This window comes from Callorhinus ursinus, unplaced genomic scaffold (genome assembly GCF_003265705.2).
Source record: "Callorhinus ursinus isolate GAN/ISIS: 27379988/994484 unplaced genomic scaffold, GSC_fseal_2.0 scaffold2, whole genome shotgun sequence".
Lineage (NCBI taxonomy): Eukaryota > Metazoa > Chordata > Mammalia > Carnivora > Otariidae > Callorhinus > Callorhinus ursinus.
The window spans coordinates 108,526,731-108,670,909 of NW_027397064.1; the positions used below are offsets into that span (position 1 = coordinate 108,526,731).

The window sequence follows — 144,179 nt, forward strand, 5'->3', positions numbered from 1 at the left end:
TTACACAAATCTACATTTAATAAAATGATAAAACTGTACACACAGATTGTATCCATGAATATTTTCTGGTTTTGATATTGTGCTCCTAGTTATCTAAGATATAATCGTTGGGGGTACCTGGGTAAAAGGTAAACGGGACCTCACTGCACTATCTTTGCAACTTGTGATTCTGTAATTATTTCAAAATAAAAAAATAGAAATTCTGGTTTTGTTCAAATAAAACAGCACTGAATTTTCTTTCTTTTTTTTTAAGATTTTATTTATTTATTTGAGAGAGAGAATGAGAGAGAGAGAGTACAAGAGAGGGGAGGGGGGAAGGTCAGAGGAAGAAGCAGACTCCCCGCTGAGCAGGGAGTCCGATGCGGGACTCGATCCTGGAACTCCAGGATCATGACCTGAGCCGAAGGCAGTCGCTTAACCAACTGAGCCACCCAGGCGCCACAGCACTGAATTTTCTGAGAAAGGCTTGGAAAAAGAGAAACCCAACTTTCTTAGAAGCTTTGCGGTATCATGTAGTTGTATGTTATCACGAACCAAACGTTGTTCATAGCAGAAAAGGAAGTTAAAACAAAAAAAGTGAAAACCCAACTCCATGATGTGGTGAATTAAAAAACAGCTCCTTTTTTTTACAGAAGCATCACTTGAAGTGATTTAGAGTAGAAAACACACAACGGAAAGCTACTAGCACAAAAACTCCCTCAAGTAATGAATTTTAAAACACTCATTTCCATTCCATATTTTAACTTCTTATGTTCCAGCAAAGAACAGAAAACCTAATAGCTACAGCTCTCCAGCACAGTGCAGACATACAGCTACTCGATTAAGAAAGGTGTTTTTAGTCCTTGTTCTGGCATTCTCAGGGGAAGGACTGTGTATGTCATATAACCAAAAAGTCAGTCAAACTTTTATACTTTTTAAGTACTTTCAATGTATTTTTGGATTTTAGTTCATTTTGACTTAGTTAAAATATATACTCCAAAGAGGTATTCATTTGTGGGTGGGTAAAATGATCTGCCCTGTGTCACATATTCTAAAACAATTTTGCATAGTATATTTGCCAAAAAAAAAAAATCAAGGACAAAGTAGTCTTTTGCACAGAAGTTGTCGCTGCCAGTATAAGCTAAAATCGTCTCATAAAAATTTTTTTAAAAAAGATTTATTTATTTGTCAGAAAGAGCACAAGCAGGGGGAGCAGCAGAGAGGAAGCAGGCTCCTCACTGAGCAAGGAGCCTGATGGGGGACTCGATGCCAGGACGACCTGAGCCGAAGGCAGACGCTTAACGACTGAGTCACCCAGGCGTCCCTCATCTCATAAAATTTAAAGTCTCCCTTTCCCCACGCTCCCAGGAACGGTAGTTATAAAAATTTAGGGGCTAAGATAAAGTCCCAGATGCTCAAAACATTAAGCAATTTTGTCCCCTTGTGCAGCAAAGCTTTTTAACGTAAGGGTTTAAGGAAGTACACTCCGAAGTGCCCCACAGTCCAAATCGGAAAAGAGGCTGAAACCGGTACGCGGCTTTATCACCTGGTACGGTTTTTCGGTCTCAGCGGTCAGCCCTAGTCCCATTCCCTAGACTTTAAAGGTGCCGACCTCCCCAACTACACTACACAGCGCGACCAAAGACGGAAGTAGGCCTTCCTCCGATACAAGATGGCGACCATGCGACGCTCTAGGCTGCCCCGACCGCGACTCGGTAGCCGGAAGTCCTCCGGCCCTCGCCATTAGGAAGCGGAAGTAAAAGGCTGTAGGCAGCGGGGCTATTGCTCTGCGAGACCGGCTTGTGAGGGGAGCCGCGGGAAAGGCGCGTGTCGGCCGCTCACTGGCGCAGCCGCTGCTGCCACCGTCACCGCCCCGCCCCAGCGTTGTCGCTGGCATCGTCGCGGACGAAGCGCGGCCCCAGCATGGGCAGGAAGGGGGACGCGGGCGGCGCGTGTGTCGCGGCTGCGCGGCCGGTGACAGGTAACCCTGGCGTGGCGTGGGGAGGTCTCGTGGACGGGGACAGGGTCTGGGACGCGAGGCGACCCCGTGCGCCGGTCACCTTGAGCTTCCGCTTCTTCCCCGACTCAGTTTCCCCTTCCGTGCCCCAGTCCTGTCCCTATTTGCGAGTCCCCGAAGTTGCCCTCAGTGGTCTTATGGGCAAGGTATCGCTTCAGCGAGAGTGGCGCGGGCTCTCTTTAGCGGTTTTGAGCCTTCATTGAAGAGCTTTGAGACCCGTGTGCCCAAGTGCAGAAGGAGGTGGGGGAAGTGCCCTAACCTGAATTTACACCAAACCTGACCCTAAGTAGATTGAGAACCAGCAGTTTGCAGGACTCTGATTGGAGAACGACTTGATGTTTTTATAGATTTCTATTTTCCCTAAAATGAATTCGCGTAATGCATATTGGTTGCCGTTTTCATTTAAATACGAGGATCTGTTGGCTGGAGATTGGATGATCCGGTTTCACTTTTTGTGGGACCTGCCAGAAGAATAAGATCTGCGTACATCGCCAATAAGTTATGGATGTGAACTGTTTTTCGTTGGCCAAAATCACTAGGTTGTTTTGCATTTCTTGCCAGATTCGAGAACTAGCATATTTTGTTCATTTGAAGTCCGGAGGTCTTATACCTTACTGTACTACACTATCTTGGAAACATTCATCATGCACTTGCCAGCCAGTTTTAGTGTGATGTTTGAAGACACTTAAAATAGTTACTTAACACCACAAAATTTGGGATAATTGTAGCTTTTCCACTTGGCTTGCTTTTGATAAACTTAGTTGATACTTTTTTTTTTAAGATTTTATTTATTTATTTTTAACAGACAGAGAGAGTGGGGGGAGGGGCAGAGGGAGACGGAAAGAGAATCTCAAGCAGGTTCTGTGCTGAGTCTGAAGGGGGAGGCTTGATCTATCGACCCTGAGATCATGACCTGAGGGGAAATCAAGAGTCTGAGCTTAACCACTGAACCACCTAGGTGCCCCACACTCATTTTAATAAAGGAAATAAACATTGCTTAGTACAGTAGCATGACAACGTTATGGCCCACGTTTAACTTGAGGGGAAGAAACTGAACTATGTAGAAAATTCTGTTAGGTCTTTCCTGCAGTTACCTGTGATCATTTTCATATCAGATGTATAGTAACTACTTTTATAAAAATTTAGATTTATGTGACTCACAGCAAATGGTCTTGCTAATAGGTATAAATGCATATTAAGTTTAATTATTTGGGAAGTAAATTTATTTCTCAAGAACGGTCCTTCTTAATATTTTTCCTCACTGTTATGTATGTTGAAGCTCAGATGGCTGTCTATAAACTTGCAGGGTGCAAGTTGGTTTTTTAAGAGTTTGTCAGCTATTATCTTCAGTTTAGAAATGGAAAAAGAAGGAGTTGGTGATTTAGAATTTTATGCCTCTTCTGTTTTCCGAAAAGTGTTTTGCCATAATACAATTTTTATTAATATTTCCAATATCTTACTGTAGATCAATGAGTAGGAGATAGTCATTAATTTAAACTAAGGAAAATGGGCCACAGACTAGATCTTATAGATAATACATTTGGACCTAGGACTTACTATGAAATGTTTTTAATTTACCCACCATGCCGCAAGCATTATGCCTATGATCATGCAGTGCCACATTGTAGATTCTGACAGCTATTATTTCTCACAGTATTCATATTTACTAGCAACATTTAAGGACCACTAGGATCAGAGTGATAAGAGTCTCATAAAATGAAGGCATTCTCAAACAAAAGGCCACTTCAGTGAAGTTCTTCTCTAAAACAGTCTTTTCCTGTAGTTTAGCCTGTGGCATCAAGGATGTGGGGTCTAGGCAGGAAAGCTCTTCTTTAATGTCCACTTTTCTCTGTCATCTCCAGTGGTGCTAAACCTTGCCCCAAGAACTCTCTCTCTTTTTTAAAAATAGTTCAAGGGGATCTCTGGGTGAGTCTTGGTGCATAGAGTTTTCATTTTAACCCTTCTTAAGTCCTAGGCTTTTTGTAGCATCTTTCCTCTTGGTGTCACACTCCTTTCTATTTGCTTTCATTCTTCCCTTAATGAAAGAAGCCTGCCTGTATTTGTTTATTTCATTTGGAGTACCTCCTGTGTTCCAGGCATTATGCTAAGCGTGTGGCCCTGACAGACAAAACTCCCTGCTCTTGAGGAAGCTCACATTCTGTCCCCGAAGCAAGCCTGAATACAGATCTGTCAGGCTAGTTGGTCAGTTTGCTTTGGTCCCAACTTCAGGCTGTCATGCTTGGTTTCAGGTTGAAACTGTGCCTTCTTCAGTCACCTATATCCCAAGGACTCTGCCCCTAGAAAGTCCCTGGATTTGTTTTGGTTCTCACAAGAAAGCTCAGTCAGGGTCAGCACAGTATGAATTCTTATACTTCCAAACCAGACAACCAGGGAGATAGCATGGTATTGTAGAACTTAAAAACAGGCAGACGTGGGTTCCACGCATTGCTATTTATTAGTCAGGCAAGTTCCTCAGCCTCTCTGAGCTTCCATTTTCTTATTTTTAAAGTGGGAATGATAGCGTTTCAGCCATTATGCAATATAGTTGTAGAATATCTACTGTTTGCCGGGTACTGTGCTGTTTGCTGTGGTGAACAAAGTAGATATGGCTGCCACACTTCTCCTGGATAGTTGTGTGGAAGGACTAGATATCATGGTATATGCAAAGTACCTGACACCATGCTTGGGCCAGAGCAGTTGCTCAGTAATGCTAATGTTTCCTGGGGGACCTCTTGTCACTCCCTGTTCCCCACTCTATGCATGCAGCCTGCCTGGGGTTACTGGCAGTGGTGTCCAGTTTCCAGTCCAGAATTACCACTTTTGGGATTATATGTCTAGGCCCCTTCAGGGCAAATTGTAAACAGAGCTGTAGTGCAGTACTGCTTGAACATAGTTCATATATTCTGTCTCCGGTTTAGAAGTTTTGTGACTTTTGGGGAGGATTTTTTTTTCCCCTAACCACAGAAAATGTATTTCCAAGACATTTTTTTGAGCCCATGTAATAATGATGATGCATTATTATTCTGTAATTTAGAAGGTGGTTTCTTATGAGAATGTCTTTTATTAGAACAATTAATTCTGGTATAGTACTTGGCACTTCAGAAAGCGATATTCATGTTGCTTTTTCATTCTCACAGTGTCCTGGTGTGGCAGATACTGGTACTCCTAATTCAGAGTCTGGAGGACTAAGGGCTAGAAGAAGTTACTAGGGAATTTGCTTATGGTTAAACTGCTAGTAAGTAGCAAACACAGTAATTTATCAGAAGTCTCTGACTGTGAAAGGTTCTCTCTTTTCACTCACCAAGTTTTTCTATCATGCAGAGCAGGTTTCTGAGGCTATAGTCCAGGGGCCTGTAGGGGTGGGTGTCTAAGAGTTCTTGAGTGGTCTGAAGTTATATGTAAAAGTTTCAGTCCTTGCTTCCCCCTCTGTAGGAAATGTCAATAACTTTTGCTACACTCTGAAAGGGCCACCCTCCCCACCCCCCACCTCCCACCCCAGCCAGAAATCGCTGCTAACAGGTTTCAGTGTCAGGGGTCTAGTTGGTTAGCCCTAGTCTTTACAAATGTTGGTTATTTATTTATTTATTTATTTATGCATGCTTATTTATAAATGGGATATTAATATTAATTAGCCAATTAAATCAGTTAGTTAAGCTCGCAGTGCCTGAACTAAAGTAACTTTTCTATTTGGTTTAATTTATTTTGCTTTGGACCATTTGTTTTTTTAGAGATACCGTGTGTTATATGAAGCAGGATGTTGGCACAAATGTTAATGCTTTTTGTAAAAAGAGGGTACTGACTGGTCCTCCAAACAATAGCTTTTCTAACCAGTATCTCAAGGAATTGGGGTGAGCCTGGGGTGAGCCTTACCAGACATTAGCATGCAGAAGCACAACTTTGGTTTGGTGTTTCCCACATATTCATGTCCTCTTTGGGTTCCCATTCAAATGGGTGGAACTTAGATACTGACTTATATAGCCTGGGGGAAGTCTGATTAGGGTTCTATGAGGCGGACTTCTGAGATGAAAAATCAGGCCAAAGAAGCCTGTAGCTGGAGGCCTTTTTCTGAAATGATCTGGACACCTCACTGTGCTTGAGTTCAGGAGGCCTGCATTCGATGGCCATGCCAATTTACCAGTGACCCCACTTCTTTATTTTGTAGATAGGGACCCATTGAGTTCTAACATTCTTCATTCAGAACTGGTATTTGCTATTTGTATTTATACTCGAGACCCATTGGTTAGCTCCCTAAGGCTGTGGTAACAAAGTATCAAATTGTGTGGCTTAGAGCAATGACAGTTTCTTTTCTTCCAGTTTTGGAGGCCAGACACATTCTAAATCAAGGTGTCACAGGATCATGTTCCCTCTGAAATCTGTAGGGAGTCTTTCTTTGCCTCTTCCAGCATCTGCTAGCCCTAGGAGTTCCGTGGTTTGCAATATAGTTCCAGTGTCTGCCTCCATCTTTCCTGGCATTCTCCCTGTGTCTATTCACATGGTGTTCCCACTGCATGCCTGTCACTCTGTCCACATTTTCCTTTTTTTGTAACGCCAGTCTTATTGGATTAGGGCCCACCCTAATGACTTCATTTTAACTAGATTACCTCTGTTAAGACCCTGTTTCCAAATACGTTCATATCTTGAGGTGCTGGGTTAGGACTTTTGGGAGGACACCATTTAATACCCATCATTTACATTTTCATCTGCCTCAGCTTTGTTTACGGTCATGCTTCGTAAAGTATGTTTGTGTGCACCCTCCTGTGCCACCGACTGACTTTTATACCTGTGTATAGTATAGGCGCCCTGGGAAATGAAATGGAGTCTTTGTAGGAAAGAGTGTATGATCTACACTCCTTGAGTTATGTATCAGTCACTCAGCAAGTTGAAACCATGGAGATAGTAGGTGCCCTTACATTTTAGAAACATTTCCATTTCTGTAATTTTCATGTTATTTTGTGTCGCTAAGTATCAAGACTCAGGTTTAAACATTTCTTTGTAGCAAAACCTTTTTTTTTTTTTCCTTTTTAGGGGTTTGCTATAAAATGGGACTTCTGATTATATTCACTGGACTATGGCTGTTTTCCTCAGTAAAGGCAGATTCAAAAGCCATTACAACCTCTCTTACGACAAAATGGTTTTCCACTCCGTTGTTGTTAGAAGTCAGGTAAGAAGACATCTTTTTTTCCTTTAACGTGTTTGAGTAAAAATGTGGGATCTTCTAGTGAGTATTCAGGAGCTTTTTTAGGCAGCGAGATTATCATCACATGCATTTAGTCAGCGCCTCTTTCAGTGTGCATTGTGCTGTGTGCTAGTCAGAGGCTGTTAGAACACAGAATCTGTCAGTAGGATAAGATAATACTGATTCGTAGAGATACTTAGAGACTTCTTTGGACAAATATATTGAGTTGGTTAAACTATCTTCCAAAAAAGGTGTACATGTGGTAATAAAAGAAGAGAAGGTTGTACTTAAAGGAATTTTTCTATTTATTTGAAAAAGGTTTTTTTTTTTTAAGATTTTATTTATTTATTTGACAGAGAGAGACACAGCAAGAGAAGGAACACAAGCAGGGGGAGTGGGAGAGGGAGAGGCAGACTCCCTGCGGAGCAGGGAGCCCGATGCGGGGCTCGATCCCAGGACCCTGGGATCATGACCTGAGCCAAAGGCAGACACTCAATGACTGAGCCACCCAGGCACCCCTATTTGAAAAAGGTTTTAAGAGATAGAAGAGAGTTTGGCAAGATGTGGGGAAAGAGGGCCTGCTCCTTCTAAGAAGTTGGAAGAAGATCTTGAGATACAAGAACGCAGAGGGGAGGCTGAGGACATGGCTAGATTTTATCTAAGATTTACATGTTCCACATTTTAACATCTCCAAAATTAAGATACATTTTAATGAAATCAAGATGTTATCTTACAGTTAAAATCAGTAACATTTTCCTTTTTAGTGTTTCATAAAAACGATATGTCTTAAAATTGACAGTGTCTTAAAATCTATAAAATACAATATAGTCAGTGATTTCTTGGGAAATTTTGTATTCCAAGTGTATTTTTTAGTTAGTGTTTATAATATAAATAACCAGATACCTCTCTTTTAGTCAGGTTTTTGTTTATAGAGGGAAACTGATTTTTATTGTATCTGAAATAATATATAGCTAGGACTTGTAGAGAATCATCCTAAAGCATAAATTTAGGTAGATTGAATAGAAAGCAGTTGGTAGATCTCAGAATTTGATAGTGCTAGAAATTTGAACTGTTGCATTGCTTCAATTAACTTTGGTCTGTCTTTGTACTCTTCAACTTAGAATTTCGTCTTCTAACATTTCCTCCTTCATCCCTAGAAAAATGTGAATGAAGAGTTTTTGTTGTGACTGTGTTTATGAATAGTTGCATCTCCTAAGGAGACAGCTTCATTTGGTATTGATAAGAGGACTAGTGGGGAAGTGGGACTTTTAGGATCTGATTTTAGCTTGCTGAGGAGACTCATGGACTTTCTTTTGATCAGACTTAACCTTGTATCACTCCTCTGTGCCTCCCTTTTCTCAACAATAAAATGGCCAAAAGAAAAAATTCCTACTGCATTTATTTCATAGCAGTGTTATAATTTGATAAATGGATTGAGCTCTTCCAGTGTCCGAACTTTATTAGAGAGGGCACTTATAAAAGTGAAGTGACCGAAGGTTGTTTGAGATCTAAGCTGCCTGAGTGCACTCTAATAGCTGACCTTCTCCCCGCCCCATCTTATTTTGGCTGGTTTGTCTGGTGTAAATCTAAATGTTTGAGGTTTACTATACTTCTAAATAATTTTGTGCAATTAACTGTAACAGATGTTTTATAATACTTTGCTTGACATTCTTTACTGAGTTCTCAGTTACTCTTACACTAATTTTTTGGTTTTGTACATTGTCTTAAGATTCTTATGGCATATACTTAGGGGACTTTTGAAAAAGCATGTTAAAACTGTCAGCCTTAATTAACCCATTTTTTTCAGTTTCTTTGATCTCTGTGAAGTGAATGATATATATTGCTTCCTCTACCAACTTTTCCTTTCACAAACATTGCCCCTTTTCATGATTTCCTGGCCATTTGCCATTTTGGTTGACTATTTTTAGTCCTCTTCTGGGGCTATTTGCAGACGTTTTGCCAAGGTAATGGCAATCTAGGCAACTCAGAAATAAGTTGCGCATATTAGAAATCCTTGATATTTCCCTACAGAAGTAGCTGAGGCCACTATTCTTCCCTCCAGATCCATGGCAGACATTGATGGCAGATCACAGCATTGTCCATCCAAGTGAGGGTGAGGGGACAGAATACATCTCTACACATTGAGGCATGCAGCTACCACAGATACTTTGCCTTCCCTGCATCTAGCCCTTAGGGACTAAAAATATTCCCATGTATATTTTTAGATTAGGCCTGATCCTAATGAAGCAGTTGTAGCTTTCTGGTTGTTCATGAAGTGATATATATTTAATTGAAGTAGAACACTGAATATGTTTTAAACAGCCATAGTTACTAACAGAAATCTTGTATAAATAAAGCTGCTATTGTTAAAATAGAAACAAATAATCATTTATTGAGTATTAGATACTATAATGGCCCAAGAATGTAGCATGATAGAAATATAAATCAAATAGTTGATTTTGCATTCCAGATTTTTCATTTCCTAACTCTGTGCCCTTAAGCAAATCAATAACCTCTCTGAGTTACAGTTTCTTCATTCTAAAAGCGGTTATAAATCAGGGTGGCTGTGAGGATTTAAGGGCATGGGTGAATATACCAAGCATAGTGGCTGTCGCATAGTAAGCCCTCCTTAAACATTCATTTCCCTTCCCTTTCTAGTTCTTTATGGAAGGAAGACCAATTCTGATCTCCAACAATAACTTTGGAAATCTAGAAACCAAGTTTGTTGCCAGGTTTATGCTATCTGGTGGACATTCAGGTTGTTTGTGTTTTTTTTTCTGCTGTCATAGACTGAAAACTTTTTATTGTGATCTTTCAAAACATTTGTAAGTGGAGAGAATGGTACATATAATGTGCTCTCCCTCTACATGTCACTCAGTTTTGGCAATTATCAACTCAAGTCCAGTAATCCATAACTACCACCACCCTCCTCCCTTATCTTGCTGGAATATTTTAAAACAAATCCTAGACATCATATAATTTCATCTGAAAAACTGTAGATGTTTTACTCGTGGAATAAGAATAAGAAGCTAAAAACAATTTAAAATGAAAAGCAAACAAAAATTATACTGTAAACAAATGGCAGCATTCCTTTTAATATTGTCTTGTATTGTTCTTACCTTCCTGGATTAGTTCAGTGGATCTAGTCAATAATTTTCTTAAGACTGTTTGAAACTTAGATGTTGTAAGACTTATTTATGCAGTGGGGATGAAGAAGAACATATACTTCAGATTCCTGTAATTATATGAGGAGCATATATTTATTTGCAGATGGCCTTTACAGGAAGGTCTTAGCTTCAGTGAATCCTTGTTCTCACCATTACGGCCTTTGAGTGTATTATCCCTTCCCACTCTTCCACAAGCTTATCTTGTGAATGCAGCTTTAATTCATGAATTTAGCGTTTTATTTGCGTATCATAATCTATTTGTCTTAGTATCTGTTTTTTTGTTTTTTTTTTAAAGATTTTATTTATTTGAGAGAGCATGAGAGAGAGAGCGACCACATGAGGGGGGTAGGATTAGAGGGAGAAGCAGACTCCCTGCTGAGCAGGGAGCCCGATGTGGGACTCGATCCTGGGACTCCAGGATCATGACCTGAGCTGAAGGCAGTCGCCTAACCAACTGAGCCACCCAGGCGCCCCAGTATCTGTTTTCTTTTTTTTTTTTTTTTTTAAAGTACCTTGTCTATCTTAGTGGTATGGTCTTTATTTTTTTTTAAAGATTTATTTATTTATTTATTTATTTGACAGAGAGACACAGTGAGAGAGGGAACACAAGCAGGGGGAGCGGGAGAGGGAGAAGCAGGCTTCCCGCAGAGCAGGGAGCCCGATGTGGGGCTCGATCCCAGGACCCTGGGATCACGACCTGAGCCGAAGGCAGACGCTTAACGACTGAGCCACCCAGGCGCCCCCCAGTATCTGTTTTCTTGATCATAAGCTATTATAGGGTTGGTATAATGTCTGTGCTAGTTACTAGAAAGCCTAGAAAAATGCCACATTCAAGGAGGTACTAAATCATTTAATACATTAGGATAATGGGTATTTTCAGAAACCTGTTTTTAGAGAGGCTGTGTATTACCAGGAAATGTTTCTTATTTTTCCCATATTTCTGTGTCTAGCTGTGGAGTAGAGTGAGAGTTGTACACCCCAGTGTTGACAAGTAATGGGAAAGTCTTCCTTTGGCTAGGTAAGCTGAGATCCAGATCTGTAGTTTGCTTTAAGACAGTGAAAGATCACCACTACATTAGTATTCTTTCTCAGAGGAGAAGATAACCAGTTTACATGAATCATTCAATCAGTACACACATTTTCTTTTAGGGATTTTAGACTCTGGAATGAAGGGAAATTTAGAATGGCCATTATTTAGATCCGTAGAGTAAAGTCAAGGAAAAATTAAGGTGGCGTTAAGTTCTAAGAACTTATTTTATTAAACTGAAATTTGGTGATCTTGAAAATTTGGATTTATGGATGTTAAAAGATTACAACATGCTTCCTTTAGTCTCCTAGAAATTTTTTTAGGGTTCACGTTTTCCTTGGGAGAACCTTAGGCAAAACATATTTTTTGTTCTTTGTAAGGTCTTTTAGAAAATAAGTGAGCAGAACTAGTACCAGAATTCTCAGTTCTGAATTCTACTTCTACTACCAACAGCATTTTCACAAAATGGGGTTTCATACGCTTTATTTATATTGGGACTTCCCTCTTGTTACATTATTATTCCAGGTTTCTTACGGAATACCTATTAGGCTATTAATATGAATAAGTGAATAAGCTACTAAGCTAATTAGTTATTAATAGCCAATAAGCTAATAAGACTTGCTTATCATTAGAATATATATTATACATGCTTGTGTATAATATATATTATAAAAGCCAAACTCTGGACATTTGGAAACTTAAAAACCCATTTTTACTCTTCTTTAGTAATGTAGCTTATATTAGAAGATTTTATTAAGTTGTTTTATTTCTGATATTTCCCCCCTTTTCTCCCAGTGAGTTTTTAGCAGAAGACAGTCAAGAGAAATTTTGGAATTTTGTAGAAGCCAGTCAAAGTATTGGATCATCCGATCATCACGGTAAAATTGAAGCAAATGCTTCTTTGACTTTGGTATCTGGGAAAATATTAGAAAAAAATGGTCTCTTTCACAGTATTTGTGGCATGGCAATTAATGGAAAATGTTTTTATCTTTAATGACTAGAGTTGAGATGGTGGCCAGCAGACCCAACACAAACTAATACTTTTGAAGCAGGTTATAACTTTGGCTATAAGCACTGCCTTTGATTTCTCCCACCCCCCCTTGTTTTTGTTCTTTTGTGTTGTTTTATTAGAAGTGCTATGTGAATATTTTGTAGAAGTCAGATTCATTTAAAATTACTTAGTATTAAGTATTAACTTAATTACCATTGATTTTATTCCCTTTTTCTTTTGTTATGAACTAGTTACACAACTAATCTATTATGTTAGGTTTGGTATCGTTAAATTAGTGCCATCCAAAATGTTTTCCGTTATGCCTGCCAGCCACCCACAACTTGAGTGTCAAGATATCAAATGAATGACAATGTCAACTGTATCACTTGTTTACAGTTTATAATGTGCATTTGCACTTTCTAGTTCAGTGTAAGCTTTGTAGATGTTTGTAGTATAAACATTACTAGTCAAAGATCTGGCTACACGGGTAGCTAAAACCTTGAATGTTACATTGACAGGCCTTGTTGAAGAGCAAATGTATGAAAACAATCTGACTACTATATTTAACTGAATTGATTTTTAACTTTTTGATTTTTATTAACAATAATACAAATTTTAAAAGTCAAGTCTGAATTTCTTTTTTGTGATATTAGTATATAAAGGTTTCAGCAAGCATCTGTAGTTTGAGTAACATAATTTAGAGTCAACTGGAATTGTTTGCATTTTTGAAAAAAATCATTTTACTTTTAGTTTACAATTTCATAAAACAAATTTATCGAAGTAGGTTTTATAATGAAATTTGAACTCTGACATTTAAAATGAAATTTCCTCAATATAAATGATAACGTGTTCTTGGTTAAAGTTGGGGGGTATGAATTCTTGGAAGTGATCATAAAAATATGTTAAATATTTTATTTGAAATATTATTCATTGTCCCACCATCCAAAGGTATTGACCATTAACATTCTGGCAACATTTTAAGTATTTCTTTCTGATGTCTTTTTCTACTTAGAAGATGCTAATGCCATATAGAATCTTTTGTATTTTGCTTTTTAAAAAGTTATATTCCTTAAAAACTTTTTTTGATACATAATATATGATTTACTAGTCAAGCTTATAAAATGCTTATACAGAAAAATCTTGTTCTCTCCCTGTCCCTGCTCCTGTTTCTCCCCTGCTTTTTATAACTACTTAAATTATTTTGTTTAGCCTTCAGTGTTTTGTTTTTTTAACAAATACATCATATGTATTCTTATTTCTCATTTTTTCTTACAGTAAAAAAGATAGCTCGCTGTGTACAGTTGACCCTTGAATAACATGGATTTGAACTTCATGGATTGACTTATACTCGGATTTTTTTCTGTGAACACAGTATAGTACTTAAATTTATTTTCTCTTTATGATTTTCTTAGTAACATTTTCTTTAGCTTACTTTATTGTAAGATTACAGTATAAAATTGCATATAACCTACAAAATATGTGTTAATTGACTTTTATCGGTATTGCTTCCTGTCACCTGTAGGCTATTAGTAGTTAAGTTTTTGGGGAGTCAAAGTTATACGTGGATTTTTGACTGCATGGGGTGGTTGATGCCCCTAAACCCTGTGTTGTTCAAGGGTCAACTGTACATTGTTTTGTACCTTGCGCTTTAACAATATATCCTAGGGATTTTTTGATACTGGTACATGTATTTTTTTTCGTTCTCAGATAGTTTGTTGCAATTTTTAAATGCTTCTTTCCAAACTACAATTTTGTTAATATCCTTTAATACTCTGTACTTCCTCATCACACTGCTCAGTTTTGCTGGGTTATTTGAGTAGGTAACAAACATATGGTAGGCACTGGGGATACAAAGATAAATACATTATAACTTCTGCCTATGGGGGCTCAAAAACTATTTGGGGAGAGGTAGATAGTAAATAATTTAGTAAATGATGTGATAAGTGAAAGAGGTAAGTAGAAAAATATTATGGGACCAAAGAAGAGATGTATTTGGTCCAGTGAGGCATGGGGTAGGGATTGGGAGTGACTTTGCAGAGTAGGTGATGTCACAGCTGAATTCCTCTTGTGGAGGTAGGTAGGAGTTAGTCATCCAGGTAAGTGGGACAGTTGTGGTCCAGGTAGAGGAAATAGTGTGAACAAAGGGAAGAAGAGAGGAAGAGTCCAATTACTTCCTGTACTCTAGAGAATTCTAAGCATTTGACAACAGTTCAGGATAGGATAGTGGTAAAATTTTGTCACCATATACCTCTATAACACATAGCTTTATACTTTATGAACTATCTTATTTGGATATGTCTAGTTGTATATAATTATTTTGGATAATGTTCTTCTTTGACAGGTACTGATTATTCCTATTATCATGCAATATTAGAAGCTGCATTTCAGTTTCTGTCACCTCTACAGCAGAATTTGTTGAAATTTTGTCTGTCCCTTCATTCGTATTCAGCTACAATTCAAGCCTTCCAGCAGGTAAGTTCAGTGCTTAGAGATAACAGTATTTTTTAGGGGTTGTATAACATGATGATTGGATATATTGCGATTGTCCTGGCATTGTGTTACAGAGCTATAACTTTTCTGACTGAAATTTCTGAGGATTTCTTTATAAACAGAAAGCAAAGCTGACATTAAATCTTCAGATCACAGGTTTTTTTTTTTTAGTAAAAAACCATAATTTGCACTTATTTTCATTTAAGAAGAAAAGAATATCCACACAAAAATGAAACTACCAGACTTCATTTATACAACACAGTGTAGGAGGCATAGTCGTATTAAACCAGTTGACCATGAATCTGATCACAGCCTATAGATCTAAAAGCAGTTCACAGGAAATTCAGGGGATGGGAAATATGAAGCAATATCACAGGGGTAACAGGAAAATCTGGAATGTAGGAAAATTTGTAGTTAAATGATCTGATTCCTTCAACAAATGTTATAAGGAAAGAAAGGAGGGAAGGAAGAACTTCAGGAGAGACTTAAAGTATGTGTCAACTTAATGCATTGTGTGAATCTTGTTGGATTTTGAGTTGAACAGACTCCCATAAAAAAAAAGAGAGAGAAGTGAAGATGAGCATACACCAATCATATATTTGATGTAAAAGAAATGTTAGTTTTAAAACCATTATTTTATTATAAAATAAAACAGGCATAGAAAACCACTCACAAGAAATATATAGTGTAATGAATTTTTGCAAAGTGAGCACTTGTAATTTTCCTTCAGGTCGAGAAATAGAACTTAGCCAGGCCCTCTGGCAGTCTGCCCTTCTTGTGCTCTGCTCTCATCACAGCTACCTTTCACCCTCCAGCAGGAACTACTTTATCAACCTCTGTTGAAATGACTTGCTGCACTTCTTTATCATTATATTGCCTAAGAGTGCATCTCCACACAATAGTTTAGTCTTGCCGAGTTATAAAAATTTTGATAATTTTTTTTGGTGGGGAGCGTTGAATTTACAGGTTCTTCTTCTATCCCTTTCCTTTCTTTGAATAAATTTTTTCACAGTCTGTATTTTGTTGATCACATACTCAGGATGCAGTTCAACTTATTCTCTGTCCTCTGTTTCCTTCACATTGGCAGCTGATCCAGAGGCTCAATGAGAATTGTGTTTCATCCTTTTGGCAAGTGTAAAGGTAGTGCTCTGTTTCATGAGGAGATACCTAATGTCTTTCTTCTCTTTTTGATTTAGCAGTCATTACTGCTCTATGCTTAATCCATTAATTCTTTGGGGGTTGTGAATTGGTGACGCTCATTTTTTTTGTTGTTGTACATATCCTCACCTGGTACTGTTCACACGGGGAAGGCAGAATACGTGATTGAGTCTTTCCTGCTATTTACCAGGTTTTTGAATGAGTTTGATTCACAGCATCCTTTTACTTTAACCATTTAGTTTTTTGTTTCAACTCTTTTTATTGTGGGAAAATGTAGATAAAGTAAGATTTATCATCTTGGCCATTAATTTAAGTGTACAGTTCAGTGGTATTCAGGACATTCTTATTGTTGTGCAAGTATCACCACCATTCATCTTTAGAACTCCTTTTGTCTTGCAGACTGAAACTTTATACTCCTCAAATAATAACTTCCCGTACCCCCGTTCCCCCAACCTTGGTAACCACAATTCTATTTTCTATCTCTGAGTTTGTCCATTTTAGATACCTCATTTAAGTGGAATCATACTGTGTTTGTCCTTTTGTGTCTGGCTTAATTTCACATAGCATAATGTTTTTAAGGTTCATCCGTGTTGTAGCATGTATCAGAATTTAATTTCTTTTTATAACTGAATAATATTCCATTGGATGTATACAACACATTCGATTTATCCATTCATCTGTTGATGGGCATTTGGATTGTTTCTTCCTTTGGCTATTGTGAATAATGCTGCTTGGAACATTGTTTTATGACTGTCTGGTTGAGTCTCTGTTTTCAGTTCTTTTGGGTGTATACAGAAGAGTGTAATTCATGGATCATGTGGCAATTCTGTGTTTAACATTTTAAGGAATTACCAAACTGTTTTCCACAGCAGCTGCACCATTTTACATTCCCACCAGTAATGTACCAGGATTTCACTTTTTCCACATACTTCCCAACACTTGTTATTTTCTTTGTTTTGATAATGGCTGTCCTCATGGGTAGGAAGTGGTGTCTTGTAGTTTTGATTTTCATTTCCTAAATGACCAGCGATGTGGAGCATCTTGTCATGTGTTTATTGGCTATCTGTGTATCTTCTTTGGAGATTTGTCCATTATTTGTCTTTACCCATTTTTCAGGTGGATTATTTTTGTTGTTTTGTTGTTGTTGTAATCATTTATCAGATATATACTTTTCAGATATTTTTTTCATGTTCTTTAGGTTGCCTTTTCACTGTTGATAGTGTCATTGATACACAGAATTTTTAATTTTGATGAAGTCTGTTTCATCTATTTTTTCTTTTGTTGCCTGTGCTTTTGGTGTCATATCCAAGAAGTCATTACCAAATCCTGTCATGAAGCTTTACCCCTATATTTTCTTCTAAGAGTTCTATGGTTACCATATTAGCTCTCAAGTTAGATCTTTGATCCATTTTGAATTTATTTTTGTATATGGTATAGAGTAGGAGTCCATTTTCATTTTTGCCTGTAGAAACCTATTTTCCCAGTATCGTTTGTTGAGAGACTGTCCTTTTTTCTGTTGAATGGTCTTGGCACCCTTGTTGAAAATCAGTTGAGTGTATATATGAGGGTTTACTTCTGGGCTCTTTATTCTACTCCATTGGTTGATATGTCTTTACTTATGTTTTTACTTATGTATTTACTATCTGTAAATGTTTTACTTATGTATTTACTATCTGTTTTGATTGCTGAGCTTTGTACTAACTTCAGAAAACAAAATATGAGTCTTCTACTGAGTTCTTTTGATGTAATGCGGGTAGTCTTTGATTGCTTCCTTGCTATCTGGTATAGTAAGTAGTTTCAGATTTATCTTGTATATCTCTGACCTTAGATTTGAGATCAGCTATTTCTCTAGGAGGTTCATTAAAATTTTTTGTTTGTTTTCATTTGGTGGGAATGGTATTTTAAGAGCACTATCTAGGCATTAGGGATACTCATTGCAAATGGGTTGGTCCTTGTTCTTAGACCTTTTAAATGGGCAGAGGTAGGAAGTGACTATGTGCATATCTAAAGGCAAAATATATAAAGCTATGCAAAGATGAAATATTTCATGAGTTCATACTGATATTTCCAATTCAAATTCAGGACTACTTTGTTACATCTGTCTTTTCTTCCACACTGAGAATATTGGTTCTCAAGGTTGTAAGGGATGATAGAATTAGACTATCTTGTGGTTTGTTTGTTTTATCCACGTTACATACACAGTAACCTTAATAACAGTAGTCATACCGTTTCCACAATTACATTTTCTTTCTTTCTTTCTTTCTTTTTTTTTTTTAAGTAGGCTCCACGCCCGGCGTGGAGCCCAGTGCGGGGCTTGAACTGAGATCAAGACCTGAGCTGAGATCAAGAGTCAGACTGACTGAGCCACTTCAGGTGCCCCCACAATTACATTTTATATAAACAGTTAAAAATTTTTCTTTGGCCTAGTTATCCCCATTTTTAAAAATGAATATATTCTACCTAGAGCATAGATATTTCATATTATTCTCTCCCCTTCAACCCTCATTTTGTTTTAGTTCTGTAAATAATTTATATCTTTAATGCTCACAACCAGTCCTTTTGCTACATGTCTCTAGTCAGTTGGCTTTCCTGACTCTTGCTTACTGGTAGATTCCTCAAGAGGGGCTCATAGGAAGAATATTTCCTCAGTTTTGCATGTTTATATATGTTAGATATAAAGTCCTTGCTTTATATCTTTTTTCCTTGGCTAAAACATATTTCATTTTCTTTTAGCATAAAATCTTGCAGAAAATTGGATGATAATCTAATGTTCTTTCCCTTAAAGTCTCTTGGTCTTTTTGTCTAGAGGCCTGAAGGAGTTTTAATTTTTCTTTAATATAGCTTACACTATATTCTAGTGAATTATGACTGAAAAAATTGATGAGTGATTGTTCTGGGTCAATATTCTCAGGTATCCATTATGTTCGTATTAATACAGAGTTTCAGATCATTTTTTATTTTAAGAAAGTTTTCTTAAAAACTTATAGTTTGTTTTAGTCCCTTGTTTTGGAATTCATATCATCTCTCTCTCTGTATGTTGAACTTTCTTTGCCCAGCTTCATTGTCACTTTCTCTGAATTCCTTTCTCTTTATTTCTTTTTGATTTTTAAATATTTCCTCCTTTCATCATCTATTTCTCTTAAATCATTACTTCTCATGTTTTTGTGCCCCTTCTAGTTTAGTCTTCATTTCTACAATGATTTCTCTTTTACAGATTCTTTTCTCTTGAGTCTTCTGCCTCACTTCTGAGTTTTTCTAATTCTGCCTTAGGTTCTTCTTTACATCTAGTATAATTTTCTTGATATATTTTAACTTGTTTGAAATAGTCGTTCACATTTCCATCTGTTTTTTGGCTGTGTTTTTCTGACATGGTTTTATTAGCTATGCTCTCCAGTATGGTAACCAGTAGCCATGCGTGACTATTTAAATTTAAATAAGCTAAGATTAAATGAAATAAAAAATTTAGCTCTTCAGTTCCATCAGCCAAATTTCAAGTGTTTAATGGTCACAGGTGGCAAGTGGCTACCACATTGGACAGTGTAGATATAGAAGATTTCTGTTGTTGCCAAAATTTCTGTTGTACAGTCCTCATCTATAAAAATAAGGATGTTACTCTATTCCTCCCCCTCCCTTTTCTTAGCATTGTGTGGGATTTAACATTGAGACTTTTCTGTTCCTTTTGATGTGAAATTGGTTTTCCTTATCTTTTAAAGGTTGGCATGGCTCCCTCTTCTGTTGATTGTAGGTAGTGTTAAAAAATACAGTGGCTTAAAAAAAAATGGTGGTATGGTTTTTGAGATTTCCTTTATTCCCCTCCTGCACTTTCATTGGACTTTCTGTTTAGTTGTTTCTATATCTCTGCGCTCTCCAAGTTTTATTGGACCCTCAGCAGTTTCTCCTTACATTGGGGTCCTGTCCTCGCAAGTCTCCTAGCCTGTGAGTTTTGAGAGTTCAGAGCAGCTAAACTGCCCTAAGCCCTTTAACTTTTTCATGGGCCTCCTTGTGCTCACCTAGTACTAGATTGAACAAATGCATTGGCCCACTATTCTTTACAGTGAAAACCTGTTGGCTCTTTGGTTTTCTTGTTGTCAGGATCATCAGAATCTCTTATTAAACATCCCTCTGCTTCCTTCTCCATGGCATCTGATACCTGCAGGTCTTATGTCATAGGGATATTTTTTCCCGTTCAGTTTGTTATATGTGTTCTATTGGCTATCTAGTTGCTCTGTTTTAATGAGGGAACTTGGGAAGATTGAAAAACTATATTGCCAGTTGCCATCTATGCAGAATTTTATTACTTTTTAAAAGGGTGATAATGAGGTATTTAAAAAAAATCTCTTCTCTTTTATTGAGACACACTGAAACATTACAAATGAAATATTATTTGGGATTTGTGTCAAAATGATCCATTGGAGTGTGGCAGGAAGGTGGATGAAATAAGATTGGCCATGAGTTGATAATATTGAAGCTGGGTCATGGGTACATGGGGCTTTATCATACTATTCTTTCTTTTCTTTGTGTGTGTAAGTTTTAGAATAATTCACAAAAAAATGAAGAATATAATGAAAAGTTTTCATGTCAGTTTTTCATGGCAAGCTTTCCATTTCTCTACCTCTGAATTATTTCTCTTACATTTATAGAAAACGACATCTTAATATTAATGTATTACATAAGTGACATCAGTGCACACAGCAGTACTTGTCACTATATCCTTTCTTTTCCCATCTCATACTCATTCTTCTCAGTATGCCTCTCATTAAAGTTGCAGCTTGACTTGTCTCATTATGCATTGGCATTTATGCATTTCACTTTAAACATAAACTCATGTCTCATTCAGCCTTTCTCTGGAATATCTTACTATGCTTCGTAGATAATTTTATCTTCCATCTATATTCCTTTTTAGATCCAGTTACTTTTTTAGATTCTATGTCATTCTTCCTATTTCAGAGAGGGGTTCCAAGTTAATTTGCATATTATATTTATTATATGGACTTAAAATACTTAATAGGGACTGTGTAGTTACACTTTGATGCTTAAAGTTGGAATTTGTAAGCTTAATTTTCTTCAGGGTACATACTGTATTCCTTGGACGCCTTTTGTTATTTTCTAAGATAGAATTTTAAAGTTCTGTTTTGGGGATGATATTAACACCTACCTATTGGGGTGATATTGGGAGGAGCTAGATGAAATAAAACGTAAGAAACAATGACGCATAAAAACTCTTAAATCCTGTCACATCATGGGGGTTCAGTAGATGTTAATTTTTGCTTTTACTGATGTTATTTCATTGCCATCTAATTACCTATTTAGAGTATTAACGTCCTTACTCTTTGGTTAGAGATCATTACAAGAATATCTCGTGTCTTAAATGGCAGATAGCAGCTGATGAGCCTCCACCAGAAGGATGTAATTCATTTTTCTCTGTGCATGGAAAGAAGACCTGTGATTTTGACACCCTTGAGACTCTTCTCCTCACAGCATCTGAAAGGTAGATTGTATGTTTCTTCGTGTAAATGTCACGCATTGCATTATGCTTTCTTCTATATCAAATCTATGGGTTTTTTCTTACGGGTTTTATAGTCTGTAGGTACGGTTGCTTAGAGTATGGATTCTGGAGCCAGACTGACTAGATTTGAATCCCAGCTCCATTACTTAAAATAGTTTTGTAAACTTAGGCAAATTACTTACCTTTCTTTCCCTATCTCATTTTGAAATGGAGATAAGCGTACTTAATGTTACTGTTCTTATTTAGTAATGACTGTTTGAGAAATTACATAGGCTTTGTCATTAGCTTAGTAAAGAATACCTGTGTATTAAAGCCAGTGCCTGAAGTAATGATATTAATGATAATGATCTCTCAGCGTATTATTAGTTTCAGACAAAGGAGACTATTTAAAAGATAATTGCAAGCTTAATTTGAATATTAAATTGGTAATTAATGGGCTGGCTTTTTTGCTTAATGGTAGGTTTCCTGTGGTGGACAGATATGATAGGTGCCTCTTGTTGTCTGGCTGTGGCATTAATTGCGTTGTACCTTCTCTCTAATGCCATTATAAATGGTATAATAGTGATCGTTCTGTGGTGTTGCTCTGCTGTACCAGAAGAGCGTTTTAGGCAGGGTAGTTCTTCTTTAGTAAGATTATCTACCCAGCACTTGTTCTCTGCTCACTAAATGGCATGAGAGCCTTTTACTCAGAATGACAACCAGAAAATGGGGTGCATGTTCTAGCTATCTCCAGGTCCAGGAATGGACATTCTAAATGGCTTGCATGGTAAAGTGCTGTTCCCTTGGAGTAAACATAATTGATTTAAAAAAACTCTTTAACTTGTTAAAACAATAATGTAGGGCTTCATAAAGAAAAGAGCGATGGTGTCTCCTCTTCTGAGAGATGGTAACTATTTTTAATGGTTTGTCATATTATTTTAGACTTTTTTCTGTGGTTATAAATTTATACAGGTATGTAGGTTTATTTTTACAAGAGGTTTCTTCCCATTAGTACATGTAGATGTACCTCATTATTTTTTTTTTTAAGATTTATTTATTTATTTGAGAGAGCGAGAGTGAGAGAGAGAGAGAGTACATGAGAGGGGGAGGATTAGAGGGAGAAGCAGGCTCCTTGCTAAGCAGGGAGCCCGATGCGGGACTTGATCCCGGGACTCCAGGATCATGACCTGAGCCGAAGGCAGTCGCTTAACCAACTGAGCCACCCAGGCGCCCTGCACCTCATTATTTTTAACACGTGCAAAATAACTATGTAAGAATGTCCTGTCATTTTTTACTGATAGTTTTTAAAATTGTTTCCTTTTTTTGTTTTTGTTATTATGGTAAGACTATAGTGAACATCTGTATTTATATGTCTTTACTTTCGATGGAATAACATAGTTTATTGTAAGAGGGAATGGCAGGTCATAAAGTCTGTGCAATAGGATCGATTAATATCTTTTTTTTTTTTTTTTGAGAGAGTGAGCGAGTGAGTCGGGAGGGACAGAGGAGAGGGAAAACCCTAAGCAGGCTCTGTGTCCAACGTGGTGCTTAATCTCATGACCCTGAGATCACAACCTGAGCAGAAACCAAGAATCAGACACCCAACTGACTGAGCCACCGAGGCCCCCAACATCTATTAATATCTTGATACCATTATTAGGGAATTTTTTTTGAGGGTGGAGTTATAAAATTCAGGAGGAAAACTTAAATGTTAAATCATTTGGTAGGAAGATCATAGTAGTAAAAATATAGAGGAGGGAGATGCTGTGTTGGCATTTATGTGCTTAAAGTCATCCTGTCTTTTCACATTATTTGTACTTATGTTTTCAGATAAAAGGATAATCTATTTAGGGGTGCCTGGGTGGCACAGTCATTTAAGCATCTGACTTGTTTAAGCTCAGGTCCTCATCTCAGGGTTGTGGGATTGAGCTCCGCGTTGGGCACTGTGCTCAGTGCGGAGTCTGCTTGAGAGTCTCTCTCCTCTCTCTTCTGCCCCTCTCCCTGCTCACGTTCTCTCTCTCTCTCTAAAATATATAAAATCTTTTTTAAAAAAAGAATAATCTATATAGCAGAAAAACTTACTAAAGTTTTAGTATTGTGAAATGTGGATATGTTTCCTTTTTCTGCCTTTCATCCTCCTTTAGGAATTGGTAACTATTATGAATCAAAGCCTGCATTTTTATAGTTAGTATTTATAATATACTTTTATTATTTTTAGGCATGAATAAGTAAGACTAATACCTGACAGTATTCTTACTAACTGAAAACTATTTCAGATTTTGATAGTCTTTGTATTAAGTTGCTTATAATCTTAAGTTATTGCTGCTGTAGCTACATCTTATACTGTTTTTAGTGTTTAAGAACTTTTTTAAGTTTAAAATTTTAAGGGGTGGTAGGAGGATGGGTGAAATAGATGGTGGGGATTAAGGAGTGCACTTGTGGTGAGCACCAGGTATTGTATGGAGGTGTTGAATCACTATATTGTATACCTCAAACTAATATAGCACTATATGTTAACTAAATGGAATTGAAATAAAAGCTGAAAAAAAGTTTTAAGCTTTTAATGTTTATTTTCAGACCCAAACCTTTATTGTTCAAAGGAGATCACAGATACCCCTCATCTAATCCTGAAAACCCAGTGGTGATTTTCTACTCTGAGATTGGTTATGAGGAATTTTATAATTTCCACCGCCAGTTTATATCAAAAAGCAATGCAGGCAAAATCAATTATGTATTCAGACATTATATACTTGTAAGTATTGATTTATTTTAGAACTTTTATAAATGTTAATTTGCAGCATGACCTTAGCATGTAAGCTAATAATATTCACCCTTTATAAAATTATTTGAACTACTTTTTATCATATCTGTTATTTGCACACAGGAGGTACTTTGCGTTTCTGAAGAAATATAAAACAATTATGCTTAAAAATGGCTTATAAAGTTTACATTGTATTTAGAAATGAACTCTAAATTATATTTTCTAGATTTAATGTGATCAGCATACTGTGAAACTGATTTTTTTTTTGAAACTGATTCTTAAATTCCGTTCCTTTCAAACCGTTTTTTTCATTTTGGAACGTTTTCATTTGATGGAAAAGGGAGGATTTCTAAAGAGATAAAAACAAGCGGAGTTGATTTAAAATTAAGTTTTTAAAATCTTTTGTAACATTTAGCATTTATATATATCTACATATATATAGATAGATATATGTATGTATGTAAACATATCAGCCTTTAAAGTTTCTGTGTCATAATAAGCTCAGTAAAATTGAGTGGTAAGTCCATACAAGTAAAATGAAATTTTTAAATGAAAATTTGTATGAATAGAAACAGATTTTTTTTTTTAATATCCAGTTTTTGGCAACTATTCTCCTTCCCCCTGCTTTCCGGGCTTTATTGCTGTTACTAAAGATTAAAATATCTAAAGCGCCATCCTCATTCAGGATGATGGTAAGCCTGTGATAGTTGGTCAGCCCAAACCCTACCTGAAGACATTTAAATTTCAATTAAAAATGAACACATAACACACATGGTCCCAACAAAGTACTTCAGGGTTTGAAACCTCATCAGTTTTAAACCCTGCTATGTAGGCTCTGGAACTTTCTTTTCTTTTTCTCCATTTCTTCACATGGTTTGGCTACTTTTGCCCTGTCAGCTGTCCCTTCATCTGGTTTTGCTTCTACTTTGGAATTCCCATTGCCATAATTGTGGCAGGATACAAAATCTAAAGGAGGCTGGGATTCCCATGGAAGTTTAAATATACTTTGAGTGCATAATCCTGGGTGGTGGCTATGTGACATTAACATCCTCATGTCCTGTACACTGTGACATGTAAAGAACCAGATAGTAATGGTGGAATACTTACTCTGCTTGCAGAATCCCGGGAAGGAGCCTGTTTACCTCTCTGGCTATGGTGTGGAGTTGGCAATTAAGAGCACTGAGTACAAGGCCAAGGATGATACTCAGGTGAAAGGTGAATTTGTAAATTAAGACCAATGTGTTTTCTTTTCTTTAAATGTGAGTGAAAGGGAATTTGTTTCCTTAATGCAAAATAACAGATTTAGGAGTATGATGAACCTGTGTTTGAATTCTGGTTCTGTTACCTCTGAATTGGGTGATGTTAAGCGAATTCTGTAGGTCCTAAATTTTTTCTTTGTAAAGCGCAGATAATGGTATATGCCTCCTAAAGTATTTGTGAGGAGAAAATAAGATGTCTAAGTAAAGAAGGTAGCACAGTGTTTTTGCACAAAAAGTTCAATAATTGTAGCTGTTGTTATTGATGATATGTAGTTCACAGATAGCCATTGATATGTGACCCAGTGTGAAATCTTAAAACTATCTTATACTTAATGAATAATTTTGTGTTTTTTATTATTTTCTGCATTTGGAATAGTTTTTTTTTTTTAATGGATATACTTCCTATCATGCTACTCTAGAGTTCTGAATTCATTATTTCAACCACAAGTTTTTTTTTTCTTCCAAAGATTTTATTTATTTGAGAGAGAGAGAGTGAGTGAAAGAATGAGCAGAAGGAGGGGCAGAGGGAGAGGAAGAAGCAGACTCCCTGTCAAGCAGGGAACCTGACATGGGGCTCCATCCCAGGACCCTTGGATCATGACCTGAGCCAAAGACAGATACTTAACCGACTGAGCCACCCAGGTGCCCTCAACCACAAGTTTTATGTGCAGTCTGTTTCTTCCTTATGCGCTCATTTTAATGATTGATTTGAGTAAATGGAGGATAGTCTAGTACTTCATCATTTTGTTCTCAATAATTATACTTAGGATTAAGTTGCTTAATTGCAGATTCTTCAGAATTTTGATACTGAAAAATCCACTGTTCATAATTTTAAGGGTATTAATTTTGAGCTTTTTAACATATAAAATTTTCCAAAGTGTAAAGAAAAAATCCATTTTTACTTTCTCCAGAACACAAGATATATTGAAAAACACATTTATTCTGTTTGTTTAAAAAAATACCCTGCAAAATGTTTGTTGAGGTAGTCAGTGCTTTAAATGGTATTATAATTTGAGGTGTTTCTAATTTGCTTTCCATTATTCAAATTTTATTAGGTTAATCACATTTTAATTTCCCTTCTAAACAATTAGACATGTATTTGCTTGTGCTTTTGTAGGAACTGAGGTAAACACCACAGTGATTGGTGAAAATGATCCCATTGATGAAGTTCAGGGGTTCCTCTTTGGAAAATTAAGGTATGGCATATTGTTTTGGGAAATGCCCTTATTCTCTTAAAGCTCCAGGCTTCCTCCCATTAATAAGCATTATCTTTCTCATTACTGTCTGAGTTACAGATCTCTTAGTAGTACTTTATATATGTAATCTGATACGAAGCAATTACCACTTCACTTACTGTATAGTTTATGATCTCCAGGTATCCGAAGCACATTATTATTAAATGATATTAAGGTGGCCTGCCTATGGCTTTAGTTGATTTCCGTTTCTGGGCCTTGCAGTTGATGACATAAAGTTACATTCCAGTTTTTGATTCACATAATAGGAACATCTAATTGTTTCACTCAATTTTTCTCAAGATAATAAAAAATATTTTAAATGAGAGAGGTCATAGCTGTTTACTTAAGCTAAGCATAGCCTCAGACAATACAAAAAAGGTATATTCAGTTGAAATATATTAGACTTTCCTTTATATGAAAGCGGATAAAAGATGCTTTCTTGAAGAAAATTTCATAGGCATTTTATGGAAGTATCATAGAAATTTATAGCTGAAAATTCTTCTTAGTTGTTATTTTAAATGTTGTAGTTATTTCTATTATGCCTTGATAATTGTTTAGAGTCTTGAATAGTTATTTTTCTATTAAGCCTTGAAAATTGTTTAGAGCCCTGAATTCTGCTTTATCTGGAAATCTTAATTAGGACAGCCCCAGTGAGGTTTTTTGGCTTTTGTGTTTTTGTTTGTTTGGGCTTTTTTGTTGTTGTTGTTGGTAAAGGAATGGATCCTGAAGATATATGTATAGGTCCAGTTTCATATACTTGAGCTTTAATATTTGGCGCAGTGAAATGACTTAATCAGGCTAACAGGTTAGCAGAGATGACTCAGTTCATGTTGAATTTCTGTGCACAAGTTCAGTTCATCCTATGCATATGCATGTTTCTTTGTGTTTAACATCAGTTTGGGCCTCATTAGTATGCAGTCAAATTCCATTTTTATTGAACCCAGGTTTTCAGAATCTCTTCATATTCATGTTTTTTATGTTTGCTTTTTGGATAGCATTATGATCTTATGTATTTAGAGCACAAAGCTAGTATGTAGAGTATTGAAGACATTTTCTTTTGTGGACATTCAGAATAGTTATTTAGCTATCTAAAGTAATGGGACCATTTTCTGATATTTTTATCATGAAGAAGATTTTGTAGTAACTGATTGAAAATGAATTGGTCAGAAGGTGAAGAATCTGAGTAAATATTTTACTTTATATGGCATTTAAGAAATTTTGAGTTTCTAGCATTTAAAGGAACAGAATTACTCTACCAGCCATCTGTTGTCTGATCTAAATGATACATATCTGCGTCTTATAACTTCTGTTTTACTAGCTTTAAATAGAATGTACTATATTTCAAGATATAACTAAAGGAAACCCAATAATCTTGGTTAGCTTAAGTTGTATTATTCATCTGATTAAAGGATTTATGAGCATGTAGCTGAAAGAAATCCATTTTGGGACTGGCAGCGATATATTTCCAGTTTTATTTTGAGAAACTAGGAAGATTAGTAAAGTATGGAAAATAATAGAACGTACACATGTACTTAACACCCACAATTGATGGTTGTAATCATACTTGCTTTTCGGTTCCAAAGAACTCTTTATCAAGTTTGTTTCCAACATACGCCTTCTTTTACTTAAAAAAAAAAAAAGGGTAAAACACTACAGGTAGAGTTGGGGTCCCCTTTTCCCCCATTTTCAGTCCCATTCCCCCTCCCTGACACAGAGAATCACTATTGTAGTGATTCATTTTTTTAATCTGTAAATTTTATGGTTTTTAAAATTGTAATTTTCTATATTAGCTTATTTTTTTTTTAAAGATTTTATTTGAGAGAAAGAACACGAGTAGGGGGAGGGGCAGAGGGGAAAGCAGACTCCCCACTGAGCAGGGAGCCTGCAGGGCTCAGATGCAGGGCTCCATCCCAGGACTCTGGGATCATGACCTGAGCTGAAGGCAGTCACTTAACCGACTGAGCTGCCCAGGCGCCCCTATATTAGCTTATTTTTAAGAAAAATAATTATGCTTTAATATTTTTCCTATATTGTAGGAATTTTCTTATTGCTAAGGGGAAAATCATGAAGATAAAATTGGAGCCGTCTTCTGAGTGTGCTTTGAGAAGGGAAAGACAGGTTAATAAGACTGATTTTATGTTTCTTTTAGAGACCTGCACCCTGACCTGAAGGGGCAGTTGAAAGAACTCAGAAAACATCTTGTGGAAAGCACCAATGAAATGGCACCTTTAAAAGTTTGGCAGTTGCAAGGTAGTAAACATGTAGAGGAATCACTGGCCTACTTTTTGACTAAATTTTATGGTATTAAAAAAAATGTAGAATTTGAAATTAGTGTTATCTATTTGCCAGATTCTGAAGTTACCACAGATTTTCAATATAGAGGCATTAATTACGATTAATCAGAAAAGAAAGGAAGTCCTTTTGGAGATAGTTAACACTATGCAGAAGTAGATATAAAAATGAGTGCCAGATCTTTATCTGTGTAAACAGATACATAAGTGGGTAACAGTACAAACAAGTTTGTCTTAGTCTTTATGTTTATATTAAAGTTTCTTGAACAGTGTATATGTTGAATGTTAAAGACATTAACATGGCAGGATATATTTTAGCTTTTCTGGTCCAAAGATCTAGTTATCACAGTATTTTTTTTCAACATAATTTACTAAAGTCTTTTGCTCTACTTTGTGGGGACCTATGAAGTGAATAAAACCTGAAATTAAATCATGAGCACTCTCTGAAATAGTTGCATTCTCAATTACCAAGAAAATTGTGAGAAAGAAATTTTTTTTCTTATTTCTCTTTGCATTAGATTAATGCACTTTAAATTGTATTTGAACTTGTTGCAGATCTCAGTTTCCAGACTGCTGCCCGAATATTGGCTGCTCCTACTGAATTAGCTTTGGTAGTTATGAAGGATCTTAGTCAAAATTTTCCTACCAAAGCCAGGTAATAAAGAGTAAGGCTCTGACACATTTTTCTCTTTGACACATACATAATTATCTTCATGTGTACATGCAAAATGAGGTGAGTAAAATATGAAAATGCTTAGAAAATTAAAGTTTTACTACCAGTACCATACTGCTAATGATGCTGTCTTTTTGGGAAGATGGCACTACCATACATTGTGTGGTTGGAGAGACCCATCTAGCTTGTGTCTTTGGCTCTGCCACTTGCTAGTTGCATGATGTTTGCAAATAAGCAACCTCTCTTTACCTCACTTCCTCAGCAGTAAAATGGAAATAATGATACCTACATGTCAGGATTGGATGAGTTAACAAAATCTGATGTCTGCAGATATAACTAATTTAGGGTCTGGCATGGACTATAATGTTTTGTTCCTGAAGAGTTTTATATACATCATCTTATTCAAACTTGATGAGGAAAATGAGTTCTAGAGGCTTTTTCATGGTGACACAATAAGATTTTGAATGCAGCTTTTTTTGATATTGCTTTCAGTTGTATAATGGTCCTCCACGTCTTCTAAATAAATGATTTTAAAAGCCAAATTTTTAGAGACTAATGACTTAAATGGTTGTCAGTGTTTTTCTTGAATAACTGAACAAGGTGTTTTGACTTCTGATGTGAGATATTTTATAAATAAGTTTGTTTATTTGATTAGTCTTGGAAAATATTTCTTAGGACTTATAAATCATATAGTACATTCTCATTTAGTTCAGCAGGCTATTGAAGATATACATGTAGGATTACAGCTCCACCAAAAGTGCTCAAATAGTATGAGGAGTCTTTCACCTTAATTTAACATTAGCCTTTAGCCTGTGAACAGTAAAGATCATATATAGGAATAGAGTTACACATACTTAACCTAAGATCTTGGGGATAACTGCACTTGCTTTAAAATGCTGCTACAACTGCTACTTTTCTGTGGCATCATATCTTGTAGTAAAATGAAAATATACGTACACCTGAATGGAGAAATGTATTTAATTATTTGTGAAGGTGAAGGTTTTTTTTTTCTTTTAGTTTTTTGTAATGTATTGAGCAATGTGTTGTTTTATATGTAAATATAGGGAAACTGAAGACATATCAAATGTTAAACTAAACACTAATAACATTTTTATTTCTTTAGAGCAATAACAAAAACAGCAGTGAGTTCAGAACTTAGAACCGAAGTGGAAGAGAATCAGAAGGTATTACCCAGTGAAAAATCACTATTTTCTTTTCTGTTTTGTATTGTATCTTTAAAGATGAGGAAATCTGAGTTACATCAGGGACATTTAACAGTTTTACAGTTAAATTGCATCTTTTAGTAAAGATGGTGGTGTTTTATTTCTGTAATCATTTTTTATATTTTTAATTTTTTTTAAATTTTTTATTGTTATGTTAATCACCATATATTACATCATTAGTTTTTGATGTAATGTTCCATGATTCATTGTTTGTTCATAACACCCAGTGCTCCATGCAGAATGTGCCCTCTTTAATACCCATCACCAGGCTAACCCATCCCCCACCCTCCTCCCCTCTAGAACCCTCAGTTTGTTTTTCAGAGTCCATCATCTCTCATGGTTCCTCTCCCCCTCTGACTTACTCCCCTTCATTCTTCCTCTCCTGTTATTTTCTTCTTTTTCTTTTTTTTAAAAATATGTTGCGTTTATATTTTTAATTTTTAATCAGAGTTGAATATGAATATAATTCAAACATCAGGGGTGCCTGGGTGGCTCAGTTGATTAGGTGTCCGACTCTTGATTTTGGCTCAGGTCATGATCTAGGGGTCCTGGGATCAAGCCCCATGTCAGGCTCTGCACCCAGTGTGGAGTCTACTTGTCCCTCTTCCACTGCTCCTCTTCCCACTCCTGCTTGCTTGTGCGTGTGCTCTCTCTCTCTCGAATAAATAAATAAAATCTTTAAAAAAAAAAAATCAGATGGTGCCACCACTTTGTTTAGATAAACAGCATCCTCGTAATATGACTTCCTCCCTGTTTTGTCCCCCTTATTAGAAGTATCTGCTTTCAACACTTAGCTAATTGTTTTGATATTTATCCCCAGATTTTTAGCAAGTTTGAACTGGTAGGGTGTTTTCCAGTTTCAACCTTATGCCTTGGCCTCCATTACAAGGATGAAGTTTAACTTTCTTTCACTGCCCCTCACCCCTATGTCTGCCATTACTCCATATTGGTACTTCCCTGTCTTTCCAATTTCTCTGTATATTTTTGTGATTTCATCGATTTTTGTTCTGCTCCACTGTGGTCTGGTGGTTCTTTATGTCTAGGGCATACCAGTTATCCTGGGACCTTGCTTTAATCTCTTTTGTTGGATCTCCTGTTCTTGGATTCCAGGTCTTCTTTGTTTTTGGTTTACTCCCTTATTTTGGTGTAACACATCATTCTTCATGAGAAGAGTTACATGTGAGGTAAATTTCAGACTCTGAGAAATCAAATTTCTGATTTCTGTTTTTTTTTTTTAAAGATTAATTAATTTATTTGCGAGAGAGAGAGAAAACACAAGCAGGGAGGAGGGGCAGAGGGAGAGGGAGAAGCAGTCTCCCCACTGAGCAGGGAGCCTGATGTGGGGCTCGATACTAGGACCCTGGGACCATGTCCTGAGCTGAAGGCAGACGCTTAACTAACAGCCACCCAGGCATCCCTCCATTTCTGTTTTTATTGATATCTTGGCTGGGTATAGAATTCTAGATTGGAAGTCATTTAGAAGTTTTGTTACCGGACCAAAGTGGGTCTGCTCCTTGGTGAGTAGTAAGACAGAGACTATACCAGGTAGAGTTGCCTTCAGAGGTCATCTTTATTTGTATAAATAGGGAGATCACAGGGAATAATTTCCAAAGCCATGACTATTCCAATAGGGGTAGGCTGCCTCCTTTTATTAGGGTTTGGGATGACTATTCCCCAAACTGGGGACTTTAACATTATAATGAGGCTGAGGAAGGAACACTTTCTGATTATCTGCACAGGTGTCATGCATCATCCTCAAGTTTCTTTCTCTGTTCCAGCAATTTGTTAGTTTCTAAAAGATGAAATTGACAGACTGAACCTTTTAGGAGTTTCCTGAGTTCAGTAGGTCAGTCCTGAGTTTGGGGGTGGTCAAGGGTGACAGTTTGAAGGCATTGCTTCTTGGAATTTTGGTTTCTATTATGGATATTGAGAAATCTGAACCCTTGGTATGAGATCGGTTTTTTTCTTTCCAGAATCATTCAGGATCTTTTCTTCAGCCCTATAATCTGAAATTTCACAATGCTGTGCCTTTTAAGAAAAATCTCTGTATTGTTGGGTGAATGGTGACCCCTCCAAATCTGGAAAACAATTTCCTTTAGTTTTGGGAAATTTGCTTGAATTATTTCTTTGCCTCATTCCCTCTGGTTTCTCTCTTTTGTTTTCCTGGAATTCTTCATTTTTAAGGTATTGCATCTCCTTGACTAGTTTGTCCTAATTAAAAAATGCATTTTATTTCTTATTTTCCAGTTCTTTTATGTTTTATTTTTAAACTTTCTGGGAAAGATTTTCAACTCCTTTGTTGATATTTTTCCTTTAGTTTTCAAATCTTTAATTTCCAAGGGTTATTGTTCTTAGATTCCTCTTTTTATGGTGTTCTTCTATCTTTCTGAAGCTATCAGTGGTGTATGTGTATGTTTTCTTCTATTTATTTAAAAATTTCCATTTATTTATTTTTAAGATTTTATTTATTTATTTGACAGAGAGAGACACAGTGAGAGAGGGAACACAAGCAGGGGGAGTGGGAGAGGGAGCAGGGAGCCCGATGCGGGGCTCGATCCCAGGACCCTGAGATCATGACCTGAGCCGAAGGCAGATGCTTAACGACTGAGCCACCCAGGCGCCCCTGTTTTCTTCTCTCTCACACCATCTGTTTCCTCCTAAGTTTACTTTCTTTTTGTCTTGGTCTCTTGTCTTTAATGTTAGAGGCTTTCCTTACATGTTTGGTGATCTGCTGCTCATATTGAAGAGAATGAGGCAATAAAGAGCTGATGGGAAGCCTTAAGAATGAGGCTTTTGACTGTAGGCTCTCCTGGTATGACAGTTTCCTAGTTCACCCCAGTTCACCCTCAGGTGTCAGTATCCTGATACCTTTCCTCTTGAGCTGTTCAGTCTCCAGAAAAGGATCTTCTGATCTTCTGCCTGGACGGTGAAGTCTGGCTGCCTGAATGGAACTTCCACCCAGTCCCCAGTTTTCGTTGAGGGGTCGCTGCCCTCAGTTGTGCTTCATTTCCCCAAGTTCCCAGATTCTCTCTTTCACTCTTTCCAGGGAATTTTCCTCCATTTTTCTGGAGTAGAGGGAGTCATGACAGCAGTTACCTTACTGTGTGAAATCAGCAGGGGAGTCTGAGGGCTCTTATCTTTAAAAGGCTGTCCGTCAGAACTCATTTTCTAGCCTAGTGATTACCCCCTCATACATGTGTTCTTTGTGCTGTCAATTCTTGAGCCTTTTGAAGAGTTCCACAGGATAACTTGTGGTTTCCGTTGGCTTGCCATTCAGCTTTCTTGGGGTTGCTAAGACAGTTACTGTTCATGCCTTTCCTTTCCACCTTCCAAAATTAATTGCCCTTTTTCTTTTTTGTTCTCTTTGTTGTTGTGGATTTATAACTTTATAAAAGTCCCTTTTTAAAAAACTGACATTTCAACAGAGTTTCAGGAGGGAAAAAAAATGCTTGTGTTCAGTCTACTAACTTTACCCCAGATTTTTTAAACCTTTACATGTGAGATATTAATTAAATAGATCTGAGGACTAAGTAAACCAAATTTATCTCAAATATTTACTAAGTTGAAGAAACCTTATTAACAGTTTTTATTTACTTTATTTTTGATTTCCAGAGTAATAGTACCAATACTTAAGCCTTTTTCCCCCACAAGAGAACAAAACATTAAATTATATAGATTGTAGTATTTCCTGGATTCTTTTTTTTTTATTAAATATTTTGTTAAAGTATAAAACACAAAAACATACAACACATGCAAAAATGGGCACAAATCCTCTCTCTTTAGTGTGATGAATTTTCACAAAGTGAACTTTGCTCTGTTACCAGCACCCAGATTTTGAAATAGATAGGAGTCATGTTTAGCAGCTCATAATCAGTGTTTCTTACAGTCAGAGGGTATACAGCCTGGGTGTCAGTGGACATGGAGGTTTTTCTTTCCCATGTAAGAAATTCCATTTCTGATTTGATGCATCTCTCCATTTTCCCCTTATTTTATCTGCAATTTAATCTTTGCAGGGCAAAGAAGCAGAAGCTGTGGCTTCCTCGTCGTTTTATGCTTTACCCATGCAATACTGGACCTTAAAGTTTACTTCTCTTAGTCTGCTGACTCCTGGGAAATGAAGGGAGCTCAACAGTCCCTGTCCTTCGTGTTCCTGTGAGAGCTAAGGACTTAAGTTCTGTCCCTAGTATCTGAGTAGTTTTTTCCCTTTGCTGTGTGGATTAGCTCCCTGTGGTGTGGAATATGAATAGTAGTCCCAGTTTCCTTGGAAGGAAAGAGTAATTAAATGGAAAGATAGAAGTCAGTAGAAGCTACAGCATGGCATCCAAGCAGTGTGTCTGATGGGTCAGGCAGGTCTGAAGGGCTGCAGGGACTGCACAGTCACCCGTGTGTCAGGGAACCACTGTCTCAGGGAGCAGCAGTTGAAGGCCCCATGGAGACCAGGTCTTGGACAGTTAGGTGCATGTGGGTGCTGTCTCCAGGGCAGCAACTCAGTTTCTTAGTGTGCCTTAGTTTGAAGGTTTAAGGGAGGTGTGGGTCTTGAAACCCTTTTAGATTAGATTCCTGGAGTTCATCAAGAAGGCCCAGCTGTTAGTGACTGCTATCACCACCTTGGTTGGCATCACAAACAGTAAATAGTAAAAGAAGTCACCTTTTATGAAAATGACCCTCAGCACTTGGCTTATTTAATCAATCTCCCTCATCCTCCTTCCTCCAACATTATGGGAAATAGTTGTATTGATCGTAGTTGGAAGGAGGAAAGGGAGGAGAGGTGTATTTCACATGAAACAGTAGTTTCATTACAATGTAGTAAATGCTAAGAATGGTCTGTGGGGTACATAAAAGGAAATCTTAACCCAGCCTTAGGGTTTCCTATAATAAATAAGAAGATGCAACATTTGTACATATACTAAAGTCAGAAACATGGAAATTTTTTTTTTTAAAGGTAAGGTTTTTTTTTGTTTTGTTTTGTTTTTAAAGATTTTTGTTTATTTAACAGAGAGAGACACAGCGAGAGAGGGAACACAAGCAGGGGTAGTGGGAGAGGGAGAAGCAGGCTTCCCGCGGAACAGGGAGTCCGATGTGGGGCTCGAACCCAAGACCCTGGGATCACGACCTGAGCCGAAGGCGGACATCCAATGACTGAGCCACCCAGGCACCCCTGAAACATGGAAATTTTTGTTAAACATTCTCTTCTGCTCCTTAACTTTTTTTTTTTTTTTTTTTTAATATTTTAGTATTTCAAAGGAACTTTAGGATTACAGCCTGGAGATTCCGCCCTGTTTATCAATGGACTTCATATTGATTTAGATACACAGGATATATTCAGGTATGGATAATATTTTTTATTCTCTGAAAAGGTTTTATAATGTTAGCTTCTTATAGCATGTTCAGATTGTTTTTCCTACTTGACGTGGCATGTTGCAAAGCCTAATAGCTTACCAGGTGGAGTGAGTAATGAGTCCTGAGTCATGAGTGGATGACTGGGATGACACAATAATACTGTCATTTGTTATTATAATGTACTTTCAAGACCTTGGACATTGAAGGCCTAAGTGTCTTTCGAGGATGCCCTTTTAGAGCTATAGTTTTCCTCTTATCCATAAAAAAAGAGAGAGTGCGAGTGGGTTCTTTTACTTATGGAAACAGTGTGCAGTATGTTTATCCAAAATGCTGCCTCTGCCTCCCGTGTCTCAGAAGGTGTTCCATCTTACATATATTATTTGAATATCTAGGGACGCCTGGGTGGCATAGTTGGTTAAGTAGCTGACTGTTGGTTTTGGCTCAGGTCATGACCTCAGAGTAGTAATCTTGAGAGTCATGAGATTGAACCCCATGTGGAGTCTGCTTGGGTTTCTCTTTCCCTCTCCCTTTGTTCCTCCCTTGCTCTCTCTCTCCTTTCTCTCTCAAATGGATAAATACATCTTAAAAAAAAAAAGAGTATCTATCTCTTTGTATTGTTAAAATATAGTTCAGGACTAACTTGCTCTAAATTGACCTTATGAATTTTGAGGGGGAGTGGATAGTTAGGTAGAATTCAGATTTTGTCCTTGGAATTAAGATTGACACAGTTGACACTGTGGCTTCATAATAGTGAAAACAAAAGCTACTGCTAATGCTTCAGAAGAATGGGTTGCCCCAATAAGATATTTTAATTGAGCCTTTTATGTCCTACTGCTTTTCAGAGCTAGTAAAAAAATGGTGTGGATGCTTTAAAAAGATTGCCCAGATTTGTAATTTTTTTTTAAGTAAAAAATATGTGCCTATCTCTTTAATTTTTCAGAGTTTACAAATTGATTACTTGCTTATTTTAACAGTTTTAAGTGATAGACGGATAAAAGAACTAAGAAAAGGAGAGTCTTCATCCTGGCTTCTTATTTCTTTTTCCTTCCCATCTTTTCTACTTTCCCTAGCAAACCTTTACGTTGGGTATAAATTCTTCCAGACCTTTTACTGTGGTTGTATATGTGTGCATCTTGTAAATTGACACTGATGTTGTAACCTATGTTAAATCTATATAATGTAGTTTTTAAAATAAATTTTTAATTATGAGATAATTGTAGATTTATGTAGAGATAATACAGAGAGGTTACCATAGTTTTTTTTTTAAAACATGCAGTGCAAAATTCAGATGAGGATTATTTCATCCTCAAATTGTGTATTTATATTTAGAGATAATTTTATACCTGATAGATACATTGATAAGTTTAATAAGAAGCAAGTCCTACCTACTTCGTTCTCTATATTTTGACGAGATGAAGCAAGGGGAAGAGCTCCCTTTTTTGATTTCTTGGCTAGTTTGAACAGGGCATTGAATTTGAAATGATAAATCTTCTCATGGTGAGGTTTTTTTTTGTGTTTTTTTTTTAAACTTTTTCTACTAAATACCTTTTTTCCCCCCAGTCTGTTTGATATATTGAGGAATGAAGCTCGGGTAATGGAGGGTCTGCATAGATTGGGAATAGAAGGCCTTTCTCTGCATAATGTTTTGAAACTGAACATCCAGCCCTCTGAGGCCGACTATGCTGTAGACATCCGGAGTCCTGCTATTTCAGTAGGTATTCTGTTGGAGTGTCCAAGGGGCACTGGCATTTTGTTACGGTTTTCTCATTGTGTTTTGTGCATATATGTGAGAATTTATTTGGGGCGAATACCTAGAACTAGAATACTTCTCTAAAGTGACTGTTTTCTTCTCTAAAGTGACTATTCCAGGCACCAGCATTGGGTGAGAGTTCTAATTGCTCTATACCCTTGCCTATTCTTGGATATTGACAAACTTTAAAATTTAATGATTGTGAAATTTCACTGTGGTTTTGGTTTCTAATCCTCAGATTACTAGTGAAGATGTACATCTTTACTTGTGTTAATTGCCCTGTTGAATTTCCTCTGTAAATTTCTTCATATCCGTAGCTTATTTTCTTTTCTCATATGTTGCGGACCTTTTTTTATTGATATGTTAGATTTCTATATATGGTCTTGATACTAGTCCTTTATTGGTTTTGTAGGTTGCAAATATCTTCTGTGGCTTGTGTTTTAGTCACTCATTTTTCTACTTGATCTTTGTATTTTTGAAAATGGTCTTTCCCATGTGATTCTCCTTAAAATCATTTCAAGTTTTACTGTTATTTCTGGTATTTTTACTAATAGTGACTAAAGTGTATGCACCATGATGTGCATTTTTTTCCTAGTGGATCAACAACTTGGAGGTTGACAGCAGATACAATTCATGGCCTTCTAGTCTACAAGAGTTGCTTCGACCCACCTTTCCTGGTGTTATCCGGCAGATCAGGAAAAACTTGCATAACATGGTGAGTAAAACTGCTTATTGTCTGGTGATGAGCTCTGTTTCTCCCTTGCCTTCTCCCCTACCTTTAAGCCATATCTAGACTGTTCATTTCTCCCCTGTACTAGCTGCTTCTCCCATCACTATCACCACTAAATGTGTTCTTCTACCTCCATATTCAAACTGAAGGGTTTTTAAATGTATTGATCATGTGTGAGGCTGTGAGATGTCACAGTAGCAATACTGCCTCCATCAGCTTGTAAAGAAATGTTCCTCATCCTTAACCTGAAAGTTTAGGCCATGTTGTTTTAGTTTTTTAAGATTTATTTTAGAGAGAGAGAGTGCAAGTGAGCATGCGAGCAAGAACAGGGAGAGGGGCAGAGGGAGAAAGAGGGAGAGAGAATCTTAAGCAGACTCTGCACTGAGCATGGAGCCTGACGTGGGGCTCGACCTCATGACCCTGAGATCACAGCCTGAGCCGAAACGGAGAGTCAGACACTTAACCAACTATGCAGCCCAGGGCCCCTTGTTTTAGTTTAAAGATAGTTTTACTCAGAAGATGAATATGCTACTACTCTTTTCCTTTAATATCTTAATCTCTAAAACTTAAATAAATCTTTCTGTGAGCTCCTACTTGTTATTCCTTATTTCACTGCTTTAGAGAGAGAGAGGAGGAGTTTTCTTAGTTGGCCCTCTTTTTCCCTGTCATTTCTTCTTTTCCCACCATTTATTCTTAAAGAGATTGGGGGCAGGTCTCCTTCCCCAGAACGTGCAAGGGAAACTGCCCTCTATACTTGTCTCACTTTTGAAACCACTTTTTTCCTTCCTGGTCAAAATTTCATTCTCTTTTTCTTACTATATATCTGAACTTTATTAAACGGGGTTATATATGTATTTAAAGCACATCATGAGATCTTAATACATGATAGCTATTATTGTGATCTAAAAATTGAGTTTTAAATGAATTCTTAATTCAGAAATGCTTAGAAATGAATACACAGAAAAGATAATCTCAGTTTTCTAAGGTAGGAGAGTTCATAAAACTTGGGTTTTTTTAGGTGTAGTAAAACTATGGATGTTAGTAATCTGGAACACAGTTCCCATGTTATTAGCAAAATATGAGAGTACTGCATTCTTTTGAACATTAAGGAGGGAAACTGCTGTTTGTGTAACTCCTCTTTCATGTGGTTCAAGAGTTGCTGGAAGTACAAAGTGTAACAGCATTTTTATGTGACATTAGAATAAATTTCATTTTATGTGTTCCGTTCCCCCTTCCCCTTTATAGGTTTTCATAGTTGATCCTGCTCATGAGACCACAGCAGAGTTGATTAACACAGCTGAGATGTTCCTCAGTAATCATATACCACTAAGGTAACACTGGTATTGATTGAATGATATATATCTAATTAGCAGAGGTTTTGTCATTCTTTTTTTTTTTTAATTTTTTATTGTTATGTTAATCACCATATATTACATCATTAGTTTTTGATGCAGTGTTCCATGATTCAGGTTTTGTCATTCTTAAATGCAAGTCTGGTGCTACTGGATAATTAATAGTCGGATCATTAATGGCAGTTGTATCTTTTGTTTAAGTATGAAGCAGTATCTTTTGGGGTAGAAAATTTGATTCTCAATGAATAAAAGCTTACCACCATTGAATTATTAATAAATAGATCATGTAAAAATAGTTTGTGGTCTCAGCTTGCTTCCCAGTGAAAGGGAATTTTCCTAGGTAAGTGTCCACATCACAAAGCCTATTTCTGCTTTTACTGGAGATAAAGAGCTTTGCCAACAACTTTTTTAGACTGGCAAGGACTAAATGTACCTGTAGCTTTTTGTAGATGCAGACACACTTCTTTTATTTGCATTGCCAAATCTACCAACAGGGTACTTGAATGGCTGGATTTTTCACTGTGCTTTTTTAAAAACAGCATTTTAATGCTTTACAAATACATGCTAAGATATTTTCACTTATATTCTTTTTTTTAAAGATTTAAAGAGAGAGAGAGAGTGAGAGATTGAGATCACGCGCAAGGGGGAAGGGTAGAGGGAGAGGCAGACTCCCCACTGAGCAGGGAGCCCGATGTGGGACTCGATCCCAGGACCCTGGGATCATGACCTGAGCCGAAGGCAAACGCTTAACCCATTGAGCTACCCAGGCGCCCATTTTCACTTATATTCTGAGTAATGTCGACCAAAATCTAAATTCTTAGAAAACATGAAAATAGAGAAGAAGAAAAGTCTAGCTAACAAATGTAGTGTGTTCTGTGCCCAGCACTGAGCTAAATGCTGTGGATAGTATCTAAGCTGTATTCCTACCTTCTTGGAAAAAATACTGTTCATACTTTCAGACACTTTAAGAAAATATTTGATCAGATGCTAGGTTATATCCTAGTCATAGTGCTTTAGAATTTCAGGGAAGTAAAAGATTATGAACTAAGATATTTGGGAGGGACAAAGGTTTCATGGAACAGTTGGATATTAGTTAAGCTTTGAAGAAAATAGAGGGTTTTTATTGATGGAAAAGTAGAGATTTTTTTTAGTGAAATTTTTCATGTAAAACATGCATACCCGACTGAACTACTGGATTGCAGCCAGAGCTATATTTTGATGAAAAGAGAAATAAAAGAACACAGAAGTTGGCCCATGGTACACGATGGGCACTAAGTAAATATTTATTGAATTTCATTGAGGGACAAGAAGAGGGAATGCGGTTTTCACATTGTGAAGGTAGGTGAGAATACACTTACTGGCAGTAGAGAGGAGTATTGGCATACATAGTTGGTGGAGAGACCCAAGGCAGACTGGCTATTGTTTTAGTCTTTGTTTCCTTTGATGTGGTACACCAGGGTGTTGACAGGGGCTGAGGAGAGGAGGGGACAAATCTGGAAGACTCCCTAGTGGTACTTGATAAGAGACTGGGCCTGAGAGAAACAGAAGTCTGAAGGGGCCTAGCTAACAGAAAAACTCTGATGCCCTTTCTAGAAATTGGAAACGTGGAAAGGGGAGTTCCTTTGTGAGGAGATACTTAGCTCTTATTATTATTATTTTTTTTAAGATTTTTATTTATTTGTCAGAGAGAGAGAGAGAGAGAGCACAAGCAGGGGGAGCAGCAGAGGGAGAGGGAGAAGCAGGCTCCTCACTGAGCAAGGAGCCTGATGTGGGACTCGATCCCAGGACCCTGGGATCATGACCTGAGCTGAAGGCAGATGCTTAACGACTGAGCCACCTAGGCGTCCCTAGCTCTTATTTTTGTTTTCATAAGAATAACATTTAAGTCATTTCTGCCTAGAACCTACTCATATGATTCCTGTTTTAAGTGGGATTTTAAAAAACAATTTTTATCTATAAATGAACTGTCTTGCCACCACCATCTACATATACACACTCTCTACGTACCTCAGGAGAGTATGATGTTTGATATTTATCTTTTTGTATTTTCTTCTATTTTTAGGCTTTACCTCTTTCTCTTTTTAATTAATAGACTTTGTATTTTTTAGAGCGCTGTTCATTAGTCTGTATTGATACATTATTATTAACTAAAGTTCATAGTTTACATTTGGGTTCATTGTTTGCATTGTATAGTCTGTGGGTTTTGACAAATGTGTAATGACATGTTTCGACCATCACACAATCCTACAGAATAGTTTCACTGTCCTCCACATCCTCTGTGCCCCACCTGTTTGTCCTTCTCTCTCAACTGCTGGCAACCACTGGTCTCTTTACTGTCTCCATTGTTTTGCCCTTTCCAGACTCATGATATATATATCATTATTAGATTGGCTTTTTTTTTTATTTATTTAGCAGTATGCTTTTAAGGTTTATCCATGCTTTTTTTTTTTTTTAAGATTTTATTTATTTATTTGACAGAGACACAGCGAGAGAGGGAACTCAAGCAGGGCGAGTGGGAGAGGGAGAAGAAGGCTTCCTGTGGAGCAGGGAGCCTGATGGAGGGCTCAATCCCAGGACCCTGGGATCATGACCTGAGCCAAAGGCAGACAACAACTGAGCCACCCAGGCGCCCCTGTCTTTGTCTTTTTATGGCTTGATAGACCATTTCATTTTATCACCAAATAATATTCCATTAGATAGATGTGCTCTAGTGTTTTTTTTTTTTTTTAATCCAGTCACCTATTGGTAAACATCTTGGTTGCTTCCACGTTTGTGTAATTACAAATAAAGTTGCTGTAAACATCTGTGTGTAGATTTTTGTATGGACATAAGTCTTCCGCTCATTTGAAAAATACCAAGGGGCACAATTGCTTTATCTTATGGTAAAAAATGTTTTATAAGAAATTGCCACACTGTCTTCCAAAGTGGTTCTACTATTTTACATTCTTACCAGCAATGAGTAAGAGTTCCTGTTGCTCCAGGTTCTCTCCAGAATTTGGTGTTGTCAGTGTTTTGATTTTAGCCATTCTAATAATTTTGTAGTGGGATCCCATTGTGTTTTTTTTTTTTTTTTTAAGATTTTGTTTATTTGACAGGGAGAGAGATAGCGAGAGCTGGAACACAAATAGGTCAAGTGGGAGAGGGAGAAGCAGGCTTCCCGCTGAGCAGAGAGCCCAATGCAGGACCGATCCCAGGACCCAGGGATCATGACTGGAGCCGAAGGCAGACGCTTAACGACTGAGCCACCTAGGCGCTTTCCATTGTGGTTTTATTTTGAAATTCCCTAATTACATGATGTTGAACAAATTTTTTTTTTGCTATTTGCCAACTCTGTGCCTTGGTTGCTGAGGTACTAATTCAGATCTTTTGCCCATTTTAAACTTTTTGTTGTTGTTGAGTTTTAAGAGTTCTTTGTATATTTTGGATATCTGTCCCTTATCAGATATGTGTTTCTTAGTTTCTCACAGATTTTCTGCCAGTCTGTGGCTTGTTTTCATTCTCTTAATGGTGTCTTTCACAGAGCAGAAGTCCCAGTTTCAGTGAAGTTTAGCTCATCCCTTTTTTTTTTTGGGTCATGGATCATGTTTTTGCTTGTTAGTCTAATAAGTCATTGACTAACCCAAGATCACCTAAACTTTCTGTGTTCTTTTCTAGGAATTTTATAGTTCTGTGTTTTATATTCATGTTTATGATCCATTTTGAGTTAATATTTTGTGAGAGGTATAAGTTCTCTGCCCGGATTTGTTTTTTTGCATTGTGGATTTCCAGTTCCATCACCATTTGTTAAAAAGACTGTCCATTCTCAGTTGAATTGATTTTGCTCCAATATGTAGACTGGTGACTTCTGTATTGGCCAGTGCAAGTTTTTCGCCTTTTTTTTTTGCCAGTTTATAGATGTGTAATGGTATCTTTTTGTGGTTCATTCTTATAATTTAATTTAAAATTTAAAATGTAATAAACATTAACTTTGGTTATAGCTTTTTGCCAACAGATAATAGTAAACATTTTTATGTTTTCCATTTACCTATGATTTTCATCTTGCCTATGTTAATCTCAAAATCCACCCCCCTTTTTATATATTTTCACATTCTGAAAATGTTTACTTCCCCCAGTTTTTGCTTAAAAACAACAAAATCTCCATCTAAAACTTTAACAGAATCCTTCATGTCAGTAAAGGCCTTTCACCATTGTGGAAGCAGTGTGGTTTAACAGTTGAAAAGTCTAAGCCACCTTTGGGAACCTGCTTTTCTATTCTGTAAGTGGTGAAAGCCTTTGCCCAGTGCATTAGAGTAGGATGTGAACTGTGCTTTTCAGTAGAGGAAGTTACAATACGTGAGTGGGATACAGGGATGCCATTCTTTTTAACCAGTTGCATTTTTTTTGATTTTTTTATTGTTAATCACCATACATCATTAGTTTTTGATGTAGTGTTCCATGGTTCATTGTTTGTGCATAACACCCAGTGCTCCACACAGAACGTGCCCTCTTTAATACCCATCACTGGGCTAAGCCATCCCCCCAGCCCCCTCCCCTCTAGAACCCTCAGTTTGTTTTTCAGAGTCCATCGTCTCTCATGGTTTGTGTCCCCCTCCGACTTACTCCCCTTCATTCTTCCCCTCCTGCTATCTTCTTCTTCTTTTTTCTTAACATATATTGCATTATTTGTTTCAGAAGTACTGATCTGTGATTCAACAGTCTTGCACAATTCACAGCGCTCACCATAGCACATACCCTCCCCAGGGTCTGTCACCCAGCCACCCTATCCCTCCCACCCCCCACCACTCCAGCAACCCTCAGTTTGTTTCCTGAGGTTAAAAATTCCTCATATCAGTGAGGTCATATGATACATGTCTTTCTCTGATTGACTTAGTTGACTCAGCATAATACCCTCCAGTTCCATCCATGTCGTTGCAAATGGCAAGATCTCATTCCTTTTGATGGCTGCATAATATTCCATTGTGTATATATACCACATCTTTTTTATCCATTCATCTTTCGATGGACATCTTGGCTCTTTCCACAGTTTGGCTATGGTGGACATTGCTGCTATAAACATTGGGGTGCACGTACCCCTTCGGATCCCTACATTTGTATCTTTGGGGTAAATACCCAGTAGTGCAATTGCTGGATCGTATGGTAGCTCTATTTTCAACCAGTTGCATTTTTTGAGATAAGTTTCTTTTTCTTCTTTTTGCCCTTCCCTCTCTCCCCAGAATTGGTTTAATCTTTGTGGTTAATGACTCTGAAGACGTTGATGGGATGCAAGATGCTGGAGTGGCTATTCTGAGAGCGTATAATTATGTTGCCCAAGAAGTGGATGATTATCATGCCTTCCAAACTCTGATACATGTATGTTTTCAATCAAAATGGCGAATAATTTTCTTAATTTAACTTACTCTAAAAAACAGTATGAGTTAAGAGGATTTTATATTTTTGTAAAGAGAAAAAGCATGATAAATTATTCTCTCAACCTTTGTGTTCTATATTTAAGGAGTTGCTTTTACTGATCTACTGATGTTAATAATAAATTGCTGTGATCTCAGCTAAGATTCCTTAGGGGCCCTACTAATGGACCTTATTAGTCTTCTGCCTTTTGGTGACTTGAAATCACTAATTAATTTTTCTTTTCTTTTCTTTTTTTTTTTGTAAGTATGATGTTCTCTGCTTGTTTAAAAAAATGTTTGCTTTTTTTCCTTTTAAGGTCTTTATATTTTCATTTAATTAATATTCAAATCATAAACTCTTATTGTCTGTTTTCTCCATATTTTTACCTTGGGAACTGAACTACCCTGAGTTTTATATATACTTAAGATACTTTCTCCAGTTCAAACAAGGAACTCTCTTCTTTTTTTTCTATTTTTGAATATAAAAAATTTATAAGTAATAGTTCTTTTGCTTACAGATTAGTGGTAATTATTAGAAAACCATCTTTAAAGCAGTTGATTTTCACCACTTATTTTTTAACCTATAAACATGTCAGCCTGCTGTTTATTATGTTTGTTATATTTATTGTTTAGAGATTCAGTCTGGAGCATTTTTTATTAGTTAAAATGTTCATTTATTTATTTGGCTAACATCTATTAAAGACTTACCATTTGCCAGGCCTGGTACTAGCTGCAAGGGATACAAACAAGAATAAGACTTCACCCCTGTCCTCAAAGACCTTATATTCTAGTGGGGGACATGTCCATGCAGATGGTTAATGCACTGTGGGAAGCACAGCCAACTGTGGCAGCACTAGACCTCACTCCACTAGGGATGGCATTGTTGTGGAGTGGGAAGTTGTCCCAGCTGAGTGTAGGAGGAAAAACAGGAGTCAGTTGAATAATGGCTGCAAATCAGAGGTAGTGATTTCCTATGTCCGTATGGCTGAGAGGGGAACCTATTTGTCGAGGCTGTCAGGCCAGGCAATGAGTGTCCAGCTTGCAGAGGTTAAACTCGAGTTAAAAACATCATTCTGATTCATGTATAGAGACGGGTCTGATGGAGGGTAGACAGTGGCAGGGTTAGTGGTTGGTGAGCTCTTGCTGGGATCTCTGTGAGAGATGATGGTGAAGGTGGTTAGCAATAGGGCCATAGAGAAAGAAGTAAGTTCAGAAGGAGTTGCTGAGGATGTGTTTTAAAGTCTGCTTTTTAAAGTTGTTCCCCCACTCCCATAGCTGTGTATATGAAGGATGTATATGTATGAGTTTTCATTTTTTCAAATTTTTATTTGCAACAGCAAAAACATTGTGTGTTCATTGTAAACTTTTTAAAAAATAATATTAAAGTATCGATTTAAAATTTCTCTGTCTTTCCCCTTTCCTAATCCTGCTCCTTAAAGACAGCCACTATTAGAAGATTGTCTTATATATATCTTTCTAGGTGTTTAACTGTATACAGACACAGTTGTGTTGTTATTTGTTTTATATCTGCTTTTTAAAAACAAGGTTTTTGCCATACATATTTTATAACTTTTGCCCCCCTAAACATCATGGCTATGAATTCTTATTTCAAGGATTATGTAAAGGTGTTCAGATTTTTAAAAAATTAACACATTTTTGCATTTGGGACTTAATGTGAGTAAGAGCTGATTGGGTCATTTTAAGAATACGTAGTTTCTAATATAAGAAGGTGTCTTAAGGAAGTATATGAAAAAGGGAGAATTGCTAACCTGTTCCATTTCACCTTTCAAGAAAAATAGCCATGTTTTCTCTCTACATTCAGAAATCTTTTGTAATAAAAATTCTGAAATTTGGATTTAAAAGTGTGTTTGGTTGCCTGATTTTTCTTTCTTCAGATATATAACAAAGTAAGGACTGGAGAAAAAGTAAAAGTTGAACATGTGGTCAGTGTCCTAGAGAAGAAGTATCCATATGTTGAAGTGAATAGCATTTTGGGGATTGACTCTGCTTACGATCAAAATCGGAAGGTAAGAAATTCTTTTGTGCTTCTCATTTTACCACAACGCTATGCTTTCCTTACCTCCCTTTTTGGGGGAGTTGTTATTAATAAGGGTAGTGGTGGTTAAAGTATTTGGGTACTTAGCATTTAACAGTTTAGAAACCAGGTTACTTTTTTGTGTTTGTGAATGCAGTTTATATTTCAATTTTGTGACAATATCATTAATTTTTAGCTGGCATATTAACTATTAAATTGAAAAACAAATTTCTTTTACACAGTGCAGTGGTAGTACTTGTGTGATGTATATTCTACATAAAAGCTATTAGAAGTGTATAATGTCTGCTTGCCAGGATATGACTTACAATATTGATGTTTAGGCTAAAGATAAAAATATATTAAGAAATGTAATAAAGCAGAATGGCAAAGTGTGGTAATAAGGATACAGGGAAATATTTTAAAATTTTATTTAAAGATAATACTATTTTTTGTGAGATATTAAATACAGTAAGAGGACCTTTATCTGTTGCAAGCAGGAACAAGGTAGTCAGTTTATTGAAAATAAATGTTCAGGCAAGGAATCTAAATACATTTCTGAGACATTTTAATTTAAAACAATAAAAATGTATTTACAAACTTTTTTTTACTTTTAAGTGAAGGAGATGTTTCTTCATGGTTCAGTCTTGGTAGGTTGTATGTTTTTAGAAATGTATCCATTACTTCTTGGTTACCCAGTTTGTTGGTATATAAATTGTTCATGGAAGTCTCATGATACTTTGCATTTCTGTGGTGTCAGTTGTAATGTCTCCTGTTTTCTGATTTTATTTACTTAATTTTTTTTCTTTTTTCTTAGTCTAGCTAAAGGTTTGCCAGTTTTGTATATCTTCTAAAAAAACAGCTTAGTTAACTTGTCTATTTGTTTTTCTGGTCTCTGATCTTTCTTTCTTTCTTTCTTTCTTTCTTTCTTTCTTTCTTTCTTTCTTTCTTTCTTTCAGCTAAATTTGGGTTTAGTTCTTTTTTTCCCCTAGTGTCTGGTGGTGTAAAGTTAGGCTTTTTATTTGAGATCCTTCTTTTTTCTTAATGTTGGCATTTATCACTATAAAATTCCTTCTCAGAACTACTTTTGCTGCATCCTTTTAAGTTTTGGTGCATTATATTTCCATTTTTGTTTATTTCAAGATGTTTCTTTATTTCACTTTTCATTTATTCTTTGACTCACTGATTAAGGAGTTTGTTGTTTAATTTCTACATATTTGTAAATTTTCCAGCTTTCCTCATGTTACTGATTTCTAGAATATTTCATATGTGCTTAAGAAGCCAGGTATTCTGCTGCTGTTGGGTGGAATATTCTATATATGTCTTTTAGGTCCATTTGGTTTAAAGTATAATTAAATTCCAGTGTTTCTTTACTAATTTCTGTTTGGATTATTTATCTGTTGTTGACAGTGAGGTATTGAATTTCTCTATGTACATTGTGTTGTTGTCTGTTTCTCCCTTGAGATTTGTTACAAGTGTTTTCTGTTGCTGCTTTTAAGATTTTCTCTTTGTCTTTGATTTTTAACAGTTTTATTATAATGTGTCTTGCAGAGGATCTCTTTAAGTTGATTTTGTTTGGTGACCTGTAAGCTTCATGAACTTGAATAATCAAATCTCTCCCCAGATTTGGGGACTTCTCAGCCATTATTTCTTTAAATAAGCTATTTGATTCCTTCTCAAACCTCTTGTCTCCTTCTGGAACTCTAGTAATTTGCAAATCATCTAGATAACATTTCTTTCATTCTTTTTGTTCTTCTTGTTCTCCTCTGGATAATTTCAAAGTTCCTGTCTTCTAACTCACAGATTCTGTCTTCTGCTTGATCCATTCTGATAATAATGCTGTTTCATTTTTCCTTTCATTTATTGCATTCTTTGGCTCCAAAATATCTGTTTGGTTCTTTTTTATTATTTCTCTCTTATTAAACTTTAAATTTTATGTGTGTGTTTTTTTTATTTTGTTGAATTATCTTTCTATGTTTTCTTGTAATTGAGTTTCCCTTTAAACAACTTTTTTGAATTCTTTATTGGGTAAATCACAGATGTCCATTTCTTTGGAATTGGTTACTGAAAGATTATTGCTATCCTTTGGTGCTATCATGCTTTCTTGATACTCCTTGCAGTTTCGTGTTGCTTTTTTGCATTTGAGGTAGCAGTCACCTCCTACAGTCTTTACCTACTGCCTTTGGGAGACAAGTGCCTTTTGTCAGACCTGCTAGGAATTCTGAGACTTTCTCAGGCCATCTGTGGATACATATACTCCATACTTGTTCTTTCTTGTACAGAATTCTTAAGCATGCGTAATTTTCGATTCTGCAGTGCCCAAGGCTGGATGCTGACTGCCCTTCTTCTGTTTTCCCCAAGGTGGCCCTAACGCTCCAATGTTTTGTCTCTCTGGCCCACACGTTTGGGCTGGTTTTCTGTGCTTGCTCACTAGCCATCAGGTTAAAGCTCAGTCTTGCCACCACTGTCAGGAGCATATACAGGGAACTGGCCACAAGGTGAGGGTTAGTGTGGGTAGAGTGTGTCCATGAACCATTTGGTGGGATCTATGGATGAAGTGTCCCCAGTGGCTCATGGGTGGGCTTCTTGATGAAGTCCGTGATGCAGTAAGTAGGATCCATCCCCTTTAAATGCTTTCTTGGTACTATCTGCTGCCCTCTTCCAGTTTCTTTCTACCCCAGTCACACAGTTCACAATTCAATACTCTAGATGGGGTAAGAGGGAAATGAGCCTCTTTGGCAGTATTCCTTATAGTGGGGGAAGTTGAGTGCTTGCCTACCTGCTCACTTGCTCTCAGGTTCCCCCGTGCAGGAGAAATCATGGGCCCAGAAGATCTCTCTTGGCCCTAAGCTGTGCTGCTTTGGGGGAGGGCTGATGGGAGTGAAGTCAGATTGTTCTTCTTATCTTTTCCAATGCATTCAATCTCATATTTTTAAAAAATTTATTTTATTTTTTTAAAGATTTTATTTACTTGAGAGAGAGAGAGAGCACAAGCAGGGAGAGTGGCAGGCAGAGGGAGAAGTAGGCTCCCCACTGAGCCGGGAGCCCAACAGGATCCCAGGACCCTGGGATCATGACCTGAGCCGAGGGCAGACGCTTAACCGACTGAGCCACCCAGGCGCCCTCATATTTTTTTTGCTCCAGTGGGTTCTCAGACTATGGCTAGGAGAGACTGGAGCCAGTTGATGAGCCAATGCAGGGTCCACAGACAGGGTTGAAATCTGTATGTCTGTTACATGATGCATGGGTGGGTGAACCTTCTTCTGGATTCCTTGGCATATGGTGCTGGATCCGAAACCTTCCACAAAGGCACTTTTGTCTGTGGATAGATGCCAAATTGTTGTTCAGGATTGGGAAGCACCAATGAGTTATGTTCTCTTCAGCCATGATACTGATGGCACTGCTGCTTTAGTGTTAAGTCCCCTTGTTTTAAAGTGTATTAAGTCAGGTTTAGTGTTGCAGCTGGTCATGAGGTCTATTCCGGGTAGACTGAACACGGTTCCATTGTTCTATTGTATACTTCCATTCACTCACTTGCCTTATGTGTTTTTTAAAATAAAATGATAAGGTACCCAGTGATTTTCTAGATAGACACAAACAGCAAGAATAATACTCCGTAGAAAAAGAATAGATGAAATAAAAGGAAAGAAGGGCCATTTGGGAATACCAAAGAATCGAGGGAATTCATGAAGTTTTCTCATATTTTACATTTGGAAAATGTGTAACTTTCTTTTTTAATTTTTAATTTTATTTTTTTTCCCTTGGAAGGGAGAAGTGCCCGATTTTACCCCAGTGTGCTTGCTTGTTTGCTCTTTACCATTTTAACATTAGATCTTACATTGTTTAAAAAATTTTTTTAATTCAAGAATGATTAACATAACAGTATTATATTAGTTTCAGATGTACAGTATAATGATCCAACAATTCTGTACACAACTCAGTGCTTGTCATGATAAGTGTACTCTTGATCCCCTTTATCTATTTCACTCATCTCCTTACCTGGAAAACGTTTCATTTTAATTTTCTCATCCTACTGAAGAAACAGTACACATTTCCTTTTCATTGTGGATGATTGCTATGTCAAAGGTATTTTCTTGAGAAATATTAGACAAATTGATAAAAAGGATATTTTTATATGTATTGAAATCTTGATTTTACTGATGAATCAAATAAATGTGTCACAGACCTAGCTCCTCAGTAATTTCCCAGTCTTGGCTCTTTTCCTCATCTGTACTGATTAGAGGCCCTTCCTATGTAAGCAGATGATCTTAGGCCACTTAATTTCCTATTTGAGTAAACATACTTTCATGACAAGGATATTGTGAGATTCCCAGAAGTCCTAAGAATCTAATGATTAATAAGATTTTCAAAACTGTAGCAGCTGTGCCTCCACATGAAAAAGCCCAAGAAAAAGATTCTTTTGAAAAATTTTTAAGGAGGAATAATATCATTTAGCAATTGTTACTACACTTATAAGTATCTGTGCTGGGGTGCCTGGGTGGCTTAGTTGGTTAAGCAGCCGACTTGATTTCAACTCAGGTCATGATCTCGGGGTCCTGGGATCAAACCCTGCATCGGGTTCTGTGCTGGGCGGGGAGTCTGCTTTAGGATTCTCTCCCCCTCTGCCCCTCCCCCTTTGCGCATGTGCGTGCATGTTCTCTCTCTCTCTCTCTCTCATTCTCAAATAAGTAAATAAAAATCTTTAAATAAATATCTGTACCTTTTGTATAAATCTGAACCTATGATATCCTCTGTATATGATATTTGAAAGTTGTAATTATTTGTACTAGGCAGTATAATTAAAGTGGCATTTTTAAACGGAAGATAATGTAGTCTGATAGGTGTGTATTTATATCTTTCAGGCTAATAAGATAGATAATGATATTTAAGAAAAGTCCTAACTTACACATGTAGACATTTTGCGTTTGGCATGTTAACTCCGAGTCCTTATAAATTTCAGTTATCATTGTGAGTAGCTCATTCATAAGATCTTGCCTGTAATTATTAAAGTTTTTAAATTATTTATAGTTAACATTTTTAGTTATTGATAGAAATTCTCATGTAATTTTTAAGTTTGCCTTTTTGGTAATTAGGCTGCATTCTGTTATTTGGTCTGGTAAGTTTTTTATGGTTTGTAAGAAAAGAAGGTATATATAGTCAAAACATCTCCCTCCCACTTCTGATTTTCACTCAGTTGCCATTTCCAGAGAAAACCAGTGTCATTTCTTCTTGTCACTTAAGAGGTATAATGTAGGTTTTGTTTTGTTTTATTGGGGGATAATTTTCAAAACTGAAAGTATGTTAAAATTGAGTTTTTAATGAATGTCTGGGAAATAGTTGAGACATCAAAGAACAGAATTAACATGGTAAGAATTTTAGAAGTGTAAATTTTAAAAAAGTATAAACTATGATATATAGAAGTGGCAGAAATCAACATAGAAGGCCTTTCTGCCTGTGCAGAAAGTCTGTACCATTAGTTACTATTGTGGCTATTGGACAAATATTGGACAAATTGATAAATTTTGTGGCTATTTGTGGCTAGATCTGATTAGAAACTAAGTAGTCTGTTGCTGTTGATGATTGTCAGTTACCCAATTGAAGTACTTTTCTATTTATATATAAATATATATAATTCTGCTATTTTCAGAAAGTATTAGTTAAAAGATGTCTAACAAGTATGTTTTAAGGAATCCTTTTTACATCTTGGGTAGTGATATATGTTTTACTTTGACAAGTTAGTTATGAATTTTTGGTTGATATGTAGGGGGAATGTACCCCTATACTTACCACCAGAGAAGAATGTTCATCTTAGATATATTTACCTTTTTGTTGGCCTGACATTTCCCTGCTAAGGAACCTCTTTTGTCTTGGAGAAGGAAAAAGATTGGGCTTAGTATATTTTAGGGCAGTTTTCAAGCGCTGTTTTACCACTAGCCTTGTTTTGTTTTCTAAAGTGTAATTTCTATGTTAGTGATAGGGATCCTTTCAAGTTTAGATTGGGGTGTAAATATTTCATCTCAGGCTATCTGCCCAGGAGCACTCATAATTTATGGCAGTCTGTCATTGTGCTGCCCATTATGGTAGCATCTAGCCACATGTGGCTTTTAAAATGAAAATTAATTAATTTCAAGTGCTCAATAGTTACATGTGGTTAGTGGCTACTGCATTGGACAGCAAAGATAGAATATCTCCATCATTGTTGAAAGGTCTGTTATACGTCTTGGCTAGAGTATATGTAATTAAAGTTTGGTAGCCTGGGCAGCTTCAAATTACCCTCACCCCCAAATCACTTCCTAATGTGCAAAGTTTTGTGGTTTTACAAAAACTCAGTAATCAGTTTCAAATTACCCAGTAGGATATTAACTGTGTCTCTTCTGATATTTCTTTAAAGGCATTTCTTTTGTTATTTCTTGGTGACCATATTTCTGTTGATTTTACTTTTCTCATTAGCACATGCATGTATGAAAACTATGTCCATTTGTCTCATAAAGGACAAAAAAATGTTTGTGGTCCCTTGTGTTTCAGGAAGCAAGAGGCTACTATGAGCAGACTGGGGTTGGGCCACTGCCTGTTGTTCTGTTCAATGGAATGCCGTTTGAAAAGGAACAGTTAGATCCCGATGAGTTGGAAACCATCACAATGCATAAAATCCTGGAGACCACAACCTTCTTCCAAAGAGCAGTGTACTTGGTGAGTGGTATCAAGGGTGATTTTGAAAGAGAATGGTTTGCTTATGTTTTTGTAGGCTCTGTAGTAAGCAATAAGATTCTTTTTTTTTTTAATTTTTTTATTGTTATGTTAATCACCATATATTACATCATTAGTTTTTGATGCAGTGTTCCATGATTCATTGTTCGTTCATAACACCCAGTGCTCCATGCAGAATGTGCCCTCCTCAATACCCATCACCAAGCAATAAGATTCTTTAAGTATTACTGTTTTTTATACACCACTTGTAATTGGTTTATGGATTCCCAGGAAGTTGTGCTATAATGAAAATATTCACAAGACTTTGTGCATTGTATTTGAAATAGCTAAGTTTATTGTTGTCAAGATTAAATATTTAAGAGACTTTTGTTCTACTTGTAAGGAATTTTGACTTTGGAAAGACTCAAATATTATATATATATAATATTCATATAATTTATATATATGTATAAAATAGTTATTGTTGAGGCATAATTCACATGCCATAAAATTCAGTCTTTTAAAGTGGACAATTCAGTGTATTTAGTGTATACACAGAGTTTATACAAGTATAACCTCTGACTGATGTTAGAACATTATCATCACCCCTAAAATCCAACGCCCTGTAGCATTCACTCTGCATTTGTTTCTGCCCTAGACCCTGGCAACTACAAATCTGTTTTCTTTCTCTATGGATTTGCCTATTTGAGACATTTAATATAAATGGAATCATACAATATGTGGTCTTATGTGTCTGATTTCTTTCACTTAGTGTAATGTTTTCAAGGTTACCCAGTGGGAGCATGTGTCAGTACTTTGTTTCTTTTAATGGCCAATTAATAGTTCCTTGAATGGATATACCATATTTTAAAAATTCATTCATCATTTGTTACAAATTTAGGTTTCTACTTTGTGGCTACTATGAATAATAACAATCTTGTACAAGTTTTTGTGTAGACATATGTTCTCATTTGTCTTGTGTGTATACCTAGGAGGAGAATTGCCTGTTTAATAATTCTGTTTTTAACAGGCTGTTTTCCAAAGCGGCTGCACCATTATACATTGCTACCAGCAATGTATGCTGGTTCTGTTTTCTCCACATTCTAGCCAACGCTTGATACTGTCTCTTTAATTATAGCCTAGTGGGTATAAAGTGGTTATCTCATTGTGGTTTTGACCTGCATTACTCAAACATGAATAATGTTGAGCATTGTTTCCCGGGCTTATTGACCATTTTTTTTTTTTTTTTTTGGAGAAATGTCTATTAGAATTATTTGCCTGTGTTTAATTGGGTTACTTGTTTTGTTATTGTTATGAGTTCTGTATGTGTTCTGGGTACTAATATAGGATTTGTCAGTATTTTTCTAATTTCATGGTTTGTCTTTTCACTTTCTTGGTGGTCAGTCTCTTAAAGGACAGATGCTTTAAATTTTGATTAAGTCCAATTTACTTTTTTTTCTTTCGTTGCTTGTGCTATTTGTATGAAATTATTGCTTAATTCTAGGTTATGATGATTTATACCTATGTTTTCTTTTGTGTGTTAAAGTTTTTTCTCTTTAACATTTAATTCTTGGATGTATTTTCAGTTAGTTTTTATATGTGGTGTGATGTAGAAGTCCACCTTTTTTTCTCATATACAGTTTGGAATGCAACTGAATGTCTTTTGGGATATTCAGTTGTCCCAGTACTATTTATTGAAAAGAGTGCTCTTCTCCCATTAAAGTATCATGGCACCCTTGTAAAAAATAAATTAACCAATAATGTATAGGTTTATTTTTAGACTGCCTATTGTTTTCCATTCGCCTATATGTTTGTTCTTATGTAAGTACCTCACAGTCTTGATTACTATTGTAATCAAGTGTGAATTTTCCACATTATGGTTCCCAAAACCATATTTTGGGTTTTTCTTTCTCTGTTTTCTTTTATAAAGATTGTTTGGCTGGTCTATGTCCCCTTCATTTTCATATGAATCTTAAGATTAGTTTGTCAGTATATGCAAAAAAAGGCCACTGTGTTTCAATAGGAATTGCATTGAATCTTTAGATCAGTTTGGGGAGTATTGACATCTTAGCAATATTGAATTTTCTAACCCATGAACCCAGGATGTGTTTCCATTTATTTACGTCTTGTTATTCTTTCAGTGATGTTTTGTAGTTTCCAATGAAAGGAGTCTTACACTTCTCTCATTAAGTTTATTTGTTATTATTTTGTTCTTTTTGATGCTATTATAAATGGAATTATTTCCTTAATTTAATTTTTGGATAGTTCGTTGATAGTGAATAGAAATACAGTTGATTTTTGTATATTGATCTTATATGCTGCAACCTTGTTGAACTTGTTTATTCCAAAGCTTTTTTTGAAAAAATTCTATATAGAAAATACTGTCATCTTACAGATGACAAAAGCATGTCATCTGTAATTAGAGATAGTTTTGATTCTTCCTTTTCAATCAGGATGTCTTTATCTCTTTTTTTTATTTTTTCTTTTCAAAATGTCTCATTGCCTGTCTAGAACTTCCTAGTACCATGCTGAATAGAAGTAGTGTGAATGAACATCCTTGTTTTGTTCCCAATCTTAGGGGGGAAGCTTTAGTCTTTCACCTGTAAGTATATTAGCTACAGGGTTTTTGTGGATTCCCTTTGTCAATTTATGGAAGTTTTCTTCTATTCTTAGTTTATTGAATTTTTTTTTATCATCAACATGTTGGATTTTGTCAAATACTCTTTCTATATCTATAGAGATGATAATGTGGTTTTTGTCCTTTATCTGTTAATATTATGTGATTTTTATGTATTTATATAATTGTTACATTTTTTATATCAATTAATTTCACTAGTATCCCAAATCTTTGCTGTTATATAGCTCTATTTATTTCCCATGTTATGTTGTTATGGTCATACAAATCATTGAATTTGCCTATTGGTGCCCATCAGCACCAATTTATAAGTATTGCCTTTTATAGTTGTCTCATAAGTGAAATAGAAAAAGAATTACAAACAAAAATATATTCAGACCCTTTTTATATTTATCTATATTGTTACCTTTACTTGTGCTCTTAATCTTTTTGTGGGGATTCAGGTTAGTGTCTTGTGTCCTTTCATTTTAGCCTGAGGAAATCTTCTTAGTGTTTATTTTGGGTTAGATCTGCCAGTGAAAAATTCTCTTTTTGTTTTTCTGGGAATGTGTTCATTTACCCTGCACTTTTGAGTGATAGTTTGCTTGGATATGGAATTCTTGGTTGATTATCTTTTCCTTCTAGCAGTTTGAATAGGTCATTCAATTGCCATTTGATCTCTGTGGGTTCTCTTGAGAAAACAGCTGTTAGTCTTATTGAGGATCCAGTCTGTGTTAGGAATCTCTTCTTGTTCCTGTTTTCAGGGTCCTTTATTTGTGTTTCATTTTGGACATTTCATCAATTTGTCTAGGTATGGAACTATGAGTTATCCTACATGGAGTACATTACATTTCTTAAATATCAAAATTAGGGGCTTTCCTTCCAGTCATTTTTTCTAATAGTCTTTCTGCCTGTAATGACTTCTTACACCAAACTACTCAGAATTAGGCCAAATGTGACAGTTTAAGGACACAGTTTCCTACAAGGTTGCCCTTACTTCAGACACTGGCCATAAGTTTGGGGATCCCCAAGTCACTGTCACTTAGTATGAACTGGCTAAAAATGCAGGGACACGTAATACCCTTCTCAGTTTTGGTAATTTGCTAGAATAGCTTACAGAGTTCAGGATAGTTCTATGCTTATAATTTGTGTTATGATAATAAAATAATGCAAATGTGAACCAGCCAAACAGTGAGGTGCATAGGGCAAGGTTTGGGAAGGTTCCAAACATAAAGATTCTATTATCTTCCCCCCTTGAAGTAAGGATACGTTGCTCTTCCTGCTCATTGGTGTGTGATAGCACATGGGGTATTGCCAACCAAGGAAGCTCAGCCAAGTTTTGGTGTCAAGAATTTTTACTGGGGCTTCGTATGTAGCCGTGATTGATAGAATCATTGGCTACCTGATTACCGCTATCTCCAGAACATTTTTATCAACTCATACAGCAGCTCTTTACCCACTAAACAGTAACACTTCATTGCTGGCCCTCATCAGCCACTGGTAACCACTCTTCTCCTTTTTGTGTTTATGAATTTGCCTATTCTAGGTGGCATCATAGAATATTTGTCATTTTTCTGTCTTGCTTATTTTAAGGTTCATATGTGTCACATGTATCATGTATCACAATTTCCTTTCTATTAAAATTGAATTATATGTATATGCCACATTTATCCATTCATGTGTTGGATATTTGGGTTGTTTCCACCTTTTGGTTATTGTGAATAATGTTGCTGTGAACACTGGTGTACAAATATCTGTTCAAGTCTTTGCTTTTAATTCTTTTGGATATATACCTAGTGGAATTGCTGGATTGTGTATGGTAATTCTGTCTTTAACATTTTGAGGAACTACCAGATTATTTTTTAAAGCAGCCATACCATTTTACATTCCTACCACCAAATATACAAAAATTTCATTTTTCCATATCCTCATTAATAGTTGTTTGGTTTCTATTATTTTAATGATGACCATTCTAGATGGTGTGAAGTGGTATCCTATTGTGTTTTTTTATTTTTATTTTTTAATTAAAAACATTTTTTTTAAAGGTTTTTGTTTATTTTTTGACAGAGAGAGAGAGACAGTGAGAGAGGGAACACAAGCAGGGGGAGTGGGAGCGGGAGAAGCAGGCTTCCTGTGGAGCAGGGAGCCTGATGTGGGGCTTGATCCCAAGACCCTGGGATCATGACCTGAACTGAAGGCAGATGCTTAACAACTGAGCCACCCAGGCGCCCCTGTTTTTTTTTTTTTTTTAATTAACATATAATGTATTATTTGTTTCATGGGGTACAGATCTGTGATTTATCAGTCTTATATAATACCCAGTGCTCATTACAACACATAACCTCCCAATGTCTATCACCCAGTTACCCCCTTCCCCCACCTCCCTCCCCTCCAGCAACCCTCAATTTGTTTCCTGTGATTAAGAGTCTCTTATGGTTTGTCTCCCTCTCTGGTTTCATCTTGTTTCATTTTTCCCTCTCTTCCCCTTTGATCCTCTGTCTTGTTTCTTAAATTCCACATATCAGTGAGATCATGTGGTAATTGTCTTTCTCTGATTGACTTATTTTGCTTAGCATAATACCCTCTACTTCCATCCACGTTGTTGCAAATGGCAAGATTTCATTTTTTGATGGTTGCATAATATTCCATTTTGTGTGTGTGTGTGTGTGTGTGTGTGTGTATGTGTGTGCGCGTGCACACGCCACTTTTATCCATTGTGGTTTTTATTTGCGTTTCCTTAAGGACTAATGGGACTGAGCATCTTCATCTTTTCATGTACTTATTGGCCATTTGTTTATCTTCTTTGGAGAAATGTCTATTCAAGTCCTTTACTCCTTTTTGAATTAGGCTCTTTTTTTGTTGTTGAAGTATAGCGTTCCTTATGTATTTTGCAAATTTATCCCTTATGAGACATGATTTGCAAATATTTTCTTCTCTTCTGTTGTCTTTTTGCTTTTTTGATAGTGTCCTTTGATGCACAGAAGTTTTGAATTTTGATGAAGTCCAACTTACCTGTTTTTTGTTGCTGTTGTTGACTGTGATTTTGCTATCATATCTGAGAAATCATTGTCAAATTTAATGTCATGAAGATTTTCCCTAATGTTTTCTCCAAGAATTTTATAGTTGTAGCGCTTCTATTTATGTCTTTGATCTATTTTGAGTTTTGTGTGTGGTGTGAGTATGTAAGGGTCCCACTTCATTCTTTTGCATGTGGATATCCAGTTTTCCCAGCACCATTTGTTGAAAAGACCAAAAAAAATAGTTTTAAAAACTACTTACCATGCTGATTGTTAATGCATTTATAAAAAAAAAAAACCAGAAAACCCCCCCAAAACAAAAAAACCCCACCAACCCAAAAAACAAAACCCCCAAACAAAAAAAATGTTGGCTAAATTCTGTTGTATGTTCCCTCATGAATAAGGTAGTTTTGTTAAGGAGTTTGTTCTTCATGCAGCTACTGGAATAAAAGGTGAAAACAATTTTTATTTGAATGAGTGTGGCTTATCTTCCCAAGTTAAGAATAGTCTAGAAGAAATAATTATTTTCTTTGTTCAAGTGATATTAATGAAAAGATAAAAGATAATTCAAACATTTTGGTTTTCCAGCATCCATTTAAAGCATTTCTTTTTCAACATTGTGGGATGTAAAAATTCAGAAGAGTTTTTCTGCTTTTCAGATATCTGTTGTGTAAAAGAATGATCATTTTCAAATAGTCCCCCTTTGAATGCTAGTTTTCCTCTGTTTCTACTTATATCGCCAGTGAGAAGTTTGGTTTGGTTTAGCTAAAGAAAATTTTATTTGAAATATTATGACAAAAGTCATATGTGCTCCTATACATATTTAGAAAATACTAAATTGGGAGAATATTAAAGTGTCTAAAGTAAAAATGAGGGTTCTTCCTTTCATCAGAATCCCTAGAGAAATAGCCCTTTGTGCCCCCGTGTATATAGAAATAGATATTTACATATGTATTTTTTAGCTTACCTTTCTAATTGAATATATCTTTGCTTTGTGTTTCTGAGCATATAACTCTTTGTTAGTACTTTTAGATTGCTGCATAGTTTTTTCTTTTTTTCTGAGAATGAACAGTAATTTATTTCATCCCCTAATGTTGGACATTGCTTGTAGAATTTCACTGTTATAAATAGTGCTGTAATGAATAGTCTTACATGTATATCTTTGTAACTTTTTTTTTTTGAGAAATACCAGTTATTGGAATTGGTCACAGGGTAATGTACATTTAAAATTTTGAACTAGAATCACTATAAAAAGGTATGATATGCAGATGGTGTGAAATTCAAATGTGTATAGAGGTATAAATGAAGAGAAACTTTCACCCATTCACTCCTGTTCCCCTGCCAGTCATCTTCTCTTTCTAGAAACAACCATTGTGTGTGTGTGTGTGTGTGTATGTGTGTAGATGGGCTGTATTAAAAGGTATGTACATTTAAAATTTTGATAGATATTGCCAAATTGCCCTCCCTGAGCTAACTAGGCTTCTAAGTGGCATCAATTCAGATTTATCAGAGAGACCAAAGTTGTATACATGGGTGTACATCTATACTAAGTCATCTAGTAACTTTGTGGTCTTTTGAGTTGTATGGTTGGTTCATATGCTCATTATTAGTTTATAGTTTGAGAATTTGCATACAAGTTCTCTGTCTCTCAAGATAAGTAGCCACAGAAGATGCCTAATTGGAGTTTTTTAGACTTTACTGTGTATATTTGATTTACATCTATCTCTCCCTTGAAAATTGCTTTAAAATATGGTTTTATATGAAATATTTTGAGTGTGAAGAACTTGCAAGTTTCTATAGCCATTTACACATGGCTTTGAGATCACCTTAATGAAGTACAAATATTTCTATATATCTGAGAGGTATGAAAGGGAAGAAAAAATGAGAAATGATTTCTCCTCCCTGAAATATAATTGTGACTCTGGAAATGTAGCATTACTTTGATGTCTGGGATTGAAAAAAGCTTGGGGTGATTTTTGTTTTTTAAGATTTATTTATTTGAAAGAGAGAATGTACGGGAGGGGAGAGGAGCAGAGGGAGAGAGAGTCTTAAGCAGACTCCATGCTGAGCATGGAGCCTGACACGGGGCTCGATCTCACCACCCTGAGATCATGATCTGAGCCAAAACCAAGAGTCAGGCACTCAACCAACTGTGCCACCCAGATGCTCCTTGGAGTGATTTTTTTTTTTAATTTTTTTTATTGTTATGTTAATCACCATATATTACATCATTAGTTTTTGATGCAGTGTTCCATGATTCATTGTTTGTTCATAACACCCAGTGCACCATGCAAAACGTGCCCTCCTCAATACCCATCACCAGGCTAACCCATCCCCCCACCCCCCTACCCTCTAGAACCCTCAGTTTGTTTTTCAGAGTCCATCATCTCTCATGGTTCGTCTCCCCCTCTGACATACTCCCCTTTTCTTCCTCTCCTGTTATCTTCTTCTTTTCCTTTTTTCTTAAAATATGTTGCGTTATTTGTTTCAGAAGTACAGATCTGTGATTCAACAGTCTTGCACAATTCACAGCGCTCACCGTAGCACATACCCTCCCCAATGTCTATCACCCAGCCATCCCATCCCTCCCACCCCCAACCACTCCAGTAACACTCAGTTTGTTTCCTGAGATTAAGAATTCCTCATATCAGTGAGGTCATGTGATACATGTCTTTCTCTGATTGACTTATTTCACTCAGCATAACACCCTCCAGTTCCATCCACGTCGTTGCAAATGGCAAGATCTCATTCCTTTTGATGGCTGCATAATATTCCATTGTGTATATATACCACAACTTCTTTATCCATTCATCTGTCGATGGGCATCTTGGCTCTTTCCACAGTTTGGCTATTGTGGACATTGCTGCTATAAACATTGGGGTACATGTACCCCTTCGGGTCCCTACATTTGTATCTTTGTGGTAAATACCCAGTAGTGCAATTGCTGGATCGAACGGTAGCTCTAATTTCAACTGTTTGAGAAACCTCCATACTGTTTTCCAGAGGGGTTGCACCAGCTTGCATTCCCACCAACAGTGTAGCTTGGAGTGATTTTTATTAAGTGCTTTACTAAGTGCTCTAAGCACATTAAGTGCTTGAGAGAAGGCATTTGGCTTTTTCCTTTAGAGGGAGGCTAACTATGAACAGCTCTCAGGATGGATTTTTGGTTATGGTAACTCTTACCTAATTTGTAGGGCTTGCTGATTTCTGGGGAAGCACAGTAGTGTGTGGAGAGACTACATAAACTTGGCTTTGCATTTCATACTTGAATCTCCTTAGCTCTGTAACTTTGAATAAGTTATGTAAACTTTCTGTACCTCAGCTTCCATCTTTAAAACGGATCGTCAATAACATCTGTCTCACGTTGTTGAAAGAGTTAAAGATAATATACATACATAACCTGTCAAGCTGTGCTTGGCAATGATAGGAACCTGTAACATGGAAACTTCTGTTTTTAAGTGTTATCAATACATAAGAAGCTATTGATTGTAAAGTTAATGACTTTTTACTTTCTAATAAATTATTACTGCTCTAATTTGTTTAACTCTTATCCTGCCCCCACCCTGTTAATTTTTTTTCTTGTAGGGTGAACTGTCCCATGATCAGGATGTGGTAGAGTATATCATGAATCAGCCAAATGTTGTTCCACGAATCAATTCTAGGATTTTGACATCTGAGCGAGAATACCTGGATTTAACAGCAACCAGTAAGAAGCATTTCAGGAACAACTTTGGGCTTTTTTTCATTTGTGTTTCAGAATCTTTGCATCTATTGGATTGCAGTGTTTAGAAGATAACCCAAGATTATGACACAATCTTGTTTTAATTCATTTCACCTTTAGTTCATAACATGAGTCTCTAAATTCATAAGAGTTTTCTCCAAAAAGAGAGAAATTCTTCGTGTATAAATCCTTGTAAACTTTGAAAAATATCCATTTTTTTTTTTTTTTTTTTAGAGAGGGAGGTGGGGAAGGAGAGAATTTTTTTTTTGAGAAAATTTTTTGTAAAGATTTATTTTTATTTTTATTTATTTGACAGAGAGAGATAGTAAGAGCAGGAACGCAAGCAGGGGAGTGGGAGAGGGAGAAGCAGGCTTCCTGTGGAGCAGGGAGCCCGGTGCGGGGCCCCAAACCCAGGACCCTGGGATCATGACCTGAGCCGACAGGTGCCCCAGAGAGAGAGAATCTTAAGCAGGCTCCACACCTGGTGCAGAACCTCTCAAAACCCTGAGAAAATGACCTGAGCCGAAATCAGAGTAGGACGCTTAACTGACTGAGCCACCCAGGCACCCCTCCATTGTCTTTTAAATGCCAGCTTTTTAGGCCTTAGGTGATGAGACTACATCTGTATTGTTGACTTTCTTACAGTCATAAAGCTGTTAAGCAGCTGTCTTTTCTTCATCCTTGTTCTGGAATCAGCTAGCAGTGATGTGGACAAACACCCCAGGTGGTTTGACTCTGAGAGGCTAGGAATGCCTATCTAAAAATAAACCTTCATTGGGATAAAGTGTACATGCCGTAAAACTCAGTCTTTCACAATCTTGTCCACAATTTTTAGCGTATTCTCAAAGTTGTCTAATCATCACTGTTTAATTGTAGAGCATATATCATTCCCCCCAAAAGAAACCATGTATCCATTGGTAGCCACTCTCCATTTCCCTTTTTCCTATCCCCTCCGCAGCTGCTGATCTAGTTTCTGTTTCTAAGGGAGTTTTCTCCTGGGTATTTCATATAATTCGGAGCTTTCTGTGACTGGCCCTTCTTGTTCACTTAGCATAATGTTTTTAAGTTTTATCCGTGTTGTAGCATGTCTCAGTACTTTTTTGCCTTTTTATGGCTTACTAATATTTTCTTGTATGGATAGTCCACACAGTCCACACTTGGCTTACCTAATCTTCAGTTGATGAGTGTTTACATTGTTTTCACAAGAATACCTTTTCAGGGGTAGTTGTGTGAAGCCCAGATGCCAATTTGTTCCTTATGCCTTTCCTTGCTGCTCTGAAGGCCATTTCAGCAAACAGCTGGAAATAAGGTGGAGCTGTGGCCACTTTGCGGAAGTCTCACTGGGTGAGAAAAGATAGGTGTAACAGAGAAGTACAAACCACGGGCATTTGCTGTTGTGGTAGGGTGTGATGCACACAGAACTCCACTAGGTGTGGTTGTTAGTTTATGGCACCTGTCTCTAATCTCCTTGAAGCTGAATTCCCTTTCTTTTAGATAGAGGAAGATGTACATCTCTGCTTATATTTGAAAAAGGAAGTAGTCAGAAAGTGACATAATCTGTTTCTTCATAGTTAGGTTTTAGCTTTTTACCAGAAGTTTTAATAGAGCAAGTCAAGCAGTATTGGGAGTTTTTGTCCTAAGTTTTTGTTGTTTCCATCATTTTACTTTATTTTATTTTATTAAGATTTTCCTTATTTATTTGACAGAGAGAGAGCACAAGGAGGCAGAGCAGAAGGGAGAGGAAAAAGCAGGCTCCCCACTGAGCAGGGAAGCCCGACACGATGCGGGGCTCGATCCCAGGCGCCCCCATCATTTTAAACTAAACTATAAAGAGTTCTCTTTGGAGCATTCATGGATAAGGAGCACAACAGTAGTTCTGTGTGTTTGGATATCTTTCTCCACTGAATGTTGAAGTGACCAGCTGTGGAATGATGCTGGCTCATGGGCTAAAATGTAGTTTGCCTGGTGAACATTTTGGAGCTGTCTGTGAAGGAGCAGCTGGCATCCTTCTCACCCAGGGGTCCTGGTTCCCTTGTTACCTACAGTGTTCTTGGCCTTTATTGTCCTGGGACCTTCTTAGAAGGATACTATGTTTTAAGACTTTAAGACTTTTGGTGCTTTCTCCCCTCCCCTACATGATGTTATGAGCTGTGTCTGTCTTACTTACCATTTCTTTCCTTTTACTGGAATATTGACTTAAAGGATAGTAGGTCCTTGGTAAGGTCTGTTGAGTGAAAGGGTAGATGGGTGAGTGGGTGGACAGACATAGAGGGAGGGGTGGATGAGCCACCTATGCTTGGAGGATGGTGAGAGAAGAGTGTTAGAGTGCAAGAATGCATAAGATTGGGGAGATTCTTAGAGATAGAGGGTTTCTGATACAGGATGGAGACCATTTTGTAGGTAGGAAGAAATTACTGGGTAGTTTAGATCAAAGGAATGACTACATGAAACTGGGATTTTAACAAAAGTAACTCGAGGGGAAGTGAACGGTAAGAGCATGGTCCGAGGGCAGTAATTGTTCAATAAACCTGAAACAATAGATTTCACTCATGTATTTTTATATATCTTGTATTATGGACAAATCAGATTATCAGTTGAATATTAACATTAGATTGAATTTAGGCACGTTAATTATGAATCTGTTTCAACTTTCTCTTCCAGATAACTTTTTTGTGGATGACTATGCTAGGTTTACTGTTTTGGATTCCCAAGGCAAGACTGCTGCTATAGCCAATAGTATGAACTATCTGACCAAGAAAGGTAATCCATTTTAGGCTTATCTTGGATTCAACATTTTTTTTTCTTTTTTTTAGTATTTGTAGAAATAATTCAATCTTTAGTGTCTGCTAGAAAGAGATTTCATCATTTCTTTTATTTTTTGGTATTTGTAGAAATAATTCAATCTTTAGTGTCTGCTAGAAAGAGATTTCATCATTTCTTTTTTTAATTATTTCTTATAATGATTTGAACCCAGAAAATACCTGTTTAAAATTCAATTCTTTATGGAGTTTTTGAAACACCAAAAAGTGGAGTTTTTGAAAATTCAAATGTTGTTTTCTTTTATTAGGTATTATTTATTAGCTATTAAGGTGAAATGAAATATTTTTTCATGATTCAAAATGTGAAAACATTTATGATTTAAACATGGGTTAATGGATTGAAAATTGGTTTGACTTGCCTCTTCAGTAACAACACTGAGTTAAATTTTTTAGGGTTTATAAGATTAACTTGGTCCTAGGAATCCTTGTGCACATTTTAAAACTGATTTTTAATATGGAGTCAGTTATTTAGGCTAATATTGTGTGAAATGATATTTTAATGGCAGACAGATCCTTTCCCCCTCTGGCCAATCTTACTATCCTTTCAAAGCACTGACTGTCATTTAAGGCAGCTATTTTTATCCATGCTGTAGCCTTGTCCTAGGGAGAATTTCTGGCTTCCCAGATCTGTGTAAATAAAAGCAATTGCTCCATTTGGTTCCTCAAAGAAATTGGTTCCGAGGGGCCCTGGAACAGTGCTATACAGCTAAGGGGACTACGGGGCAGAGAGAAGATTGATCATATTAGGCATTATTTAAAATTTTGACTCTTAAGGTAGGCATCAGTTATAGCAATGACATTTTCTTCTACTCTTTTTCCTTTACCTCTTTCTAGGAATGTCCTCCAAGGAAATCTATGGTAATTTTAAACTTCAGAATGTTTGGGTTCTTTTCTTAATTATCTTGTGTGGTTCCAGGCAATGTTGTGATTCAGAATTTATTGACACTTTATTGTGACATTTCTGGAACCTGTGGGTAACAGTAGATAATTTGTCAAATGCAGATAAAATTTGTATAAATTGTATAAATGTTTGCGAAGAATTCTATTTCAGAAAGTTACAAATTAATATGATTAAAGACTGTGATATGTTACCCACATGTTCAAAGGCTCTTTTTCATGTATATGTTAACAGTTGCCTGAGCCATAGTAGAATTAATAAATGCATGTTCCTAGTTTGTAATTAAGCCACATGGAAGGTTACCCTTCTTTCATTCTAGTATAGAAGTTTCACTACTTTTGCTTTGTATCTTTATTAAACTTGTCATTTTCTTATTTTTTGCATGGTTTTCAGAAATTATTTGGCTTAATAACAATATTGAAACATAGAATGTGCTTTCTTCCCTCCGACTCAGTGTGTTGTTTTTGTTTTTCTACAGATGATTCTTTTATTAGGCCTGTAACTTTTTGGATTGTTGGGGATTTTGATAGCCCTTCTGGAAGACAGTTACTGTATGATGCTATTAAACATCAGGCAAGTATCTGCACCTCCATTCTGTGTGCTGATGTTACTGTTCTGGGTGGGAAGCGGGAGTCCTGCTTTTTTAGTACTTGAGGGAAAGGACCATTGTTTCTTCGAAGGTCTGCCCACTAGTGAGAAAAGAGGGGAGACTGCAGTGTTCTGACTTTATTTAAGGGTATAGATTCTTATAGAGAAAAAAAAATAATGAGATGCTTATCATAGACAAGTTTTTATTGTGTGACTTCATGTTTTGCTGCAGAGATGCTGCAAAGATCATGCTGTATGTTGCATGGGGCAGGCAGGGCCTTTTCACTGAAGGAGGTGTAGATGTGGGGAAATACCATGCAGACACCTTAGTCCTCATATAATAGAAGCAGATCTAGGCACACAGAGGGATGCACATATAGATGGTCTGAAATACACATAGCACATAAATTGTAGAACTTGAGTGAATGGCAGTGGTGAATGGTTGGGAAGAAATGGACTCCTCTAGAGAGTGTTATTGTCAGAGAATGAGCTGTTACAATTCCTTTTCCTGAGCAGTTTCAGATTGACTCTTCATCCAAATTTCATACCCTTCCCACGTCCCCTTACCACCCTGTGTCCCAAGGAGGCTTATTGAAGTACTAAAATATCAAGGTGATTTCAACTTCACTAACATGCTAAGTGCCTTTATGGTCTAAAGGAGTAGACCAGATGGTGTGGTCAAAACAAAGTTAAATCAGGATGAAGGAAAGTAGATACATAAGATTCTAACTCAAATTTATAAATGCTTGAGTGGTGGTAGAGTGGGAGAACAAGAAGGGAGAATTGAAAATTTTTTTTCTCAATTTATTTTAGAGGGAGGGGCAGGGAGAGGTTGAGAGAATCTTAAGCAGACTCCATGCTAAGAGCGGAGCCCTATGCGTGGCTTGATTTCACAAGCCTGAGATCATGACCTGAGCTGAAACCAAGAGTCGGATGCTTAACCTACTGTACTACCCAAGTGCCCTGAGAATTAAAAAAAAAAAAATTAATTGAAATAAAATATAGAATCAAAAGAAGTACACAAATCACAGGATACATAGTGTCACAAAGGGAACACCCAGGTGACCACACCCAGGTCAAGAAATACAGAATTATCAAATTCCAGAAAGCCCTCTCCTGCTTGTGTCTCCATCACCCCCTTCACCTATTTATGTTTGCCTTCTTTACTCAACATTTTTGAGATTTATCCATGATATTACAAGTAGCGGTAGTTAGTTCTTTTTCATTGTGCTGTATTGTATTGTATGGCTATACCACAAAGTTATAAAACTTTGTTTAATCTTTTTGATGGACAGTGGCGTTTTTTCTAGTTAGGGGCTATTCTGAAGGATGCTGCTATCACTATTCTTGTATGCGTCCTTAGATACACATTAGTATGACTTTTTGTTGCTTATGTTCATGACACAAGGTTTTATGGGTCCCAGATAACTTTTCCAACATGGATTCTTACGTTTTTACTCAGGGAGAGATTAATTTTTTTTTTAAAGAATTTATGTATGTATGTATGTATGTATTTATGAGAGAGAGCGAGAGAGAGAGAGAGTGCACAAGCAGGGGGAGCAGCAGGCAGTGAGAGAAGCAGGCTCCCTGCTGAGCAAGGAGCCCGATGTGGGACTTGATCCCAGGACCCTGGGATCATGACCTGAGCCCAAGGCAGACGCTTAACTGACTGAGCCACCCAGGCGTCCCAGGGAGAGATTAATTTTTTGCAAGGCATCTGGAAAGGCCATGTGAACAAAGAAGTATTTGAATAGAAGCCTGAAGATTGGTTGGGACTGAGGGGAGGAAATATGGGATGGACTTGGGGTTTTGTATGCCAACATGAAGTGTGGAGTGTGTTAGAATAATACAAAATGTGTTGGGAAATACAGGACTCTGATGGTCTGTAATGGAGCTATATATATAGGGATGGTAAGAAATGAAGTTGGAAAGGTAGACTGGGGACTAGTTCATGTAGTGGTTTGAAAGCCTGGCTATAGCATTTTAATTTTATTCTGTATACAGAAGAGGACTGAAGACCTTGAAGAGAGGTTGTATTTGCTACTTAATGGAATATGATGATGTTAGTGCCACTTTTTAAGTTCAAAACATCTACCATATAACTCTTATTTCCCATTTTGTAAATAGAAATCCAGTAACAATGTTAGAATAAGCATGATCAATAATCCTAGTGAAGATATAAGTTATAAGAACACTCAGATCTCCAGAGCAATCTGGGCAGCTCTCCAAACACAGACCTCCAACTCTGCTAAGAATTTCATCACAAAAATGGCCAAGGAGGAGACTGCAGAGGCCCTGGCTGCAGGAGCTGACATTGGGGGGTTCTCTGTCGGGGTAAGTCTCCGTGTGTTGCATGGGGTTACTTTCCACAGAAGTTCATTCCCATGGTCTGATGTCTCTTGTTCATGATTGGGATTTGTGATTTTAGTACTGAGTTTCAGAGTCTTTTCTTAGTTTGGAAGAATCTTTCCAAGATATAACAATTCTGCCACATTCCCCTTACCACTTTTAATACCTTTAAATAAAGTTTTAAGATATGACTCATATAAATTCATGTTTTAAGAACAAAGCCATTTGTTTTATATAGTTTTTAAAAGACAGGCAATATTTGATTTGTTATAGAGCAAAAAAACTGTGATTGAAGTTTCTTATGAGTTAGAGCTTTTGTGTTCTTGATGTGTTCTGATATAAGCCCCCACATGTATTCATTATGTAAGTTACTACCTCTTGGACTATTTTGTAGATTTAAAATTCTTATAAAATGATGAGTATACTTGATGTTTCCGTTAGAAAAAAGGCCCTTGAAATTAGCAAGATTTTAAAATGCAGAATAAAGGTATAATGAAGAATAATTTGCCAGTGGTGCAACCACATAAAACACTAGGAGCAGGAAATAAGCATTACTTGATAAGTGGGAGGGTGGGAGGAAATGGGAGGAGTGGAGAATTGAGACATCATAATGTTAATTCTTAAAATTAGTTCTGACTTTCCATTGAAAGAGCATTTTATGATTTATTCATTATGATTATTCATTTTATGGCTTGTTTAATAACAATTACTTTTCCTTAATAACAATTACTTTCCTAGGGCATGGATTTCAGTCTTTTTAAAGAGGTCTTTGAGTCTTCCAAAATGGATTTCATTTTGTCTCATGCCATGTACTGCAGGGATGTTCTGAAGCTGAAGAAGGGACAGAGGGCAGTGATCAGCAATGGAAGGGTGAGGATTTTGTCCTGAGACAAACTTGACCTCAAATTAGATCAGTGAACAGGCTTGGCAGTGTTGTCCAAAGCTAGTAAACTCTTCAAACAGAGCCACTCTTTCCAAAGGGGATTGGGGCATATGCAGGGCTGATGATAATTTCTGCACCCTTATTTCAAAGGAGGTTTGCTTTTCACAGCATCCTTGTGTAAAACCTTCCTGCTGTATAATTATGTCCTGCCACATGTACGGTGGCAGTGAGAGTGTGGTGTCTCTCAGAGAATAAGTTGATAAGTCTTTGATACACGAAGTACTCATCCCCTGTGGGGACTGTGTTCATAGTTGTGTAGTCTCTGTCAACTTCATTGGCGCAGGGTTAGACTATTTCATACATATCTACAGCCAGGGACATGAGACTGGGGGGGATATACCAAACTTTAATCTCTTAGCACTGAGGGTGAAATCTCTGCTGTCATTCACTACACTGCATCTCTGGTTTGGCTCTGTTTTTTTATATTCAGCGAGAATTAATGAAACTATGTCACTATTTTGTTTTACTTCAGAGTTGCTTACTATAAAAATATTGTGAAGTATACAAGTCTACCCTCTGTAGTTGAGGAATTGATAAGTAAATAAATAACTGGATGAGTTGATTTGGGTTCTGTTTTTACCTTTTTCTTTGATTTTATTCGATGTATACAAGTCTTGGGTCTTTAAAGTGATTAGGTTTGTAAGATAGCCTGAGGACAGCAGAGGGCTTCTTTCCAGCTGTGATTCTAGCACCGACCACCTGTTCTTCTTCACAGATCATTGGGCCACTGGAGGACAGTGAACTCTTTAATCAGGACGATTTCCACCTCCTAGAAAATATCATCTTAAAAACTTCAGGACAGAAAATCAAATCCCATATTCAACAGCTTCGGGTAGAAGAAGATGTGTAAGTTCTCCCAAGGAAAAAATTAATTAGTGCATGTCATAGGTACTGTGTTAGTTGAACTTTCCTCATGCTACCTATTTCGTGGTGTTTTATTTCCAGTTTGAACACATAATAATGCTTTTCAATTCAGGTCTTTATTTTTGCTTCTGTTGAAACAAGTTAATTTATTTAAAGAACTGAATTAGGTCTTTCCATTTCATTTTTTTGGTTGTGGAAAATTCAAACATATGCAAGAATAGAGGGGTGAGTTTTTGTTTTTGTTATCTTGGGATACTTTTGTAAAGAGATATTTTCCCTTATCTGTTTTATTTTGTTCATGAAAAGAAAGTCAGGTTAAATGCTTCTTTTCTTTTATTTACTAGTATAGAATAATGAGTTGTTTCTCTTGCAACCTCCAAAGGTGATGATTTGGTTATTGTTGGTTTTTAATTTTTATTTTAATTCTTTCAGTGTTATTATTAGCTAATGTATTTTTTTTTCAAGATTTTATTCATTTATTTGACAGAGAGAGCGTGCGCACAAACAGGGGGAGCAGCAGAGGGAGAGGGAGAAGCAGGCTCTCCACTGAGCACGGAGCCTGATGTGGGGCTCAGTCCCAGGACCCTGGGATCACGACCTGAGCTGAAGGCAGACGCTTAACTGATTGAGCCACCCAGGCGCCCCTAACTAATGTATTTTAATGAGTTATTTCCCAGTGGAAGAAAATGAATTATTTAACTGGTCCATGTACCTGCTATATAACTAGAGCCCATAAGTCATATACACATGGTTTTATATCAAATGAATATAGTTGAAAGGTGTATTTTTATATTTAATTTTTTGAGGAACCATCGTATGTTTTTCCACAGAGATCATACCATTTTATTTTCCATCGGTAATGCATAAGGGTTCCAATTTCTCCACATCTTTTTCAGTACTTGTTATTTTCTGGTGGTGGTTTGTTTTTTTTTTGGTAATAACCCACCCTAATGGGTATGAAGTTGTATTTCTTTGTGGTTTGATTTGCACTTCCCTAATGATTAGTGATATTGACAGCTCTTTACGTGCTAATTAGTCATCTGTATATCTTTGGGAAAATATCTTTCCAGTGCTTTGCACATTTTTTTTTTTTAAGTAATCACTTCACCCAGAGTGGGGCTGGAACTCACAACCCCGAGATCAAGAGTCGCACGCTGCACCAACTGAGCCAGCCAGGTGCCCCTACTTTGCACATTTTTAATTGTTTTTTTATTATTGAGCTATAGGAGTTCCATGTAAATATGTAAATACTCTGGGTATCAATCTCTTATAGATAGATGATATGCAAATATTTTCTTCCGTTCCATGGGTTGCATTTTCATTCTTTTGATAGTGTTCTTTGGTGAATAAGTGGGAAGATATAAAATTTAAAAGTTCTTACGGTTTTTCTCTTCATCTCATATACCCTCATGCTGCAGAGTTTAAGATGCATGTCTTAGTGATATATTGACCTTTATAGCTGCCAGAGTAGTTCCTTTGCCAAGTCTTGTGTGATAGAGGAAGGAATCTTTTTTCATCTCAACCAATAACGAGGCTACAGATAAAGAGGTTTCCTTCTACCTCAGTGGCTTTTTAGTGATGCCCTTTGTTCTGGCCTATGAAACACTTCCCTGATGCAGGTCAGGAGGTGTTCCCAAGACTTGAAGCCATCATATCATGGCATAGGCTTGGTGTGATGTGCCCTTGGACCACCCCCCCACTTTGTGGAGTCTTTGTGGACTATATAATTGCCAGTTTTTCTCTTGCCATTTGGTATAAAGTTCATATGTTCTTCAAACCATCTTGTTGGCATTCAGTACTTAGGCTGATTATATTATGTTCAGCAATAATTGGAAAAACCTTCAGTTAAAGATGCTAAATTTTCACCAACCATGTCTTTCAGGGCAAGTGACTTGGTAATGAAGGTGGATGCTCTCCTGTCAGCTCAACCAAAAGGAGATGCAAGAATCGAGTACCAGTTTTTTGAAGACAGACATAGGTACAGAATTAATATTGAATTTATGCATATTCTTGAATAAAATCCTAAGGTTGTCTTTACCTCATATGAAGTGTGTACATAAGTTCTTATTGGAATGGAAAATTTGTCCAGTGTGCAGTTTTCATATATACTCATTTTCATATGCCGAATTCATATACAGAGCTCAGTTGCATAAAAGTTGACATTTATTTCTAAATAAATCTGACATAGTTCTGACTGTACCCTTTTAGAAAACAGAAAGAATTTAATGAAACAGTTTTAGTTTTCTCATACTCAAAAATAAACAGGTTGTTAGAGCACTTGTATTGTTCATCTTTTATTGAAAACGGTTTTGTTTTCAATAAAATAAAAATAAGTTTAGCATTATGAAAAAGTCCTTGCCTTTTGGTTTTGAGTTTTTTATTTCAGAAGTTTCAAAGCTAAAGAATAGTTGAAAGATTATTACAGTGAACATCCAGATATCTTTAACCTGGCTTCACCAGTTGTTAACATTATGCCACGTTTATCTGTCATCTATGTGTGGGTTTGTGTATATGTATGTATGTATAGTACATATAATGTATATTTATGTTTGTGTACAAACTTATATGTACTTAAATTTTTTCTGAACTATTTGAAGGTCCATTGCAGACATCATTACACATCATGCCTGAATTCCTCAGCATGTATCTCCTGAGCACTAGGAGTGTCTCCACTGTTGGTATACCTTAGAGATTTAACCTTGATACAGTGACATTTAGTAGTACACAGTCCATATTCACATTTCTCCAAGGCCCCAGTAATGACCTTTGAAAACTGTTGTGTTCTTTGATTTAGTCCAGATCACATGTTGCAGTTCTTTGTTGTGTGTCTTTTTTAGTCTCCTTAAATCCAGAACAGTTCCCTGTGTTTTTTGTTCTTTGGGATTTTTTTTTGGTCTTTTATGACTGACTTTTTAAAGAGTCCAGACCAGTTATCTTGTAGAATGTCCCATAGTCTGGGTCATTTCATCATGATTAGACTTAAGATTAAGTTGTTTTTAGGAAGAACCCCTACAGTTGATGTATGTAGCCAGCAAGGTTATGTATCTTGATTGTGCCTTAGAGGCTTTAGATATTGAAGCCTGCATCCTGCTCCATTATGATTTTGATTTAATTAGTCTGGGGTAGATTGGACTTTGGTTTCATTGATCCATGCTTTCTTACAGCCAGTTCTTGTGGGGATCAAATTTGACCAGACTGTTTGAGGATCCAAGCTAGAATGGAGACTCTCTCCCTTCTCACTGGCTGTGTGTCCTAACTTCTTACATCGCCAGTGAGTGAAGACTTCTGTGGCTCCTTGCTAATCCTAGTTGGATTTTGCCCATTAGCACCCATTTTCTCATCACTGTATACTTTCAGGAAGTAACCCAACTAGTTATTACCACAGGAAACATATTTCCCAATTGGCTTGCTATCCTGTTTGCCTTTCCTGGCCAAGATAGTGAGTTCTGAGCCAGAATCTCTTCCCTTTTTAGAACATCATTTTCTCCATGAGTCTTATATAATTAAAATGCTCTAATTACAAATTCTGTTGTGAGACAAATTATAATTAGAGAAATTCTTCTTATTGGGGTTGTGTTAGTTAAATGAGCATTATACTTAAATCAGACGTTTCTTATTTATGTGAGAAATAAAAAGGTCTGAATTATTGGTTATGTATATCCTTGCCCTAAAAGTGTGGCTCACAGAACAGCAGTGGGGCATCATCTGGGAGCTTGTTGGAAATGCAGAATATCTGGCCCCAGACCAGACCTTCTGAGTCAGTATTTACGTTGTAACAGGATCCCCCCAGGTCACGCTTGTGTACCTTAAGATTGGGGAAGCACTGTATTCTTTGATGTTTGCTCTATTCACCTCATGAAAATGTGTATGACCCCCAAGTCTTGTTCCTGTGTCTGTCACTTTTGGCCTTACTCTGGTCTTTTCTCTAATACAGCAAGTGTGTTTCCACATGATATTGTTAGTTTATACTGTTCTCCATTTCCATACCACTGTTCCTCTAATCTTGGCTTTTGTATTACTCTTTTTTGTTATAGAGATATAGAGTGGTTAAAAGGTCAACCAGGATCAGTTTCTGGTTATGCCTGTTGCAGATCACTTAGAACAGTGGGTCAGAACATTAACATGTCACACAGAACTCTGCCCAGACCTGCCAGGTTCACAGGTTTTGGCCTGGGCCTGCCTGACTCAGATGCTATACTCTATAGGACTCTTTTTGGGACTTCTCTTCTTCTTCCCTTTGTGAGAATTTATATAATGCTGTTCTCTAGTGAGCTTTTTCCTTCTGGAATTCTAGACAAGCACAGAAGTCCAGGTTATCTGAGGGCAGTGGCTCTCATACTTTGGCTTTTACCTAGAAAATTTGTTAAAGTGCAGATTGCCTGACCCACCCCCTGAGTTTCTGATTCAGGAAGTCTGGGTTGTGGCTGACAGTTTGTTTCTAACAAATTTCCAGATGAAGCTGATTCTGCTGGTTTGGAGCCACACTTTGAAAACAGCTGTATTAGAGTAAAAAAAAAAAATGTTATTTTGGAATAATTATTGACAGCTGGAATTGTTAATTTTATCAAAAATTGAAAACCTCTGCTTTAATAACAGGCACAAAGCTATTTTGATGGTTATTTCCAAAGGAGTTAAGATTTGAAATAACCTTCATCCCCATTTAAACTATAGTTACCCAGTTTTGGTAGTTATATTTTATTTTGCACTTTTGTTTTCCTCTCACTGGATAAATGTTCTTGCACAGAACAGTAGTGGTTAGCACCAGAACTATATTAAAACATTGTTCAGAGCAAACAAAGATAGGCATTGATTTGACCAATTAAGATTTTGGAAAATTGGATGTATTTTAAAATCCTTCCAAGTTTATCCCTTTTCAAAATATATCAGAGGATCCTGCTCCTCTTAAGTCATCTAAATCAATATGACTTTGGAGGGAGGCTGTGCAGCTGGAAACTGCGGGTGGGGAAATGTACATTCTCCTCAGAAACCTGAGAGGGACAACCTGAAACCTAAACAGCTGCTATTTTTAACTTACTAAGAAGACAGAATAAGTATAACTTAATGTCCTTGAAAATTGATTCAGTTCTTTTGGAAATGTAATTGACAGTACATGTTATCGACAAAAATATTTGTATCCTGTGACTCTGTAATCTCATGTTTAGGACTTTGTCGACTCTAAAAGAAATTTCCAAGTATGAAAAAAACTGTATGTATGAAGTTACTTACAGGCTGCAAGCCATCTAAATGCCCAACAATAAGGAGTAGCTTAAGTAAACATGGCAGATTCACTTGGTAAATAGAAGATTATTTTTTATTCAGGATATTTGATTGTAACAATATGGAAAAATCATTATGATAAAGTGGTGGGGGAAGGAAGGAATTATAAAATTGCTAATATTCTTTAGGTATAGCTGCTCTTTATAGAGGCATTTGAGAAGGTCTACAGAGAAAAATGCCACAGCATGGTTGGGTTGGGATGGTGAGATTTTATGATTATTTCCTTTTTCTCTCACAAGTTTTCTGTAATGTTCTTTGTATTATTTTTAAAAATACATTTATTTCTTCTCTTCTCCTACCCTTCTTGCCAGGAAATAAAAGTTGGCATAGTATTTGTAATTGTCAAAAACAAACATCAGCTTTTAAGCACCAGGTTTTGGTTAAATACAATTTTAAACTGGTTTTCATCTTTTGTTCATTTTGAGTGAACTTGAGTCATGAGCAGATTTTGCAAACTTTGAGGTAGACATAATTAACATGATTAACCAGCATGTAGCCTTGTTCTAGATCTGAAGTGTTTTTGGAAATGCTGAGAGAGCTGATAGGTTATGTTGGTCTTAATAAAAAAGGTTAACTTTGTTCTCTGTTTTCCACCAGATTAATGTTTTGTCTTTTTGATCTCTGTAGTGCAATTAAAATGAGGCCGAAGGAAGGGGAGACATACTTTGATGTTGTGGCTGTCATTGACCCTGTCACCAGAGAAGCACAGAGACTTGCCCCATTGCTCTTGGTAGGCATAGCCTAAGAGGCAGTTCGCATCTCTTTATCTGAAGTCACAGGCCCTGTGACTCCCTGAGAGTGTCATTGTTCCCCTAGTTGTCTTCAAAGGGCTTTGGAAAATGCTACAGGGCATCTTGGCAGAGCAAATGTCTTCATAAAGATTGGTAATGGCTCTGGAAACAGCCTCATAACCTTAGAAAGTTGGTAGAAGTTTGGTTGATTTCCTCATGTAATTTTTAAAAAATGTCCTATTTAGAGCAAGGTATCTTTTAATTAAATTGATTTATGCCATATTTTGATTTATGATGAATGAGAGTTAAAAAGGTAAAATTTTGCTTTTTTATTTTCCTTTTCTAAAACTAGCATTTTTTCAAATTGTGGCATGTCTTGTAGATTTGTATAATATGTTACAATTTTAAGAAAATTTAAGAGCTTTGCCAAAAAGACAGTTGCCTCGACATTTTTTTTTTGAGTTGTATTTCTTTTTTAAGGTGAAGTTTTATTGGTGTATAATCAGCTAACATTTTTATGGATGTGTGTAAATACACATACTCTCTAGCCAAGAATAAGTTTGTGGTGTGATGAGACCTTGGCACCACTGCCCATTCAACTGCCCCTGAGCCTCTCTCCCTGCTGTGTGTGTGTGTGTGTGTGTGTGTGTGTGTGTGTGTGTGTGTGTGTAAGGAGGGGCTGGGCTACAGTGTTGATGCTGAGCAGGACTGGGGGGTAGAGAACAGGGTTTTCCCATGTCCTGGAATGAATATGAACATGTCCCTAGGCCTCAGTTGGGACTCAGGTCTAGGGACAGCTCTGTGGTCAGGGAGCCAGCCTGAGGATCCAGGAAAGGTGGAGGAAAGCCCTGAGTATCTTTGTTTCATCTGAGGGTGGGTTGGGGTGAGTCACTGGGGGAAGCAGAGCTCAACTGAAGGTAGAAAGGTGACAAAAGAGTCCTACAGTCTGGCACTTATTCTTTGCACCCCTGGGAAAGGGGCTGGGTGGCCTGAGGGCGACTCTTCTATTTGGGGGGAGGGGGCCCAAGGCCACTGACACTGAGAGCTGGGGCTCAAGGACAGGGGGTTCGGGGTTGGGCTCTCCTCTTTGTGATCACTCTACTTCAAGCCTTTATGAGTTGCCTTCTCATCAGATTTGTAGCCTTGGAGCCTACCCTGTATCTTGTACCTTCCCTCAACCAGATGTGGATGGGACCCTGGAGTGGGACTGTACATCACAAGGGCTGGAGGCTTAGAGGCAGAACACCATTATCTCACAGAGAGACAAGTGTGTCCTCTTGCCCTTTCCTCAGCTGTGGCCAGGGGTATGTGGGCCTTGCCTGCTTCAGGGTCAGGCTGCAGTGGAGGTGGGTAGATAGATGAGGTCCTGGCCCAGGAGTGGAGGACAGTGGTGGTTAGGTCTCCTCATGGTTCTGCTTGAGGTGGATTAGCTGAAAGGTGATGAAGTTTAAGCCCTTTTCTGTTCCTGTTCTAAATAAACACTTTTGGACAACAACAACTGCACTGATGAACCTTTAAAATTTTCCTTGTGTAGACAGCTCTCCATTATCCATCAGTTGCTCCACCACACAAGGGGGAGCAGTGATTTGCAGTAGCCCACTTGCCATGTTTTTGCCAAGTGATATGTGTGTGTGATTTAGGTTGTATGCCAGAGTTGGGATTTCCAGAAATTTCTCCAGTGCAGATTTTATGGCTTTTATTACCTTTTTGTCTTTCTTGAGATATTAAGAGATGTTCTCTCAACTCCGTGTCAGAGTGATAAGTTTCTGAAGAGAAAATGTAAATATTTTGTCTCAAGTAGCAGTCACTTTCTCCGTAGGAAAATTTTATGTTTTGTCTCTGGTTTGCTCTTTTAGGTTTTAACCCAGCTGATCAACATGAATCTAAGAGTGTTTATGAACTGCCAATCTAAGCTTTCTGACATGCCTTTAAAAAGGTAAGACAAGCTGTTGAAGAAATCAATCGAAAACGTGGTACTAAATCTGAAAGCTGGTATTGAATGTTAAGGAACAATTGGGTTTATAGGTGGACTTCATGTTTGAAAAGATCATTTACTGAATGTTCGGTTTTGCTAAATTTCTGCTCTAATCAGAAGTTCTAAGAATTTAGGGTGGGTCTGGAAGCATTTAGGTGGCATTAACTCAAGTTACTTGGGCCAGCCGGCCTGCCTGCCTGCTTGCCTGCCTGCCTTCCTGCCTCCCTCCCTCCCTCCCTCCCTCCCTCCACCCCTCCCCCTCTCTCGCCCTTCCCTCCCTTGGAATTATGTAGTTCTTTAATTTTAGAGCATTTGGATCAATATAACTGTTAAATTTACCTAGTTATTTAAAAAAATATGCTGTGGTACAGAAAGAAACTTGTCTATCCCGTTTTATCTTAAAAGTGGAGCAGTTATTTCAAGTTGGAGTATATTTGTCAGAAGAAGCTTGCTGAGGCTCATTTGCATGTATCTTGAGAAGGAGGGCAGGCTTAGCTGTATATTTTCTGAACCTTGGAATGGTCATTTATGAAGAAAGTTAAATAAAAAGCAGTAGTAATAGGGTAGCATCTGCTGGGTCTATAGGAAATTTCTTATGTAAAAATGTGCCGTGTTTTTTTAAGTTAGATTCTAAGTGAATTCAAATACTGTTTGAAATGGTTCTCAGCTTCTACATTGTCCTTGAATAGGAGAAATGTTTAAACTACTGTGTATGGTGTTTTCAGGGCTCACCTGAGAACCCAGCCACCATTTAGGACTTTGTGTTTAAGAGAAAAATAACTTTTCCTCATTGAAGGGAGGCATGTGCTCAGGAAACCTTTTGACTCCAACAACAGCCACCCTTAGCAGTACCAGAAAGAATGACCTCTCCTCTCAGTTCTGTCCCTCCCGCTCTTCTCTTGCATCTGCAAAAACCATAGGAGGCATAAATTAGGTCAAGAGATGGCTTTGGAAACATTTTTACCAGTCTGGGAGGTTACCCTTCCAAATCTAGTTTGTTTTATTTTAAGCCAATTAGTTACCTGTGTGGATATCTGTGAACTTAAGGACTGTGGGTGTATTAAAAGTACTCACTTTTTATTTTATTTTTTTTTAAATTTCAGTTTTTACCGTTATGTCTTAGAGCCAGAGATTTCTTTCACTCCAGATAATAGCTTTGCTAAGGGTCCAATAGCAAAATTTTTGGATATGCCACAGTCTCCTCTGTTCACCTTGAATTTGAACACGCCTGAGAGTTGGATGGTGGAGTCTGTCAGAACGCCATATGATCTTGATAATATTTATTTAGAAGAGGTAAGAATATCATTGCTTCTACATATGTAATCTTGTGTAAAACCTGTTTAAGATGAAGTAGTGGTAGTTTCTGAATGAACAGACTGGATCACAGTCCAGGCAGGCCTCTGAAATGTCCATGTTCACGTATAATTGTATTTTTAAAAAATAACAGCTTCATTGGGATCTATTTCACATACCATAAAATTTACCCTTTTAAAGTATACATTTCAGTAGTTTTAGTATATTCACAGAATTGTGCAGCCATCACCACTAGATAGAAACTCCATACACATTAGCAGTCACTCCCCATGACCCCCTGGCAACCACTGATCTACATTCTGTCTGTGTGGATCTGCCTGTTCTGACGTTTGATCTAAAGAGAATCATACGTTTTTGTGATTGGCTTCTTTCACTTAAATTATTATTTTTAAGGTTCATCCATGTTGTAGCATATATTAGTATTTAATTATTTTTTGTTGTGAGAAAATATTGTATGGATATGCCACGTTCTGTTTATCCTTTCATTGATAGACATTTGGGTTGTTTCTACGTTTTTGGCTATTATAAATGATGCTGCTGTGAACATTCATGTCCAAGTTTTTATAGATGTGTGCTTTTATTTCTCTTGGAATTGGTGGATCATACAGGAATTCTGTGTTTAATCCTGAGGGATTGCCAAACTATTTTCCGGGGTGACTGCACCGTTTTCCATTCCTGCCCATGATGTTGAGCATTTTTTCATGTGTTTATTGGCTATTTGTATATCATCTTTGGGGAGAAATGTCTGTTCAAATCCTTTGCCTATTTAAAAAAAAAATTGCCAGGTTTTTTTTATTGTGGAATTGTAAGAGTTCTTTGTATATTCTAGATACAAGTCTGTTTTCAAATATATGATTGGTAAATAATATCTGTTATTCTGTTAGCTGTCTTTCACTTTCTGGTTAATGTCCTTTAAAGCACAAATGTTCCTAATCTCGATGAAATCTGTTATTTTCTTTTGTTGCTTGTGCTTTTGGTAGTATACCTGAGAAATCAGTGTTAATCCCAGGTCACGAAGATTTATTCCTATGTTTTCTTATAAGACTTTCAAATTTTTAAACTCTTACATTTAGGTCTTTTATTCATTTTGAGTTAATTTTTATATATGGTGTGAGGTAGGGTTACAGATTTGTTCTTTGCGTGTGAATAGCCATTTGTAACAGCACCATTTGTTGAAAAGACTGTTCTTTCCCCACTATATGGTCTTGGTGCCTTTGTCAAAGATCTATTAGCCCGGAATGAATTTAATTCTAGACTCTCAGATCTCTTCCCTTGATCTGTGTGTCTATCCTTCAGCCACACTTGTCTTACTTAGCTTTGTTGTCAGTTTTGAAATTGGTAAGTTAGTTTTCCAATTTTATTCTTACTTTTCAAGGTAGTTTTGGCTATTTTGGGTTCTTTGCATTTTGGAATCAGCTTGTTAATATCTGTAGAAAAGGCTGCTGGGATTTTGATAGAGATTACATTAAATCCCTAAGTCAATTTGAAGAGTATTGCCATCTTAACATTAATAAGTGTTCTGACCCATGAATATGGGATGTCTTTCCATTTATTTGGGTCTTTAATTTCTTTCAACAATGTTTTATAGGTCTTAGTATATAGGCCTGTGAAAGATCATGTCATCTGCAAATAGAGGTAGTTTTATTTCTTTCTTTCCAAACTGGATGTCTTTTATTTAATTTTCTTGCCTAATTGGGAAATTTTTAAATTACCAGTTCAGTCTCTTGTTATGGATTTATTTGGATTTTCTCTCTCGTCTTAAGTCATTTTCTGGAGTTTGTGTCTCAGGAATTTATCCATTTTATCCAGGTTATAATTTGTAGGCCTATAGTTAGTCATAGCATTTTCTTACAGTCTTTTAAATTTAGTTTTGGAGGGGTGCCTGGGTGGCTCAGTCGTTAAGCGTCTGTCTTCGGCTCAGGTCATGATCCCAGGGTCATGGGATCGAGCCCTGCACTGGGCTCCCTGCTTGGCCGGGAAGCCTGCTTCTCCCTCTCCCACTCCCCTGCTTGTGTTCCCTCTCTCACCGTGTCTCTCTCTGTCAAATAAATAAATAAAAATCTTAAAAAAATAAATTTAGTTTTGGAGTGATGTCTCCTTTTCCCTTGCTGATGTCAGTGAGTTGGCTCATCTTTTTTTTTATGGTCAATCTAACTAAAAGTTTGTCAGTTGGTTGATATTTTCGAAGAACCAACTTCCGGCTCCATCAGTTTTTCTGTTTTCCTGTTCTTTATTTCATTTATGTTCATATAGCTGTTTTGAGTATCTAAGGTAAGTGGTCCTTCCCCCAGTCCATTTTCAAAGATTGAGAGCTCACAAGTGTAGTTTTGCTGCTGTATCTTCACAGCCCTCACTCTGTACCTAGTTCAAAGTGTATTAACAAAAGAATTAAAACACATGGTCTTTCCTTATAAGGAGCTTACAGAGCCTCCTTCCTTTTTAAGACCACTGTCTCTGTGTCTGTCCTAAATATCTCTTCTTACAATTGAAGCCTGTTTCCTGGTTCTTCTTGGGAATTGGGAGACCAGGAACTTGAAGATAGTTATTAAGGGACTTCTCAGCCTTCTTTTCATAAGGGTAAAGAAGAATTCCATGATTCTTTACATCCCAAGAATGCTAAGTTAGGGGAGAGTGTGTGTACACACTTGCCTTATTCCCCACCTCAAACCTGTCCACCAAGTTTGTTAAACAGGAAATGATGTCTTTGCCCTTGAAGAACCAACTCTTGCTTCGGAGATAGTAAGATGGCCACAGAAAGCACTAAAGAGCAGCGTAAGGAGGCACAGAACAGATGCAGAGCAGCTCTCTTCCATGTCCTTAGAGTTTTTGCTGCTCTTTCCTAGACTTTCTCCGCTTTCTCTGTATCTGCTGAAAACATAGAGCCTGGGACTTGGTGAGCGTGTGGAGGTTTAGCCCTTAGCTTTTATTATTACGCTTTTGGAATTTAGTGTTGCAGTAACATATTAAGCTCCAAATAGTGTGTTATTAACATTAGATAGGATTACAGGCCAAGTGTGAACCAGCCTGGGATAAAAAGCCTTTAATTAACTAAAGCCAAGCTGCCCCAATACCTTGCAATTATCTCGTATTTTCTGTAAGGAATCAATAATAATTTAGGCAGTTGATGTGGAACATGAATGGTTTTGTGCCATTATGGAGTCATCGCATACATTTTGGATATTTGCCTTTAGAACGGCAGTAGTATTTTCAGCTATATCCTGTAGGCCAAGATGAATTTATGTTTTTCTCTGCTGTTTCTCATTGTTTCTTTGTTATCTTCTTTAGCTTTTAGATCAGTTCATTTTTTTTTTTTAAGATTTTATTTATTTGACAGACATAGTCAAAGAGGGAACACAAGCAGGGCGAGTGGGAGAGGGAGAAGCAGGCTTCCCACGGAGCGGGGAGCCAACCTGACGTGGGGCTCGATCCCAGGACCCTGGGATCATGACCTGAGCCAAAGGCAGACGCTTAATGACTGAGCCACCCAGGTGCCCCTAGATCAGTTCATTCTTTTGGCAGTGTGTTTTACATGGTTTTCCCAATATTACTTCCTAGATGACAGCCTCATCCTCTCATCTGTACATCTGTACAAAGCCTCCTTGCACAATCAAGATACAGAGCATTTCCATCACCCCAGAAAGTTCTCTTGTGTCCCTTTGCAGGCAGTCCCCTCCCCATTCTGTCACTATAGTTTTGCCTTTCCTTAAATTTCTTAGAAATATGACTGTACAGTATGCAGCCCTTTACATCTGGCTTTGTTCACTTTGTACAATGCATTTGAAATCCATGTTGCATGTCTCAACAGTTTGCTTCTTTTTATTGCTGAGTAATTTTCAAGTGATTTAATTCTGCTCTTGCAGGTGGATAGTGTGGTGGCTGCTGAGTATGAGCTGGAGTACCTCTTACTGGAAGGTCACTGCTATGACATCACCACAGGCCAGCCCCCACGAGGACTGCAGTTTACATTAGGAACTTCAGCCAACCCAGTCATTGTGGATACCATTGTTATGGCCAATCTGGTAAATAATCAGTACATAAGGTGGTGGCATTGAGTCATGTTAATTTGGGCACTACAGTTTATGATGAACAGTTTGCATTCTGGACATGAGTGAGATTAAAATTCATGATTGACTGAATTTGGTCAATATAAAAATCGAAAGTTAAACTTACAGATTGGAATTACATGATAGCCTAAAAAAAATGCTAGGATATTCTGAATATTCTGTTCTAATCAAATTGGCCCCTGCAAATGCATTGCTTAAGAGCTGACAGCATTTTTTCTTGGCTTTGGAGGTTTTTAGCTTGTTCACACATGATGCACTGATCCTTCACTCACTTACAGATCAAGAACCCTCTTCGTGGCTTCACTGGCCTGTATTTTGCTAGTGTTTCAAATGGGTGGATTTCTTTCTTTCTTTTTTTTTTTTAAGAATTGCACTGAAATTATAACTTTTATTTAAAATATGAGTGATATTTCAGAAAAGGAAATAACTGTCCCTCAGAAACAGCATTTTGATGTTTCTTTGTCTTTCTTCTTACTTAGGGCTACTTTCAGTTAAAAGCCAACCCAGGAGCTTGGATTCTCAGACTAAGGAAGGGTCGGTCTGAAGATATTTATAGAATCTACAGGTAGGATTAAGTGATGTAGGTGCTTTTCTTCCAGAACATTTTACAGAGAATCAGCTTAAGTTGGGTACTACACAGGCAGTTAGCCAGGGAATAAAGATTTAATTTATGTGTGATGAAACAGTGCTTTTCCGGGAAATTGAGTATAGAAGAATTGTCAGGGTATGATTGGGCAATAAGTGGTATAAATACTAGTAAGTATAGTCAAGTTTCACTCTTTAGTCTTTCCTTTGTGCTAACAGCATCTCAGAATCAGATTATTCTTTCACTGTGATGAAAACCATAGGCAGATGAGAAATTGAGTCATTTCAAGAAAGGAGAAAAGAAACGAATAACATTCAAACTTTTCTACATAGACAGTGTATTTCTTGACCCTGGGTGAATTGCAGGTACACAGTAGATGTAAGCTTTGGCCATGAAATCTTGGTGCTAGCACTGGCTTTCTTGGTCTGTGGTAGTATGGAAGTACTTTCAGAGCATTTCGTCAGTCACCAGGTTTTTGCCTTCAGGTTTGCTATGGCTGCCTATTAGTTTAAAAAAATTATACCGCCATTTTGAGTTTATCTTTGTATATGGTGTAGGAGAGTGGTCCAGTTTCGTTCTTCTGCGTATGTGACTGTCCAATTTTCCCAGCACCATTTATCGAAGAGACTTTTTTTCCATTGCATATTCTTTCCTGCTTCGTTGAAGATTCGTTGACCATAGAGTTGAGGGTCCATTTCTGAGGTCTCTGTTCTGTTCCACTGATATATGTGTCTGTTTTTTTTTGCCAATACCATGCTGTCTTGGTGATCACAGCTTTGTAATATAGCTTGAAGTCAGGCATTGTGATGCCCCCAGCTTTGGATTTCTTTTTCATCATACCCCTGTGATTCGGGATCTTTTCTGGTTCCATACAAATTTTAGGATTGTTTGTTCCAGCTCTGTGAAAAATGTCGATGGTATTTTGATAGGGATTGCATTGAAAGTGTAGATTGCTCTGGGCAGCATAGACATTTTAACTGTTTATTCTTCTAATCCATGAGCATGGTTTCACTCATATGTAGAGTGTAAGGAAAAGCATGGAGGACCATAGAGGAAGGGAGGGAAAACTGAATGGGACAAAATCAGAGAGGGAGACAAACCATGAGAGACTCTGGACTCCAGGAAACAAACTGAGGGTTACAGAAGGGAGGGGAGTCAGGGAATGGGGTAACCAGGTGATGGGTATTAAGGAGGGCACATGTGGTGATAAGCACTGGGTTTATGCACAACTAATGAATCGTTGAACACTACATCAAAAACTAATGATGTACTATATGTTGGCTAAAAAATTAAAGGGGGAAACAAAAATATTATACTGCCTTTTAAAAGGTGTAATCTAAATTCTGTTTAACACAATTTAAATTAGTTTTAAGCAATGTGAAGAGAGTTTATGTCAATTTTTAGGGAGTAATTTCCATTACAGGGTATTTAAAACACCCTCTTGTTGTGTCATCTTAGTTCTATAGGATCTATAGAGCAGCGTGGTTTCTTGAAGCTGTATTATAATAACATATTTATTGTAAATACCATGTTTTCTTCCAAATAATGTTTTTCTAAATACGGTTTTGCAGAATTTAATCCTATCATAAGAAGTTTACTTGTTCTTCTAAACCCCATCCCTTCCGTGTGCCCTTTCCCTGGCTGCTCTAACCCCCTTTCCAAGAGTGTGGAGTCCTCCTCTCTTTCTACTGTCTAGAGTTCCCTTCGTCTTGGATATTTCCAGACTCTGTAGTGTTTCATGCTTCCCCATCAGAATCTTACCTTGCCTGAGAACTCTGCTTTCTGCTGGATGACAGTGAATGAATGCAGTGAACTCATATTTTATCATGGCTTTCTGCACTTAACACCTTGAAAATTGGTGCCTGGAAATTTTAGGAATTACAGTTGAGTGGGGATATCTTATTTTTAACTTTAAATGTTTCCTGTTCTGCCCCAGCCCTCCCTGCAAATAGAGCTTGTTATAGTTCTTTCTCCAGAATATGGGCACCAGATTGAGTACAGGGCCTAGAGTTGGCTGATTGTGTGCCTCCAGGCAGAAGGATAGAGTGGATGCCTTTTCAGAACTCTGAAGTAGAGCCATGCTTTGTTACTTGTCCATGAAAGAGTAGAAGTGATGTGTTTCTGGTGATGGTGCAGAGTGGCTCATGCTCCTGGGCAGTCCTTTATTGCTGATACTGAACTTGGCTCAGACTTTGTGAATACAGGTGTTGATTAAGTGCTCATCATGCGCTTGCCAGCACTGGGAGCCTCTTACTCTGTGAAAGGTAATTTAAAGAGGAGACTCAAGAAGGAAGTTTGGGTTGTGACTAGAATGTTCAGTGTTTGAAGGACAGAGATTCTGACAAGTGCTTCTGTGTAGCTTGAAGGGACTTCCTGTAGGTTGTGAGAAAATAATTTGTTCTGGAAAACTCCTTTATGATAAAGATGATGGACAAATATGGCAGATTGATGTCAGACCACTTACTGTATTTTGAGAATTGTGATTTGTAATGTCTGTCTTATTCTTTCCGTTTCTTTTCTCTCTAAGCCACGATGGTACAGATTCTCCTCCTGATGCTGATGAAGTTGTTGTTGTTCTCAACAACTTCAAGAGCAAAATTATTAAAGTGAAGGTGAGTTTGGTAATACTAAGGCAGCCACTCTAATAGAGGGTGAAAGTAGCAGTATTCTGGCATTCAGTAGCTCTTATCTAGAAATAGGTGGATGTATTAACTGATAATGCTGTCACTGAGGTCATTTTACAATATTTATGCATATCAAATCATCACATTGTACACCTTCAATTTATACAGTGTTGTTTGTCAATAATTATATCTCAGTAAAGCTGGGGGGAAGAAAAACCAGCTTAAGACTTTAATTCACCTTTGGAATTTTAGTATTTATTGGAATGCCTTTTTTTTTTGAGAGAGGGAGAGAGAGATCATGAGGGGCAGGGTTGGGGTGAGATGAGAGAGGGAGAGAGAAAGAGAAAGAGAGTCTCCTAAGCAGGCTCCATGCCCAGTGCGGAGACCGATGTGGAGCTTGTTCTCACCACCCTGAGATCATGACCTGACATGTCAGACACTTCAGCCAGCTGAGCCACCCAGGCACCCCAGAATACTTCTTTAAATGTAAGATGTCTTTTGTAAATACACATTTGGGTTTTCTTCAACTGAGAGATTGCACCTTTTAGGTAATCTCTGAGCAATACAAGTCTCATTTTACATGAAGTGTTTTCACAGATACTGTTTTGCTTACATAGCCATCGTTCACATTATTATTGATGACTTTTCTCAGAAAATTGGGAAGAATGCCAGTGAAAATTTCAACGACAATAATAATTGGTAGCCCTATTTCACTTCTTTTCACTTCTCAGAATTTTGAAGTTCTTAGTGCCTTAAATTCAAGTAAAAGGTATTATGGAATAAATAATCATTACACACAGTAAAATCTAAAGCAGACCACACATGATTGAGCAGAAAACTGGTCCCTATGTTGTTGAGAAGATTCAACCCATCTTTATCCTGGTTAATCCTAAAAACAGGCCGTGATGTGAAGTGACTTCTTCCTGACAGCACTCATGTGGGCTGCACTCTACCCCTGGAAAACCAGCTGTCAGTTTGGTGGATTAGGTTTCTAGTTGTGCTTAGACTCTGTTTCCTACATAGTTGAATTTGAGGTTCTTTGACCATTTTTCAAAGTAAAAACAGTTATTATCTAATTAAGAGAGGTTGCTGGCTCATCACCTGAAGTTTTAATGTGATATGTTGAAGATCATTGTATTGAACTTGTCTAGACTCTGGGTGGATTGTTGTGCTTGTGGGAGAATTCATTCCCTATTGTTGACAGCACTCCTCGCATATGGTTGCAGGTTCAGAAGAAGGCAGATATGGTAAATGAAGACTTGCTGAGTGATGGAACTAATGAGAATGAATCTGGATTTTGGGACTCCTTCAAATGGTAAATTGGCATCATTAAAAAAAATAGTATCTTTTAAGGAAAAACTGAGATATAAGCACCATCCCTCCCTTCTTTTGAGTATAAGAATCCTATCTGGGCCTTTCAGAGTCTGCACTCTGCCACCACATCTTGCACTTCTATTTAGAGTAGATGAGTGTTTTCCATTGACTGAGTGAAGGAGGTTAACGTCCCCTTGTGCGGAAGTTACTTCTTGACTCTCATTGGGTTGTGCCTGCCTTGCGGAGAGTTCAGTTTACTTCCCATTGAGCGGATCATGTTCTGTGGAATTGCCTCTGTTCAGTGTATTCCTGAAGCTATGCAGTACCCTGCAGGCAGCATCCTTCTCTTTCCCCTATGGTGGCTTGGTTGCCTTGTGCCCTCTCAGGGCACCAGCGGATGCTTCACCGGCCTCTCCTGCATCACCCCTAGGGAAGGAATGGGCATGGGAAACACATCTCTGTAGCTCTCCCCTTAAAGGGCTGTGTGTCTGTACCAGCATTTCAAGTGTTCTTGTTTTTATCTTTATTATTATAGGGGCTTTACGGGAGGACAGAAGACTGAGGAAGTGAAACAAGATAAAGATGACATAATTAATATTTTCTCCGTGGCATCTGGTCATCTCTATGAAAGATTTCTTCGGTTAGTTGTGTTGATTATTTCAGTATATACGAATGGGTTTGTCACAGTATTCTTATTTAGAGAGTAAATGTTTTACGGGATTCTGTCCATTATGCTTCTGTGTATCTGAAGCACTCTGAAGATTGTGAATATATAATTATATTTGTTTTGATCTGCCTATCTCATGAAGTCTGACTGTATAATAAATGCATCTTGTGGATATCACAAGGCTATATACCTTTAATACCACTGCATGCACATTATAAATAGTGGTGTTTATTGGCCACCAAGCATTGCTTAAATCAGAAATTAGGAGGTTAACACAGAGAATAGAAGTGGAGTAGGGCCATGGACCTGCCTTCCAAAGATTCATAGGAGTTTAGAGCCAGGAGTGATATTAGTTCTCACAGAAGAACACCTCTGTTTTATAGACAGATTCAGAGGGTGAAGGAACTTGCCTGAGGTCACACAGCCAGGGCCAAAGAGAGGTGACAGCCTTGGGCTGGTTGATGCAGTGGCTGCCAGGGGAAGGCTTGGCTATGAATATGCTCCTTTGCTTGAGAGTGACTTTCCTAATGCCAGGGTTCATTTTACTTTTAATTTTCCATGACGAATCTAGTATGGCAAATAATTAAACTGTCATTTTACTCAGTTTCAGGCCTCCCATTTCCAAGAAGTAACTGACCTGTAAAACAGTTAATGTCAAATGTTGGTAACTCAATTTAATTCAATTCCGTGACTCAGTTTGTTTTTGTATGTTTTCGAAGTTAGGAAATCCTGACGCTGTAGCCATTTGCTATTCCCCAACCTCTCTCTGCTCTCCTCCCTGGCAGGGTCTCCAGTTGAGGCTGTGGGGGGCAGTGCAGGGACACAGAGCTCCTGTGGCCTTACAGGTTTTCTTTTCAGAGCCCTGTAATTAGTGAACCACAACCTTCATTTTTCATTTGTATCATAATTAAGATAGCAGTTCATGAAGCAGTTTATTTAAAGATGTAACATTATTAAAACATTTGCCTTTATCAGGAATATCTTTATGGGTGAGGAATACTCTTTCTTTTCCATGCAGTGATAACTTTATAATAAGTGCAGTTTTCCATTTTCCATTACTAAGGGTCTCTCTTTGCCATCAATTTGCTCTGCCATGAAGAACATTCAGCAGTCTCGTGATTGACTCTATTTGATTTCATTGAGATTAAAAAGCATTGGAAAATTATTATTGATTATTATTTGCTTTTGTTTGACAGTATAATGATGCTGTCAGTACTGAAGAATACCAAGACTCCTGTGAAATTCTGGTTCTTGAAGAATTATTTGTCTCCCACATTTAAGGTTTGTTCCTCAGGAGAAAGGAAAGGATTCTTATTAAGGAGATATGTATGGTATAATATACTTTTTTACTGCTTCAGTATTATTTGTATGATTTAAAATTTTTCCTTTTAATTAGGTTCCCTTCTTCAGTTGCATATATTTTTGTTTGTTTGTTTATTTATTTAAGTAATCTCTACACCCACCGTGGGGCTTGAACTGACAAGCCCAAGATCAAGAGTCGCATGCTCTTCCATTTAAGCCAGCCAGGCGCCCCTAGTTGCATATTTCTATGTTCATTCCAGATGGATTATTTTGGAGGAATAGTCATTATAAAACCAAACACAAAATTATAACCTGCTTGAAGCTTGGATAACATTGGAGGAAAATCTGTTATCTTTTGTTTTGATGAAATAACATTCTCTTCCTCTGAGCATGTATATTATAGTTTAATTAGAAAGCACAATACAAGTTATTCTCTGTTTTTTTTTATGTAGTCACAGGTGAGTCAGGGTCAGATTTCTGTTATTAGACCACTGTTATGGTAAATGTGTTTTACTTGTGCCATAATCATGATGGCTGACTTAAATTATCGAGTTGATTTTCTTCATCAAAGTAAGTGGTCGTTTGTTGTTTTCCATGTCCAAAAATAGGAGTTCATACCTTATATGGCAAATGAATACAATTTCCAATATGAGCTTGTTCAATACAAATGGCCTCGGTGGCTTCATCAACAGACTGAGAAACAGCGCATCATCTGGGGTTACAAGATCCTCTTCCTGGATGTGCTCTTCCCACTAGTTGTTGACAAATTCCTGTTTGTGGATGCTGATCAGGTAAGCTCTTACAACCCAGATTTAAACAGTTCATATTGGGGCGCCTGGGTGGCTCAGTCGTTAAGCCTCTGCCTTCAGCTCAGGTCATGATCCTGGGGTCCTGGCTTCAAGCCCCGCATCATGCTCCCTGCTCAGTGGGAGACCTGCTTCTCCCTCTCCCGATCCCCCTGCTTGTGTTCCCTCTCCTTCTGTCTTTCTCTCTATCAGATAAATAAATAAAATCTTAAAACAAAACAAAAACAGTTCGTATTAAAGGCATTAGACTTCCTTCTTTTTATTTTATTTTTAAAGATTTTATTTATCTGACAGAGAGAGAGACAGTGAGAGAGGGAACACAAGCAGGGGGAGTGGGAGAGGGAGAAGCAGGCTTCCCGCTGAGCAGGGAGCCCAATGTGGGGCTCAATCCCAGGACCCTGGGATCATGACCTGAGCCGAAGGCAGATGCTTAATGACTGAGCCATCCAGGCGCCCCTCCTTCTCCTTTTTAAATGATTTTATTTTTCTAGTTAAAGAAAAATACATGCTTACATTATTTAGAATATATGGAAAGTTACACTCAGATGTGATCACTTTTAAAATTTGCATTTGAAGTATTTCCTTTTCATCTTTTTTTCTATGCCTCTTTTACACAGTTGTGATTATATCATGTATGCAGTTTTGTTTCTGAATTCATTTAACATCCAAACTAGAAACTGGAAGATTGAGGTTTAATAATGCTTGCCATTATCTCCAATTATTTGCCCAAAAGCTAGGAGTTATTGACATGGTTAAGAGAGGGGAAGCTTTAGTAGATAGATGCCTGCCTTGATAATTTGGAACTCTTCAGATATTCTTCCTCCTGTCAAGATTTGACCTAAAAGGAACACACTGTGGTTTCAGACCATACAAACTCAAAAAGTGTGAATATAGTTGTCCTTTACAACCTTCCCCTGACCTAGCTGAAACCTGAGGTAATCATCTGAATGGAAGTGATATATAATATGTGCAAAAGTCATGTGGCCAGAGGCTTCATCCACCTCTTTGGAATTACCTGCCTCATCAGACTCACTGTATCACAGCTGGCTTGACTAAAGCATGCTTTCTGGATTCTAATAAAAGCACACTTACTCCTTGTTGAGTACTTGCTGTGTGTCAGGCATCTTTACACAGCTGTCCACATACTGATTCATGTAATCCTGTGAAGTCTCCGTTTTAGACATGAGGAAACTCAGTCACAGAGAGGCTAAGTAGTGTCAATCTGTTTTATTTCTACCTTTTTGAATACTTAGAATACTGTGTGCCAAGCACTAGGCCAAGTGTCTTACCTTTTAGTGAAGGCAGTCAGCTAATCAGTGTAAGAATCCAGGCTCAGACTGGGTCTACCACTGGAGCCTGTGCCATTAACCTCAGAGCTGCCCTCTGTAATGTTTCAGTGAGGCAGTCTGTATTTTAAGAGAACTGCTATCTGCATGGCTATTTAACAAATGACTTGTGGGGTGACTAGGTGGCTCAGTTGGTTAAGTGTCTGACTCTTGATTTTGGCTCAGGTCATGATCTCAGCATTGTGAGATGGAGCCCCGTGTCAGGCTCTGCATTGGGCATGAAGCCTATTTAAGATTCTCTCTCTTCCTCTCCCTCTGCGCCTCCCTCCCTCTAAAACAAACAAAACAAAACAAATGACTTGTGATCTTTTTTCCAGATTGTACGAACGGATCTGAAAGAGTTAAGAGATTTCAATTTGGATGGTGCTCCTTATGGCTATACTCCTTTCTGTGACAGCCGAAAAGAAATGGATGGCTACCGGTTCTGGAAATCAGGGTACTGGGCCAGTCATTTGGCTGGGCGAAAGTATCATATCAGGTATTGAAAAAGGAGTACTCTCAGTGTTGTTTGATTTTCTTTTCTTAAAAAATTTATTTTACATATTTGAATTTGTGAACAGGTAATAAACTAACATGGTTCAAAAATAAAAATTATGAAAATTTGCTGTGAAAAATAATCTTCCCAAGTCCTTTCTGTCTTCTACCCAGTTCCCATTTGTACAACAGATAACCTACTTTATTAATTTACTATATGTCCTTCCAGAGTTTCTTGATTCTTACATTAACAACTGAACTTCTTTTTTTACACAAAATATACCATTATACTTACAGTTTTGTGCCTTGCTTTATTTAATATCTCTAGTAGATCTTACATCAGTGTGCTGAGAGAGAGACCTTCCTTTTTACGTCTACGTATTATTCCAGTATATATGTTATTTATGGCATTTTGCTGTGTCATACAGTGTTGCAGTGAGTAATTAAATACATCATTTAGTATGTTTCAAATATATCTGTAGGACAAATTCCTAGAAGTAGAACTCCTAGGATGAACTGTGTAACATTACATTATCTGCTCTGGGCTGAGTGTGGTTTGGAAGATCTGGAAGGTCTGGGGATGTGTAGATAGCAGCATTTATTTACAGAGATAAATGTTGGGGTTTGGTGAGTTCTTTGTCATCAGTTAATGCTCTTGGTCCAGAAGATCTGTAACGTTGGGGGTTTTTTTCCCTGCAGCATTTAAGACATCATCAGGATATCTTTGACTGATGGTTAGCTTTTATTACCTAATCTGCTGACATTTGGTAGAAGTTTTCGTTTGTCAGAGATTTAAGGTAGCTAAATAAGGAAGGCAATTTAATAAGGGAAAGTGACAAAGTGAGCTTGTGGTGGCAGAATATGGGTTTTGCAATAATTTCCTGAGCCATCTTTGAAGGAGCACATACTGACCCTGAGCTCCACACTGAGGCCACAGTTTACTTTCTCAAAGAGAGGCCAGGATGTTTACCTGGTGAACATTATTCAGCGAGGTTACTTTTTCTGCCACAATCCATGGTTATAACAAGTAGTTCTTCTCTATCCAGTGCACTATATGTTGTGGATCTGAAGAAGTTTAGGAAAATAGCTGCTGGTGACAGACTCAGGGGACAGTACCAAGGTCTGAGTCAGGATCCTAACAGCCTTTCAAATCTTGATCAAGTAAGTGGCTATTTTTTTTGGTTAACACTTTCAGTGATGGGTATGCAATATTGTGTCAGGAATTAAATGTTTATTTTCCTCTCAATTCTCTCCTCCGTTGGGACAATGTTTTGTTTCTTCATGGAAAGGAATTGTGGGGTGTGTGTGTGTGTGTGTGTGTGTGTGTGTGTGTGTGTGTGTGTGACATTTTTATCCTCAAGAGAAGACATACTAGTGAAAAATGTCGTAGGCCTGATGTGAGTTTGGAAGGGAGATGGAAGGAGGATGCTGCCTCTTCAAACCATTACCGTATCTTTTAATTTTGCACCCAAGTTATCTTGTTTGATAAATTTGTTTCTCTGCCTGCTAGGAGCAATTTGTTTCTTTTTAGGAACTAATTAGCAAAGATTCACAGTAGATAGTCTCACAATTTCCCTTTTTTTCTTTTTCTTTTCTTTTTTTAAAGATTTTATTTATGTGTCAGAGAGAGAGAGAGAAAGATCACAAGCAGGGGGAGCAGCAGGCAGAGGGAGAAGCAGGCTCCTCGCCGAGGAAGGAGCCTGATATGGGACTCAATCCCAGGACCTTGGGATCATGACTTGAACTGAAGGCCCACGCTTAACCAGTTGAGCCACCCAGCCATCCCTCCTTTTTTTCCTATGTCAGCAACTATGGTGTTTTTTGTGTTTTTTTTTTTTTTTAACCTGGTGGGTTTTTTTTCTTTAAATTTTTTATTGTTATGTTAATCACCATACATTACATCATTAATTTTTGATGTAGTGTTCCATGATTCATTGTTTGTGCATAACACCCAGTGCTCCACGCAGAACGTGCCCTCTTTAATACCCATCACCAGGCTAACCCATCCCCCCACCCCCTCCCCTCTAGAACCCTCAGTTTGTTTTTCAGAGTCCATCGTATCTCATGGTTCGTCTCCCCCTCCGATTTCCCCCCCTTCATTCTTCCCCTCCTGCTATCTTCTTCTTCTTTTTTTTTTTCTTAACATATATTGCATTATTTGTTTCAGAGGTACAGATCTGTGATTCAACAGTCTTGCACAATTCACAGCGCTCACCATAGCACATACCCTCCCCAATGTCTGTCACCCAGCCACCCCATCCCTCCCACCCCCCACCACTCCAGCAACCCTCAGTTTGTTTCCTGAGGTTGAAAATTCCTCATATCAGTGAGGTCATATGATACATGTCTTTCTCTGATTGACTTATTTCACTCAGCATAACACCCTCCAGTTCCATCCATGTCGTTGCAAATGGGAAGATCTCATTCCTTTTGATGGCTGCATAATATTCCATTGTATATATATATACCACATCTTCTTTATCCATTCATCTGTTGATGGACATCTTGGCTTTTTCCACAGTTTGGCTATTGTGGATATGGCTGCTATAAACATCGGGGTGCACGTACCCCTTAGGATCCCTACATTTGTATCTTTGGGGTAAATACCCAGTAGTGCAATTGCTGGATCGTATGGTAGCTCTATTTTCAACTTTTTGAGGAACCTCCATACTGTTTTCCGGAGTGGTTGCACCAGCTTGCATTCTCCATGGTGTTTTTTTTTTTTAAAGAAGTTTAACCAAATAATTTATTAATGCTAAATATTTTTGGAAATGAGATAATAGTTTGTTTTAGATACCTAGTTTTACATATTTTGTTTTGCTTAAGTCTGCCTTAAACATTTTAAAACTTATTGTGATATATAGCACCCATAAAGGAAAGCATACAAAACAAAATTATACCGATATATACATATTCATATGCATCAATGAATTACCACAAAGTAAATGCCCATATACCACTATCCAGTTCAAGAAATAGAACATTACTAGCATCCCAGCAGCCATCTTTCTTCTCTAACAGAAGTATCTAGCATCCTGACTTTGGTGGTAATTACCTCAATTCTTTTCTTTAGAATTACTACTTGAACGTGTATCCTTAAATACTGTAGTTTAGTTTTGCCTGTTTTTTTTCTCACTACCTCAGTTGTATCTTAAAAGCTGTACTCTTCTGAATCTAATTTCTTTTGCTCAACATTATGTTTGTGCAATCCATCCATTTTGTTGTGTGTAGTGGTACTGTGTTTTGTTTATACTGCATTTGGGTTGTTTTCCATTTTTGTCTTCCATGGATAATGCTGCTGTGATCATTCATGCAGCTGTCTTGATGCACATGTGCACATATTTCAGTTGTGTGTACAACTACACGTGGAATTACCAAGTCATCAGATTTGTATGTTTATCTTTATTAGATGATCCTAAACAGTTTTCCAAAGTTCTAATTTATACTCCCACCAGCCATGTAAGAATTCCTGTTGCTCTGTGTTTTGACCAGTACTCACTGTCAGTCTGTTAATTTGGTATATGTGAACTACCATCCTATGTGGCTTTCATTTAGAGAGTTTATTACACTTACATTTTCTATAATTATTAATCAAGTAGGATTTACATCTGTCATTTTAATTCCATTGTTTCCTGTACTGTATATTTTTGAGTTATTTTCTCAGTGGTTGTCCTGCTGATTATCATTAACACTTTAACTTATGACAATTTAATTTGGGTTACTAACAACTTAATTTCAGTAGTATACAAAAACTTTGTTCCTATATAGCTTTGTTCCCCTCCTTCCCATACTTTTATTATCATACAGTTTGTATGATACATTGTATATATATTGTATGATACATTATATGCCCATCAACACAGATTTATAATTACTACTGTTTGTAACTGTTTTTAAACCAGGGAGGAAAAAGGAACTCTAAATAAGAAATACATTGATAATTATCTTTTATATTTACCTACATACCTTTACTGGTGCTTTTTATTTCTTCATGTAGATTTGAGTTACTGGTTAGTGTCCTTTCATTTCACCCAGAGGTCTCCCTTTAGTATTTCTGATAGGATGGCTCTGGAGCTACAAACTCTTGGGGGTAATTTTCTCCTTCATTGTTTTTTGATGGATAGTTTTGCTGGATATAAAATTCTTGCTTATCATTTTTTTCTTTTTCTCATATTTTTCTTTGAATATATTGTCCCACACACTGTTAGCCTCCATGTTTTGTGATGAGAAGTTAGCTGTTAATCTTGAGAATCCCTTACCTGACAAGTCACTATCTCCAGTCTTTTTTTTGATAGTTTTGACTATGATGTAGCTAGGTTGGGTCTCTTTTGAGTTAATCCTTCTTGGAGTTCATTGAACTCCTTGAATGTGTAGGTTAATGTTTTTCATCAAGTTTGGGAGGTTTTATTTCTTTATTATTTCTGCCTCTTTTTCTCTCCTCTTGGGGCTCCCATTGAATGTGTTCATATATTTGACGGTTTCCCACAGTTCTCTGAATTCTGTTTATTTTTTTTCATTCTTCTTTCTGCTCCTGGAAAATCTTAAGACTGGATAATCTCAATTGATTTATCTACAGTTGACCTGATTATTTTTTCTGCTACTCAAATCTGTGGCTGAACCCATCTAGTGAATTTTCATTTAAATTATTGTGTTTTTCAACAGTAGACTTTGCTTCTTTTGTATAATTTGTACCTCTTTATTCTCTCATTTACTATTTATACTAATTAATAATACCAGTTACTACTAATAATATTAATTACTAATTAATATACTTTCCTTTAGTTCTGTTAGACTTGGTTTCCTTTGTTCCTATTTGAACATATTTAAGGTACCTGATATAAAGTCCTTGTGTTGTAAATTCAATGTCTAGGCCTCCAGAAGTATAGTTTCTATTGATTACTTTTTACCCCTGTATATGGGTTTTGTATATTTGGTATTTTTCATGTCTCTTCATTTTTGTTGAATACTGAAAATTTCAGGTAATATAGTGTGGCAACTCTGGAAATCAGACTTTCTCCCGTCCCCAAGCTTTATTGTTGCTGCCTATTGCGGTAGTAATTGTTTGTTTTTGGACTTCTAAACCAGTTCTGTAAAGTCTGCATTTTTGGTCTGCCTGATTAGCTTAGTGGTCAGCTAAAATTGGACAGTGATTTCCTTAAGTGTTCAGAACCCCTAAGACTTCCATTCTTTGCCAGCGGCCTCTGGGTGCATGTTGGGACACATCCTCAACAGTTAGCCAGGCATTTTACAACTCTACATTCTTTGTTGCATAGAGCCTCAGGATCAACCAGAGATGAGAGCTTATTGCTTTATTAGGTCTTTCTTGCTTATGCACACACCACTGAGCGTGCTCAGAGCCTTATACATGTGCATGGCTTTCTGTTTTCCCAGGAATATATCTTTTCTTTTCAAAGCCTTCTATGGATATCTAATTCTTTGGTTTCTCCTGTTAAGAATTTTGCTTAGTATATTCTTTGCTCCACTTTAGACAGCCTTGGAAAGCTTAGTACAATTCTCAAGTGCTGCTGAGGAGAAGCTTTCTATCATTGGGTTAAGTTCAACTGAGATTGAATAAACGGGCCTATATAGTACAATCTTTAAATAATCGTTGTGCTTTGGGAATGAAGCTTGAAAGACCTCCAGCCTTGTTCTCCTTCCTCCAGTATGGGAGTTCAGGCTGTTATTTTTTGAGGCTGATGGGGAGCAGGAGAATAGGAATAGGGTAGTTCAGATGCCTCAAAATTCACTGTTCTTATCAACATTCAGCCATTTTTTGTTGACTTTTAGTTACTCCTTAGGTTGCTGCAAACCTTTGGTTAATTTCCAGAATTCTGAAAAAAGTTGGTTCTATTTTTGTCATGTTTTTGGCTGCTTTTATGGAGAGGTGAACTTTCAGATCTCCTTACTCTACCATTTTTTGCTGATGTTGCTCCTCATTGTGGTTTTATTTTGCATTTCCATTATTAATATAATGAAGTTGAGTACCATTTTGTGTGTTTATGGCCATTTAGGTATTCTCTTTTGTGATATGCTTATTTAAGTATTTGGGTTGTTTGAAATTTTTCTTCTTGATTTATGGGCATTCTTTTATATATACTGATAGTGTATCCTTTGTTATATATGTTGCAAAATTTCCCACTTTAACTCTCTTAATGGTATCTTTTGTAGTCAGACTGGTCATTATTTTCTGTTATGGTTAATGCTTTTTGACCCTTATTAAAGTTACAAAGATACTTTTTTTATATGAGCTTTATTGTTTTTTTCTTTCACATTCAAATCATTATTCCAGTAGGAATTCGTTTTTGAGATAGAGTTCAACTTCCACTTTTTATGTACATATACAGTTATATCAATTTTTTTCTTTAATGAAGTGCACTGCTCTATAATACCATCTTTGTCAGATATGAAGTACCCATGTATGTATGGATCCATTTCTGGGTCTTCTAATTTTTGATTGGTCTATTTGTCTATCTTCACGTCCATACTACAAATCGCTCAATTACTATACTTCTGTAATAAGTCATGATACCCAGTAAATCAAATCCTCCGACCTCATTCTTGAAGAATGTCTTAGAGTATTCTTTGTCTTTTATTTTCTCATATACATTTCAGACGAACTTGTCAAGTTCAGAAGGAAAAAAACACTTGGTAGGATTTTATATTTGGGTTGTGTTTTAATTTCTCTCAATAATGTAGATTGTTTTCCTCATAGAGATCTTGTACATCTTTGTTAGAGTTATTTTTAAAAGCTTTTGTTTCTGTTTGTTGCTGGTATCTAGAATTGTGATTGATTTTTGTTCTTTGTTGTATTCAGCTACCCTGCTAATATATATATATATATATATATATATATATATATATATATATACTTTTATCTTTTCTATATATGTAAGCCTCATATATCTACAGATAATGGCAGTTTTACTTTTTCTTTTCCAGTCTTACATTAAAAAAATTTTTTTTCTTCCACTATTTACTGGACTTCCATAATGTTGAATAGAAATGTTGATAGTGGACATTCTTGACTCAAAATGATGAAAGTATTCAGCATTTCACCACTAAGTATGTTTGTTATAGATGTTCTGTAGATACCTCTTATTCACATTAAGGAAGTTCCTTCTGGTTCTTTTTTGATACTTAAAAAAAAAGATCTCTTGTGTTAAATTCTATAAATTTTTGACATCTGCTGAAATAATACGATTTTCTCTTTTATTCTGTAAATATAGTTAATTTTATACCTAAATATATTTCCTGAATTATATAATCCAACTTGATTATGATTTATTATTTTTTTTAGATAGTCCTGGATTTTGGGGGCGAGTATTTGTTTAAGAATTTTGCACTTATGTTTTTGTGTGACATTGGCTTGTAGTAACATTTCTGTCAGATTTTGGTATTGAGGGTGCCTGGGTGGCTCAGTTGGTTAAGTGACTGCCTTCAGCTCAGGTCATGATCCTGGAGTCCCAGGATCGAGTCCCGCATCAGGCTCCCTGCTGAGCAGGGAGTCTGCTTCTCCCTCTGACCCTCCCCCCTCTCATGCTCTCTCTATCTCATTCTCTCTCTCAAATAAATAAGTAAAATATTAAAAAAAAAGATTTTGGTATTGAGATTTAATAAAATGAGTTGGGTTGCGTTTTTTTTTTTTTTTACTTTACCTGTAATTGGTTTTTATAAAATTGGCTTTATTTCTTTCTTAAATGTTTGGTGGAATTCACTAGTGAAGCCTCTAATTGCTTTGTGCTTAAATTATGATTTCAGTTTCTTTAATAGTTATGAGAGTGTTGGCATTTTCTTTTACTTCTTTTATCAGTGTTTTTTGTTGTCTCTAAATTTCCTAACATAGAATCATGAAGTTGCTTGTACTATACTCTCATTTTTTAAAAACTGAATATAATTTATATATAGTGACGTGCTCAGATTGTAACTACACTGTATAATCTGTTTTAGAAAATGTGTATCAGAAAAGAAAATGTGTATCAAGAGCCAGAATGCTTTCATCACTCCAGTTATCTTTTTAAAGTCCCATAGCATCTATACTGGTGTCTTCTCTCTTAAAAATTCCTGACATTATATGTTTAAAAAAAAAGAAGAAGAAGAAGAAGATAGCAGGAAGGGAAAAATGAAGTGGGGGAAATCAGAGGGGGAGATGAACCATGAGAGACTATGGACTCTGAAAAACAAACTGAGGGTTCTAGAGGGGAGGGGGGTGGGGGGATGGGTTAGCCTGGTGATGGGTATTAAGGAGGGCACGTACTGAATGGAGCACTGGGTGTTATATGCAAACAATGAATCATGGAACACTACATCAAAAACTAATGATGTAATGTATGGTGATTAACATAATAAAAAAATCTATAAAAAAATCAACTCTTCTTTTTCCAAGGGCATTCCTATCAGAAACACTGTACTTGATAAAAAATAAATAAATATGATGATTTAAAAAAAGAAAAATTCCTGACATTGTTTATTGTGCTTTTTTTCCTTTATCACCTCACTAAGAATTAAAGAAGCATCTTTTAATGTTTTTCATCCTATCTGTATGTTTCTTTTTTCTCTTTTTTTTTAATTTTTTTATTGTTATGTTAATCACCATATATTACATCATTAGTTTTTGGTGCAGTGTTCCATGATTCATTGTTTGTTCATAACACCCAGTGCTCCATGCAGAACGTGCCCTTCTCAATACCCATTACCAGGCTAACCCATCCCCCTACCCCCTCCCCTCTAGAAACCTCAGTTTGTTTTTCAGAGTCCATCATCTCTCATGGTTCGTCTCCCCCTCTGACATACTCCCCTTTTCTTCCTCTCCTGTTATCTTCTTCTTTTCCTTTTTTCTTAAAATATGTTGCGTTATTTGTTTCAGAAGTACAGATCTGTGATTCAACAGTCTTGCACAATTCACAGCGCTCACCGTAGCACATACCCTCCCCAATGTCTATCACCCAGCCATCCCATCCCTCCCACCCCCAACCACTCCAGTAACACTCAGTTTGTTTCCTGAGATTAAGAATTCCTCATATCAGTGAGGTCATGTGATACATGTCTTTCTCTGATTGACTTATTTCACTCAGCATAACACCCTCCAGTTCCATCCACGTTGTTGCAAATGGCAAGATCTCATTCCTTTTGATGGCTGCATAATATTCCATTGTGTATATATACCACTTCTTCTTTATCCATTCATCTGTCGATGGGCATCTTGGCTCTTTCCACAGTTTGGCTATTGTGGACATTGCTGCTATAAACATTGGGGTACACGTACCCCTTCGGGTCCCTACATTTGTATCTTTGTGGTAAATACCCAGTAGTGCAATTGCTGGATCGAACGGTAGCTCTAATTTCAACTGTTTGAGGAACCTCCATACTGTTTTCCAGAGTGGTTGCACCAGCTTGCATTCCCACCAACAGTGTAGGAGGGTTCCCCTTTCTCCACATCCCCGCCAACATCTGTCGTTCCCTGACTTGTTAATTTTAGCCATTCTGACGGGTGTGAGGTGGTATGTCATTGAGGTTTTGATTTGGATTTCCCTGATGCCGAGCGATGTTGAGCACTTTTTCATGTGCCTGTTGGCCATTTGGATGTCTTCTTTGGAGAAATGTCTGTTCATGTCTTCTGCCCATTTCTTGATTGGATTATTTGTTCTTTGGGTGTTGAGTTTGATAAGTTCTTTATAGATTTTGGATACTAGCCCTTTATCTGATATGTCATTTGCAAATATTTTCTCCCATTCTGTCAGTTGTCTTTTGGTTTTCTGGACTGTTTCTTTTGCTGTGCAAAAGCTTTTTATCTTGATGAAATCTCAATAGTTCATTTTTGCCCTGGCTTCCCGTGCCTTTGGCGATGTTTCTAGGAAGAAGTTGCTGTGGCTAAGGTCGAAAAGGTTGCTACCTGTGTTCTCCTTTAGGATTTGGATGGACTCCTGTCTCACGTTTAGGTCTTTCAACCATTTGGAGTCTATTTTTGTGTGTGGTGTAAGGAAATGGTCCAGTTTCATTCTTCTGCATGTGGCTGTCCAGTTTTCCCAACACCATTTGTTGAAGAGACTGTCTTTTTGCCATTGGACATTCTTTCCTGCTTTGTCAAAAATAAGTTGACCATAGAATTGAGGGTCCATTTCTGGGCTCTCGATTCTGTTCCATTGATCTATGTGTCTGTTTTTGTGCCAGTACCAAACTGTCTTGATGATGACAGCTTTGTAATAGAGCTGGAAGTCCGGAATTGTGATGCCGCCAGCTTTGCTTTTCTTTTTCAGTATTCCTCTGGCTATTCTGGGTCTCTTCTGGTTCCATACAAATTTTAGGATTATTTGTTCCATTTCTTTGAAAAAAGTGGATGGGATTTTGATGGGGATTGCATTGAATGTGTAGATTGCTCTAGGTAGCATTGATATCTTCACAATGTTTATTCTCCCAATCCATGAGCATGGAACGTTTTTCCATTTCTTTGTGTCTTCTTCAATTTCTTTCATGAGTATTTTATAGTTTTCTGAGTACAGATCCTTTGCCTCTTTGGTTAGATTTATTCCTAGGTATCTAATGGTTTTGGGTGCAATTGTAAATGGGATCGACTCCTTGATTTGTCTCTCTTCTGTCTTGTTGTTGGTGTATAGGAATGCCACTGATTTCTGTGCATTGACTTTATATCCTGCTACTTTACTGAATTCCTGTATGAGTTCTAGCAGTTTTGGGGTGGAGTCTTTTGGGTTTTCCACATACAGTATCATATCATCTGCAAAGAGTGAGAGTTTGACTTCCTCTTTGCCGATTTGGATGCCTTTGATTTCTTTTTGTTGTCTGATTGCTGTGGCTAGGACTTCTAATACTATGTTGAATAGCAGTGGTGAGAGTGGACATCCCTGCCGCATTCCTGACCTTAGGGGAAAAGCTCTCAGCCTTTCCCCATTGAGAATGATATTGGCTGTAGGTTTCTCATAGATGGCTTTTATGATATTGAGGTATGTACCCTCTATCCCTATACTCTGAAGAGTTTTGATCAAGAAAGGATGTTGTACTTTGTCAAATGCTTTTTCTGCATCTATTGAGAGGATCATATGATTCTTGCTCTTTCTTTTGTTAATGTATTGTATCACGTTGATTGATTTGCAGATGTTGAACCAGCCTTGCAGCCCAGGAATAAATCCCACTTGGTCATGGTGAATAATCCTTTTAATGTACTGTTGGATCCTATTGGCTAGTATTTTGGTGAGAATTTTTGCATCCATGTTCATCAAGGATATTGGTCTGTAATTCTCTTTTTTGATGGGGTCTTTGTCTGGTTTTGGGATCAAAATGCTGGCCTCATAAAATGAGTTTGGAAGTTTCCCTTCTATTTCTATTTTTTGGAACAGTTTCAGGAGAATAGGTATTAATTCTTCTTGAAGTGTTTGATAGAATTCCCCTGGGAAGCCATCTGGCCCTGGGCTTTTGTTTCTTGGGAGACTTTTGATGACTGTTTCAATTTCCTTAGTGGTTATAGGTCTGTTCAGGTTTTCTATTTCTTCCTGGTTCAATTTTGGTAGTTGATACATCTCTAGGAATGCACCCATTTCTTCCAGGTTATCTAATTTGCTGGCATAGAGTTGCTCATAATATGTTCTTATAATTGTTTGTATTTCTTTGGTGTTGGTTGTGATCTCTCCTCTTTCATTCATGATTTTGTTGATTTGGGTCATTTCTCTTTTCTTTTTGATCAGTCTGGCCAGGGGTTTATCAATCTTGTTAATTCTTTCAAAGAACCAGCTCCTAGTTTCGTTGATCTGTTCTATTGTTCTTTTGGTTTCTAGTTCATTGATTTCTGCTCTGATCTTTATGATTTCTCTTCTCCTGCTGGGTTTAGGCTTTATTTGCTGTTCTTTCTCCAGCTCCTTTAGGTGTAGGGTTAGGTTGTGTATTTGAGACCTTTCTTGTTTCTTGAGAAAGGCTTGTATTGCTATATACTTTCCTCTCAGGACTGCCTTTGCTGTATCCCAAATATTTTGAACAGTTGTATTTTCATTTTCATTGGTTTCCATGAATTTTTTTAATTCTTCTTTAATTTCTTGGTTGACCCATTCATTAGTAGGATGCTCTTAAGCCTCCATGTATTTGAGTTCTTTCCGACTTTCCTCTTGTGGTTGAGTTCTAGTTTCAAAGCATTGTGGTCTGAAAATATGCAGGGAATGATCCCAATCTTTTGGTACCGATTGAGACCTGATTTGTGACCTAGGATGTGATCAATTCTGGAGAATGTTCCATGGGCACTAGAGAAGAATGTGTATTCCGTTGCTTTGGGATGGAATGTTCTGAATATGTCTGTGAAGTCCATTTGGTCCAGTGTGTCATTTAAAGTCTTTATTTCCTTGTTGATCTTTTGCTTAGATGATCTGTCCATTTCAGTCAGGGGGGTGTTAAAGTCCCCCACTATTATTGTATTGTTGTCCATGTGTTTCTTTGCTTTTGTTATTAATTGCCTTATATAATTGGCTGCTCCCATGTTCGGGGCATAGATATTTACAATTGTTAGATCTTCTTGTTGGATAGACCCTTTAAGTAGGATATAGTGTCCTTCCTCATCTCTTATTACAGTCTTTGTTTTAAAATCTAGTTTGTCTGATATAAGGATTGCCACCCCAGCTTTCTTTTGGTGTCCATTAGCATGGTAAATGGTTTTCCACCCCCTCACTTTCAATCTGGGGGTGTCTTTGGGTCTAAAATGAGTCTCTTGCAGACAGCATATTGATGGGTCTTGTTTTTTAATCCAATCTGATAGCCTGTGTCTTTTGATTGGGGCATTGAGCCCATTTACATTCAGGGTAACTATTGAAAGGTATGAATTTAGTGCCATTGTATTACCTGTAAGGTGACTGTTAACTGTCTGTTGTCTGTGTTCGTTTCTGCTCTTTGCTGCTTTTAGGTTCTCTCTTTGCTTAGAGGACCCCTCTCAATATTTCTTGGAGGGCTGGTTTCGTGTTTGCAAATTCCTTTAGTTTTTGTTTGTCCTGGAAGCTTTTTATCTCTCCTTCTATTTTCAGTGATAGCCTAACTGGATAGTATTCTTGGCTGCATATTTTTCTCGTTTAGTGCTCTGAAGATATCTTGCCAGTCCTTTCTGCCCTGCCAGGTCTCTGTGGATAGGTCTGTTGCCAATCTAATGTTTCTACCATTGTAGGTTACATATCTCTTCTCCCGAGCTGCTTTCAGGATTTTCTCTTTGTCTCTGAGACTCGTAAGTTTTTACTATTAGATGTCGGGGTGTTGACCTATTATTATTGATTTTGAGAGGGGTTCTCTGTGCCTCCTGGATTTTGATGCCTGTTTCCTTCCTCACATTAGGGAAGTTCTCTGCTATAATTTGCTCCAATATACCTTCTGCCCCCCTCTCTCTCTCTTCTTCTTCTGGGATCCCAATTATTCTAATGTTTCGTCTTATCGTATCACTTATCTCTCGAATTCTGCCCTCGTGATCCTGTAGCTGTTTCTCCCTCTTTTTCTCAGCCTCTTTATTTTCCATCATTTGGTCTTCTATATCGCTGATTCTCTCTTCTGCCTCATTTATCCTAGCATTTAGTGCCCCCATTTTTGATTGCACCTCATCAATAGCCTTTTTGATTTCGATTTGGTTAGATTTTCGTTCTTTTATTTCTCCAGAAAGGGTTTCTCTAATAACTTCCACGCTTTTTTCAAGCCCAGCTAGTATCTTTAAAGTCATGATTCTGAACTCTAGGTCCGACATCGTACTAATGTCCGTATTGAGTAGGTCCCTGGCTGACGGTACTACCTCTTGTTCTTTTTGCTGAGGTGATTTCTTTCGTCTTGTCATTTTGTCCAGAGGAGAATAGATGAATGAGAGAACAAAATGCTAACAGGTTTACAACGTCCCCAGGAAATATACTGTATACAAATCAGAAAAGACCTGAAACCAGGGGAAAAGAAAGGGAAAGAAAGAAAAAAGAAAGAGAAAAAGAAAAAAAAAGATAAAAACAAAAACAAAACAATACAAAAAAAAGCAGAATATGATCAAATATGATCAGGCTAGTGCATAGATCAGTGCCACACACTAGATTTTGGGCGTATTTTGGTCTGTTAGAAAAAAGTGCCTCCTAAAATTTTAAAGGAAGAAAGACATATATGTACAAAATAAGGGTTGATACAATGAAGGGATGGAAGATGATTGTAAAGATGAAAATTATAAAAGATTTTATAAAACGACTTGGTAAGATAAGTTGTTTGAAAAAAGAAAGAAGATTTAAGAAAAAAAAGAAAAAAAAAAAGGTAAAAGGGAGAGAATGTGATCAGGCAGGAGACTAGAACAAAGCCATACACTAGTGATTTAGGGTATATTTTGATCTGTTAGAAGAAACTGTACCTCAAAATTTTAAAGAGAGAACAACTTATATATATATGCCAAAAATAAGGGTAACTACTATGAAGGGATAAAATATGACTCTAAAAATGAAAAATGAAAAATGTTTTTTTTTTTTTTAAAAAAGGGATTGATAAGATGTTGGTTGAAAAAGGGAAAAAAAATAAAAAAAAAGTCAACAAAAATTAACTTTGATGAAATAATGAATCATGGTAAAAAAAAAAAAAAAAGCCATGAATCTATGTGCAGTATTCCCCTAGCGCTGGAGTTCTCCCATTCTCCTTGATCGATCAACTTGGTCTTGGCTTGCTGGCTGTTCGTGCTGATCTTCTGGGGGAGGGGCCTGTTGCTGTGGTTTCCAAATGTCTTTGCCGGAGGCGGAATTGCCCCGCCCTTGTCGGTCCGGGCTAAGGAAGCTGCTCCGGTTTGCTCTCAGGAGCTTTTGTTCCCTGCAAGCTCTTGGTACAGCTTTGGAGGACCAGGGCAGAAATGGTGGCCTCCCAATCTCCGCCCGGAGGAGCTGAGAACTCGGGGCCCCGCTCCTCAGTGTGCCCCCAGAGAAAAGCAGTCACTTCCGTGTCCCCGGTCTCCGGCCACACTCCGTGCTCACCCGGCCTGTGACCGAGCGTTGCTATCTCTGGCACCCGACCCCGCACGGAGTCTCCAAACCCAGCAGATCCCTGCAGTGCGTTCCCGTGCCGCTCCTCCCCGGGAAGGAAGGGGAGTCTCCCCGGATCTGCTGCTTGTTGGGTCCCTGCTGGGGGAGCCGTGCCCCGACTGGGCCGCAGATCACGGTTTATGGCCACCCCGAGCTGAGAGCCCGCGACTCTGCTCCGTCTCTGCAGCCGGCTTCCCCGCTCTGATATCTGCGAGCTCTGGCGCACTCAGGCACCCCCGGTCTCTCTGTGACCCCAAGGGTCCTGAGACCACACTGTCCCGGGAGGATTCCACCCCCCGCTTAGCCACTGCAGCGACGTCCCTCTGCCGAGCCAACTTCTAAAAGGTCCGATTTTGTGCTCCGCGGCTCTATCACTTGCCAGAAGCGGCCGACGGAGGCCCCTCCCCCGCCGTCTATCCTCCCGAATATCGCCTCGGATTCACTTCTCTGCACGCCCTACCTTCCAGTAAGTGGTCGCTTCTCTGTTCAGAGAGTTGTTGCTACTCTCCTGTTCGATCTCCTGTTGAGTTCGTAGGTGTTCAGAATGGTTTGATCCCTATTCAGCTGAATTCCTGAGACCAGACGAAATCTAGGTCTCCTACTCCTCCGCCATCTTGCTCCGCCCCCCTATCTGTATGTCTCTTTTCTGTTTAATTTATTCTTTATTTTTCTTACCTCTTTAATTTGTTGATTTTTTTTCTAATTTCTTGAGATGGGTGTTTAGTTCATGATTCTTAGTCTTTTCTAATATATGCATTTGAAATGATCAGATTCTGTCTCAGCAGAACTTTGGCTGCGTTCCACACATTTTATATGTAGCATTTTCCTTGTCATTTGGTACAATATATTTCTCGTTTCCAATGATTTCTTCTTTGACTCATGAGTTATATAGAAGTTTTATCCAAATACATGGGAATTTTCTAGTTATATTGTTACTAATTTCTAGCTCAGTTCCTTTATGATTTGAGGATTTCTTCTGTATGATTTCAGGTGTATGAAGTTTGTTGACCCAAATGTGATCAGTTTTGGTAAACATTTCATTTGGTTTTGTATCCTGTAGATATTAGATATAGGCCATTAGGTTAAATTATGTGGTTTTTGTTTGTTTTTCTATTAGTTACTGAGAGGGAATTGTGTTTAAAATATTTTTCTATATTGTGGTATCTTCATTTCTGATTTTGTCAGATTTTGCTTTATGTATTTTTAGACTATATTATTAGGTGCCTAAAAACTTAGAAGTCATATATTTCCTACAAATGAAACTTTAATGATTTTGGGGGGCCCTGGTTTCTTAAAGTGGGTTCTTAAAGTGTGCTTCACCTAATATTAGTGTGTCTGTTCCAGTTTTCCTTTGGTTATTGTTATATGATGTATTGTTTTTATCCTTCTCTTTTCAGTTTTTCTTTATCCTTATGTTTTAGTTCTATTTCTTATAAATAGCTTATGTCTGTTGGTTTTTATGTTTGGTATAACAGTCATTAATTTGAACATTTAGTCCATTTATAGTTTATGTATTCACCAGTAAAATAGGCTTTTCTCGTATTTCTGCTTATTCCATGTGTTCTGTTTCTTTTTTCTCCTAGTCAGTTTCTTTCAGATTGAGGGTTTTTTATAATTCCATTTTCCCTCTATTAGCTATCTATCTATACACACATTTCTTTTTTTTAAGATTTTTTAAATTTTAAGTAATCTCTACACCTAACATAGGGCTCAGACTCACAACCCCAGGATCAAGAGTTGCATGCTCTACCAACTGAGCCAGCCAGGTGCCCCTTAAACTATATACTTTTTTACAGTTTTTTTAAGTGATTATCCTAGAGATTATAATATGTGTTTCTGAATTGCAAAGGCTAATATTAATCAGTATATTTTATCCACCTACCAGATAGTGCAAAAACAGTGCTTCTCAAATTTTATCATATATAAAAGATTCACCTGGAGAATTTGTTGAACCATTAATTCCTGGGTCTCATCCCCACCGCCCAATTCAGTAGGTATATGGTCCGGTCCAAGAACCTGCATTCCTAGCAAGCTCCTTGCTGCAGTCTGCATACCACAGTTTGAGTCGTACTGACCTTAGAATTTGCTGACTCCGTTTATCCTCATCTCAGCCTGAATGGCTGTTAATTTGTATTTTAGATTTCTCTATATTTTAAATCCCAGAAGTTATTCTCCTACAATACAATCATTATCTATCTGTAAGATTTAGATTTGCTTACATGGTTACCCTGCATTCTTCCCTGCATTTCTGGGCTTCCATATATAGGATCATTTTCTATCTGCCTAAAAAGAATATCATTTAATTTTCCTTAGCATAAGTTTACAGTAACAGTTTTTTTTCAGTTTTTCTTGTCTGTAAGTGTCTTTATTTACCTGCATTATTAGTAATTAATGTAACATAAAATTTACCATTTTAACCATTTTTAAGTGTACAGTTCAGTGGCATTAAGTACATTCACGGTGTTGTGCAGCTGTTCATCTCCAGAACTTTTTCATTATCTCAAACTGAAACTCTGTACCCATTAAACAATAACTCTCTTTTCTTTCCTCTTTCCAGCCCCTGGCAACCTGTGTTCTATTTTCTGTCTGTATGAATTTGCCTATTCTAGATACTTCTGGAATCATACAATATTTTTCCTTTTTGTACCTGGCTTATTTCACTTTGTATAATGTTTTCAAGTTTCATCCATGTCATAGCATCTATTAGAATTTCCTTCCTGTTAAGATGGAAGAATATTCCATTGTGTGTGTGTGTGTACACACACACACACACACACACACACCATATTTTGTGTATCCATTCATCTGTTGATGGACATTTGGCTTATTTCCAGCTTTTGATTATTGTGAATAATGCCTCTGAACATTGATATACAGGTATCTGTTTGAGTCCCTGCTTCAATTCCTTTGTGCATATACCCAGAAGTAGAATTTCTGGATCATATTGGTTGTGTCTTAAGACAATGGTACATTTTATTGTGTCAAACTCAAAAGGGTTGCTGAGAAAAAAAGCTTCAAAGCATACAGTTGGCTCAAAAACATGAGCTTCATCCACTTGGGGTCAAGCCCCATTTGACAAGGTGGATTCAGAGCTTCCTTATGCACAACTGTGAAGTATAAAAGCCACGTCTATGCTTAGTTAACTTTCAAGAGGCAGTAGTATTTTTTCTTAGAATTGCCCTCATGGAGGGAAGTCTAGGTGCAGTTTGTGAGTTTTAAGCTAAAGTTTTTCAAGTGCTTATCATGGGTAGATGTTTTGAGTCTTCTAAACTTTGTGGTTTTAAAAAACATCACAAATATTTTAGCTTCTCTAAGGTTTTTAGTAGACCCTTTCAGTTCTAAAAATTTGTGATTGGCATGTGATATGTAATGAGTGGCTGTCCTCACTAATTTGCTATGCATGCATTTAAATTTCCCCGAGAACTTTAGATTGTTGTGTTTTGTTTTCTTTTTACCAAACAGGATTTGCCCAATAACATGATCCATCAGGTGCCAATTAAATCACTCCCTCAAGAGTGGCTTTGGTGTGAAACATGGTGTGATGATGCCTCTAAGAAAAGGGCAAAAACAATAGATTTGGTAAGCTCTCTGTGGTTCTTTTCTGCTTCTTAGTCCAGTGTGGTTTACGACTAGATCATTATTAACACACAGAATCTTATTTAGTCTTCTCTGTGGTTGTGCGGGTTGGGGATTGCAGCATGTCTTACGGTAACATCCATAGATCTCTGCTGCTTGCAGCAGGCAGCCAAGTCCTCTAGTGTCTGATGGGGCTGTTTTCACTACTTAAAATCAGTGAAGTTACTACTTCTCTTATGGGATTATCTCTGTGCCTTGTGATTTTACCACAGGAACTTTCTTTTCCTGTTTTCCTGTCACTCCCTACAACTTTGTAGAAGCTTTGTGTGACCCACTAGCACATTGCTTCTGCTAATCTGTCATTTGGTTCCTCAGTGTTGTTCTTTTTGTTCAGTTGGGATTTATAACCCAAGAACACACACACCTTTGAATTCCGAACAATGTGCCCTGTCTTCAGCTTGGTTGAAATAATGCGATTTGGGTTTTCACAGTGTAATAATCCAATGACCAAAGAGCCTAAGCTGGAAGCAGCTGTTCGAATTGTCCCAGAGTGGCAGGACTATGACCAGGAGATCAAGCAGCTACAGACCCGCTTCCAGAGGGAGAAAGAGATGGGAATGCTGGACAAGGAGAAGGCAACACAAGAGTCACGCTGGGAAGGTAGGTCTAACCTTTGGCCTTAGGGAAGTACTTATTCAGAGTTTCTGATTGGTGTTTATTGCAAAAACAATAGAATAATGAATAAAAGGAATCTCAGCCCTTCTATCTTGACATCAACCAGTGTATATTTTTCTCTTTTTTAATTGGCCTTCTAAGTGGTATGTATTAATATAATTGCTGCCCTTTTTTCTTTTCTTTGCCCTTTTTTTTGCTTAAAGGTGCTTTAATTGAGATTACTGTTATTTAGGCTTGTGAGTTTTGTATATATAAGACAAGCAGGGAGTCTTCTGGTGTGTTGGTGGCCTGCTTGGGCATAAGGCTCTAGGTTTTTACCTCCATCTGACAAGCCTGATGTTATTCTGGGGATCTCTTGTCAGATTCGCTGGTTTTTTATTAAATCTCTCCAGGTACTAGTAAATGAACACATTTAGGATCAAGACAAAGTACATACTGATTTGAAAAAAGTGTTCTTTCAAAGAAGCATATTGGGGTGGAGAATGGAGTGTTTGTATTTCATTTAGACTAAGAATAGGAGGGACTAAATCTTCCTGTAAAATTTTCCCTACTCTGTGTACATCTCAAATGGTGTGCAGTTGACACAAATCATTAGAGTACAAAAGTGACCTTTTTAAAACTATTAATACTGAGATCTGGATTTTTAACATTTATTCAGCTCAAAACTAATTCTAAAAAAGGAATTATAGAACATGGATCTTGAGTGATTCACCTATCCATCCTGAAGACTGTACCATGATGTATCACAGCCAAGAGGCTGAATATTCAGGGTAAAAATAATTGAAATTCAGTAGTGAAACCTGAAGGGTTTCTGTTGATACATGGGTAAAGAATGTAGACACACTGTTCAAATAAGAGGAAAACACAAATAATAAGTGGACTTGAGGAAACAATAATTACATTAAAGGAATCTGTCATTAATATATACTCCATTGAGAAAATACGCATATTGATACTGATAATGCCATTTGTTGGGGAGACGGTGAAGAAACTGCTCTGGGTCTACCTTGCATTAGAACAGTCCTTGTTAAAAAGCAATAAATAAATTGGGGTGCCTGGGTGGCTCAGTTGGCTAAGTGTCTAACATTGATTTTGGCTCAGATCATGATGCCAGGGTTGTGAGATCGAGTCAGGCTCTGTGCTGGGTGTGGAGCCTGCTTAAGATTCTCTCCCTCTCTCTCTGCCCCCCCCAACTCTCTCTTGCTCTCTCTCTTAAAAAAAAAAAGGCAATAATTCAGCTGTCAGGAACCATTAACATGTTTATTCCCTCAGTAATTCCTTTCTTGAGAATTTACCTTAAAAAATAAGTCCACACAAGAAAAAAGTCATATACATGGAGAAATTTATTATTTATAAACCAAAAGCATTAAAAACAGTTTAAATATCCAAGACTAGAGAATGGTAAATGAGCTGCACTTTTACTTAGGGAAATGTTTCTATGTTATTAAGCGAGAAAAGAATCCTGACTAAAAATATATGTGTTTTTATCAGAAGTAAATATTATATTTGTGAAAACAGTTCTGCTAGAGTATGCAGGTAGTTTCAATGTTTTTAAAAACAAAAAGGCCTTTTTAATTTTGTTTTTGTTTTCAAAATATAATACAAGCACTCCAAGTCAAAGCTCCTAAGATTATAAAAAGAGAGATAAAAGGGAGGTAGGACCATAATTAATAAGTTAAAATGTCAGGGGAAAAAATCCAGGCTGTATTTTTGCAACTTGAAGGTAAACCATTTTATTTTCAATTGTTCTCCTTTTCCATAGGACCTCAGAAACGAGAAGAGTTATGATCTTCATTCACAAGAGGATAGGAAATTACACCATTTGAAAAACACTTTTTATATTAAATGCTAGTTTTTTCTGATCTGTCTTTACAACTGCTGATAAACTGGCTGGGCAGGTGTGCCACACCTTTTGATTCTGAGCATTTGATTTTGACTTCTGCACACTGGTGGGCTCTGGATCTTTGGAGTTAAGGCTCTATTGGATTTGTACCTCAGAGGAAGACAAGTGGCTGATCTTTTGAGACTCTGTAAAGAGCAATCTTCTAACCAGAAGGGAAAATGGCAAAGGCAACTGGAAGAAAATGAGTCCTGTGGTGCCCACACCCAAGAGCACATACATGCTGCACCACCACAGGAAGCCAACCAGCCAGAGCCACCGTGTTCTTCCTTACCTCAGTTTACTGGCAGCGGAGCTCAGTCTGCAGCCTGCCCTTTGGTGGCAGAAGTTTCTGTGTGGCAGAAGCCTTGTCCAAGGTCCACACACCTTGAGGTTTATGCCAGTGCGCTCCTGTGTCCTTTTGTTCTCCTCCCCAGCATTAGGTTCATTGTCGAATTGAAACCCAACCAACAATCATGTGTCTTTGGGGTTGGCTTGTGGCAAATTAATTTGGGGACAGGATGGGGTGGGTTGGGGTGAGGGTAGGGAAAATATCAGAAGTAGGAGGACTCTGAGGTGTTTGCGGGGGAGGTGAGGAAGACAGAAATTGGCCATTCTCTTTTATAAACCATTAGTACCATGTGACTAATTTGAAATGAAAATGATTCTTATTCCCCACCCAGCCCCAGTAAACTTTTTAGGTAATTGTTTTGTAAACAATTTTTGTATTTGTGAAAGTCTTTGCTTTTTCTTCCCACTTTCTAAAAAAATGTCTGTTAATTGATTTCTTTACTGGATACAGCCATAGTGAGCCCCTCTGGCGATCCATCTCGCAGGGCTCGGGGCTCCCTCAGGAAGGTCATGGCATCATCCATCCCTGTACTCCTGGGGAAGGAGGGGGGTTCCTCTCTCAGACTCAGGAAAAGTTGGCTTTGACTTTTCTCCATGAAGGACTCCCAGAGCTGAGAACAGGAGAGTTGTTGACTGTGTAATTCGTGTTTCTCTATACACTATTCTATATTCCTTTTAGTTTAGCGCTGTGGGTTGCCTTTGGTTTGCCAAAATTGCTGGTGCACCACCTGTTCTGACTGCACGTAATCACATCTTGAAGCAGCATTAGCCCTTTAGCCACTGCTTTTAGTGTCTTTACTTTAGCAGCACAGAACGGACCTTCTGGAGTAGCCTCTCCTGGTGAGTAGGCAATGTGGGAGGTACCCGCAAGGGAGTCTTCTGGTGTGTTGTTGGCTTGCATGAGCGTGAGGCTCTCGGTCCTTCCCTCCATCTGCCCAGGCTGCAGGGTACAGCAGTGAGAGCGCTCCCATGAACTGCACCTCCTTCCAGTGCAAACTGTTTTTGTCTCTAATATTTTTGCCTCCTTTTTAAAAATGTGAGGAAGGGCTGCAGATGGATAGCCGAATCCTTACTCTTCCATGCCAGGGAACACTGATTTGCAGCCTTTTTTAAAAATCAAAGTCTTATGACAAATATTAAGTAATTAATTTTTTCCATATTCACATAAGCAAAAGTTAGCATAAGAGTCAGTCTGAAGGAGCTTCTCATTTTGCTTTTATAATTAAATTAAAAATTGGGAAGAGGGGAATTCAAGAGATTTTTAGGTAAATTGATTCAAGACTGAAAGGTCCCTCAGAATCATTGCTTTTGACAAAGGCTGTAGCTTGAGTTCCCCCTGCCCTGTTGCTCACATGGTCAGAGCAGCTGAAGGGATAGAATCAATGAGAGCAAAAAACATTTTTTCAGCTTCATCTTAGATTTAATTAAACCTTCAGAGAGGCTGCTGCTGCTGCTTCAGTCTACAACCGTAAACAGAATTGTGCATTTTTTGAGTTTATTTTCTGGGAGATTGAGCAAGAAATACTAAAGTCATTGAGTATGCTTTTTAGATGCTGGTTCCCTTGGGACATGGAACAGGCCACCTTTCTTCATGTCTTTCCACCAAATGTCTTAGGCATATTCCATGTGAGGAAGGTGCAGTGTGAAATCTGTTCTCTGTGTAGTATTTGTGTCCTCACTGCCCTTATCCATCACCACCCTAAACATAAGTCTTACCAGTAGTTGAATCTTTGTAAGACCCAGTTTGCTTCTGAAGTAGTCTAGGGCCTTGCTTCCTTCCTTCTCTTGGTTCATGTGTCATCAGCATCTTTCAGGATGAACCTCTGATGCCCTAGGAAATAATAATACCACTAAAATTTGGTTGTGGTCAGCTTTGTCTGTGTCTCTATTGCGTGAAAGCAAATTGTGACTGAAAAGATAGATTTTTTTTTTTTTCCCAAGAAGCAAGAGCTCATTGCACTGAAACGCTCAAGCTTCTGGAAACTATTCACAGTGCATTGTTTTTAACCATCATTTATTTATATATATGTAATGGAGTTTTTTTCTCTCATCATGCCATAATGGAAAATTTTCTTTCTGAATCAGTGCCAGAATGATGTAAAATAATATGACATGTCAGAGTGGCATGCAACAGTGTGAGTTTTTATGTTCTATGAACAGTGGTATTTGATTGAGATCAAAACCCATGCACACAGCCTGCTGCCGGAGCTGTGGGGACATGGCTATGTTTGTTTTAAAATTGTACTCAATACTTACCACACTGAGAATGATGACACATTAGTTTTCCATAAGGTTTATAAAGTGTAGAATCTCAAAATGTGGCATTTCAAATGGAAACATAGAGATGTTTGCTTACCTACTACGCACATGCCTCATGGCAGGCCCGTGTGTTGTGTGAACTCAGCTTGTGGGAGAGCAGAGATTAAGAAATCATTTCCAGGAACGGAGCTTAATGAACTCTGCTGTCTTCAAGTCCTCACATTATGAACTGTGTTGAGGCTCTGCTTGAATGAACAACTTTTGTCTGGTTGCAGTGACTCAGTCCCTGAATGAAGGCCTGAAAGCTTGGGGTGGCATTACAGTTTTCAGAAGAGACTGGTCCAGGTAATAGGAAGGAAATCCCAGTTTCCTTTAGCTGGGAGTTATATTTGAAGGACACCAAAATTTGGAATAAGTCAGACACGGCCCTCCTAGCAATGAGTAAAATTATTCCCCTTACCCACATCTACCCTAGGAGTAAATTTGGGTACTTAAAAGCAGTCCCTTTCTAAAATTGCCATGAGTGATTAAAAGAAATAATTCAACTCAAGAGTTACAAGGGAATTTTAGTGCATTTTTTTAAATACAGTGTTAGTGCTATGGCATTAAATTTCATGGAAATGGAAATAATTTTGGTAAAGTCACCTAATGGAAACTGTTGGTAACAACAAATGGAAGGTGCATTGTGTGCAAAGTTATTTAAATATCTATTCCATTGTTGTGTATAATGTTTTAAGTATTTGATTTTATGGGGATATTTTTGTGGGATGATAAGAGTTAAAAATAGCTATCGTGTCTAGTTTGGTGGGATGATATTTTTTACTTCATGTTTTCCCTGCCTTGATGTAATGGGGGAAGATCTCAGTCATGACTTTGGTAATTACCTGATTGAATTCAAGCTAATTAGACTTCATTAACTCAGGTTCTAATTGATATTTCAAGCTCTCTGGAGGATACCAATTTCTCTTTCATTTGTCCTTTGATCTCTTGATCTAATACAGGAATGACACTTCTGGGTAGCGGTGAGTCAGTGCATGGAGTAGGGGATCTCTCCTCTTCAGGGTGCCATTGAGTGCTGAGAGTTTATAAAAAGAAACCACAAAATCAGCTTCAAGAAGCTGCATGCTCCCCAAAAGTAGTGCATTAAGTTTAAACTCCCTAATAATGATTTTGCAAGCAAGAGGCTATCTCCTGAGTCTTAAATGTCCTAGCAACACAGAGGCCAAATATGGAAGATTTAAGAGGAAACAAGTTAGGGTATTAGCTAAGACCATCCCACCTGTAATTTATGCATTGCCTTACTTGTCACCATTTAGATTTCCAGAGAAGGGGCATAGTTCCTCTTCAGAAATAAAAGTAGCAAAATCTAAGGTCAACAATTTGAGCAAAAGATTACCAAGTACCATGTTTTCCAACCTGTTATCCTTGGTAATAACAAGGTAAACATAGAAAAATGAAAAATGTTAGAGTTTTTAAAGAAAACTATGTATTAGAAAGCCTTCTTTATAACTATTCTGTTTTACTGTAATCCTGTTCCGTCAAATGCAACATAGGTCCAGGTGCTGCCCCTTGCTTGGGAACAAAGCACTGGGGCTCTAAATGTCTGCAGAGCCCTCTGCACCTGAAGTGAACTGAGAATCAATTTCCCGGTACTGTAATGAAAATAAGGTCTGCTCAAAACAATAAACTTTTCTTGTCTTCTTTAAAACTATCTGGTCAGTCATTCAGCTTTTATGTTTAGGAAGGATGTAATCATTAGAGCTCAAAGTTCCACCCTTTCATCTGACAGAAGAAGCAGGCCTAGACAGGAGGGAGAGCTTTGCCTGAATGTCTCCTCTTGTGTTGGAGCTGGGTCCAGTTGCTGCCAATTCTCGGGATTCTCACAATAGCACCCATGCCTCTTCAAGGTCTCCAGCCTTGGGGAACTGCCACAGGTGGGGTCTTGTAGGCAACTGCCCTAGGAAGGCTAACATAATGAGGATGGCATAGAATATTTTGCCCATTCTCTGAGCTCCTACTCGGGGGCTAGACTTGAAGATATGGTTCCTGACATTCACGTGCTCACTGGACACTGCCAGCTAGTGTAACGAGTGCTCTTGCTGAGGTGGAGGTCGGGGAGTGGGACCTGGTGGCTGTGACAAGGCAACAGAGGGCGCCTAAGGTGGAAGAGAGGAGGGATTTAGTTGGTGGTCAGGAAACCTACAAGTGACCCTTAAATTGAAGCCTGAGGAATAAGTAGGAGTTATCCACGTAGGATGCAGGAGGCAGGGATGGAGGGAGGAGCAGGAGCTACTGTATCTCAGTTAGGGAGCTGCAAGGCGGGGATCTGAGTTTGATCCCAAGGCCACGAGAAAGCCTGAGTGGTTTTTAACTGGGTACCAACATGAAATTGGCTTTTTCTTGTAATGAACTTTTTATTGGCAAATAGCACATACAGACCCAAGTACACAAACACATCTTGATGGATTTTCAAGGTGAAGATTTGTGTAACCATTACTGAGATAAATAAAAGAAAGTTGAATTTTATTTTAAATAACATTTAAACATCTTACTACCATCTGGCTTCCTGTAATGGCAAGGGTGTCTTGTATCAGACAAACCCTCCTATCGATAATTACACACATTTTGTTTGAAATGCACTGGAAAGTGACCAAGACAGCAAAAACTAGAGGGGATTCTGTCCACTGAAAGAAGAGTAACACACTGGATAAGATCCACACTTAAGTGACTATTCCTCATGTGGCCCACAGAGAATAAAACAAAGTGGCAATCTCATGAGGCTGAGGAGCCAAGTCAGAATTCAGGGCTACTGGAGCAGTTTGGAAACTGAAGGGGGAAATCCCAGAAAGGAGGAAACTACAGAGCCTTGAGTTTGCCTGACACTCTCCTTAAATCCTTGGCTGACTCCTAAATTATGCATGAACTGGGTAGGATTCCAGGGAGCCCAACAGAAAGCAATGACTGGAATGCTGGAAAAGCTCAGCTGAGATTTCAGCAGATGTCTGGTGCTGGGGAGGGAACGTTTGGAATTTATGTCCCACCAAGTTTGGAGATGTAGTAAATATTTGGGGCTTTTCATTGAAAACCTAGTAGGTCATGCCATGCCACAGATGAGAACCACAGCTCAGAACTCAGGTCTAGGCCCGAGGACTAAGGGCAGAACTAAAACAGACACACTCTAATAAAGCCTAAAATCAAGCCTTCAAAGAATCAAGGTGACCTGCTAGTGACTTAACGGTCTACTAAACCAATCTCAGCAATTCAGCATCTCTACAACATATTATCCAGAATGTCCAGTATACAGTTACAAATCAGGAGACATAAAAAACAGGAATGCATGACACATAACCAAGAAAACAAAAACAGATCCACAAATAAGCAAGATGTTAACATTATTGAATAAGAATTTAAAAATAATAAATACCTTAAAGGATCTATAGGAAAGGATAAATACCAAGGATGAAGATGTGGGGAATTTTAGAAGAGACCTACAATTAAAAAAATTCATTTCATGGGAGGGCTTAAATGATTAAACACTGCAGGGGTGCCTGGATGGCCCAACTGGTTGTGTCTGACTTGATTTTGGCTCAGGTCACAATCTCAGGGTTGTGAGATTGAGCCCCATGTTGGGCTCTGTGCTGGGCGTGGAGCCTGCTTAAGATTCTCTCCCTCTTCAAAAAAAAAAAAAAAAAAAGTCTGTAAAAGAGTAAACACTGCAAAAGAAAGGGTCAGTGAATTTGAAGACAGGTTAATAGGAATTATCCAAATTGAAGAGCAAGAGGGGAAAAAGATAAATGAACAGAATTGTAATAACCTGTGAGGCAATAGGAAATGATATAATGCTAAGTGGAGTCCTAGATGAATAAGAGAAAATATTCGGAGGAAAAAAACATGGAAAAAATTTGGGAGAAATATTGGCAATTTTTTTTTTCAAAATGTGATTAAAAATATCAACTCATGGATCCAAGAAACTCGGTGATCCCCTGTAATGTAGTTTCTTAAAAATTCTGTCTCTACCTAGTTTTGAGGTCCTGGCTAGGGACTAGTGAGTTATCTTAAGCATCCAATTAAGTTCAAACCCTCAACCACTGTACTGGTTGGACATGCACACTGTGGACCACTATACACCCACCCTAATCACCCAAGGCCAGATACCAGACAGCCAGCGACAGCTCCTACGCTCCAGAGCCCACTGGAATTCTTTAAATTAGCTAGTCCTAATCCAACTTTCCCTTCCTTGCCCATTCATTCCTGGGAAAATCACAATAAAGATTCTTGCCCCCAGGTCTTACCTTGCCTTTTTCCTCAAGACCAACCTTAATGTTTCCCCTGAGTGATCCTGCATGGTGTGAACTGTGAACATCGCAAAACTGTGACACTCTTCAGGTTTCTAACTATATGTCACCCCATTCCCCCAGAAGCAGGATAAATATAAAGGCCACACCTTAGGCACATCTTAGTCAAATGCTGAAAACCAGAGATAAACAAAATCTTTTAAAAGTAGCCAGGAAGGGGCACCTGGGTGGCTCAGTTAAGTGTCTGCCTTCAGCTCAGGTCATGATCCCAGGGTCCTGGGATCGAGCCCCTCATCAGGCTCCCTGCTCGGTGGGGAGCCTGCTTCTCCCTCTCCCTCTTGTCTGCCACTCCCTCTGCTTGTGCTCTCTCGCTTTCTGTCAAATAAAAAATAAAATCTTTAAAAAAAAAAAGTAGCCAGGAAAACAAGACACATGATACACAAGAACAATAATAAGAATGATAGCTGACTTTTCAACAGGAAAAAAAGAACAGATGACAGGGAAATAACATTTTTAAAGTGCTGAAAGAAGGAAAAGCTGTTTTAGTGTTCTATGTGTGGGAGAAATGTTCTTTGAAAATGAAAATGAAATATAATCATTTCAGAGTAACTGCAAAAAGAATTCATTCCCAATAGATGTGGACTATAAAAAATGGTAAAGTTCTTCAGACTAAAAGAGAAATGATGCCAGATAGAAATGCAGAGCCACAGGAAAGAATGAAGAGCACTGAAAATAGTAAATATGTGGGTAAGTATACTATTTTTTTCTTTAAGAGACTATTGATTGCTTAAAACAAAAATGATACCTATAATAATAATACCTACATACATGCAGAAGTAAAATATGTGACAATTTCACAAAAGATGGGAGCTATAAGATTCTTACTTATATGTGAATTGGTATGATACTAATGCAAGATAAACTGGTAAGCTGAGGGAGCATATTGTTTTCTCTAGAGTACATTAAAAAAACAACAACAGTTATAGCATCCCCCCACCAATGGAGAGAGAATGCAATGCTTACAATTTTTTAATTAAAAAAAAGATGAAAATCAGTGAACCCAATAGATGCAGGAAAGGAGGAACAAAGGAACAAGTACAGAGGAGATAAATACTAAACAAATAGCCAAATAGCAGACTTTAAACTGAAAAACATCAAGATTTGCATTATATATTAATAGTCTTAACTACTTTAAATAAAAGGCTGAGATTTTTAAATTATGTTTTAAAAATAATTTATAAGGGAAAAAATAAATAGAATAGATAGGATGAAATTAAGAAATATACCACACAAACATAAGAAAACTGGTGTGGCTATGTTAATATAAGACAAAGTGAACTTCAAGACAGTGAGTATTACTGGAGGATAAGAAAGGACATTCTGTAATGATAAAAATCAATCAAGAAGACATTAACAATCCTAGATATGTATTCACCTAATGACAGTCCTTTAAAATGTATTTGGGTTCAGTTACCCCACGGAGTCAATGACTAAACTGGAAAAAGTTATTGGAATAAACTGTTTTGGAACTTTGGAACACATTTGGACACTTCCAACAACCAGAGTAGTGCTTCATGGAAAGGCTTTTGAACTTGTGTGAGTGGCATGCATGAACCAGTTACCACTCCCCATTTTGGAGGCACAACTTTGGCTATGGGAACAGCAGCCTGTGTTCTTGCTTGGAGTAGTTGGCTTGTGCTAGTGTGGGCAGAGGTGATCTTGTCCTCAAAATATTTGAATTTGTGCATTTGAGCTGGTCTAGTGATGCCTGAGGAAATGGCACAGATCCTTGCATTGGTTTTGGCCCTCAGTAGCAGTGGCTTATCCTGGTGTCATCTACCTGAAAATTTAAAGACAGGCCCCTCTTTTTTTCCTTGTTGGAGATAGGCATTTAAGGAAATTGTTCTTGGTCCCTGCTTGACTACAGAGAAAATGGGGCAGAAACTTCAGGGACCACACACAACAAGGAATGCATACTTTGCAAAAAATAGTTTGGGAAAGTCACAAACAGATGGCTTCATCCTCAATAAGCAAAAATCACCAATCCTTGAGGACTGGGAGAATCAGATTTCCAAAGTAGACATATTATAATACCCAGAATGTCCATTTCTTTAAAAAGAAAAGTTAAAAACATACAAGGAAATAGGAAAATATGGCTAATCACAGGGGGGAATATTTACAGAAACTCTCCTTGAAAAAGTCCAGGCATTGGAATTATTAAAGACATCGAATCAACTGATTTATTATGCTCAATGAACTAAATGAAGCCATGGACAGAGAACTAATGGAAATTAAGAAAATGACATAAGAACAAAATGAAAAAATATTTTTAAAAAGATAGAAATTATAAAAAGGAACAAAATCCTGGAGCCCAAACGTACACTAAGTGACATGAAACATTCACTGAAAGTATTCAAAGGCAGATATGAGCAGGAAGAAAGAAAGGATCAGAGAATTAAAGACTAAGGAGTTTAAATTATTCAGTCTGGGGAGCTGAAAGAAAAATGAAGAATCTGAGGGACCAATGGGACACTATCAAGTGTAACAATATATGCATCATAAGAGTCCTATAAAGAGAAGAAAGTGCAGAAAAAGCATGTGAGGAAATGATGGCCATAAACTTCCCAAATCTGTTGAAGGACATGAATCTACACATCCAAGAAACTTAATGAACTCAAAGCAAGATAAATTCAGAGATCCACACCAAGACATATAGTCGAATTGTTGAAATCAAAGACAGAATTTTGAAAGCAGCAAGAGAGAAACAATGAATCAAGTACAAGTTTAGATTAATAGCCAAATTCTCTCCAGAAACCATGGAAACCAGAAGGCAGAGAGATGACATTTATGTCCTTAAAAAAACAAAATTCTCAACCAAGGATTCTATATCTGGCAAAGCTATCTTCGAAGAATGAAAGAGAAATTAAGATACTTCTGGATAAACAAAAGCTGTGAGAGTTCATTAATAGTAGACCTGCCTTATGAAAAAATGCTAAAGGGAATATTTCAGGCTGAAATGAAGACACTAGACAGTAGCTCAAAGCGATAAGAACAAACATTGGTAAATTAACTACATAGATAAATATGAAAACCAGTGTCATTTACTTTTAGTTTATAGCTCATCTTTTTTCCCTGTTTGATTAAAAAGGCAAATACATATAACAATAGTTGAAAATTTATATTAATTAGTACAAATTGTATAAGGATATAATTGGCAAAATAATAGGGGAGGGACAGAATGTATACTATTGAAACCAAGTTGTTATTATTCAAACTAAGTTGCTATATAAGTTTAAGATGTTAATTGTAATATCCAACATAACTACCAAGGAAATAATTTTTTAAATTTAAATTTTAGTTAGCATACAGTGCAGTTGGTTTCTGGGGTAGAATTCGGTGATTCATCACTTGCATACAACACCTAGTGCTCAACACATCACAACAAGTGCCCTCTTTAATACCCATCACCCATCTAGCCCATCCCCCAGCCACCTCCCTTCATCAGCCCTCTGTTTGTTCTTTATCCTTAAGAGTCTCTTATGGTTTGTTTCCTTCTCCCCATTTTCCCCCCCATCCTGTATGGTCACCTGTTTTCTTTCTTAAATTCCACGTATGAGTGAGCTCATATGGTATTTGTCTTTCTCTGACAGATTTATTTTGCTGAGCATAATACATTCTAGCTTTCCACGTGGTTCAAATGGAAAGATTTCATTTTTTTGATGTCTGGGTAATATTCCATTGTATATATGTACCATATCTTCTTTGTCCATTCATTAGTTGATGGCGATTTGGACTCTCTCCATAGTTGACTATTGTTGATAATGCTGCTATAAACATTGGGGTGCATGTACCCTTTTGAATCTGAATTTTTGTATCCTTTGCATAAATACCTAGTAGTGCAATTGCTGGATCATGGGGTACTTCTATTTTTAACTTTTTGAGGAACCTCTACACTGTGCAGAGTAGCTGCACCAGTTTTCATTCCCACAAACAGTGCAAGAGGGTTTCCCTTTCTCTGCATCCTTAGCAACACCTGTTGATTCTTGTGTCATTAATTTTAGCCATTCTGTGAGGTGGTATCTCATCATGGTTTTGATTTGTATTTCCCTGATGATGAGTGATGTTGAGCATCTTTTCATGTGTCTGTTAGCTATCTGGATGTCTTCTTTGGAAAAGTGTCTTTTCATGTCTTCTGCCCATTTCTTAACTGGATTATTTGTTTTTTGGGTGTTGAGTTTGATAAGTTCTTTATAGATTTTGGATACTAACTCTTTATCAGAAAGGTCATTTGCAAATATCTTCTAGTCTATAGCCTGCTTTTAGTTTTGTTGATTGTTTCCTTTGCTGTGCAGAAGCTTTTTATCTTGACGAAGTTCCAATGGTTCATTTTTGCTTTTGTTTCCCTTGACTCTGGTGACATGTCTAATAAGAAGTTGCTACAGCCAAGGTCAAAGAGATTGCTGCCTGTGTTCTCCTCTAGGATTTTGATGGATTCCTGTCTCATATTTAAGTCTTTCATCCATTTTGAATTTGTTTTTGTGTATGGTGTAAGAAAGTGGTCCAGTTTCATTCTTCTGCATGTTGCTGTCCACCTTTCCCAACACCATTTGTTGAAAAGACTGTCTTTTTTGGGGCACATGGGTGGCTCAGTTGGTTAAGTGACTGCCTTCAGCTCGGGTCATGATCCTGGAGTCCTGGGATCGAGTCCCGCATCGGGGCCCTGCTCAGCGGGGAGTCTGCTTCTCCCTCTGACCCTCCCCTCCTCATCCTCTCTCTCTCTCTCTCAAATGGATAAATAAAATCTTAAAGAAAAAAAAAAAAGACTGTCTTTTTTCCATTGGATATTCTTTCCTGCTTTGATGAAGAATAGTTGACCATATAGTTGTGGGCCCATTTCTGGGTTTTTTATTCTGTTCCATTGATCTATGTGTCTGTTTTTGTGCAAGTACCATACATACTGTCTTGATGATTACAGCTTTGTAATATAGCTTGAAGTGTGGAATGGTAATGCCTCCAGTTTTGTTTTTCTTTTTCAGAATTGCTTTGGCTATTTGGAGTCTTTTGTGGTTCCATACAAATTTTAGGATTGTTTGTTCTAGCTCTGTGAAAATGCTGGTGGTATTTTGATAGGTATTGCATAAAATGTGTAGATTGCTTTGGGTTGTATAGACATTTTAATAATGTTTGTTCTTCCCATCAATGAGCATGGAATGCTTTTCCATTTCGTTGTGTCCTCTTCAATTTCTTTTGTAAGTGTTCTATAGTTTTCAGAGTACAGATCTTTTACCTCTTTAGTTAGGTTTATTCCTAGGTATCTTATTGTTTTTGGTGCAATTGCAAATGGGATTGATTCCTTGATTTCTTTTTCTGCTGCTTCGTTATTGGTATATAGAAATGGAACAGATTTATGATATTGATTTTATATCCTGCAACTTTGCTGAATTTATGTACTAGTTCTAGCAATTTTTTGGTGGAGTATTTCTGGTTTTCTACATAGTGTATCACATCATCTGCAAATAATGAAAGTTTGACTTCTTCCTTGCCGGTTGGATGCCTTTTATTTCTTTTTGTTGTCTGATTCCTTAGGGTAAGACTTCCAGTACTATGTTAAATAGTAATGGTGAGAGTGGACATCCTTGTCTTGTTCCTGGCCATAGGGTAAAGACTCTCGGTTTTTCCCCATTAAGGATGATGTTAGCTATGGGTCTTTTGTATATGGCCTTTATGATGTTGAGGCATGTTCCATCTATCCCTACTTTGTTGAGGATTTTTATCAAGGAACGATGCCGTATATCGTCAAATGCTTTTTCTGCATCTATTGACAGGATCATATGGTTCTTATCCTTTCTTTTATTAATGTGCTGTGTCACACTGATTGATTTGTGAATGTTGAACAACCCCTGCAGCCCAGGAATAAATCCCACTTGATTGTGGTGAATAATTCTTTTAAGGTACTGTTTAATTCGATTTACTAGTATTTTATTGAGAATTTTTGCATCCATGTTCATCAGGGATTTGCCTGTAATTCTCTTTTAGTAGGGTATTTGGTTTTGGAATCAAGGTAATGCTGGCATAGTAGGAGTTGTATTTTTTGGAACAGTTTGAGAAGAATAGATATTAGCTCTTCTTTAAATGTCTGGTAGAATTCCCCTGGGAAGCCATCTAGCCCTGGACTTCTGTTTGTTGGGAGATTTTTGATTACTGATTCAGTTTCTTTGCTGGTTATGGGTCTGTTCAAATTTTCTATTTCTTCCTGTTTCAGTTTTGGTAGGGTGTAAGTTTCTAGGAATTTGCCCATTTCTTCCAGGTTGCCCAGTTTGTTGACATATAATTTTTCATAGTATTATTTGTCTTTCTGTGGTGTTGGTGGTGATCTCTCCTCTTTCATTCATGATTTTATCTATTTGGGTCTATTTGGGTCCTTTCTAACTTTTCTTTTGGTAAGTCTGGCTGGGGGTTTAGAAATTTTATTAATTCTTTCAAAGAACCATCTCTCAGTTTCATTAATCTGTTCTACTCTTTTTTTTTCTGTATCTTTTATTATTTCTGCTCTAATCTTTATTATTTCCCTTCTTCTGCTGACTTCAGGCTTTATTTGCTGTTCCTTTTCTAGCTCCTTTAGGTGTAATGTTTGGTTGTGTATTTGAGACTTTTCTTGTTTCTTGAAGTAGACCTGTATTGCAATGTACTTCCCTCTTAGTACTGCTTTTACTACATCCCAAAGGTTTTAGTCTGTCGTGTTTTAATTTTCATTTGCTTCCGTGTATTTTTTATTTCTTCTTTGATTTCCTGGTTATCCCATTCGTTCTTTAGTAGGATGTTCTTTAACCTCATGAATTTGAGGTCTTTGCAATTTTTTTTTTTTTTTGGTGGTTGACTTCAAATTTCATAGTGTTGTAGTCTGAAAATATTCATGGTATGATCTTGATCTTTTTGTACTGGTTGAAGGCTGATTTGTGACCCAGTATGTGATCTTTTCTGGAGAATGTTCCATGTGTACTCAAAAAGAATGTGTATTCTGTTGCTTTAGGAGGAAATGTTCTGAATATATCTGTTAAGTCCATCTGGTCCAGTGTGGCATTCAAAACCATTGTTTCCTTGTTGATTTTCTGCTTAGATGATCTGTCCATTGCTGTCAGTGTGGTGTTAAAGTCCCCTACTGTTATATTATTATCAATGAGTTTCTTTATGTTTATTATTAATTGATTTGTGTATTTGGGTATTCCTGAGATCTTCTTGATGGATAGACCACTTAATTATGATATAATGCACTTCTTCATCTCTTTTTACAGTCTTTGTTTTAAAATCTAATTTGTCTGATACAAGTATGGCCATTCCAGCTTTCTTTTGATGTCCATTAGCATGATAGATGGTTCTTGACCCCTCTCACTTTCCATTTGTAGGTGTCTTTGGCTCTAAAATGAGACTCTTGTAGGCAGCATATTAGACGGATCTTGTTTTTTTCTTAATCCATCTGATACCCTGTGTCTTTTACTTTTGATCACTCTTTCTATTATGAATGACAACCTTGCTGGATAAAGAATTCTTGTCTGCATATTTTTCCCATGCAGCACATTGAGTATTTCCTGCCACTTTCTCTGGCCTGCCAAGTTTCTATGGACAGGTCTGCTGCGAATCTGGTATCTCTTCCCCTGTAGGTTAAGGACTTTTATTCCCCTTGCTGCTTTCAGGATTCTTGTATGTGTAATTTTTGAATTTGACTGTGATATGCCTTGACAGTGGTTGGCTTTTGTTGAATTTAATGGAAGTTCTCTGTGCTTCTTGGATTTTGATGTCTGTGTCTTTTCCCAAATTATGGAAGTTTTCAGCTATAATTTCTTCAAATAAACCTTCTGCCCCTTTTCCTCTCTTTTCACTTTCTGGGACTCCTGTGATACAAATGTTATTACATTTTAACAAGTCACTAAGTTCCCTAAGTCTACCTTCATGATCCATTATCTTTCTTTCCCTTTTCTTTTCAGCTTCATTATTTTTCATAATTTTATTTTCTATATCACTGATTTGCTCTTCTACTTTGCCCATCCTCGTTTTTGTGGCTTCCATTTGTGTTTGCATCTCAGTTACAACATTTTTAATTTCAGCCTGACTAGATTTTAGTTCTTTTATCTCTGCTTTAAGGGATTCTCTAGTGTCTCCTATGCTTTTTTCAAGCCCAGCTAGTATCCTTATAATCATTGTTTTAAATTCTAGTTCAGACATCTTACTTATATCTGTATTGATTAAATCCCTGGCTGTGAGTTCTTCTTGTTCTTTCTTTTGGGGTGAATTTCTCCATCTCATAATTTTGTTCAGGAAAGGAAAGAATAAAGAAAAAGCAAACAAACAATAAAAACCAAAAAAATAAAGATACCCCCCCAAACCAAAGGAACTAGACCCTGGGTGTGTTTTGTTTTGGTCTGCTTATTAAGACTCTAGCTCCAAAAAGAAAAAACAGAAAAAACAACAACAACAACAACCCACAAAATAAATAAAATGAAATGAAAATGAACATAAAAATAAAAAATATAAAAATATATGTAAAAATAAAAATTTAAACAATTAATAATAAAAATAAAACAAGGAATTGAAAAAATAAGACAATAAATGAAAAATTAATAATAAAAAATAAAGAATACACATAAAAAGGAAGCTAGATCTTATTTTCCCTAGAGCTGGAGTTTTGCCGCACTCTATGATCAGTAGATTTCGCGCAGGGGAGTTGTTTATGCTGGTCTTCGGGGGAGAGGCTTGCTGCGCTGATTCTCAGGCTGTTTCTCTGGCTAATTTGTTTCAGTGGAAAGGTTCCTCAAAGGTGCAGGGGGTTGGGGCTTGGTGCAAGTGTGCTGGCCTCCACTAGGTGGAACTGTTTTTTTTTTTTTTTTAAAGATTTTATTTATTTATTTGACAGAGAGAGACACAGTGAGAGAGGGAACACAAGCAGGGGGAGTGGGAGAGGGAGAAGCAGGCTTCCCGCTGAGCCGGGAGCCCGACGTGAGGTTCAATCCCAGGACCCTGGGATCATGACCTGAGCCGAAAGCAGATGCCTAACGACTGAGCCACCCAGCCGCCCCAAGGTGGAACTGTTTTGGTCCCTGAAGGCTTTCAGCACTGATGGGTGTGGTGAATGTGGCAGTGCCCCATTCTCTAGCCCCAGAGGAGCTGAAACTTTGTGCCCCCCACTCTTCAGAGAGCTCCCATGGAAGAGCAATCAATTGCCCTTCTTGTGTCCCTGGTTTCCATCTGAACCTTGCATTCACCCTGCCTGTGTCCAAGCTTTTTTAACTCAGACATGTGACTGAGTTTCAAAACTCCAAATTTTAGGGACTCCTGGCACGACCCATGGTGTTCCTTTGAGGGAGAGTTCTCACCATGTTTTTGCTATTTGCTGGCTGATCCCAGGAAAGCAGTCACATGACCATGTAGCAGTTTGCAGTTTATGGCAAAACAGAGCAGAAAGCCAGCACCAAGACCCGCTGTTCTCAGTCAATTTCCCCACTCCTATGCCTGAGAACAACACCACACATTGGCAGCACCCATTCTTCTTGCAGCCAAGGGGATCCTCAGACCAAGACCACCCTGTCACTCCTGGGATTCCTCCCCTCTTCAACACCTGGGCACCTTTAAGTCAGGCATACCCCCATGGTAGCAGACTTCTAAAAGTTCAGATTTGGTGGTTGCCTGGAATAAAACTATATATCAATAATCAAAGGAAACTGGAAATTTCACAATAATTCACAAAATTTAGCACACTCTTAACCAATGGGTCAAAAAATCACAAGAGAAAGTTTTAAAAACCTTGAGATGGATAAGATGAAAATACAACATTCCAAAACTTATGGGATGCAGAGCTAAGAGGGAAATTTTTAGCAGTAAATACCTACATTAGAAAGGAAGAACAACTTAAGTTAATAACAGTAAATCTTAGAGAACTAGAAAAGAGAAGAGCAAACTAAACTCAAAGAAGCAGAAGAAAGAAGATAAATAAGGGACGTGTGGGTGGCTCAGTTGGTTAAGCATCTGCCTTTAGCTCAGGTCATGATCCTGGGGTCCTGGGATTGAACCCCACATTAGGGAGCCGGCTTCTCCCTTTCTCTATGCCACTCCCCCTGCTTGTGCTCTCGCTTTTAAAATCTTTAAAAAAAGAAAGGAAATAAATAAGGATCAGAGTGGAGATTCATGAGTTAGAGAGCAGAAAAACAATAGAGAAAACCAATGATGCCAAAAGTTTGTTCTTTGATATTGACAAATTTGATAAATCCTTAGATTGAGAGGAAGGGTGGGAGAAAGAGGGAGGGGGGTGAGAGAGGGAGGGAGGAAGGGAGGGAGAGAGACTTAATCAAAATCAGAAATGAAGTGGGGACATTACTACTGAAATCACGAATAAACTGGAGGGGCGCCTGGGTTGCTCAGTCGGTTAAGTGTCTGCCTTCAGCTCAGGTCATGATCTCATGGTCCTGGGATCGAACCCTGCATCGGGCTCCCTGCTCAGTAGGGAGTCTGCTTTTCCCTTTCCCTCTGTGTGAATTTTTAATGTATGAAAATTATTCATTGTAATATACCACATGAAGGAAAAATACCACATGATTTCAACTGATGCAAAAAAAAACTAGATAAAATCCAACTCCCCCTTTTTTTTTTTAAGATTTTATTTATTTATTTGACAGAGACATAACGAGAGCAGGCACACAAGCAGGGGGAGTGGGAGAGGGAGAAGAAGGCTTCCCGCTGAGCAGGGAGCCCAATGTGGGACTCGATCCCAGGACCCTGGGATCATGACCTGAGCCAAAGGCAGACGCTTAACGACGGAGCCACCCAGGCACCCTCCAACTCCCTTTCATAATAAAAACACTCAACTGGGAATAGAAGGAAATGCTCTTTATGTGACAAAGACCATATGTGAAAAACCCACAACTAATATGCTCCCTGGTGAAAGTCTGAAAGCTTTTCTCCCAAGATTAGGAGCAAGATGAGGATGTCCACTAGTCACTATACACCATACTGCTTGCTGCCAGAGCAGTCAGGAAAGAAAAAATAACAGTTACCAAATTGGAAAAGAAGAGGTAGTTATCTCTGTTTGCAGACAATATGATATGTAGAAAACCTCTAAGGAATCCACAAAAAAGGTTGAATTTAGTAATGTGGCGTGAGCCAAGCTACTCATGCTGTTTGACAAAGTCCAAGTATGAGGGACAATCCTGAAAAATCAGGAGACTCCACAGCTGGCTCCTGTTACTTCCTTTCATTTTATTTGTGGCAATCTTTATAATCAATTCTGGGGTTTCATGATAAAATGATTTATAAATTTAGTTATGCCTATGCAAGCAATCATAATGAAACTGATTCCAAAAAGGCCGACCATGGGCCAAGAAGTAAAAATACCCAATGTCCTCCAATCTGTAAGGGAGCTGTTGGATCCAGGCCCAGTAAAAATTCCTATTGATGAGATTCCTCAGGCACCTCAAACATTAGGATTCTAGGAAAGAAAAATCTCATGACATTCCACAGTACAGGAACCTCCCTATGTTGTATACAAAATAGGAGGCCACCTTTGGTATGCCCCTCGAGGCAAGCCCCTGGTGTAGGATAACTTCCTTGCCCCTACTCCTTCCATTCCTTATACTGGAGTTGATAATGAGGACATAAACAAATGGTATAAGATTAGAGGAAAAAAGGGTGCGGGCATCATCTGAGAGCCTCTGGGAAAGGAGTGATCCTCCGTGGTGTCTATGGAGCAAGGACAAGAGACATATAGAAATGGAATAAGTACTTTGATTTAAGTACATTGTAAGCTGCCTTTGGAGAAAATAGATAACCTTCATAGGTCATGCTCTGTTTTCTAAATCCGAAATGATTGTGATAAAATGTAAAGAAAATAAGATCACATGGAAGAATGGAAAAACAAGAAAACACCAATGAATAAAAAGGTCCCTCTGAGGCTATCGGGAGGGAGATGCTTGCAACCTGATCCTGTGTCCATGTCTCCTCACTCGCCAACGCCGTCCTTTTCTTCAAGGACCCTTCCCCCGCTGGAGCTGGACTCCAGCAGTAATGTTGTAGGATACAAAGTTGGCACACAAAAATCAGTTGTATTTCTATATACTAGGAATAAACAATTCCAAAAGGAAATTAAGAAAACCATTCCATTTACATAACATCAAAATAATAAAATTCTCGGGAATTAACTTACCAAGGGGGAGAAATACTGTATACCGAAAGCTGAAAGACATTGCTAAAAGAAATTAAAGAAGGCCTAAATAAATGGAATGACATATCACATTCGTGAATGGGAAGACTTAATATTGTTAAAATGACAGTACTCCCCAAATATATCTACAGATTTAAAACAATCCTTATCAAAGTTCCACTGGTATTTTCTGCGGAAATCAAAAAACTCACCCTAGAATTCATATGGAATTTCAAGGGACTCTGAATAGCCAAAGCAATCTTAATAAAGAACAAAGTTGGAGGACTCACATTTTCCAAATTTGAAACTACAGTAGTCAAAACATATGCTTGTGGCACAAGCATAAGACTAGAGATACAGACTGATGGGATAGAATAGAGAGCCTAGAAATAAACCCTCACATTTATGATGAATTGATTTTTTAAAATTTATTTGTCAGAGAGAGAGAGAGAGAGAAAGCACAAACAGATGAATTGATTTTTGAGAAGAGTGCCAAGACAATTTAAGAGGGTAAGGGAAATATTTTTAAAAATGGTGCTGAGACAACTATACAGCCACATGCAGAAGAATGAAGTTCAACTCTACCAAGTTAGTGATTGTTTCTTAATTATGACACCAAAAGCACAGATAACAAAAGAAAAAAATAAATTGGACTTCATCAAAATGTTTAAAGTTTGTGCATCATAGAAAGTGAAAAGACAAGCCACAGAACAGAAATAATATTTGTAAATTATATATATGATAAGGGATTAATATCCAGAATATATAGAGACTCGTACAATTCAACAGAAAACAAAAGCAAACAAAAACCCACTCAATTATAAACTTGGCAAAATACTTGAATAGATATTTCTCCAAAGGAGAAACACAAATTGCCAATAAGCACATGAAAATATCCTCAAATATCCTAATTAATCATTAGGAAAATGCAAATCAAAACCTCACTTTAAGTCTCCAACCATAATTATGTAGTAAAATATCTGTATCTACTTTCAGTTCTGTCAATTATCATCCCATGTATTTTTGTTGCATTTTTTTATTGTGGTAAAATATATATATCATAAAATTTACCATTTTAGCCATTTTTACATTTTAAAGTATAAAATTTAGTGGCATTAAGTACATTCATAATGTGCATCCATCAGCATTATCCATCTCCATAACTTTTCATCATCCCATACCAAAACTGTGACCATTAAACAACTCCCCATAGTCTCCTGCCCCAAGCCTGTCATCACCTCTTTTAGGTACCTCATATAAGTGGAATTACACGATATCCTTTTGTGTGTGCCTTATTCCATTTAACATAATGTCCTCAATATTTGTCCATGTTGTAGTATGTCTTAGTCATCTCAAGCTTACATAACTAAATACCACAGGCTGAGTGGTTTAAATAACAGAAATTACTTGCTCACAGTTGTGGAGGCTGAAGGTCTGAGATCACAGAGCTAGGCATGGTCAGGTTCTGGGGAGGGGTTTCTTCCTGCCCTGCAGATGGTCGTCTTCTTGCTGTGTCCTCAGAGGGCAGAGAGAGAGCTCCTGGGGCCCTTTCTCTTCTTATAAGGACAGTAATCCCATCATTAGGTCCTCACACTCATGACATCATCTAATCCTAATTATCCCCAAAGGCCCTATCTCCTAATAAAATCACATTGGGGGTTAGGGCTTCAGTATATGAATTTTGGGGCTGGGGACAGAATTCAGTCCACAGCATAGCATGTATCAGAATTTAATTCCTTTTTAAGACTGCATAATATTCCTTTTTATGTATATAAAGCATTTTATCCATTCATCTGTCAGTTGATTTGGGGTTGTTTCTATCTTTTGGCTATTATGGATAATGCTGCTATGCACCCTGGTGTACAGGTATCTGGCTGAGTGCCTGCTCTCAATTCTTTTGAGTATCTAGGACTGGACTTGCTGGACCATGTGGTCATTCTATATTTAACTTTTTAAGGAACTGCCGCACTATTCTCCACAGTAGTTGCACCATTTTACCTACTAGCAATGTACAAATGTTCCAATTTCTCTACATCTTCATTAACACTTATATTCCTGTATTTCCAATAACCATCTTCTTGGGTGTGAAGTGGTATCTCATTGTGGTTTTGATTTGTATTTCCCTGGTGAAAAATGATGCTGAGTACCCTTCATTGTACTTATTGGCCATTTGAATATATTCCTCAGAAAAATGCCTTTGCCCATTAAAAAAAATCTATTTTTTAAATTATTGAATCAAAAGGATTCTTTATATATTCTAGATACAAGACTATCATCAGATATGTGATTTGGAAATATTTTCTCTCATTATTGGGTGTCCTTTCACTTTTGACAGTGTCTTTTGAAGCAACAAATTTTAAATTTGATGATGTCAAATTCAAGGACATGAAGGACATGAAGATTTACCTCTATGCTTTCCTTCTAGGAGTTTTAGAGTTTTTAGTACTTACATTTAGGTCTTTTATCCATTTTGAGTTAATTTTTATTATGGTGTGAGGTAAGGATTTAACTTAATTATTTTGCATGTGGCTTTCCTGTTGTCCCAGCACATTTGCTGAGAAGACTATTCCTTCCCCCATTAAATAGCCTTGACATTATTGTTTAAGATCAGTTGACCATGTATGTGAGGGTTTATTTCTGGCCTCTCTATTCTATTCCATTCATCTCTATGTCTATCTTTATGACAGTACCACCCTATTCTGATTATTTTTTCTTTATAGTTAGCTTTGAAAGAAAGAAATGTGAGTCCTCCTGCTTTGTTTTTAATCAAGATTATTTTGCTATTCTGAGTCCCTCAAGTTTCATTTGAATTTTAGAATAGCTTGTCACTCTCTGAAAAAAAAAAAAGAGTGGCTGGGATTCTGATAAGCGTTGTGTTGAATCTGTAGATTAATTCATGGGACATTGCTATTTTAACAATATTTGTTCTTCCAGTCCATGAACAAGGGATATCTTTCCACTTATTTAGATTTTTAATTTCTTTTAACAATGTTTTATAGTTTTCAGAGTGTAAGTTTTGCACTTCTTTTGTTAAAAGTATTCCTAAGTATTTTATTCCTTTGCATGCTATTATAAATGAAATTATTTTCTTAACTTCATTTTCAGATTATTTATTGCAAATGTCTAGAAACACAAATGATTTTATATATTAGGCTTGTATTCTGCAACTGTACTGAACTAGTTTAGTAGCTTAATAGTGTTTAGAGGAGTTCTTCAGGATTTTCTATATATAGGATCACGTCATATATATATAGATATCTAGTACTAGATATAGATAGAGTTTTACTTTCTTCTTTTCAGTTCTGGATATCTTTATTTTTATTGCCTAGTTTCCCTGGCTAGAACTTCCACAATTTTGAATAGAATTGGTGGTAGTGAACAACCTTGCCTTGCTCGTGGTCTTAATGGGGAAGATATTCTGTCTTTCAACATTAAGCATGATGTAAGCTGTTGGTTTTTCATAGATGCCCTTTATCAAGTTGAGGAAGTTCCCTTATTTTCCTAGTTTGTCAAGCTTTTATAATGAAATTTGTTGGATTTTGTCAAATGTTTTTTCTATGTCTATTGAGATGATCATGTTTTTATTTTTTATTGAAATGGTGTATTTTAGTAAAGAACTTTTAGATGTCAAACCAACCTTGCATTCCTGTGATAAATCCTGTTTGGTCATGGAGTATAATTCTTTTTGTACATTGATGGGTTTGGTTTATTAGTATTTTGTTGAGTATTTTTCTGTCTATATTGATAAGAGATATTGGCCTGTAGATTTTTCTCTTGTAATGTCTTTGTTTAGTTTTGGTATCAGGGTAATACTGGCCTCCTGCTAAATGGGAGTTAGGAGCATTTACTGTGAGTAAATAAATCCACATCTACAATGTTGTTACCAAAGACTCTGAAATATATATATATATATATATATATATATGTATGTATATATATATATGAGATTTATTTATTTTAGAGAGAGAGCATGAGTGGGGGGGCAGAGGGAGAGGGAGGGAGAGAATCCTCAAGCAGACTCCGCACTGAATGCAGAGTGTGACATGGGGCTCAATCCCAGGACCCTGAGATCATGACCTCTGCCAAAATTGAGTCAGCTGCCCAACCAACTAAACCACCCAGGTGCTCCTGAAATATGATTTTAATAAAACTAAAAATAAAATAAGGTTGTTAATCAGCAAGGCAAGGAAAGAATGTGATATAGTTACCCACTCTCACAAGTAATACTAGTTATTATATAAAATCTGATGGGTGCAGGAAAAATAAAAATATTCTACTACCAGAGATTACTACTATTAACATTTTAACATATTTGCATATATATTCACATATACATATATATCAAAAGTAGGCCATATTGTATGTGATATTTTTTAAAATACAGTTTTACTTTTAGTAATTTTATACATGAATAGAGTTATACCTCTTTCTCTGCTTTTATTTATTTGAGCGAGAGAGAGAGCACTAGAGAGAGAGAGAGCGTGCGCACAAGCAGGGGGAGCAGCAGAGGGAGAGGGAGAAGCAGGCTCTCCACTGAGCAGGGAGCCCAATGTGGGGCTCCATCCCAGGACGCTGGGATCATGACCTGAGCAGAATGCAGATGCTTAACTGACTGAGCCACCCAGGCGCCCCCTCTTTGTATGCTTTAAGGTACATATAAGAGAAAATCCTGCTTGGGCTGGCATACCTAATAAGAAAACATATTAGTTCACACATCAGAAATCAGAGTGAGGACAGTCTTCCAGCTGAGTGATTCAGGTGTTCAAAGATACATTCAAGTCCCAGATCTTCTCATCTCTCAGCCCTGTGAACCACAGCATCAGCTTTGTATTAAGATAGTCACCCGTAGCATATGGTGCTGCCTGTTTCCTTATCCACATGGTGGAGAACCTGGCTTCCCACTGACAAATGAATCTTTCACTTTGGGAATTTTCCAGAAGACTGGGCAAACCTCTTCTGTTCTGGAGCCAGCCACTGGGTATCAGTCAAGCCCACCCCTTGAGGTGAGGTTAACTCCTCAACTGCCTTTTCAGGGGGGAATGGGCAAAGTGGGAGTGGCTATTGGCAAGTCCATCACAGTGTCCATAATGAAAGTTTAAAAAATCAAATAGTACTTAAAAATGTATATGGAAAATCAGCAGGTTGCTGACCCATTCTGCTCCATCCAGAGGCAAATATGTTCTAACTCTTTAAGCTATTTTTTTCAGGTATTCCTCTCCAAATTTCTCAAGACTATACTTATATATAGTGTTATTTCTTGACACTCATGGTGATTAAGGATTTAGCTCTTCTGCAGTAACATCTTCTGCCTGTCCAATTCCCCTCATACATCATTAAGTACAGTAGCCATTATGTTATATTATGTTATGTTATGTTATGTTATGTTGTTATGTTACGTTTTGTGTCCCCCCAAACTCAGATGTTGAAACCCTAACCCACGATGTGACTGTATTTGGAGAGAGGGGCTTAAAGAGGTAGTTAAAGTTAAATGAGGGGGCTCTAACCAGTGTGACTGATGTTCTTACAAGAAGAGGAAGAGACACCAGGGATGTGCACACAGAGAATAGGCCATGTGAGGACACAGCAAGAAGGCAGCTGTCTACAAGCCAGAGAGAGGGTTCTCACCAGAACCACCTGACCATGCTGGCATCTTGATCTTGGACTTCAGCGTCCAGAACAGTGAGAAAAGAGATTTTTATTGTTTAAGCCACCCTGTCCGTGGTATTCTGTCACAGCAGGCCTGGCAGATGAATACAGTGCTTAACTCTTTGGCTAAATCTGTAGTGATTTAATCATTGTGACTATGTATTTACTGCTGAAACAAACTATGTATTATAACTTCTTTCCTGACATGATACAGTACTATTATTTAGACTATGGACCTCATTCTATTTTCACCAGTTTTTATATGTACTCGTGTGTGTGTGTGTGTGTGTTTCTATGCAATTTGATCTCATATATGTAGTGTTTATGTAGCACCATGATCAAGATATGGAACTTTCCCTCACCATGAAAAATTCCCATGCCCCTGTCCTTTAGCAACCATTAACTGTCCTTCGTTTCTAGAGTTTGATCATTTCCAAGATGTCATATGGTGTCATACAGAAAATAGAATCATACAGTATGTATCTTTTTTTAAAAAAAGATTTCATTTATTTATTAGAGACAGAGATTGAGAGAATGAGGGGGAGGGGGAGGGACAGAGGGAGAAGAAGACTCCCCTCAGAGTAGGGAGCCCAATATGGGACTCGATCCCAGGACCTCGGGATCATGACCTGAGCCGAAGGCAGATGCTTAACCGACTGAGCCACCCAGGTGCCCAGTATGCAACCTTTTGATATTCACGTTTTCCCACTAAGCATAATTCCCTTGAGAACCATCTAAGTTGTGGGTATTAATGGTTACTTTTTATTGCTGAATAGTTTTTCATTGTGTGGATGCACCAGAGATTTTCTTTTTAATCATTCTCCCACTGAAGGAAATTTTGGTTGTTGTCAGGTTTGGGCTATTATGAATAAAGTGGGATGATCATTTGTGTAATTGTAAGGTTTCATTTTTGGGGGGATAAGTGTCCAAGAGTGCAATTACTAGGTTATTTTGTAAGCACATGTTTAGGCTTATTGAAAAACCATCAAACTGTTTTCCAGACTGGCTGTATCATTTTACATTCCCACCAGAAATGTATGAGAAATTGTTTCTTTGCTTCCTCACCAGCATTTGGTGGTGTCACTATTTTAAATTTTAGCCATTTTAATAGATGTGTATTGATAGCTCACTGTGGATATCATCCTCTTAGCTTATTTCATGGAACAGACATGTTAATTTTGATGAAGTTCAATTTATCCAGTTTTCTCTGTGCTTTTAGCATCATGTCTCAGGACACTTCACTTAGCTCTAGGTCCTGAAGATATTGTGTTTTGTTTCTTCTTAAAATTTTTAGATAGTTTTACATTTTCTATTTAAATCCATTGTCCACTTAGAATTAATTTTTTAATAATGCATGAGACTTAGGTCGAGGTTCATGTTTTTGCCCATGGATGTGCAATTGTCATGGCATCATTTGTTGAAAAGACTATACTTTCTCCATTGTACTAATTTGTGCCTTCATAAAAAATCACTTGGGTGAATTTGCGTGAATCTATTTGGGGTTCCATATTTCTGGAGTAGCCTGTGCTGTTCCACTGTTTTTTTTGTGTCCATCCCCCTTTCAGTAGCACAGAGTCTTGACTCACTGTAGCTATGAGTTAGTTTTAACCTCAGTTAGGTCATTCCTTTCTATTTTTCTTTTTTGAGATGGTTTTACATTTAAAAATAATCTTCTCTACATCTACAAAAAAGTTTTTCTGGTGTTTTCACAGACTTGAATTAATCCATTTTGATAGATTGAGTATATCAGTTTAGGGAGAATTGACATCTTTACTATGTGAGTGTTCCAATCCACAAACATAGAATGTCTCTCCATTTATTTAAAGTTTTGACTTCTGTCATCAGTATTTTGTAATTTCCAGCATACAAATTCGATATATGTTTTGTTATATTGTAGTTAGATGTTTAACTTTTTGAATAGATTGTAAATGGTTTTGTGTTTTTAACTCTGGTTTCCACTTTTTGTTGCTATTATACATATATATATAGAAACAATTGATTTATGTTTGTTCATCTTGTATCTTGCAACCTCGTTAAATTCACTTATTCCAGGAATTTTATTTTTAATAGATGCCTTAGGATTTTCTATGTAGATAATCATGTTGTCTGCAAATCGGGACAGTTTTATTTCTTCCCTTCTCATTTGTACACATTTTATTGTTGCTTTATTGTTCTGGCCAAGACTTCCAGCACTATGTTGCATAGGATTTGTGAGAGCCATGTTCCTGATCTTAAGGGGAAAATATTCAGTCTTTTACTTTTAACTATGATATTAGTTGTAGGATTTTTTTTTTGTAGATGCTTTTTATCAAGTTGAGGAAGTTCCTCTTTTTTTCTAGTTTTCTGAGAGTTTTTATTATGAATGAATATTGAATTTTGTAAAATTCTTTTTCTACATAATTGATATGATCACACGAGTTTTCTTTTTTTAGCCTACTGATATAGTGGATTATATATATAGTGATTGCTTTTCAAGTATTGAACAAGCCTTGTGTCCCTTGAATAAATTGATGTGGAGCATAGTTATTTTTAAATATTGTTTATTTTAGTTTGCTAATATTTTGTTGAGGAATTTTATATTTAAGTTCATGAGAGATACTAAAAATATGGTCTTTGTCTGGTTTTGGTTTCAGGTCCTCATAAAATGAGTTTGGAAGTGTTTGCTTCTATTTTCTGGAAGAGAGTGTATAGAATTGGTGTTAATTCTTTAAATGTTTGATAAATGTCTCTGGGGAAACTATCAAGGCATGGAGATTTCTTTTTTGGAAGTATTTATAGATTCAATTTCTTTAATAGACATAAGATTTATTTGGGTTATCAATTTCATTCTGGGTATGCTTTGATAGTTTGTGACTCTCTAGGAACTGGTGCATTTCATCAAAGTTGTTGGATTTATGTGGGTAGTTTTCATAATACTTCTTTTTTATACTTCTAATGGCTGCAGCATCCACATTGATACCCCCTTTTCTTTTCTGATATTGGTAACCTTGTCTTTTTCTCTTTTTATCAATTTTATTCAGTATTTGTCAATTTTATTGATCTTTTCAAGAAGTGCTTTTTATTTCGTCTTCTCTGTTTTTTCCCTATTTTCAATTTCATTGATTTCTGCTCTTGTTTTTGTTATTTCCTTCCTTCTTGCTTTGGGTTTATTTGCTCTTTTCCTAGTTTCTTGAGGTGGGAACTTAGATTATTGATATGAACATTTCCTCTTTTCTAATGTAAGTATTTAGTGCTCCATATTCCCCTCTCAGTACTGCTTTAGTACTGAGTACATACCAATTTTGATATGTTGTGTTTTCATTTTTATTCAGTTTTATGTATTTTTTTATTTCATTTGAGGCTTCTGCTTTGACTCGTGGGTTATTTAGAAGTGTGTAGTTTAGTTCCCAAATGTTTGAAGATTTTCCTGTTATTTATTTCTATTTTAATTCCATTATGGTCAGGGAATATACTCTATATGATTTCAATTTTTAAAAACTTGTTAAGGTTTGCTCTATGACTGAGGAAGTGGTCTATCTTGGTGAATATTCCATGGATGCTTGGAAATCATGTGTATGCTGCTGTTGTTGGCTAGAGTTTTATATAAATGTCAGTTAAATCCTGTTGCTCAGTTCTTCCATGTCTTCACTGATTTCCTGTCTAGTTCTATCATTTGCTGAGACAGGGGTGCCTGAGTCCCAGCTATGGTTGTGGATTTGTCTACTTCTTTTTTCAGCTTCATGTATTTTGAGGCTCTCTTGTTGTTGTTTGGTGCATACACATTTAAGATCATGATATCTTTCTAGGGGATCAATTCTTTTATCTCATAATATTCC

General features: G+C 37.3%; 1 protein-coding gene across 2 annotated transcripts; it reads left to right on the plus strand.

Moving 5' to 3' along the window:
* The first annotated feature begins 1,744 nt into the window (after positions 1 to 1,744).
* On the plus strand, positions 1,745 to 119,947 carry UGGT1 (UDP-glucose glycoprotein glucosyltransferase 1). 2 transcript variants are annotated; one of them, XM_025857975.2, is made up of 41 exons: positions 1,745 to 1,960; positions 7,022 to 7,157; positions 12,162 to 12,244; positions 14,699 to 14,829; positions 21,381 to 21,493; positions 24,068 to 24,242; positions 25,370 to 25,466; positions 26,628 to 26,706; positions 28,895 to 28,995; positions 29,592 to 29,691; positions 30,833 to 30,893; positions 36,167 to 36,258; positions 37,833 to 37,983; positions 38,618 to 38,737; positions 39,998 to 40,083; positions 45,318 to 45,453; positions 47,384 to 47,515; positions 54,046 to 54,210; positions 63,424 to 63,544; positions 66,221 to 66,319; positions 67,213 to 67,236; positions 67,755 to 67,849; positions 69,992 to 70,198; positions 70,952 to 71,083; positions 71,872 to 72,002; positions 73,903 to 73,998; positions 77,925 to 78,027; positions 79,885 to 79,964; positions 81,107 to 81,296; positions 85,178 to 85,336; positions 85,861 to 85,946; positions 88,495 to 88,579; positions 89,818 to 89,906; positions 90,441 to 90,545; positions 91,769 to 91,853; positions 92,483 to 92,665; positions 94,344 to 94,504; positions 95,547 to 95,661; positions 112,962 to 113,078; positions 113,567 to 113,735; positions 115,513 to 119,947. In XM_025857975.2, the coding sequence occupies exons 1-41, from the start codon at positions 1,903 to 1,905 to the stop codon at positions 115,536 to 115,538; spliced, it is 4,674 nt and encodes a 1,557-aa protein (XP_025713760.1). In that variant the 5' UTR covers positions 1,745 to 1,902; the 3' UTR covers positions 115,539 to 119,947. The 2 variants fall into 2 exon arrangements, with proteins under 2 accessions (XP_025713760.1, XP_025713761.1); XM_025857976.2 differs by lacking the exon at positions 67,213 to 67,236.
* Positions 119,948 to 144,179: the final 24,232 nt, after the last annotated feature.

What these genes read in the sequence shown, in the direction of transcription:
- UGGT1 (XM_025857975.2), top strand. Translation starts at nt 1,903, where the DNA reads ATGGGCAGGAAGGGGGACGCGGGCGGCGCGTGTGTCGCGGCTGCGCGG. An exon ending in CTTCGGGTAGAAGAAGATGT is followed by an intron (nt 72,003 to 73,902) that starts GTAAGTTCTCCC and finishes CATGTCTTTCAG; the next exon opens with GGCAAGTGACTTGGTAATGA. An exon ending in GCAAAATTATTAAAGTGAAG is followed by an intron (nt 88,580 to 89,817) that starts GTGAGTTTGGTA and finishes ATATGGTTGCAG; the next exon opens with GTTCAGAAGAAGGCAGATAT.